Raw genomic sequence first — 139286 nt, 5'->3', positions numbered from 1 at the left:
TATGCTCTCTAATCCAGGCAACATCCTGGTAAAAGGCTTCTGCACCCTCTCAAAAGCCACAACATCCTCTGGGGCAACTAGAACTACATGCAATGATGCAGGTACAGCCTAACTAGAATTTCTGTTACTAGTTCTGTGACTTTTGAACCCAATGCCTCAATTAATAAAGGCAAGCATGCCTTATAGAAAAACATAGAAAATCTACAGCACAATACAGGCCCTTCCACCCACAATGCTGTGCCGAACATGTACTTATTTTAGAAATTACCTAGGGTTAACTATAGCCCTCTATTTTTCTAAGCTCCATGTGCCTATCCAGGAGTCTCTTAAAAGACCCTATCGTCAATAGCGTATCTAAGGTATGGCAGGTATGGCCCGTGCCCTGGGCGCCACTTCAAAGGGGGTGCCACTGAGCAGTTTCTATTAAAGTCAGACAAGCCATCCTTGGATAGTGAAAAAAGAACTTTCTATAGATGTATGATCTATCCTTGATTATCATGGGTGAGAAGCACTAGGATGGCCTTAGTTCAGAGCATTGTGTAAGAAGACCATGAAACATTTCTTCACAAAGAAGAAGGAAAGTGGAGCTGAAGGATGGTAAGAGATGAAAGTTTGAGGTGGAGGAAGCCAAGAAATCGAGCAAGTTCTTCATGCCCTTCTTTGAAAAGCCTGGGACAAGTAGTTCGACACGTTCCATGGAGTCGCCTGCACCTGCTACAAGTTTGTTAGAATCCGAAGGTGGATCAAGCACAAATGCGTCACAAGCCAAGGAGGAAGTCAAGTCAGATAAATCTGAGTATGACGAGATTAAGAGTGAGGCTGCCACAGAGAACGTGGACATGACTGGAGGGGAAGACAATGTGGTGGTGGTGATGTTGAGTTTATTGACGAGATTTTACCTGACGAACTGAACCTAGTAAACTGGATGGTGTCAAAAGAGCCTCGAACTGTAATACCAGAAGTGATTAAACAGCATGACATTGGACTTCTGAAGTTTGACAAGGATACTGGAAAAGCAATTCTCCCTGACACGTTGAGAACAGAAATAATAAAGCTGGGTTCAAAGTATTTCCAGAACAGTGAGAGGCCTTTCCTACCAACAAATAACCACTCAATGAACTAAACTTGGTTCAAGAGGAAATTGGGAAATGGTCATGGTGAGGAAGTGACTCGCTCATGGCTGGTCTATTCCCCTTCTAAAAAGTCTGCATTTTGTATCTGTTGTCTTCTCTATTTCCAGTCAGACCATCAATCCTCATTGGAGCAGGAAAGTGGATTCAACCAGTGGAAAGCACCTGAAAGGATTAGTGTTCATGAAAATGCCAAGGATCATCGGGAATGCTTCACACAGTGGAAAGAAATGGAAAGAAATTTAGCTGGAAACAGAGGAGTTATTGACATGGTATTTCAGTCACAGATTGAGAAGGAAAAGCAGAAGTGGCGTGATATCTTGACGAGAATCCTTCACTGCATAAAATTCCTTGCGACTCAGAAGCTGGCTTTGCGAGGACTCAGGGAATCACTTCAGCTAGACGATAACTCCAATGTGGGGAATTTCCTTGGCTTACTGAAACTACTGGCCATATTTGACCCTGTCATAAAAGAACGCCTCACTCATTTGGAAAGTCATCCTGGATCCACATCTTTCACTGTGTGTCCAGAATGAATTCATCCACATTGATGGCATCCACAATGTTACTGAGAAGCATTTGTAAAGCTAAGTACTATGGTCTCATGTACGACTGGACTCCTGATCAGGCACACCGTGAGCAAATGTCAGAAGTAGTGAGCTATGTGTAAGTTGATTTTGAGAGGAAAACAATCTGTGTTAGAGAGTCCTTCCTTGGTTTTATCCGGATAAGCCAGAAGGATGCTGAGAGCTTGGTTGAAGACATCTTGCAACAGCTAGAGAAGGACGAAATGGAGCTACAAAATTGTACAATTTTGTACAATTGGAGCTACAAATGGAGCTACAAAAAGTGCTATGACATCACTGCTGTGATTGCTGGACACAGAAATGGTGTTCATCAAAGAATAAGTGAGAAAAACAATCTGGCAGTGTTTGTGAATTGCAACGATCACTCACTCAACTTGGTGGGTGTACATGCAGCCAAGCAGGATACAATGATGGTCACGTTTTTTTGGAACCATTGAAGCTCTCTACGTGTTTTTCTCTTGTTCAAAACAGTGCTGGGAAAAACTCATAAACGCCATGCCTGTGGTTGTTAAGTTGGAGTCCGAAACCAGGTGGAGTGTAAGGACAGAAGCAGTGAAGCCTGTCAGCAAGTACCTTGAGGAGATACTTCAAGTTCTCCAGGACATGATAGATAATGAAAAGGAGACCAGTGAAACAAGAAGTGACACAAGGCAGCTGTACAACTGCATGTTGAGTTATGATTTTCTGATTTTGCTAGGATTTTGGAACAAAGTACTCATTCGCATTGACCGTATTCAACAGAGGCTGGAGGATCCTAGCATGAACTTCCACGATGCTGCCCTGAATTTGAAAGCACTCCAAGATCATTTTTATGATGAAAGCGAAGTTTTAGTCAGTAAGTCACTCGAAGAAGGAGTTGGTCTCTGTCAAGAATGGAATACTGAAGTTGAAAGATGTCAGGGACGAAAGAAATGAATGGCTGATGAGAACTCGAGAGACGCTGGGTTAACAGCTAAGGAGGAAATGGAAAGCATCATGAAGGGAACACTCGACTGTCTTCACAGAGCAATGGATGAAAGGTTCTCTCATTTGCACACACTGACGCCAAGTTTGGGACCCTTCTCGATGTCGAGGGACTGTGTTACGGCGCAGACAGTAATAACCTAAAGAAGAAGTGTGAAAATTTGGGCGATTTGTACAGCTCTAATGTTGATGGACAGCATCTATATGAAGAAATTTTGGTTTGCAGTATGTTGCTATCAAGGCGGGTCAACATGAAAATATCAAGACCTGAATAGCTTCTTGAATTTATTACTCAGTATGGAGATGAGAGCGTCTTCCCCAATCTTCGCATTGCTATTCAGATAATGCCAACCATCGCAGTTTCCATCACCAGCTGTGAGAGATCATTCAGCAAGTTAAAACTAATACTTTCGTATTTGAGAGCCTCCATGGGTCAAGGCAGACTCTGTGATCTTGCTCTGCTGAGTGTAGAAAGAGAAGAAACTGAAAAAATGGACTTTGATCTCATCATAGACCAATTTGCATCAGTGAAAGCAAGGAAGGTGCAGTTATAATTTTCATGTAGTGCTATAATTAAATGATTAATGAGCTTGACTTGTATTTTTGAGCTGATATTATGGTAAAGTTATCTAAAAGATGGGTGTCAGATATTTGAACAGGGGCATAATTTCAGTGCTTGCCATAGGCGCTATTTTCTGTAGATACGCCCCTGCCAATTGAATCCGCCTCCACCACCGTCACCAGCAGCACATATCACACACTCACCACTTTCTGCCTTTTGTCTTCTTAACCAACCTATCAACTTGTGTAGCCACTTTCAGGGAGTTATGAACTAGGAATTCAAGATTCCTCTGCTCATCAACACTGTTAAGGGTCTGTTTAGGAGTGACCTCTTGTCCTAGACTCCCTGACCATGCAAAACATTATAGAACCATAGAACATTACAGTACAGAAACAGGCCTTTTGGCCCTTCTTGGCTGTGCCAAACCATTTTTCTGCCTAGTCCCACTGACCTGCACCTGGCCCATATCCCTCCATACACCTCGCATCCATGTACCTGTCTAAGTTTTTCTTAAGTGTTAAAAGTGAGCCCGCATTTACCACTTCTTCTGACACCTCATTCCACACTCCCACCACTCTCTGTGTGATGAATGCCCCCCCTAATGTTCCCTTTAAACTTTTCCCCCTTCACCCTTAACCCATGTCCTCTGGTTTTTTTCTCCCCTGGCCTCAGTGTACAAAGCCTGCTTGCATTCACTCTATCTATACCCATCATAATTTTATATACCTCTATCAAATCTCCTCTCTTTCTTCTATGCTCCAGGGAATAAAGTCCTAACCTATTCAACCTTTCTCTGTAATTCCATTTCTCAAGTCCTGGCAACATCCTTATAAACCTTCTCTGCGCTCTTTCAACCTTATTAATACCCTTCCTGTAATTCGGTGACCAAAACTTCACACAATACTCCAAATTAGGCCTCATCAATGCCTTATGCAACCTCACCATAACATTCCAACTCATACTCAATACTATGATTTACCAAAATCATAGCCAATTTAGCCAATGTACCAAAAGCTCTCTTTAGTACCCTATCTACCTGTGACGCCACTTTTAGGGAATTTTGTATCTGTATTCCCAAATCCCTCTGTTCTACTGCACTCCTCAGTGCCCTACCATTTTACCTTACATTATTAACTTGTATGTTCTAACTTGGTTTTTCCTTCCACTCAGAGAAGCAATCCTCCACTACCACTCTCTGACTTCTCCCATTGAGCCGATGTCTAATCCAATTTACTACCTCACCATGTATACCTAGTGACTGAATCTTCCTAACTAACCTCCCATGCAGGACCTTGTCAAAGGCCTTACTGAAGTCCATGTAGACAACATCCATGCCTTCCCTTCACCTACTTTCCTTGTAACCTCCTCAAAAAACTCTAATAGATTTGTTAAACATGACCTACCACGCACAAAGCCGTGTTGACTTTCCCTAATATGCCCCTATCTATCTAAATACTTGTAGATCCTATCTTTTAGTACTCCTTCCAATAATTTACCTACTACCAACGTCAAACTTACTGGCCTATAATTTCCTGGATTACTTTTAGAGCATTTTTTAAACAACAGAACAACATGAGCTACAAACCCTTTGATTCCCTGAATCATCCTTGTGAACCTCCTCTAAACACTCTACAATGTCAGCATATATTTTCTTAGAGGAGCCAAAAACTGTTCACAAAACTTAAGGTGAGACCCCACCATTGCTTTTAAAGGCTCAGTATCATAGCCCTGCTCTTGTAATCCAGACCTCTTGAAATGAATGATAACATTACATCTGCCTTTCTCAACACCAACTCTGTCTGCAAGTTAACCTTTAGGATGTTCTGCACAAGGACTCTCAAGTTCCTTTGCATCTTAGATTTTTGGATTTTCTCCCTGTTCAGAAAATAATCTGTAAATTTACTTCTACTACCATGCACTTTCCAACATTGTATTTCATTTGCCACTTACTTGCCCATTCTTCTAATCTGTCTTAATCCTTTTGCAGCCTACTTGTGTCCTCAACACTACGTTTCCCTCACCAATTGTCTTACCATCTGCAAATGGCAACAAAGCCATCTATTCCATCATCTAAATTATTTATATACAGTATAAAAAGAAGCGGTCCCAACATCGACCTCTTCGGAGCACCAGTAGTCATTGGCAGCCAACCAGAAAAGAATCCTTTTACTCCTACTCACTGCCTCATGCCAATCAGCCAACATTCTAATCATGCCAGAAACTTTCCTGTAATACCATGGACTTTAAACCTGTAAACACTTTGTCCAAGGCCTTCTGAAAGTCCAAATATACAATGTCCGCTGCATCCCCTTTATCTGTCCTACTTGTAAACTCTTCAAAGAATTCCAATAGGTTCATGAGGCAAGATTTTCCCTTAAGGAAACCATTCTGACTTTGTCCTATTTTGGCCTGTATCACCAAGTACTCCATAACATCCTCTTTAACAATTGACTCCAACATCTTCCTGTGGAGGCCAGGTTGTTGAGTGTATTTAAGGCTGAGATTGATAGGTTCTTGATTAGACATGGCATCATAGGTTAATGGGAGAAGGCCGGAAACTGGGGGTGAAGAGGTAGTAAAACAGATCAGGCATGATTGAATGGCGGAGCAGACTCGATGGGCCAGATGACCTAATTCTGCTCCTATGTCTTATGTTCTTATGGTCTAAATGGTAGTGGTCTCCTCAAGAGTTCCCTCACCTCCTCAAGCAAGGCATTTCTCTCAGTTTGAAGTGGTATTTCTCCCACCAGAAAAACAAGAGCAGGACTTCCTCCCAACCCCACTGATCCGTAAATATGTAAGCAATGACCCTTTCCCAGTTGATAATTGTGCTTGACTTTAAACCGTTCCCTTTCCAGATCATTCAGGTTTTTTTTAAATTTTAAAGAGCTGTGCATTGAACTGAGATCTGAGTGAATTGGTTGCCATCTCCCCCATAATGTGTCAGTACAAACTGTACTTACTGAGATATTATCATTAAATAAGTTAGTGGTTCTTGTCGGCAATGTGAAGCTTTTTGGGAAACATTTCATTGGCTTTATTTGATCACAAAATGTGATTGCTATCACCTGTGCAATCAGAGGGGTCTGTGCAGAACCAAACCGAAATGTATCATAAAACAGAAGGTTCTGTTAAAATAGTCATCGTGCATTATGGCTTTTAATAGATTTACATCAAAGAAAGAGTTTTCCAGTGTTTTTTATTTCTGCAACCCAAATTGATCCAGAGGTCATCAGTGGAGTGAGTGGGAAATATTTCATTCTTACAGAATCGTACAATGTGAAAGCTGGTCCTTTAACCCACTGAGTCCATCCTAACCACCTACCATCTATTTACATTAATCCCTTACTAATCCCATTTTATTCTCTCCATTTTCCCATCAACTCCCCTGGGTTCCACCACACCCGTACATATTACAGATAGTTTACAATGGCAAGTTAACATACCAATCCACTCATCTTTGGAAAGTGGGTAGAAAATGGACTGTCCCATGGCAAACTTATTGACACATGCAAACTTCATGCAGAGTGTCATTGGGGTCAAGATTGAACCCAAGTCACCACAGCTGAGAGGCAGCAGCTCCAGGCATCTTCCTGATCTCCTGTCCTTCTGGAAGATACTGAATCTCAGAAAGCTGGGACACTTGGGATGTTATGTTGACAGAAAGTATTAACTGGCTACTTATCTACAAAAAGTATCTGCACATGCAGACACAGTGGAGCTGCAATGGTTATAGGACTGGATTACAAACCCGAGACCTCGGTTAGGATTGGGTGGAAACACTAGTCTTGCCAGTATTTCTCACATCCTGAGAGAAGTGTGGTGACACAGGCTAATCTTCTTCCTCCCAAACCCTGAGATGCAGATGCTAAATTGTAACAAACTTTCCTTAAGCATGCAGAGATCCATGAACTCAGTAAAAATGTGGGATCAAGGCCAGAACTAACCAGTACTGGGGCTTCAACAGTGAGAACACAAAAAATAAAAAAATACATCTGTTATAGGAATAACTCCTGACAGTTCATCCAGCCAGTTATGATCTCTGACTCAAATAGAGAATTTGCTGGTGATTTGGTCACATGTTGGTCTTCAGTTTGATCAGACACATCAGAATCTTGTTTTCTGGTGTTTGGGGTAGAAACAACCCATCTCAGTATCTCAGTGATATTTTAAGGACACATTCCAGGCCTTTCCATCTGAGCAGTAACTGGGCAGAAGTCATTGTTAAACTCCAACTACCACATTGCAGCCTCTGCATCCTAACCACCTGTACTGAACAATGGCTTACAATAGACAAAGTGGGATCAAATAAGTCCAGTCAGATCTGTCTCAAATATCATACTGTTGGCACACAGGAACTTTCCTTTAGAGTTCAGGAAGTTCAAAGCTTTCTGCACATCTGTATATCCTACACTGGATGTCCTGCACTGTCTACTATCAATTAAGTGCCTTTAGAAATCTAAGAGAGCTAGAATATAGTAAAAAATATGGCAGAGAATTTGTATAGTCCATGGTCTTGCAATTAGCAGGTGCAAATAACTATCTGTTTTAGTGGATTTGAGGGAGACAAAGACCTCCAGGATCAACTCTTGTTCTTGAAAATGGTGCCATAAAATCATCTGTGTCTCAATGATTAGTACAAAGGAGCTGGAACTGAGCAGTGTCATATATGGTGATTTGTGGTGATAGGATATGAGATATACAGTACATACAGAATATACTGTATGGGGTATCCAGGGAGGGTTGGCACCTCTGGTAAAGGGGTTTGTTGTGTCCATTCCGGGCAGCTAACTCAGCTTTGGTCCCCACTGGACACTCAACTCTCAACTCTCACCTGTGGCTCCATACAGTTGCGGTACACAGCTTCGACAGGCAGACTAAACCAGGTGAGGGTAGCTGTTGGCCTCATACTCCAGTGAGATAGGGAGATGCTTGTCCTAGCATGCAATGTCAGCTCTGAGCGGATAAGATCCACAGTGAGATCCAATGGCCAAGAAGGTGTTTCTGCAAAACCGCATGGAGTGCAAAAGGCATGACAAGGTATAGAAGATGTCATGGTCATCCACTGCAACCAAGGAAGACCCCAGTTTGTGACATTGTGTGTAGCACTGGACTTGGACTTCTAAGTCTAGAAAATGGTACTGTCCCAGTGCAAAAGCTTTTCCACTTTAAAAATTTTCCCACACAGGTTTCCTGTCATTGTTGGATATGATGAACAACCACTATATTGGCACAGATAATTGGGTAAATAATTGCAGGGAGAGAATTGTGGTGTGGATGTAATTAGATGGCTCAATGCAATGCATGCAAGGTCAAGCCTAGAATTATCCAGTACTGGGGGTTCAGCAGTGAAAACACAAAGAATCAAAGTGACAACACTGAGGGGAAGCAAATTTAATACAGGCGATAGCATTCAAACAAAAAGCTGGAAGGGCAAATAATTGCAGGGAGAGGATTGTGGTGTGGATCTAATTAGATGGTTCAATGCAAGAGCCAGAAGAGTGATTCAAATGGTCACCTGCTGAGCTGCTTCATCCTTTAATTCTAAGATGCAAGGTCAGACCTTTGGCAGCAACGTACAAAGTATCTAACACAACTTGAGGGAATAGCCAAAGCGATGGACTGAACTGGTAGTTAAAATGCAGAATCTGGGGCGTAAGGTCTCCTTACTGCTCCATTGGAAGATTCTGGAGTGGGTCTTTGCAACCTCACAATACCCACAGCTGGGACGTGTTGTTTCTGTAGAACTGGAAACTTTACACAAATCTCCAAATGCCATCAACAATAACTCATACTTCATAAACAGTCATATCAGGGACAGGCAATGGCAATGATGTTCGCTGATGTCTATGAGTAATGAGGCTTATCAAAGAAAGGAGTACACAAGCATTTAATTATCAGGAGGGTTGTGTGAGTAACATAGAGGTCATGGTAAATTCAGGTGAAGGTCAGTGACATGAAGGATTAATTTGTTCCTGTCTCCACAGATCTTTCTTGATATGCTAGATATATCCAACATCTTTAACCTTTAATTCCCATCATCAATTTTATTACAGAGAAAATAACAGTGAGATGTGGGGACAGGAAATTGTTGAGTGGGGAAAAAGTAGATGGTCCCTCAAGCGTGTCCACACCCGGGTGGCTACAATGTGTCACAAGGTTTCATTTCACCCTTCCACGTCCCTCTCGCCCTTCATCTGTTCTCCCCGGGGCAGCCACAAAAGAAAAGAAAGCATGTCCAGAGTCAATGCAGTCCAAAATTCCTCACTGACACCTCCTGAATGTTAATACAATGAAACAATCCACAGAAGTTGAGTTCAAATCTGAAAGACTGAATTATAAATACAAAAGATTCTGCAGATGCTGGTAATCCAAAGCAACACACACAAATGCTCAAGGAGCTTAGCAGGTCAGGCAGCATCTATGGAACTTAATAAACAGTCAACGTTTAGGACCAAGGTAAAAATTTCAAGTTTATGCTTGAAAGACTGTATCACTAATGTGGCCTTGAAGCTGTTAGATTGAAAACAAAGCTGATTCACTGATGTCAGTCACAGAAGGAAATCTGTTGTTTTTACCTGGATGCCAGACTAACACTTTAATGGCCAAGAAATCCACTGTCACTTTAAACAGAACAAAGCAACAAAGATTGGATAATAAATACTGCCACTGCCAGCAACACTCACACCTTGAGGACAAGTATTTAACCAGTGACTGAGTACACCAACGTGAGGTGTGGGAAGTTTCATACAGAGTCTTATCTGAAAGTAGTGTTTTTTTAAATGCACATTATCCAATGCTCTGGCCATGTGTTGTACGTGTAAACTGGAATGTATGTCCTGCTCCACATGGGATTTTGTGCATTATCTTGAACTTGAGAATATATGAAGTTACATTTCAACAACAATGGAACATCTAGGCTGATTCTGACTTCTCCAGTGGACCATAAGGCAGATACATTCCCTGAGTATTATTCACAACATTAATGGATTCACTTGGATTAATGGATCCGTTCTGAAGCTATGCTCTATTTCAGACTAATACTGGAAGAAATGCATCATCTGTAAGGATTATTAGCAACGATCCTTCCCAATAGTTCTATTCCTCTATTTTTTCCCCTATTATCATATATTTCATTGTATTGCTGCCACAAAGACAACAAATTTCACAACATATGCCAGTGATATTAAAGCAGATTCTGATTCTGATTCTGATCATTAGTATTTCCCCATTGGCAATTGTAAAGCTTGGAGCAGCGTGGTGAAGTTAGATGGTTTGGATCTCAGAGACTCGTATCATTGTCAACGTGTTAGAATTGCCTCAGAATCGGAATCAGCCTCAATGCATATATCATGAAATTTGTTGTTTTGCTGCAGCGGTCCATTGCAATATATAATAATTAAAAACTATAAATTACAATAAGTATATATAAAAAATAAAATTAAATAAGAAGTGCAAGAAGAGAGGGGGAGAAAGTGAGGTAGTGTTCATGGGCTTGTCCATTCAGAAATATGATGGTGAAGGGGAGAAGATGTTTCTGAAATGGTGCGTGTGTGTCTTGAGGCTCCTGTACCTCCTCCTTGATGGTAGCAATGAGAAAGGGGCATGTCCTGGGTGATGGAGATCCTTAATGAAGGATGCATCCTTTTCAAGGCATCATCGTTTGAAAATGTCCAGGATGCTGGGGAGGTTAGTGCCCATGATGGACCTGGCTGAGTTTACAACTTTCTGCCACCTTTTTTGATCCTGTGCAACGTCCCTCCATACCAGATGGTGATACAACTGATCTGAATAGTCTAGATGGTACACAAACACTGCCAGATTGATTTTCTCACTTATTCTTTGATGAACACCATTTCTGTGTCCAGCCATCACAGCAGCGATGTCATAGCACTGTGACCGACAATTTTGTAGCTCCATTTCGTCCTTCTCTAGCTGTTGCAAGATGTCTTCAACCAAGCTCTCAGCATCCTTCTGGCTTATCTGGATAAAACCAAGGAAGGACTCTCTAACACAGATTGTTTTCCTCTCAAAATCAACTTACACATAGCTCACTACTTCTGACATTTGCTCACAGTGTGCCTGATCAGGAGTCCAGTCGTACATGAGACCATAGTACTTAGCTTTACAAATGCTTCTCAGTAACATTGTGGATGCCATCAATGTGGATGAATTCATTCTGGACACACAGTGAAAGATGTGGATCCAGGATGACTTTCCAAATGAGTGAGGTGTTCTTTTATGACAGGGTCAAAGATGGCCAGTAGTTTCAGTAAGCCAAGGAAATTCCCCACATTGGAGTCATCGTCTAGCTGAAGTGACTCCCTGAGTCCTCGCAAAGCCAGCTTCTGAGTCACAAGGAATTTTATGCAGTGAAGGATTCTCGTCAAGATATCACGCCACTTCTGCTTTTCCTTCTCAATCTGTGACTGAAATACCATGTCAATAACTCCTCTGTTTCCAGCTAAATTTCTTTCCATTTCTTTCCACTGTGTGAAGCATTCCCAATGATTCTTGGCATTTTCATGAACACTAATCCTTTCAGGTGCTTTCCACTGGTTGAATCCACTTTCCTGCTCCAATGAGGATTGATGGTCTGACTGGAAATAGAGAAGACAACAGATACAAAATCCAAACTTTTTAGAAGGGGAATAGACCAGCCATGAGCGAGTCACTTCCTCACCATGACCATTTCCCAATTTCCTCTTGAACCAAGTTTAGTTCATTGAGTGGTTATTTGTTGGTAGGAAAGGCCCCTCATTGTTCTGGAAATACTTTGAACCCAGTTTTATTATTTCTGTTCTCAACGCGTCATGCAGAATTGCTTTTCCAGTATCCTTGTGGAACTTCAGAAGTCCAATGTTATGCTGTTCAATCACTTCTGGTATGACAGTTCCAGGCTTTTTGACACCATCCAGTTCACTAGGTTCAGTTCGTCAGGTAAAATCTTGTCAATAAACTCAACATCACCACCACCACATTGTCTTCCCCTCCTGTCATGTCCACGGTCTCTGTGGCAGCCTCACTCTTAATCTCGGCATACTCGGATTTATCTGACTTGTCTTCCTCCTTGGCTTGTGACGCATTTGTACTTGATCCACCTTCGGATTCTAACAAACTTGTAGCAGGTGCAGGCGACTCCATGGAATGTGTCGAACAACTTGTTCTTGGCTTTTCAAAGAAGGGCATGAAGAACTTGCTCGACTTCTTGGCTTCCTCCACCTCCAACTTTCATCTCTTCCATCCTTCAGCTCTACTTTCCTTCTTCTTCATGAAGAAACGTTTCATGGTCTTCTTACACAATGCTCTGAACTAAGGCTATCCTAGTGCTTCTCACCCATGATAATCAAGGATAGATCATACATCTGAAGAAATTTTTTTTCACTATCTGAGGATGGCTTGTCTGACTTTAATAGGAACTGCTCCCTTAATAGGAACGTGCCATACCTTAGATACGCTATTGACGATAGGGTCTTTTAAGAGACTCCTGGATAGGCACATGGAGCTTAGAAAAATAGAGGGCTATAGTTAACACTAGGTAATTTCTAAAGTAAGTACATGTTCGGCACAGCATTGTGGGCTGAAGGACCTGTATTGTGCTGTAGGTTTTCTATGTTTTTCTGTAAGGCATGCTTGCCTTTATTAATTGAGGCATTGGATACAAAAGTCACAGAACTAGTAACAGAAATTCTAGTTAGGTTGTAACTGCAGCATTGCATGCAGTTCTGGTTGCCCCAGAGGATGTTGCGGCTTTTGAGAGGGTGCAGAAGCCTTTTACCAGGATGTTGCCTGGATTAGAGGGCATATGCTACATCGAGAAGTTGGACAAAGTTGTGTCGCTTTCCCTGGAGCGAAGGAGGTTGAAGGGAGATCTGATAGAGGTTTATAAGATTATGAGAGGCATAGATAGAGTAGAGTGTACCTTTTTCCCAGGGTTGAAATGGCTAATGCCAGTGGGTATGAATTTAAGGTGAGAGGGGATAGTTTCTAAGGAGATGTGAGAGGCAAGTTGTTTTTACACAGTCTAGTGAGTGCCTGGAGTGCACTGCTGGGGATGTTGTAGAGATAGATACATTCAGGACTTTTAAGAGACATTTTATTTAGGCACATAAATATGAGAAAAATGGAAGGACATGGACATTGTGAAGGCAGAAGGAGCTAGTTCATGTGGCCATTTGATTACTATTTTAATTTGTTCAGCAAAACATTCTGAGGCGAAGACCCTGTTCCTGTGCTATACTGTTTTGTGTTCTATGATCTAAATTAGACCTCAGTGAAGTCTTAAACTACCTCTGCATAACATCCCAAATCCCATACTCAATATTTCGAATTGACCAATGTGCCCAAAGCTGTCTTTATGACTCTTTCTATCTCTAATGTCACTTCTTATGGATATGTATTCACAGATTCCTCTGTTCTACCACAATACTCAGTGCCCTACCACTCACCATGTAAATCTTACACTGGTTTGCCCTCCCAAAGTGCAACACCTCACATCTTTTGGAAGGAGACAGCGAGGCTTTGAGAGGAAGTGCGGCGGCGGCCATTTTCAAATTGCTTCTCAGATCGGAGTTCTGAGAGGTGGGACTGCGCAGGCTCGTGAAGGAGGCCTGGGAAGGAGGGAAGATATAAAAAAGAACGCAACCTTAAGCAGTGGGCAGCTTCGTTTGCGGACAGCGGAGTGAGCCGGGAGCAGAGTGTAGGGCTTGGGCTCAGAGGGCTTAGGCGGAAGAGGGCACAGTAGGCTTATCTTTTAGTTCTTGTTATTTTCAGTTGTTCGGGAAGTATGAGTGTGAGGGCAGCTTGTTGTTCTCGGTGTCGGATGTGGGAGATCCTGGAGTCTCCGAGCCTCCCGGACGTCCACATCTGCACCGGGTGCGCCGAACTGCAGCTCCTGAGGGACCGAGTTAGGGAACTGGAGCTGCAGCTCGATGACCTTCGCCTGGTCAGGGAGAGTGAGGAGGTGATAGAGAGGAGTTACAGGCAGGTGGTCACTCTGGGGCCACGGGAGGCAGATAGGTGGGTCACGGTCAGGAAGGGGAAGAGGCAGGTACTAGAGAGTACCCCAGTGGCTGTACCCCTTGACAATAAGTACTCATGTTTGAGTACTGTTGGGGGGGGACAGCCTACCTGGAGGAAGTGACAGTGGCCGGGCCTCCGGCACAGAGGACGGCCCTGTAGCTCAGAAGGGTAGGGATAGAAGAAAGAGGACCATAGTAATAGGGGACTCGATAGTCAGGGGTTCAGACAGGTGGTTCTGTGGAGGCGATCGGGAGTCCCGGATGGTAGTTTGCCTCCCTGGTGCCAGGGTCCGGGATGTTTCTGATCGCGTCCAAGATATCCTGAAGTGGGAGGGTGAGGAGCCAGAGGTCGTGGTACATGTAGGTACCAATGACATAGGTAGGAAAGGGGAAGAGGTCCTGAAACGAGAGTATAGGGAGTTAGGAAGGCAGTTAAGAAGAAGGACCGCAAAGGTAGTAATCTCGGGATTACTGCCTGTGCCACGCGACAGTGAGAGTAGGAATGGAATTAGGTGGAGGATGAATGCGTGGCTGAGGGATTGGAGCAGGGGGCAGGGACTCAAGTTTCTGGATCATTGGGACCTCTTCTGGGGCAGGTGTGACCTGTTCAAGAAGGACGGGTTACTCTTGAATCCTGGGGGTACCAATATCCTAGCGGGGAGGTTTGCTAGGGCTCGAGGAATATAAAGAATGTAAAAGGAATCTTAAGAAAGAGGTTAGAAAAGCTAAAAGAAGATACGAGTTTGGTTTGGCAAATAAGGTGGAAGTAAATCCGAAAGGTTTCTACAGTTATATTAAAAGCAAGAGGATAGTGAGGGATAAAATTGGTCCCTTAGAGAATCAGGGTGGTCAGCTATGTGTGGAGCCGAGGGAGATGGGAGAGATTTTGAACGATTTCTTCTCTTCGGTATTCACTAAGGAGAAGGATATTGAATTGGGTAAGGTGTGGGAAACAAGTAAGGAAGTTATGGAACCTATGACAATTAAAGAGGTGGAAGTACTGGCGCTTTTAAGAAATTTAAAAGTGGATAAATCTCCGGATCCTGACAGGATATTCCCCAGGACCTTGAGGGAAGTTTGTGTAGAGATAGCAGGAGCTCTGACGGAGATCTTTCAGATGTCATTAGAAACGGGGATTGTGCCGGAGGATTGGCGTATTGCTCATGTGGTTCCATTATTTAAAAAGAGTTCTAGAAGTAAGCCTGGCAATTATAGACCTGTCAGTTTGACATCAGTGGTGGGTAAATTAATGGAAAGTATTCTTAGAGATAGTATTTATAATTATCTGGATAGACAGGATCTGATTAGGAGTAGCCAGCATGGATTTGTGCGTGGAAGGTCAAGGTCATGTTTGACAAACCTTATTGAATTTTTTGAAGAAGTTACAAGAAATGTTGACGAGGGTAAGGCAGTGGATGTAGTCTATATGGACTTCAGCAAGGCCTTTGACAAAGTTCCACATGGAAGGTTAGTTAAGAAGGTTCAGTCGTTAGGTATTAATGCTGGAGTAATAAAATGGATTCAACAGTGGCTAGATGGCAGATGCCAGAGAGTAGTGGTGGATAATTGTTTATCAGGATGGAGGCCGGTAACTAGCGGGGTGCCTCAGGGATCTGTTTTGGGCCCAATGTTGTTTGTAATATACATAAATGATCTGGATGATGGGGTGGTAAATTGGATTAGTAAGTATGCCGATGATACTAAGGTAGGAGGTGTTGTGGATAATGAGGTGGGTTTTCAAAGCTTGCAGGGAGATTTATGCCAGTTAGAAGAATGGGCTGAATGTTGGCAGATGGAGTTTAATGCTGAGAAGTGTGAGGTTCTACATTTTGGTAGGAATAATCCAAATAGAACATACAGGGTAAATGGTAGGGCATTGAAGAATGCAGTGGAACAGAGAGATCTAGGAATAACGGTGCATAGTTCCCTGAAGGTGGAGTCTCATGTAGATAGGGTGGTGAAGAAGGCTTTTGGAACGCTGGCCTTTATAAATCAGAGCATTGAGTACAGAAGTTGGGATGTAATGTTAAAATTGTACAAGGCATTGGTAAGGCCAAATTTGGAATATTGTGTACAATTCTGGTCACCGAATTATAGGAAAGATATCAATAAATTAGAGAGAGTGCAGAGACGATTTACTAGGATGTTACCTGGGTTTCAGCACTTAAGTTACAGAGAAAGGTTGAACAAGTTAGGTCTCTATTCATTGGAGTGTAAAAGGTTGAGGGGGGATTTGATCGAGGTATTTAAAATTTTGAGAGGGATAGATAGAGTTGACGTGAATAGGCTGTTTCCATTGAGAGTAGGGGAGATACAAACGAGAGGACATGATTTGAGAGTTAAGGGGCAAAAGTTTAAGGGAAACACGAGGGGGTATTTCTTTACTCAGAGAGTGATAGCTATGTGGAATGAGCTTCCTGTAGAAGTAGTAGAGGCCAGTTCAGTTGTGTCATTTAAGGTAAAATTGGATAGGTATATGGACATGAAAGGAGTGGAGGGTTATGGGCTGAGTGCGGGTAGGTGGGACTAGGTGAGATTAAGAGTTCGGCACGGACTAGGAGGGCCGGAATGGCCTGTTTCCGTGCTGTGATTGTTATATGGTTATATGGTTATATTTATCTGTGTTAAATTTTGTCTGCCTTTTTCCAGCTATCAATGTTCTGTTGTAACCTACGACAACCTTCTGCACTCTCAACAACTCTCTCAACCTTTGTGTCATCTGCAAACTTACTAACCCATTCTTCCACTTTCTTATGCAAGTCATTTATAAAAATCACAAAGAGCAGGGATACCAGAACAGATCCCTGTGGACACCACTGGTCACCGACCTACAAGCCAAATAATCTCCACCCTCTGCTTCCTAAGGGCAAGCCAGTTCTGAATCGACACAGCCAAGTGTCCCGGGGTCCCATGCCTCCAGACTTTCTGGAACCTTGTTGAATGCCTTACTACAATCCATATACACCACACCCACTGCTCTGCTTTTGATCAATATGCTTTGGTAAATCCTCAAAGTATTCATTCAGGCTCACACGGCATGACCTTTCTGCCACACTGCCATGTTGACCTCCTCTAATCAGATTATGCTCTGCAAATTCTTGTAAATCCTGTCCCTAAGAATCATCTCCAATAATTTTCCCACCACTGAATTAAGACTCCCTGGTCTATATTTCCCAGGATTATCTCTACTCCCTTTCTTGAACAAAGGAATAACATTTTCTACCCTCTAATCATCTGGTACTACTCCAGTGGCCTAATATCATTGCCATGGATGGAAATATCATCGCCAAAGGAGCAGCAATTTCTTTTCTTTGCTTCCCGTAGCAATGTGGGAGATTTCCTGTCTGGCCTCAGAGACTTACCTATACTAATATTTTATAAAATGTCCAGCACATTTTTAATGTCAACATGTTCTGGGATATCAACCAGTTTTACTCTTTCCTTACAGATGTCAAGGTCCCCCTCACTGGTGAAAACTGAAGCAAATTATTCATTAAGGACCTCCCCTACTTCCTCCATCTCCAGGAACATGTTTCTTCTCCTATCCCTGATCAGTACTACCCCCCTCCACTCTAGTCATCCTCCTGTACTTCACAATTGTGTAGATTATCTTGGGGTTTTTCTTAATCCTATTCACCAATGTCTATTCATGCTCCCTTCTGGCTCTCCTAAATCCATACTTCTGTTCCTTCCTGACTACATTGTAACTCTCTAGAGATGTGTCCTAAACCTTAAGTAAGCTTCTTTCTTCTTCTAGTCAGCCATGTTTCCTTCACCCTACCATCCTTTCCCTTTCTGAATAGGACAAATCCAGAACTCCAAGCAAGTGCCCCCTAAACAATGTCCACATTGTTGTGCATTTCCCTGATTACATCCATTCCCAATTTATGCTCCCAAGTTTCAACTTAAGAGAATCATAATTCCACCCCCCCCCTAAATTAAATACATTCCCACATTGTATGGTCCTATCCCTCTCCAAGGCTATGGAAAGCGTCAGGGAATTGTGGTCACTATCTCCAAAATGCTCTCTCACAGAGTAATCTGATACCTGACCTGGTTCATTGTCCAGTACCAGATCCAGTATGGCCTCTCCACTAGTTGGCTTGTCTACATATCCTTCCTGGACACATCCAACACATTTGCCCCACATAAACCTTTTGCACTAAGGAGGTGCCCATCAATATTAGGGAAGTTGAAGTCACCCATCAATAATACTGTTATTTTTGTACTTCTCTAAAGTCTGCCTCCTGCTCTGTTCCTTAGTGCCTCTTTTGCTATGAGGAGGGGGTGGGGGGCAGTGGGTTGTAGAATACTCACAATAGAGTAATTGCTCCCTTCCTGTTTCTGATTTCCACCTACACTGTTTCGGCCAAGCCAATTTTGAATCCAAGGATCTCCATGGATCCCATCAGTCTTAATCTTCTGTATTAGCCTACCATGAGGTTGCAATGGAACATTGACAGGATGCGGAGATGGACTGAAAAGTGGCAGATGGAGTTCAGCCCAGAGAAGTGTGAAGTGATTCCCTTTGGAAGGTTGAATTTGAAAGCTGAATACAGGGTTAATGGCGGGAATCTTGGCAGAACAGAAAGATCCTGGTTCCATAGATCCCTCAAAGTTGCGGGTCAGAGGATAGGGTTGTTAACAAGGTGCATGGTCTATTGGCTGTTATTTTTGGGGGACTGTGTTCAAGAGCATTGAGGCTCTTTGCAGCTCTATAAAATTCTGGTTAGACCACTCTGGGAATACTTTGTCACTTGCTTTACTGGCCAGAAGGCCTATGGTTTCTATACTATATGAAGCTCTCCCAAGACATTTATAATTTTGACTCATTGGCACCATTTTGTTAGATCATGACTTAGCTCATTCTACCTACAAAGGATGCTTGTCTCTTATTGCTTGTTCCCAATGCTGATCTATCAGTCTCAGTCCTGAATGGTCCAAATTATATCTTGGGGAAATGAGTTCCCAGAATTCCATAGGACTCTAGTCAATGTCACAGTGCTCCTTACACTTGGAACATGCATAGTTGCCACACCATAAAGTATTGCAATGGAAATAAAAAGATTCAGTTCTTTAGAAACTGGACACCTTTGTACTCATTTTTATATGTAAATTGTGAATCATCCATCATGTTTCCAAAAAATGGCTTCAACATGCCTGTCACCTACTGATTAATTCCCAACAAAGACCAGATCATAATCACAGCTTTCGCTGTTATCTCCTGTTTCCATGAGGACTGCATCAGACTGAAAGTTGTGTATCTTATTGGACTAATCTTTCCCCACAGACATGCTTTTTATGATTTATAAATCCCACCAATGTATCAAAAATCTCATAGCAGAGAACAAATCGAAGCCATGATGGAAGGATATCTTCTGATTACAGAGATCTCACTCTCTGACCTTGATGTTGCTGCTGCCCACTGGGGCTTAGAGCTATCTGCAATGGACTGCAGTGTGTTTTGTCGTGTCTCCACCTCCTCCTCTGAGCCATCTTCAGCGCCACAGCTTTGATGATGATCGTGAAGGATCCCATTAGAAGTGGCACTAGACCTATAACCTGCTCCATGAAGTGGAGGGTCCATTATCAATACACGTTGAAACACCCTGCTTCTCTGCTCTTGCTCTGTTACATGCCCTCCCCATTCTCTTTTGGTTCCTTACTCGGTTTGGCTACCATAATCAACTTTACAGCACACAGCTCTTAAAGAGATGTTAGCATTCATTTCAGGCAAATGCTACATACATGGCCATTCCAGTTGGCTTTTAGTGCTTCTTATATAAAGTAAACCACAATGATAACTCCTTAAATCAAGGATTCAATTCAATTCAGGTTTAATTGTCATTTAACCGTGCATGAATACAGCCAAACAACATAGCATTATTACAGGGGTCAAGGTGCAAAGACACATTACCAACAGTCACACAGTAAGCACAGACAAGACCAGAATCAAATAATAGGAGTCCCAACACCCACCTTTCCTGCGACACCTTGGCTTGATGCCTAGTCCTCGCATATACATGTTGACAAACCCATATAGAATATCAGTAAAAATACAACAATGCAAACTATGCATATTCTAGCTTTGAGGCCCAGTCCTCACATATACAAGCACATCTAGATTAGTGAAAACACAACCAGATCAATATATGTGTATATCGTCCAAACCCCTCAGCCCATTTTAAATCTTCAGTCATTACAACTGTGCTATGCCACCCCCAGTAGAGCACAACGTCTCTGATCCCTTGGCCTGAGTCCTCTGATGCGCCAATTACACAATTTTTCCCTCGTCCCTCCAGTTTGACATTTGGACAGAATGTGCTGCCTGCTCAGCCCTCCAAAAACACAACCTTAGGACACAGAAATCTTTTCCATTGTTAGAGTTTTATTAACAGGAAGATGGAAGAAAAATCTACATTTGTTGCTTGCACTTCTAAAATGCTGCCAGCCTTTTCAGTCGACATAATGAAGTAATGTTCCTGTGCACTGTTGTGGACATGAGAATCATAGGATCATATTGGACAACATATAGGTGGATATATAATACAATTGAGACAGACGCTCTTAATGAATTATACTGTGTGGGTAGTGTTGGAATATGCATAGCCACAGCATAATTGTTGAGTAACTTATAATTAAACCAAATGAGAATTATCTTCAGCCAGTGAGGTAAGATTGACCCAAATATTCTGCAGACACACAACCACCAATGTTTAGTTGTCAATGAATCCACCAACTAAAAGAAAAGCCAATGAAACATCCCAGGAATGTTAAATGTGATTGGCCTCATTGTAGCTCTCGTTGAACAGATCGCTGGTGTTCTGGCCCATCCTTCTCTGCCTCACCATGTGCCACCCCTGGCGAGTCTTCTGTTTGTTTTTGTTTTTGACTAATGCTTCTTCTTTCTCTGTCCTTTCATCCTGCCTCTTTGTTTCCGCAGCCTTGCTATTAGATGGGATCTCCAAGACAGCGTTGTCATTCCTGCTATCCACCCTGCAAAAGTCAACCACAATGTTAGCCTGGCTTTCCACAACACTAAATCTAGTTCATTTCATGCAGCTTAAACACAGATTTAGAACATAGAACATAACAAAAGTTTTTTTTTCCAGATATATAAAGAGAAAAAGAGAGGTGAGAGTAGATATTAGACTGCTGGAAAATGACACTGGGGAGGTAGTAATGGGGACAAAGAAATGGCAGACAATCTGAATGAGTATTTTACATCCACCTTCACTGTGGAAGACACAGGCAGTATGCCAGAAGTTCAAGAGTACCAGGGAGCTTGAAGTAACTGCAATTGCTATCATTAAGAAGAAGGTGCTTGGGAAACTGAAAGGTCAGAAGTAGATAAGTAAGTTACACCAGATGGTGTTGATACCAGGTTTCTGAAAGAGGTAGCTGAAGTGATCGTGGAGGTATTAGTATTTATTTCTCAAGAATCACTAGATTCTGGTATGGATCTGGAGGACTGGAAAATTGCAAATGTCACTCCACTCTTTGAGAAGGGAGGGAAGCAGAGGAAAGGAAATTATAGGCCAGTTAGCCTGAACTCAGTGGTTAGGAAAATATTGGAGTCAGTTGTTAAGGATGAGGTCTCAGAGTACTTGGAGGCATATAATAAAATAGGCCAAAGATGGCATGGTTTCTTTAAGGGAAATTATTGCCTTACAATTGCCTGTTGGAATTCTTTGAGGAAATAATAAACCAGATAGATAAAAGAGAGTCAATGGATGCTGTGTACTTGGATTTTCAGAAGGCCTTTGATAAGATGCCTTACATGAGGCTTATTAACAAGATAAGAACCAATGGTATTACATGACTAGCATGGACAGGGGATTGGCTGAATGGCAGGAGGCATAGTTTGGGAATAAAAGGAGCTTTTTCTGATTGGCTGCCAGTGACTAGTGGTGTTCCAGAAGGGTTAGTGTTCGGAGTGCTTCTTTTTAATTTTATATGTCAATGACTTAGATGATGGAATTAATGGATTTGAGGCCAATTTTGCGAATGATATGAAAATAAGTGGAGTGGCAGGAAATGTTGAGGAAGCAATGAGAGGCTGCGGAAGGACTTATCAGGTTAGAAGAATGGGCAAAGAAGTGACAGATGGAATACAGGGTTGTGAAGAGTATGGTCTAGCACTTTGATAGAAGAAATGAAAGTTTTCTAAATCGGAAGAAAATTCAAAAATCTGAGGTGCAAAGGGACTTAAGAGTCACTGTGTAGCATTTTCTAAAAGTTAACATGCAGGAAAAATCAGTGGTGAGGAAAGTAAATGCAATGTTAGCATTCATTTTGACGGACTAGAATATAAAATCAAGGATGTAAGCTGACACACTGCTGAGTCTTCACTTGGAGTATTGGGAGCAGTTTTTGCCTCTTATTTAAGAAAGGATGTATTGACATTGGAGAGGGTTCAGAGGAGGTTCATGAAAATGATAACTGGAATGAAAAGGTTAATATACAAGGAGTACTCACTGGAGATAAGAAGAAATGTGGGGGGAATCTCATTAAAACCTACTGAATTTTGAAAGGCCTAGATAGAGTGGATGTTTCCTATGGTGAGGAAGTCTAGGATCAGAGGGTGCAGCCTCAGAAAAGAGGGGTGTCTATTTTTCTAATAGAGATGAGGAAGAATTTCTTTAGCCAGAGAGTGGTGAATCTGATGGAATGTGTTGCCACAGGTGGCTGTGGAGGCTAGGCCATTGGGTGTATTTAAGGTAAATATTGATAGGTTATTGATTAGTCAGGGCATGAAAGGTTACAGGAAGAAGCCGGGAGATTGGGGTTGAGATGGAAAGTGGATCAGCCCTGACTGAATGGCAGAGCAGACTCGATGGCCAGAATGGCTAATTCTGCTCCTATCTCTTATGGTCTAACAAGGAACAGTACAGCATACTCCGGCCCTTTGGCCCATGATGTTGTGCTGACATTTTAACTTACTGCAAGATCAATCTAATGCTTTCCTCCTAAATAGCCCTCCATATTTTTCATCCATACGTGTGTATCTAAGGGTCTCTTAAATCTTCTTATCGTATCTGCCCCTACCACATTCCTGACAGTGGGTTCCATGCACTTACAACTCCTTGTGTAAAAATCCTACCTTTGACAGTCTGCCAATACTTTTCTCCAATCACTTTAAAATGATGCCCTCTTGTATTAGTCATTTCAGCTCAGGGAAAAAAGGTGCTGGCTGTCCACTCTGTCTATGCTTTCTGTTATCTTAAACATCTCTATCAAGTCACCTCTCACCCTCCTTCACTCCAAAGAATAAAGCCCTATCTCAATCAACCTCTCCTCATAAGACAAGCTGTCTAATCCCAGTAAATCTTCTCTACATCCTCTCTAAAGGTTCCACGTCCTTTCTAAATTGAAGTGACCGAATCTGAACACAATACTTCAAGAGTGGTCTCAATGGAATTTGATAGAGCTACAACAGTACCTTGCAGCTCTTGAACTCAGTCCCCCAACTAATGAAGGTCAACACACCATAAGCATTCTTAACCACCCTATCAATTTGCTCAGCAACTTTGAGTGATCTGTAGATGTGGACCCCAAGATTCTGCTAATTCTCCACAAGGCTAAAAACTTGCCAATATCCTTGACCTCTGATCCATTGTACTCTTTCATAACTTGGTTCATCAATGAAAGTTCTGTGGAACTATAAAATGATCAAATGCAGCGTAAATCAGACAATAATTAACTGACATGGCTGTCAGTAGCCATGCAAAAGGGAAGGAGGGGGTTGGAATTTGCAGCAGTTTCCCTGTGAGGGACCTTAACATCTGAGAGCATTGGGGCAACTGACAGCTGGGGCTGGTGCTTGGACAACCAGGTGATAATATTCATCAAAGATGAGGTTCTTTCTTGAGACACACGGAGATGAGTAAAATACTGACATCAAACACACATTTATAGGAGTCCTGCACTAATGGCATTTTGTATTCTCCTCACACCCCCATCAACTCCCACCAGATTCTTCTACCCCTCTCTTACTGACTAGCAGCAACATACCAATACCATGTATTTGGAAAGTGGGAGGAAGCCTATCCAGGAATGGGCAGTACATGAAAACTTAGCACAGATAACGTACAATTAAATCTGAGTCTCTGGCTCTGTGAGGCAATGGCTCTATAGGCTATTTCATCCATAGAATGAAAAATTGAATCAATGCTTCTGGCTATTTGTCCCATCTGAAACATTAACTGCTTCTGCTTCTACAGATCCTGCCTGACCCGATAAGTGTTTCCAGCATTTTTTGTTTTTGGTTCCGATTTCCAGCAACCACAGTTTTTATTCTGAGGCACAGGGAAGTGAGGAACAGTAAAATATGCCCTGGCCCTAAAAAAGAGTTTTATGCTTTATCCAACTGCTTTATATCTTCAATACGTAAGTGTACCTTATCCTTGTCAGAGTGGAATAAACGACCAACTTTGTCTTTAAGCTTCAATGTTAGGGAAGTGCAATCAGATGTTTCCCATTTGGGAGGGGGTGTATTGTATACATGATGTAAAGGGATTTCAGGGTCCAGGGCCTGACTGAATGTATCGTGAGACTTTTTGGAAAGTGAGAGAGAGTATTGCAGAGACCCTTGCTTCATTGTTAGCCACTGGTGAAATTCCCAAAGACTGGAAGGTGGTTAATATTGAGATCTTAAAACCTAGGCCATTTGGCACATTGAGTCTGCTCTTCCATTTGATCATGGCTGATCCATCTTCCTCTGAACCCCATTCTCCTGCCTCCTTCCAGTAACCTCTGATGCTTTGACTATCAACCTCCACCTTAAATACACCCAATGACATGGCCTCCACAGACACCTGTGCCAATGAATTCCACAGATTCACCACCCTCTGGCTAAAGAAATTCTTCCTCATCATTTTAAATGGACGTCCTTCTATTCTGAGGTTGTGCCCTCTGGTCCTAGGCTCCCCCACGATAGGAAACGTTCAGAATCATAATCAGGTTTATTATCACCGGCATGTGTCATGAAATTTGTTAACTTAGCACCAGCAGTTCAATGCAATACATAATATAGAAGAAAAAAAGTAAAAATAAATTTGGTAAATCAATTACAATATATACTGTATATATTAAATAGATTAAAAATCATGCAAAACAGAAATAATATATATTAAAAAGTGAAGTAGTGTTCATGGGTTTAATGTCCATTTAGGAATCGAATGGCAGGGAGGAAGAAACTGTTCCTGAATCGCTGACTGTGTGCCTTCAGGCTTCTGTACCTCCTACCTGATGGTAACAATGAGATAAGGGGATGTCCTGGGTGCTGGAGGTCCTTAATAACGGACGCTGCCTTTCTGAGATACTACTCCTTGAAGATGTCCTGGGTATTATGCAGGCTAGTACCTTAGATGGAACCGACTAAATATATGACCCTCTGCAGATTCTTTCGTTCCTGTGCAGTAGCCCCCCCCCCCCCCACCCCTTCCCATACCAGACGGTGATGCAGCCTGTCAGAATGCTCTCCACGATACATCTATAGAAGTATTTGAGTGTTTTCATTGACATTCAAAATTTCTACAAACTCCTATTGAAGGTATAGTTGCTGTCTTGCCTTCTTTATAGCTGCATCAAGGACCCTAGGTCCTCAGAGATCTTGACACCCAGGAACTTGAAACTGCTCACTCTCTCCACTTCTGATGCCTCTAGGAAAACTGGTATGTGTCGCTTTGTCTTACCCTTCCTGAATTCCACAATCAGCTCTTTCATCTTACTGACATTGAGTGCAAGGCTGTTGCTGCAACTCCACTCCACTAGTTGGTATATCTCATTCTATCTGAGGTTCTCCCAACAATAGTTGAATCATCAGCAAATTTATAGATGGTATTTGAGTTATGCCTAGTTACACAGTCATGGGTATGGGAGAGAGTAGAGCAGTGGGCTAAGCCAATACCCCTGAGGTGCACCAGTGTTGATTGTCAGTGAGAAGGAGATATCACCAATCCACACAAATTGTGGTCTTCGGTTAGGAAGTTGAGGATCCATTTGCAGAAGGATGTACAGAGGCCCAGACATTCACTCTACATTCACTCTACCGAGGCCTTTTTTCAACATTCGATAGGTTTCAATGATATTCCCCCTCATTCTTCTAAATTCCAGTGAGTACAGGCCCAGAGACATCAAATGCTCTTCATACGTTAACCCTTTTATTCCCAGAATCATTTTTTGTGATTTTCTTTTGGAATTTCTCCACTGTCAGCACATCCTTTCTTACATAAGAGGCCCAAAACTGCTCACAATACTCCAATTGAGGCCTCACCAGTGCCTTATGAAGTCTCACCATTACATCTTTATTTTGATATTCTGGTCCTGTTCAGTTGTTTAAGAAGGGTAACAAAGTTCTCACATGGTAGGCTGTTCTGGAAGGTCCATGGAAAGGGCTAGTTAGGTGGATTCAAAGTTGGCTCTGAGTTGAGAAGGAGATGATATTGGTTGATGGCTGTTTCTCGGAATGAAGGCTGGTGACTCGTGATGTGGTGTAGAAAATGGTGTTGGGACTTTTGTTATTTGTTATTTATAGAGATGATTTTGATGCAAATGCATAAGGCTGGATCAATAAGTTTATAGATGACAAAGGTGCTAATGATAGTGAAGAAGGTTATTGTAGATTATAAATGGATCCTGATCAGTTAGGGAAGTGGTTGGAGGGGTAGCAAGTGAATTCTAATACACACATGTGAGAGGTACTTTGGAAAGTCAAATGCCTGAAGACATGCTATGAATGGTAGGGTACTGGGGTGTGTAATGGAACACAGGGACCTATGAGTACAAGTGGATATTTTATTGAAAGTGCATCACAGTTAGACAGGGTCATGAAAAAGGTACTTACTACATTGGCATTCATCCATCAGGCACTGAGTGTAGGAGCTGGGACATGATGTTGCATTTATATAAGTCATTGGTGAGGCCGCACTTGGAGTATTGTGTACTGTTTTGGTTACCCAGTAGTAGGAAAGATGTAGCTAAACTATAAATAGTACAGAAAAAAATTACGAGATGTTGCCAGGTCTAGAGGAACTGAATTATAGGGAGAGATGAGCCAGGCTGGGAATTTATTCCTTTAAACATAGGAGAATGAGGGGTGACTTTATAGAAATGTTTACAATGAAGAGAGGCATAGATAAGGTGGATAGTAATAGTCTTTTCCCCAGGTTAGGGGAGATCAGAACTAGAGGGGCATAGATTTAGGGTGAGAGGGATAAGATTTAAAAGGGACCTGAATGGCAACTTTTTCACATGGAGGGTGGTGTGCATATGGAATGAGATGCTAGAGAGAGTGATTAAGCCAGGTACAATATTATTCTTTAAGCAGCACTTGGGTGGGTACATGGTGGGTGGAGCTGAGAGGGGACTACTAAATGCAGGAAATTGGGACTAGCTGGGTGGGCACTGAGGTCAACGTGGTGTCTTTGACTTTATGATCCCTCTTCAATGATATTGGTGTCTAAGCCCTAAAATCAGTAAGTCTCAGATTTGCACAGTCTTTCACTGGGTTAAAAATGGGTTCTATCTTTACTGGTGTCCACAAGTTGGAAAATACATAATATCACTTGATATGGTAATTATATGTCAATGGTGCTGTAATGAATGGTATTAATGAAGGCCAATTAACATCAATGTTTATTTATTGTCTTTCCCTGCATGGCTGCAATGGTACAGAAACAAAAACTATCCCACATCAATTGGCTAGTTTCAGTGTGTTTGAAGTATCAGTAGAAGCTATTTTTAAATGTAGTTTTATTTTATTTATTTAGAGATACAGTAACCACAGGAACCCCAATTCAATGCTGGCCTAATCACGGGAAAATTTACAATCACCAGTTAACTTACCAACCAGTATGTCTTTGGACCATAGGAGGAAGCACATGGAGAAAACTCACAGGGAGGATGTACAGACTCTTTACAGATTATGTCAGAATTGAACTCTGAACCCTGATATCCTAAGTGGCCTCTCACCGTGAAACTGGCAACCTGTCCTAAAGATCAATAGTATTTGAATACTGTGGGGAGGTTACATTTTTTCTTACAAGTCTAGTTCTCATTTGAGTTTAATAATATTTTTTACAGGAGCTTGCTCATATGTATGGTTATACTAAAATTACCCTAGATTTCGCACTACAGAGCGCACCTGATTAAAAGCCGCTGGCTCTAATTTTAGAAAGAAAATCAATTTTGTACTTGTACAAGCCGCACCGGATTTTAGGCCGCAGGTGTCCCACGTTGTAATATGAGATATTTACACAGAAAGATACTACATGTGAGGATTTTTTAACTTTTAATTAAATCCATATGGTAACATAAACAAATACATATTGCAAATGCTTTTTTTCGAACCGTGCCTCTAACACAGCTACTTTTAAATATACATACATATCGGTAAAACACAAATTACGTTGCGTATACTTTTTTACTGAACAGTGCACGAACAACATTCCAATATCTCCTTAGGACTGGTAAAAAAAATATATACTGCAGCCTACCAGGAAAAGTTATTGATTGCCTTTAACTTAAAAGCAGCGTTTTCGATCGGGTCTAATGCCGCTCCCCCCCCACCTTCCCGTTTATCGCAAACCGGTATTTCTCACAAGACGCGGCGAAACCGGATGTGACGTCATAGTATCCCGGGATGTAGTACTTCTAACTTTAACTAGAAAATACTAACAAATGAATTACTAAGCGAAAATATTATAAACTAAATAACTGCCATAAAGGCAGCACAATGCTTTTCTTCGAGTGTTTTCCATGTTGATGAGGGTGAGTACAAATGACTGATTTACAATAATTTAATTGTGAAAGTGCGCTTGATTTATCGTACAATTTCATTGGACCTCTGTGAACTACTCATCAATTTTATTGGTCTACTGTTACGAGGCAAAATGTTTTTGGCGGCATGTAAAAAAAACCATGCATTAGCCGCACTGTAGTAAAGGCCGCAGAGTTCAAAGCTGTTCAAAATGTGGGAAAAAAGTAGCGGCTTATAATCCGACATCTACGGTAGCTATTGTAAACCTGGGAAGGGCCTGTAAATGGCTTTAAATGGAAGGTATAATCAGTTTGGTTAATATATTTCTTGAACTAAATCCTTGGAAAGAGAAACAGTTAACACCTCATGCCTGGGATCCTTTATCAGAACTGATAGAGCGTTCAGGGCCTGAAATATTAACACCATTTCACTCTGTCCACAAAAGTTGCCCGACTTACTGAGCGTTTCAAGCATCCATCAACCTCAGGTTTTCACTTCACTTTTCCAACATATGCAGTTCTTTTGATGTTTGTTATATGTCTTAATCTGCTCGATTCTATAAGCACATCCTTCAAGACTAATAGTGACCTTTGAACTCACCGCATATACCAACTATCTCCAAGTCCATACTGTGTTCCACAAATTCCCTGGCGAGGAAACAACCAGGTTGGGAGTCGCCGCTCAAGGAGGAGAACTGTGGCAACAACCTTGGAATTCAACAAAGGTCAGGTATTAAAACACAGTACCAGGATAAAGTACAAGTTGAAACTTGCCTGGCAATTCACATGGTTAGGCACATAATATAAATTATAAAAGTAGATAAATCTCCAGGTCAATTAAAGTAAAATTGGATAGGTATATGGACAGGAAAGGAATGGAGGGTTATGGGGTGAGTGCAGGTCGGTGGGACTAGGTGAGAGTAAGCATTCGGCATGGACTAAAAGGGCCGAGATGGCCTGTTTCCATGCTGTAATTGTTATATGGTTATATTAAATCTGTAGTGCTGATATGTACTAATTAATTCTAACTAACATCTAATAGTACCCAAGATCTGTCTGACTCTTTTATGGTGTGCAAATTCTCTAATTAATTTTCTTCCTTATATTTCCAATTCTGTTTTTCTAATTCTGAATCTTTGTTATGTTTCCTACTTCCTAGTTCTTGCTTAAACCTTTTCTATCAGCATCAGCATGCTTGCCTATAAAGATAAGGTGTATTTTCCCTGTTGAAGTGCTCCCTGTCTGACCTGATGGGTCTCACCTTCCCCACAATTAATCACAATGCCTCAGGACTCTAAAGACCCCCTTTCAATGCCAATTATCCACCTATGTACTCTCGTGCGACCTCACCACTCAATGGCATATGTCACCAGCAGTAATCCAAGATTACCAGCACTGAGGTCTTGTCACTTTCCTGAACTCTTGCAACTCTTCTGCTGAACCTTATCCTCTCTTCTATTTGTATCATCAGTACTGATGTGGACCATAACTTCTGCTTGTTCATTTCTCACCTTCCAGGATGTTCTACATCTATGAAGTGACATCCTTGACCACAGGAGCAGAGAGGCAATATATCATCTGCTATCACTTCTGCATCAACAAAATCCCCTGCCCATCCTCCTAACTATAGTTCCCTTTCTTGACTTTCCTCCTCCCTCTTTGTATGGCTGAGACACAGCTGATGTCACAAACTTTGGCCAGTCTCCGCATGCCAGGGAACTCCTTCTTGGTCAGTATTCAGAACCAAACTGCTTTCGATCCAAATAACTTCTCTATCTTTGTCTCTTGTTTTCCTTCTGTCCCCTGTTCCACCCTCCCCACCTCTCCCTCCCTCTCAAACAAACTTCTAGAGATGTATAAAGGAGAGAATCCTGATTGGCTGCATCACAGCCTGGTATGAAGGTTCCAAAGCATAGAGACTGCAGATGGTTGTAGATTCAACCAGCTCCATCGCAGGCACAATTCTCCCCACCAAGGACTTCTTTAAGAAATGGAGATTTAGAAGGATGGCATCTATCAATCAGGACCCTCACCACCCAGGACATGCCCTCTTCTCATTACTACCATCAAGGAGGAGGTACAGGAGCCTGAAAACCAACACTCCATAGTTCAGGAACAGCTTCTTCTCCTCTGCCATCATATTTCTGAACACTGCCTCATTAATTCTTTTTTTTTGCACCATTTACATATATTTGTAATTTATGGCAATTTTACGCCTTGCACTGTACCACCACTATACAGATCAGTGAGATGCAGTGAGATTCCACTGAGATGCAACACTGAGCGTCATAGGAAGTCATTCCTGCCTGTGACCATCAAACTTTACAACTCCTCTCTTGGAGTGTCAGACACCCTGAGCCAATAGGCTGGTCCTGGACTAATTTCCACTTGACATTATTTACATTATTATTTAATTATTTATGGTTTTATATTGCTATATTTTTACACTATTCTTGGTTGGTGCGACTGTAACGAAACCCAATTTCCCTCGGGATCAATAAAGTATGTCTGTCTGGCTGTCTGTGATAATAGACTGGATACTGATTCTCAAGCTCCGTGGAGTGCGGTTGAACAGGAGATATGGGAATAAAGGTCCATAATCCATTGAAAGTGGCATCACAGGGAGACATGGTTATAAAGAAAGCTTTTGACACATTGGCTTTCATAATCAAAATACAGGGCATGTTATGTTGAAGTTGTATAAGATTATCAATAAGGCCTAATTTAAAGCATGGTGTGCAGTTTTGATCACCTACCTACAGGAAAGATGTAAATAAGGTTGAAAGAGTACAGAGAAAAATTACAAGGATGTTGCTGGGTCTGTAGGACCTGAGTTATAAAGAAAGATTGAATAGGTTAGGTCTTTATTCCTTGGAATGTAGAAGATTGAGAGGGGATTTGATCAAGGTATACAAAATTATGAGGAGTTTAGATAAGGTAAATTACAAGCTGGCTGTTTTCACTAAGGTTGGGTGGGACTACAACCAGAGGTCATGGGTTAAGGGTGAAAGGTGAAAAGTTAAACGTTTAAGGGGAACACAAGGGGAAACTTCTTCACTATGAGGGTTGTAAGAGTGTAGAACAAGCTGCCAGCACAAGTGGTGCATGTGAGCTCAATTTCAAAGCTTAAGAGAAGTTTCGATAGGTACATGGGTGGTCAGGGTATGGAGGGCTGTGGGCCTGGTGCAAGTTAATATGAGTAGGCAGTTTAAATGGTTTGGCACGGATGAGATGGGTCAAATGGCTTGCTTCTGTACTATACTTTTCTATGACTCTAGGATGTACATCTTTTACAACATGCTATTCACAAAATGCAGCCTCTAAGGTGGTCTACACCTCAAAGTGGGCGATATTGCCCCACCCCATCTCCGGGGATGGTGGAGTGGCACTCGGTAAGCTAGGAGAGCAGCTGAGGGATTACAGACTTAATTTAAGAAATTAAATACTTATTATAAGTATTTGATACTCATAATCGATTATAATGATCACGTAATCACCCGATCTCTTGCTAACCCACTGTTGTCTTTGACTTTGCTTGAACAGCGTGACAGCTGTTGGAAAGGAATGTGACTCTTCTATATTTGGCATATCGTGAGAAATTTGGACCAAAGAAATCATGCCACACATTATTGCCGTTCACTACTGTAGTACAGTTTTAGATAGGACAATTCCTATACTCTAATCATGCAGTGACACAATTCATGTGAATTAGGGAATGCCATTCAATGGGGTTAAGTTCAGAATCTGTCCTTTTGAATGATCTTGATAGCATTTCTCTAGGCCACAGCCTAACTGAGATATTGCTACCTCCACTTTATGTACTTTCAGGTAGAGAGTCATTTTTTTCCTGAACTATGATGACATCATAACTTTCCCCTTTTTTGATCGCAGCACAGGAGGTTGAACTTAAACAACAGGAGATTGACCGTGGACATGAATCCATAATGAAAATGGCAGAAGCAGACCAAATGAAATATAAGTGTTAATGGTATAGAGTGGAGTATCTGGAAAATGGATTTAATCCAGCACCAAGCAACCAACAGCAGCCAATATCGCGTGAAAAAGCTTTTTTCAAATGAGGCAATGAAACTATCCATTCCATGAACATTTTGAGAATACATTTTGATAAAGCAAACAAGAACTTGGCTTATTTTCAGTCACTCCGTGAAAACTTTCAGAAATGGAAAACATTTCAAACTGTGTTTGCCAGCACTTCACACAAAACAGTGATGGTTTCCGTGCTTAATACAACATTTCATTGTCCATTGCTAAATCTGGAAAGCTCCATACATTGGAATAAGAACAGATTCTTCCAACAAAAGGGGATATTCTGAGTACGGTTTTGCATAAATCACCAAACCAAATAATTTAAACAATTCTGTTCAGTGACAGCTCTGTTCAAAGATGAATAGATGAAATGTCTGAGACACATTGTGCAACAACAGAATTTGCTCTGCAGTTTTATCAATCAACTTTGTAGGGTAACAAATCTTTGCTTCTTCATTTTATAAAAGATGAAAGCATGGTTCAAGAGTTATTATTTGCAAGGTGACTAGAGCAGATACGAAGGTGAAGTCAATATTTGGGGTTGTTGAGCAATTTTTTCAAAGAGGACATTTCTGTCACCAGCATTCTTATCAGTACATTCTTCGGAGCAAGGAGGCTGCGAGTGAATGGCTGATTTTGGGAGCGAAGGCAGTTTTTACTACACGGGGTAAAAGAGAGGCAAGACTGCGCAGGTGCGTGTCATCAGCCAGTACAGCACAAAAAGTTTAAAAAGGCAAGGGATCTTCAATGGTTTTTGATTTGGAGCAAGAAGGCTGCGAGTGAATGGCTGATTTCAGGAGCGAAGGCAGTTTTTACTACACGGGTTAAAAGAGACGCAAGATTGCGCAGGCACGTGTCATCAGCCAGTAGAGTGTGAAAGGTTTAAAAAGATAAGGAATCTTCAACAGTTTTTGATTTGGAGCAAGAAGGCTGCAAGTGAATGGCTGATTTCGGGAGAGAAGGCAGTTTTTACTACACAGGGTAAAAGAGAGGCAAGACTGCGCAGGTGCATAACATCAGCCAGTAGAGCACGAAATGTTTAAAAAGAAGACCACCATATCCAGTGGTCAGCGTTTGGAACAGGCAGCGAAATGAGAGGCAGCAGAGTGATAGGGCTTTGGCTCAACAGGCTTAGGCAGTAACGGGATGAGGCGAGATAGGTTTTACCTGTGTTAATTGCAGAAAGGAGCAAGTATGTGTGTGAGGCCAGTGTTCTGTGCTCAGTGTCAGATGAGGGATGCCCTGGAGTCTCCCAGCCTCCCGGACAGCCATATGTGCACCCAGTGTGTCGAGCTGCAGCTCCAAAGGGACCAAGTTACTACAAGTTACTAGTTACTACCAAGTTACTACTAAGAACTAGAGATGCAGCTTGATGACCTTCTCCTGTTCAGGGAGAGTAAGGAGGTGATAGAGAGGAATTATGGGCAGGTGGTCACACCGAGGCCATGGGGGACAAACAAGTGAGTCACAGTCAGGAGGGGGAAGGGGAAGAGTCAGGTACTAGAGAGTACCCCAGTGGCTTTACCCCTTGACAATATAATTCCTGTTTGAGTACAGTTGGTGGGGGAGCACAGCCTATCTGGGGGAAGCGACAGTGGCCGTGCCTCTAGCACAGAGTCCGGCTCTGTGGCTCAGAAGGGTAGGGAAAGGAAGAGGAAGGCAGTAGTGATAGGGGACTCTATAGTCAGACAGGTGATTCTCTGGATGCAGGAAAGAAACTCCAATGGTAGTTTGCCTCCCAGGTGCCAGGGTCTGGGATGTTTTAGATTGTGTCCAAGATATCCTGCAGTGGGAGGGAGAACAGCCAGAGGCCGTGGTACATATTGGTAAGCAGGACCGCAAAGGTAGTAAATCTCGGAATTACTGCCTCTGCCACGTGACAGTGAGAATAAGAATAGAATGAGGTGGAGGATAATTGTGTGGCTGAGGGATTGGAGCAGGGGGCAGGGATTCAGATTTCTGGATCATTGTGACCTTCTTTGGGGCAGGTGTGACCTGTACAAAAAGGACGGGTTGCACTTGAATCCCAGGGGGAGCAATATCCCAGTGGGGAGATTTTCTAAGGCTACTGGGGAGAGTTTAAACTAGAATTGTTGGGGGGTGGGAACCAAACTGAAGAGACTGAGGAAGAGGCAGCTGGTTCACAAATAGAGAAAGCTAGGAGACAGTGTGTGAGGGAGAATAGGCAGGTGATAGAGAAGGGACGCGCTCAGACCGAAGGTTTGAGATGTGTCTGTTTTAACGCAAGGAGTGTTGTGAACAAAGTGGATGAGCTTAGAGTGTGGATCAGCACTTGAAGGTATGATGTGGTGGCCATTACAGAGACTGGGATGGCTCAGGGACAGAAATGGTTACTTCAAGTGCTGGGTTTTAGATGTTTCAGAAAGGACAGGAAGGAGGCAAAAGAGGTGGGGGCGTGATCAGAAATAGTGTGACGGGTGCAGAAAAGGTGGACGCCATGGAGGGATTGTCTGTACAAAGTCTCTGTGGGTGGAGATTAGGAATAGGAAGGGGTCAATAACTTTACTGGGTGTTTATTATAGGTCACCGAACAGTAGCAGAGATATCAAGGAGTAGATAGGGAAACAGATCCTGGAAAGGTGTAATAATGAGTTGTTGTGATGGGAGATTTTAATTTCCCAAATATCAATTGGCATCTCCCTACAGCAAGGGGTTTAGGTGGGGTAGAGTTTGTTAGGTATGTTCAGGAAGGTTTCTTGACACAATATGTAGATAAGCCTACAAGAGGAGAGGCTGTACTTGATTTGGTACTTGGAAATGAACCTGGTCAGGTGTTTGATCTCTCAGTGGGAGAGCATTTTGGAGATATTGATATAATTCTGCCTCCTTTACAATAGCATTGGAAGAGATAGGAACAGACAAGTTAGATTGTCATTGTTAGAAAGTCAGCATGGCTTTGTCAGCATGGCATGGCATGGCTTTGTCAAGGGCCGGTTGTGCCTTCCGAGCCTGATTGAATTTTTAAAAGATGCATCTAAACACATTGATGAAGGAAGAGTAGTAGAAGTAGTGTATATGGATTTCAGCAAGGCATTTGATAAGGTACCCCATGCCAGGCTTATTGAGAAGGTAAAGAGGCATGGGATTCAAGGGGACATTGCTTTGTGGATCCTTAACTGGCTTGCCCACAGAAGGCAAAGAGTGGTTGTAGATGGGTCATATTCTGCATGGAGGTTGGCCTCAGGGATCTGTTCTGGGACCCTTACTCTTCGTGATTTTTATAATTGACCTGGATGAGGAAATGGAGGGATAGGTTAGTAAGTTTGTTGATGACACTAAGGTTCGAGGTGTTGTGGATAGTGTGGAGGGCTGTCTGAGGTTACAGCGGGACATTGATAGGATGCAAAACTGGGCTGAGAAGTGGCAGATGGCGTTCAAGTGGGAAGTGGTTCATTTTTTTAAGGTCAAATATGATGGCAGAATATACTATAAATTGTAAGTCTCTTGGCAGTGTGAAGGATCAGAGGGATCTTGGGGTCCGAGTCCATAGGATGCTCAAAGCAGCTGCGCAGATTGACTCTGTGGCTAAGAAGGCCTACAGTGTGTTGGTCTACATCAATCGTGGAATTAAATTTAGGAGCCGAGAAGTAATGTTGCAGCTATATAGGACCCTGCTCAGAACTCACTTGGAGTACTGTGCTCATATCTGGTTGCCTCACTACAGAAAGGATGTGGAAGCCATAGAAAGGGTTCACAGGAGATTTACAAGGATGTCGCCTGGATTGGGGAGCATGCTTTATGAGAATAGGTTGAGTGAACTCGGCCTTTTCTCCTTGGAGTGATGGAGGGTGAGAGGTGACCTAATAGAGATGTATAAGATGATGAGAGGCATTGATTGTGTGGATAGTCAGAGGCTTTTTCCGAGGGCTGGAATGATTGCCACAAGAGGACACAGGTTTAAGATGCTGGGGAATAGGTACAGAGGAGATGTCAGGGGTATGTCTTTTTACTCAGAGAGTGGCGAGTGCATGGAATGCGCTGCCTGCAATGGTGGTGGAGGCGGATATGATAGAGTCTTTTAAGAGACTTTTGAATAGGTACATGGAGCTTAGAAAATTAGAAGGCTATGGGTAAGCCTAGTAATTTCTAAGGTAGGGACATGTTCGGCACAACTTTGTGGGCTGAAGACAGACAGACATACTTTATTGATCCTGAGGGGCAGTTTGGTTTCATTACAGCACCACCAACTAAGAATAGTGGAGAAATATAGCAATATAAAACCATAAGTAATTAAATAATAATAAGTTAATCATGCCAAGTGGAAATAAGTCCAGGACCAGCCTATTGGCTCAGGGTGTCTGACACTCTGAGGGAGGAGTTGTAAAGTTTGATGGCCACAGGTATTGTGCTGTAGGTTTTCTATGTTTCTATTCTTGCTTGTGCAAAATGAGACACCATCAATGACAGATTGCCTCCATAGGGTTTTTACTTTCTTTAAAAAAACTGTACCTAACTCATTTATCATTCTCTGTGTAATGCCAGACAACATCTTCTCAGATAAAAACCTACCTATGCACAAATAATTAAATACTGTTATAACAGCAGTAAATAAAGTCAAGTTGCATAGCCTCAGTTTTCAACTATTTTGAGAGCTTTGCATTGAGAATGATAACAGTTTCATTGCTTGCTGTTACACACAGAAGTCAGATGGCTCTTAAAAGGAAATTGCCTGAGATGCTTTTATGTGATTTTTGAAACTGCGTTAAAATTCTCTGAAGACTCCAATGGTTCATTCAGTAATCAAATCAAGAATATTAGGAATGCCATTGCTTATTTGTTAGAATTATTCACAAAGTTTAATGAAATCAATCTTCAACTGCAAGGAATTTTTGTGAATCTTATCAAACTCAAATCAGCCATTTCTACATTTCTGCCCAAGTTAACTCTATTTAAGTGAAGATTGGCCATCGTGACCTTTTCCAATTTCCAAGCCGCTCTGAGTTGGAAGAGAAAGAAGGAATACCAGATGATGATCTCAAGTATACTGTGTCCAACTGGATGAGATGCATAAAGAAATGTCAGAGAGATTTCAGGACTTCTTTCAATTCAAATTCCAGATTGGGCAATAAATCCATTCCTGAACACTGATCAGGAGGAAGAACTGATCTCGCTACTAAATGACTTTGAGCTGAAGCTGAAGTTCATAGAAATCATCTTGAGATTTTTGGTTGCAGAAGGATAATTCTGAATGCTTTCCTGCACCTTAGGAAAAGGCCACAATGTTCAGCCTGATGCTGAGAAGCTGATATCACTGCACCAAGCCCATCCATCTCATTGAAAAGGGAAATGCAATGAAATAGTTGATTTTTTAAGTTGCTTTCTGTAGTTTTTTAAAAAAACTTTGCAATCCTCTATCTTCCCACTAATTTTAGCTTTGTTGTATGCCCTTTCTTTTGCTTTTACAATAGCTTTGACTTCCCTTGTCAGCCATCTTTGTACTATTTTACCATTTGAGTATTTCTTCATTTTTGGAATACATTAGTCCTGCACCTTCTTCATTGTCCCCAGAAATGCACACCATTGCTGCTCTGCTGACATCCCTGCCAGCAGCTCCTTCCAATTTACTTTGACCAACTCCTCTCTCATACCATTGTAATTTCCCTTACTCCACTGAAATACTGCTACATCAGACTTTACTTTCTCCCTGTCATATTTCAAGTTGATCTCAGTCATATTGTGATCACTGGTTCCTAAGGGTTCTTTTACCTCAAGCTCCCTAATTGCCTCTGGTTCACTACTTAACACCCAATCCAGTATAGCTGATCCCCTAGTAGGCTCAATGATAAACTGTTCTAAAAAGCCATCTCTTAGGCATTCAACAAACTTACACTTTAAGATCCATTACCAGCCTGATTTTTCCAATCGATCTGCATGTTAAAATCTTCCATGACTACCATAACATTGCCCTTTCCACATGCCTTTTCTATTTCCTGTTGTAATCTGTGGTCCACCTCCTAGCCACTGTTGGGAGGCTTGCATATAACTGCCATCAACGTCCTTTTACCCTTGCAGTTTCTTAACTCAACCCATAAGGATTCAACATCCTCCGATCCTATGTCACATCTTTCTTCTGATTTGATGCCATTCTTCACCAGTAGAGCCACACCACCCCCTCTGCCCACCTTCCTTTCCCTCTGATATAACGTGTAACCTTGCACATTCAGCTCCCACTACAACCATCCTTCAGCAACGATTCAGTCATTTTCAATCTTTTTTTTAATGATTTTTTAAAAAAAAAGAATAGATATAAATCAGAGGAGAAGTTATATCAAATGCATAATGCAATAAATGTACAAACAACGAAAGGGATGTATACTGTCAAAGTCATGTAAATAGACTATTAGGCTATTGTGTATAAACAAAGAACAACTCCTCCTCTTGGCAATTCATACAAAAAAAAGACTGGAAATTTTTTATAATGAGAAAAAAACCCCACTAAACTAACCTAAAACAAAAAAAGAGACTGGGCTTTGAGGATAAAATTACAAAAGAAAAAAGAAAACATCCTTCTGATCAGCTCTGAACTTTCACAGAGAAAAAGGGAAAAAAAACAAGAGAGAAAAAAAAGAAAAAAAATTTACCTAAAAAAATAGAGAAAGAGAAAAAAATCAGATCATATGAAAATATTGAATAAAAGGTCACCAGGTTTGCTCAAATTTAAAAGATGTATCAAACATCCAACTTCTAATTTTCTCCAAACTTGAACAGGACATAATGGAAGAGAGCCAAAGAAAAACAGTAGGTGGATTAGAATCTTCCCAGTATAACAAAATAGCTCTCCTTGCCAATAAAGTTGAAAAGGCTATCGCATGTTGATCGGAAGCAGGAACATTTCCTGCTTCCTTTGGAATAATCCCAAAGATTGTTGTAAGTGAATTAGGTTGTAAGTCCACACCTATGACTTTTGATAACGTTCTAAAAACATCTCTCCAAAAATTATTTAACTTTGTACAGGACCAAAACATATGAGTTAGAGTAGCCACCTCAGCGTTACATTTATCACTGGTGGGGCTTATATTAGAAAAAATATGCGCTGGTTTATCTTTTGACATATGCGCCCTGTGCACTATCTTAAGCACGTTTTTTATTAAGCACTTATTTCCCAAGCACATTTAACCTTATCATTAAGCATCATACATGCATTCATTAACTGTTTATATATAATGGCTATCAATCGTTTTTGAGATGGTTTAAGCTGAAAAATAGCATCTATCATATTTGGTAAATGAACAAATGGATAATTCGGTAAAAAAATCACATAAAAAATTCCTAACTTGTAAGTATCTAAAAAAATGTGCATTAGATATATATTTATCCACTAGCTGCGAAAGAGACATTAAACAGTCCTCTAAAAACAAATCTAAAAAAGTTTTTATTCTCTTAGTTTTCCATATTAAAAAAGCCTTATCTGGAGTTGATGGTTTAAAGAAAAATTTAAAATGGATATTACTAGAGAGTACAAAGTTAATTAAATCAAAAAATCTGCAAAACTGAAACCAAATTTTTAAAGTATGTTTAACAATAGAACTAAAATCTTGTCTACTTATCCTGGAGAACAAAAAAGGAAGAGGAGCTCCCAGTAAAGAAGCCAAAGAAAACCCCCTTACCGAATTCTCCTCCAAATGTAACCATGAAGGACAGTCCTGGTTATCTATACCATGAATCCAAAAGGTGATATAACGAATATTAATTGCCCAATAATAAAATCTAAAGTTTGGTAGCACCAGTCCTCCATCTTTTTTTGATTTTTGCAGTAAAGATTTATTCACTCTGGAGCTTTTATTATTCCAAATGTATGACAGGATCATGGAATCTATTCTATCAAAAAACATTTTCGGGACAAAGGATGGAACTGTTTGAAATGTATGTAAAAATATCAGTAAAATTACCATTTTATAGCATTTATTCGACCAATTAATGACATCGAAGTAGGCGACCATTTGGAAAATGTTTGTTGTGCGTATTCAATTAGAGGAAAGAAATTATATTTATATAGGTCATTAAAATTTTTAGTAATTTTAATACCAAGATAAATAAAATAATTTTTAGCAATATTAAAAGGTATTTGATCATAATAATCAGAGTAATTATTAATAGGAAATAATTCACGTTTATGTAAGTTTAGTTTATATCCAGAAAAAATACTAAATTCAGTAAATATAAATAACATAAAGGGAATAGATTCCCTAGGGTCTGGAATGTAAACTAATAAATCATCTGCATATAATGAAACCTTATGTAGTTTATCCTCCTCTCTTAATACCCTGTATAGAATTAGAATCCCTAAGAGCAAGTGGTTCTAAAACCAAATTAAATAATAAAGGACTGAGAGGACAACCTTGATAGGTTCCTCTATATAATCTAAAATAAGGAGACTTTTGATTATTAGTTCTAACTGCTGCCACTGGGGCTTGATAAATCAGTTTGATCCAGGAAATAAATCCCGGACTGAAAATAAACCTCTTCAAAACCTGAAGCAAATAAGGCCATTCCACCCTGTCAAAAGCTTTCTCTGCATCCAGAGACACAATACATTCAGATTCTTTAACTGAGGGGGAATAGATGATATTTAACAATCTTCAAATATTAAAATGTGAATACCTATTTTTAATAAATCTAGTTTGATCATTTGAGATAACAGTAGGCAAAATATTCTCAAGTAGGCTAAAATCTTAGAGAAAATTTTAAAATCCACATTCAGTAAGGAGATAGGTCTATAGGATGCACATTCCGATAAATCTTTTCCTTTTTTAGGAATTAATGAAATTAATGCCTCATAAAAAGTTTTTAGAAGATTCCCAGAGGATATAGAATCAGTGAAAGTTTGACAAAGATGTAGTGTAAGCATTTCATTGAAGGTCTTATAAAATTCCACTGTATATCCATCTGGTGTCGGAGCTTTCCCTAATTGCATAGAGGATACAGCTTTAGCTATTTCCTCTTATTTAATAGGTGCATCTAGTATATTAATATCTTGAGTCAAAATTTTGAGGTATATTTCATTTTTACAAGAATCTGTTCATAATAAAAGTATTGCCAGAGAATTGAGATTTATAAAGATTGGAATAGAAACCCATAAATATCTTATTAATTTCATAAGGGTCTAACGTTTCAATTCAGTTCCACATGGTAGGCTTATTCAGAAAGTCAGAAGGCATGGGATCCAGGGAAGTTTGGCCAGGTGGATTCAGAATTGGCTTGCCTGCAGAAGGCAGAGGGTTGTGGTGGAGGGAGTACATTCAGATTGGAGGGTTGTGACTAGTGGTGTCCCACAAGGATCTGTTGTGGGACCTCTACTTTTTGTGATTTTTATTAACGACCTGGATGTGGGGGTAGAAGGGTGGGTTGGCAAGTTTGCAGACGACACAAAGGTTAGTGGTGTTGTAGATAGTGTAGAGGATTGTCGAAGATTGCAGAGAGACATTGATAGGATGCAGAAGTGGGCTGAGCAGTGGCAGATGGAGTTCAACCTGGAGAAGTGTGAGGTGGTACACTTTGGAAGGACAAACTCCAAGGCAGAGTACAAAGTAAATGGCAGGATACTTGGTAGTGTGGAGGAGCAGAGGGATCTGGGGGTACATGTCCACAGATCCCTGAAAGTTGCCTCACAGGTAGATAGGGTAGTTAAGAAAGCTTATAAGTTAGCTTTCATAAGTCGAGGGATAGAGTTTAAGAGACGTGATGTAATGATGCAGCTCTATAAAACTCTAGTTAGGCCACACCTGGAGTACTGTGTCCAGTTCTGGTCGCCTCACTATAGGAAGGATGTGGAAGCATTGGAAAGGGTACAGAGGAGATTTACCAGGATGCTGTCTGGTTTAGAGAGTATGGATTATGATCAGAGATTAAGGGAGCTAAGGCTTTACTCTTTGGAGAGAAGGAGGATGAGAGGAGACATGATAGAGGTGTACAAGATATTAAGAGGAATAGACAGAGTGGACAGCCAGCGCCTCTTCCCCAGGGCACCGCTGCTCAGTACAAAAGGACATGGCTTTAAGTTAGGGGGAGGGAAGTTCAAGGGGGATAATAGAGGAAGGTTTTTTACTCAGAGAGTGGTTGGTGCGTGGAATGCACTGCCTGAGTCAGTGGTGGAGGCACACACACTAGTGAAGTTTAAGAGACTACTAGACAGGTATATGGAGGAATTTAAGATGGGGGTTATATGTGAGGCAGGGTTTGAAGGTCAGCACAACATTGTGGGCCGAAGGGCCTGTAACGTGCTGTACTATTCTTTGTTCTATGTTCTATCTGGTCTACATATTTTCAAAATCTGTCTTCTGACTATGTTTGCCTTTAACTGACCTGCCAAAAGTATATCTCCATGTATATAAAATAAACTTTTAGATTTAAAAATTTGCTGTTCGATGGGAAAGGTCAGAAGCAAATCATATTGTGTTTGAAGTCAACCCGTTCCTTATATAGATCTTCAGTAGATTTTACTGAATACACTTTATCTCTCTAATTTTAAGCACTAACAGTTCCACTTTAGTTTTCTTTCTTAAAGCTGCTGAATGTGAAATTATCTGTCCCCTAAGAAAAGATTTCATTGTGTCCCATATAATCAAATTTGACATTCCTTCAATTGTATTAAGTTCAAAAAATATAGAAATTTGCTCCTTAATAAAACTAACAAAGGCTGGATCCTGTAACAATACGGAATTCAATCTCCACTGTGGCATTTTCAAAATAACTATCAGAGAGCTTCAGGGTTAATTTCAGAGGCGCGTGATCCGACAACACAATGACATCATATGCATACTCAACAACTGAGTGTAGCAAGCGTGTGTCTTGAAGAAAGTAATCAATTCTTGAGTATTTATGATGAACGTGTGAAAAAAAAGAAAAATCTTTGTCATTAGGGTGTTTATATCTCCAGATATCGACCAGGTCATATTCTAGTAGAAAAGAATTAATACAGGTTGCCACTTTATTAGGAGGTGCCGGATTGGTTGATGATCTGTCAATCGCCAGATTCAGACAGCAATTGAAGTCACCACCTATGATCATATTCATTCAGTTTCAGTAGCTCAGAAAAAAACTTCTTAAAAAATTCAGAACTGTCTGAATTAGGTGCAGACCCAAAGCTACCTTTGACCACATAATAAACCAGTAACAATTAAATATCTTCCAGTCGAATCAGTAATAGTATTAAAATGTACAAAAGGGATTTTAGAGTGAACAAAAGTAGATACCCCTCACACTTTATTAGTCGATAAAGAATGATATAAAGGATCTTTCCATAATTTGAAAAAAAGATCTTCATCCTGTCTCCGTACATGTTTCTTGCACAAAAATAATAACTGCATTAAGTGTTTCTAATTTCTTAAAAATCTTTTTACACTTAATAGGATGATTCATGTCATTCAGATTCCAAAAGATTATATTAATTTTATTAACATCCTTGTTTAAGATTTAATTTAAAGTTTTAATAAAGAAAACTATTGCGCAAGCGCACATTAATCCAAAAGGAACAGATTTGACCAGAAGTGACGACATATTTGAGAGAAAATGTCCATCAACAGAACCGCCCAATTGAGAAAAAAAACCTATTCTAATAGCCCCCCTCCCACAAAGCCCAAAAAAAAGTGACCAATAGGATGATCGCATGCTAAGTTAATGACCCTTAACCCTGTCCTCCATTTTGCAGCTATATTAAAAAAAATGAGATATTCATCCCACCGAATCTAGCCATAATAAAAGAGATAAACAAATTTCAAAAACTGCAATGTTATGTCTAACAATAATAAAAACGTAACTGTCGTCGGCCAGCTTAAATTCATCTAAAGTATATTAATCATGTATTCAGAAAAGAATAAATCCAAGCAAATAATATTACAACTGAAGTTCATTCTTTCAAAAACAATTTACAATTTGTAAAAAAAAATGTGATATATATATATATATATATATATATCAAACCTAAAGCTATATTAATATTGAGACAAGCGAAAAGATAAAAAAAATAATTCAAACCAGGTCCTATACAGACCTCTATAATATGATACAGGTTTCCTACAAAGCAACGATTCAGTGATGACTACAACATCATACCTGGCAATCTGTAATAATGCAACAAGATCATCCACCTTATTTCTTATACTATGTGCATTTAGATGAAACACCTTGAGTACCGTACTTGCTATCCTTTCTGATTCTACATCCTTAATGTTTTTAAACCCTCCCCAACAGCTCTAACAAACCTGCCCGCAAAAATGTTGGTCCCCCTCGGATTCAGATGCAACTTGTCAGTTTTGAGCAGGTCGTATTGACCAGAAAAGATTCCAATGATTCAAGAACCTGAAACCCTGCACTTGCTTCTCAGCCACGTATTTATCTCCCAAGTTATCCTGTTTCTACCCTCACTGGCAAATCCCTCTAACAACTATCCCAAATATCATATCTGCTGAAATCCATTCTTGTTATCTGAATCTGAGGGTAGATCTTAAACTTCTTCGTGACTTGGAACAACAAGGAGGAAAAAAAAACACAAAGGAAAGATGAGAGAGAGAAAGTAAAGGAACACAGAAAACACTAAGAGTGACCACTTGGTACTCTATAACTACACACAAAACACCAGAGGAATTCAGCAGGTCTGGCAGCATCTACTCAGAGAAATGGATAGTCAACATTTTGGGCTGAGATAGTATCTACTATGTTCCTTAGCAAAGATTTCCAACTAAAATTCCAAAAAACTGACTCAGCCTCCACTGAGAATATTTAACTAGCAATCAGTTCTTGCCAATCAACTCATAAACTGTAGCCACCACTTGCAAGTAGCTTTTTTACCACTAATTAACAATGGGGAATTGATGAGTTAATATTGAAATTAAATGATCAATGTAACCACATAGGTAAGAAAATTCTAGAATGGAATCAAGCCTGAAAACCTCTAGTTACACAAATCCCGAGTTGTGAACTTGGCATGTCATGAAATTGATTTCTTGCGTTGCTTGGATGGATGCACCAGATGATGCATCACTGTCTTCTCCAAGCAAGTACTCTACCTTCTCTGCACACAGGAGGTCTCAGAAAGTCTATCTTACTCTCTCTAGCTATCCATCCAATAGGATGATGATGGTTCCTTTCAGTCAGTTAGTGGGTTTGATATGTGCATCCTGGAGTGGCTGTACAGGCCAATCCTTGATAGGCACTGCTTGCCTCATATTTACGTACACGACGCTGGAAGAACTCAGCAGGTCAGGCAGCATCTGTGAGAAAAGAGTAGCCAACGTTTTGGGCCAAGACCCTTCATCAGGAATGGGGGGGGTGGGGAAGAGAGGGCCGAAGCCCAGTAATAGAGATAGGGGAGGGGGAAGGGCTAGAGGCACCAGGTGGAGAACCAATCAGAGGAAGAATAAAGGGGGGAGGGGATAAGCATGAAAGAACTGTAGAAATAAAGGAGCAGGAAGTTGAAAGGGGAGAGGGGCAGAGAGGGACCTAGGATGGGGGGAAGGGGGAGGGAATTACTGGAAATTAGAGAATTCAATGTTCATACCGCCAGACTGGAGGCTACCCAGACGGTGTTGCTCCTCCAACCTGAGTTTGGCCTCAACATGGCAGTAGAGGAGGCCATGTATGGACATATCTAGATGGGAATGAGAGGCAGAGTTGAAGTGGGTGGCAACCAGGAGGTCCTGTCTATTGTGACGGACAGAGCGGAAGTGCTCAATGAAGCGATCCCCCAATCTGAATCGGGTATTTAAGGGAATCGGGTAAATTAAGTGAATTTAAGGGCTGGGTGAAAGTTAGAGGCAAAGTTGATGAAATTGACGAGCTCAGCATGGGTGCAGGAAGCAGCACCAATGTAGTCGTTGATGTAGCGGAGGAAAAGTTGGGGAGTGGTGCCAGTATAGATTTGGAGCATAGACTGTTCCACATAACCCACAAAGAGGCAGGCATAGCTGGGGCCCATGCGAGTGCCCATGGCTACACCCTTGATCTGGAGAAAGTGGGAAGAAACAAAGGAGAAGTTATTGAGAGTTAGAACAAGCTCCGCCAACCGGAGGAGTGTGGTGGTGCTGGGGAACTGGTGGGGTCTGTTATCCAAAAAGTAGCGGAGGGCTTTGAGGCCTTCTTGATGTGGGATGGAGGTGTATAAGGATTGAACATCCATGGTAAAAATGAAGCGGTCGGGGCCGGGGAATTGGAAGTTATTGAAGAGGTGAAGGTCATGGGATGTATACTGGATGTAGGTGGGGAGAGTCTGAACTATGGGGTCCAAGTAGGCAGACACAAGTTCGGTGGGGCAGGAGCAGGCTGAAACTATGGGTCTGTCTGGAGAGTCAGGCTTGTGGATCTTGGGGAGGACGTAAAACTGAGCTGTGCGGGGTGTGGGAATTATGAGTTTTTTGGCTGAGGGAGGGTGTCCGGAGTTGATGAGTGTGGAGATGGTGCGGGAGACAGTGGATTGATGTTTTTTGGTGGGGTCCTGTGGCAGGGGTAAGTACGAGGAGGTGTCAGCGAGCTGCTGTTTGGCCTCAGTGAGGTAGAGGTCCGTCTGCCAGACTACTACAGCATCACCTTTGTCTGCAGGTTTGATGGTGAGGTTGGGGTTAGTGCGGAGAGAGTAAAGGGCAGTGCGTTCAGAGGGAGTGAGGTTAGAATAGGAGAGAGGGGTGGTGAAGTTGAGACGGTTGATGTCTCGGCGACAGTTAGAGATGAAAAGGTCGAGAGCAAGTAGAAGGCTCGATGGGGGTGTCCAGGAGGAGGAGGATCATAGAAGCCGGGAGAATGGATCATCACTGGGGGGAGGGGGGGAATCCTTGTTGAAGTAGTAGGCTCGGAAACGTAGGCAGCGGAAGAAGAGCTCAGCATCATGGCGGGCATGGAACTCACTGAGGTGGGGGCGGAGGGGGATAAAAGTGAGGCCCTTACTGAGGACAGAGCGTTCTGCCTCAGATAGGGGAAGGTCAGGGGGGATGGCGAAGACATGGCAAGAGTTGGGACTGGGGTTAAGTGGGGGTGAGGAGTGGGAAGTCTCAGGAGGAGGAGGGGTGTTGGGATGTTCAGGGAGAGCGGGCAGAGGGGAGGATAAGGGATCGGGGAGATGGAGAGGGGATAAGGGATGAAGGGAAGGCTGGGAGTCACAACGAGAATAGGAGGTAGCAGGGGAATAGGACCGGCGGCAGGACCCCACGGCAGCACCGACGGTCCCGGCCATAGGATCCCGGTCTGAGCCAGACCCGGAGCTGGGACCTCTGGACTTATAGCCTGCAGGGCATCAAATCTGTGGTCAGTCCGGAGCGGGAGAGTTCATGGTCCGCCGGGGGCTGGTACCTATGTCTAGGGTGCCAGCTGGGGTCGGAGTCCGAGGCGGATGATTCTTCGACGTGCTGAAGGTATGAGAAATAGGAGTCTGGGCTGGAGGCAGTCGTCCTCGTGGGATGCAAGCGAGCAAGCTTGTAGTCCTTCTTGGACATGAGGAAGGAGAAGAAACGGTGGTTGGAGGCGTGAATCCGACGGAGAATGAAGTGGAGTAGTGGACCATGGCAGACGGTGGAAAGCGTGGCTCAGAGTGGGGCAGAGACAGTGATAGGAACCGCAGGTATCTCCACATGGCAGTAAGCGTGGCTCGGAGAATCCGACGGGAGAAGCGGAGGGAGCATCGGTTAACAAAATGGCGGTACCTAGGATCCTCGCTGGGCCCGAACTGGGAAGCCTGGAACCGAAGCTGGAATCCCTTCGGTATGAGATGGCGGCGGAGACACGTTCCCAAAAACGAGACACGGCTATTGTACCGTGTCTAGGTCAGGATGTGGTCGAAGAGGCGGAGATAACGGAGGGTGGGCAGTGAGCGAGGGTCTCACTGAACTCCCATCGAAGAGAAGATTTGAACTTCTTCAGAGTAGGCATACCTCGAAGAGATTTCGCAGCGGAGTTTTGCCTCATATTTGTCAAGTGAGGCCTGGAGGGGCAGCAGGGGTAAAAGCTCTGTTGTGGCACTTCCTGTGCCTTTCCTCTGTTGCCTCTATGAGTTTGTTCTCAGCAGCGTCCACACCTTTTCTGATGGCGTCCCTCCACTGTGAGCGATCTTGAGCCAGATCCTCCCATGCTGATGGGGCAATGTCAGCTTTCTTGAGGCTCCTGTGCAGAACATCCTTGTACCGTAGTCACTGGCCACCTTGTTTTTGGATATCACTGGACCGTTAGCCGTACAAGATGTCCTTGGGCAGTCTTCAGTCAGGCATTCTGACAACATGTCCTGCCCAGTGCAGTTGGGCTGACATCACCAAGGTTGAAACTGCTGGCATTCCAGCTTGAGAGAGGATCTTGGTATTGGAGACCTTGTCTCGCCAGGTGATCTTCATCAGGGAACATAGGTGATGCTGCTGCAGTTGGTCAAGCTGGCGTAAGTGACCCTGATATGGGCAACACGTCTCACATCCGTATAGCAAGGCTGATATGACAACGGCCCTGTATACCTCACACTTGGTGGCCCACCTCACGCTCTGTGACCAAACTTGATCTTTCAGCTGACCCTTTCTGGTTCTTGCCTCAATCTCTACATCCAGAGAAGCTGAGGATGTTACTATGCTGCCCAGATAGCAAAGCTTGTTGGCAGCATTGAGACAAGTGTCATCAATGAGGACAGCTGGTTCTTTGTAGCTTGAGCCAGGAACTGATTGGAACAAAACTTCTGTCTTTTCAGGTTCATTGTCAGTCTGAAGCTTTTGGCTGCACTGGCAAAGTGACTGGTGATCTCCTGTAAGTCTTCGAGAGAATGGGCAACCAGTGCACAGTCAGCAAACTGTAGCTCCAGCGCCACAATGTCCCTGACTTTTGTTTTTCCTCTCAGTCTTGCGAGGTTGAGGAGCCACCATCAACCCTCATTTGTAGGAAGACCCCTGACTTCAGGTCTGAGGTGGCATCCTGAAGAACAGCAGCGAAGAATAGTCCAAACAGAGTAGGAGCCAAAACACAACCCTGTTTTACTCTGTTGCTCATGGGAAATGAGTCTGACAACTCACCACACATGCTGATTGGCCTTCAATGCCTTTGTGGAACTGACTGACGGATGATGTTGGTTAGGCATGGGGGGGCAACTGAATTTTGGTAGGAGCTTCCACAGGCCGTCTCTACCAACAGTGTCAAATGCTTTGGTTAGATCAACAAATGTGACATAGAGACTTCTCGGCTGCTCAACACATTTCTCTTGGAGTTGCCTCAGTGACAAGATCATGCCCACTGTACTACGGCCTGATCAAAAACCACACTGGCTTTCTGGAAGGATGTTGTCACTGATGTTGGACACCAAGCGTCTAAGGATTATCTTCGCGAGGTATTTTCCTGAAACTAACAGAAGAGAGATGCCATGGTAATTGTTGCAGTCTCCCTTGACTCCCTTGTTCTTGTAGATGGTCACAATTGATGTGTCTTTGAAGTCCTGTGGTAGTTCTGTAGCTCCCCACAACTTTGTGAACAGCTGCTGCAGGCATGATGTCAGTGTGTTACCACCATACTGGTAGCTCTCGGCTGCAAGACAATCAGGCCCTGGTGTTTTTTTGGGTTTTAGCTGTTTGATGGCTTTGATGACCTCGTGAAGAGTAGGTGGAGCATCTGGCTCGAACAGTATGGGTCGAGGGTGTACTCTGCCCAGTGCTTCATCGGTGATGGTTCCTGGTCTGTGATGGTTCCTGGTCTGTTCAATAGCTCGTGGAAGTGTTCTTGCCATCTTTTCATGTGCTCTGACTTCTCAGTGAAGATGGATGTACTGTCTTTGCTCAGGAGTTGTCAGGTGTGAGGAGGTGTGAGGTGTAGGTGTTGCTCAGTGAAGATGGATGTACTGTCCTTGCTCAGGAGCTGTGAGGTGTGAGGAGGTGTGAGGTGTAGGTGTTGCTCAGTGAAGATGGATGTACTGTCCTTGCTCAGGAGCTGTGAGGTGTGAGGAGGTGTGAGGTGTAGGTGTTGCTCAGTGAAGATGGATGTACTGTCCTTGCTCAGGAGTTGTGAGGTGCTTTGTTTTGATGGACCATACACAACCTTGATTGCTTCATAAAAGCTTCTTGAGTCATTACAGTCAGCAAAGGCTTGTAACTCCTTGGTCTTCTTTGCACACCACTGGTCTTTCACTGCCTCCACAAAGTTGATTTTGCACTCAAAAAGGCACGTTTATTGGAACTTGAATTTGGGTGTCAATGAAGAGCCTGGTGTGCAGCTGCCTTAGCTCTGAGAAGGTCTTGTACAGATTGGTTGCTCTTATCAAACCAGTCCTGATGCTTGTGCTTAACTTTCCCCAGGGTGTCCTGGGCAGTGCTGTAGACCGTTTCTTTGAAGGCATTCCAGTGCTCAGTAATATTGTCTGGTGGATTCTCAACCAGTCTGCTTAGAGCAGTTTCCATAGAGGATTTCAGGGCATCAGCATCTCACGGTGTTTCAACTTGGTGGTGTTCAGCTTTTTGAGTGGTTTGCCAGTATTCAGTCTGTGTGGAGGTTTGATCGATAGACATTAGATCCAACCACACCATTTGATGATCAGTTGAGCACTCAGCTCCACGCTTAACTCTGGCAGTTTGTCCAACTCTAGCAGTAAGAATCACAAGCAGAATCTGATTGTTATCTCATGGAACATACGACCTCTGTTGGACAATGCTAACTCTGATTGCCCAGAGAGACACACTACACTTGTTGCTCGTGTGCTCAAGTACTACAACGTGGACATTGCATCTCTCCAGGAGTCCCGACTCGCTGGAGAGGGCATGCATTGTGAAGAGAAAGGAGGGTACACATTCTTCTGGTCTGGCAGGCCCGAAGAAGAACAAAGATAATCTGGTGTGTGCTTGGCTATGAAGAACTGCCTCGCAGCAAAGCTACCAACCCTGCCTGTTGCTGTGTAATCTTACTGATATTTCACTAAAGGTATTAACTTTCCCCCTCTCCCCCACAGCCTCTCTTCTCCATCTGTCCCATTTGTTTTAAACATAAGAGATTCTTGCAGATGCTGGAAATCTTGAGCAATGCACACACAATGTTGGAGGAACTCCACAAGTCAGGCAGCAGAGGAGAATAAATATTTGACATTTTGGGCCAATACCAGGACTCAGGACTCAGGCCTTAAGTGGTCTCAGCAAGAAGTTTGAGCTGTTTATACACCTCCATAGAGGCTGCCTGACTTGCTGAGTTCCTCCAGCATTTTGTGTATATTACTCACTTATTTTCTGAACCTGTTATAATTTACAGTATATTTCTCTGTTTAACCCTTGATTTACAGGTCCTTCAGAGATTTGGGTTTACTTTGTGCCGTTATGGGAATACATTGTTCCTGAGTTTTAACCTCTGCATAACCAGCAGTCCCCTTCAGCTTGGGGTCCCCACACTGAAGTAAGGAGGACATTGACTTAAACAAAGGTGCTATACCAGAAACATTTTAAGAAAGTACCTGTGCTCTCCAAATGTCTTCACGTTCCCTTGCAATCTGTCGAATCAGTTCATTCATCATGTGGGTAACAAGGAAGACCATGATGGCAAAAGCAAGGAGGGTGTACATTGCATATTGGAACATTGCCATGTCAGGCAAAATCACTTCCCAGTTGAGTGGCATGTTGACAAGCCCAAAAAAGAGGAGGTACATGGTGAAAAGAACGGTGCTAAAATCCACATAATATTCCCACTTTGCAGGATCCAAGACTTGGAATGACAGATGGGTACCTGGAGAAAGGCAAAGGATACACTCAAAGACACTGTAGTACTGAAACTGCACCAAACAAGGCAAGTGGGATGAACTGAAACCAAGGAAATTGGAAAGGATGGGTAAAACCAAGCAGTAGGAAGTATCAAGGAAAGGAGAGGAAATGCACCTTCTTTTTTTAAAAAACATTTAGATTTTTACACTGGCTCTAATGCACAACCCCAATTTACTCCCAAGCTGAATATTGGGCAAAGAAAGATATATGCAATAGAAATGTAGTTAGGATACATTTGTGAAGATTTCCCATTATTGGGCCTTTGCATCCAAGCTGACAACTTCAGGGATTCCAGCAGAAAGAAAATATAAAGTAAAAATCAGTAGAAAAGTCTGATGTAGAAAGAGATAAAAATGATGGAGTATGGGAGATAACAAGATGAGATAAAGAGAAATTGGGGGGCATAATGAAAAGGAGTGAAGAGCACCAGACATGTCATTAATTTCCACAAGGATTGCCCAATCCCTACATTTGGTCTAGTGGAAAACTAAGTTCATTAAATGAATCATATTATTCTGTCTCTAAAACCCATTCGGCTCAGCAGAATAGAATGCATTACTGTGACTCCACACACTTATTACTGCTGCCAGCCAGGGAGAATGTTTTCACAAATTCATTCCTATTATCTGAATCTGAGAGTAGATCTTGTACTACTACTTGACTTGGAACAATAAGGAGAAAAAGACAAAGGAAAGATGAGAAAGAAAATGAAAGAAAGGACAGAAAACAAACCATACTAATTGCTTATCCAGAGATTCGTCATGCTTATAATATCTTCAGACTTCTTAACCTTTAGTAAATTATTCTGCGAGTACAAAGCTGCTGTTACATAGAAAATATCTGTGAGTACTCACTGAATGTAAAAGCCAGGAGCACAATGAGCATCAATACAAGGAATGGCAGTATAATCTCAAATATTATCTGGAGGGAAAAAAGAGCATTATAAAAAACATTGGTTTCCCACAGCACTATTTATCGATTGGGACTAGACACCCATCTTCTTAGACTAATTGTGGGCCTGTGTTTAGCTGATATGCTGGAGAGTTATTAATGGTTACTGAACAGCAAAGGCTGGGAGGTCAGCCACCCTATTACCATAGCCTGATTACTTTCTTTGTTTCATCAGTAAAGATGGAGTTATGATAAACAAACTGACAAATGATAGTTGTACAGGTTAAACAGGCAGAAAGATAGGATTGCATTGGTTCAGATCTTGATTTAATTAGTTTTTTTTCATTATTTATTTTTCACAATCTGGATATTAGTGTGGAAAACCCATACTTAATGATTCAGGACAAGCTTCTTCCCCTCCATCATTCGATTTCAGAACAATCCACAAACTCACAAACACTACCTTGTAATCCATTTTTGTGTTCTATTTATTTTTGCATGGTACCATGTAAAAGTGTTAAGCACATATATATATAGCAAGGGGTCTAAGAATTTTTCATAGTATTGTAGTAATGTTATGTATTGCACTGCGTTGTTCCCTCAAAAATAAACTTCATAACATTCCTGAGGATTGATAAACCTGATTCTGAGATGGATCTCTATTGTGGATTGAGAGTGGGAATGGCGCAGGGAGAGGAGACTCAAGATTGGGAAAAGGGGAAGGGAGAGGGCAGGGAGTGGGAAGCACTAGAGAGACATTCTGTAATGATCAATATTTCATTTGTTTGGAATCAAATAACCTTGCCTGGTGACTCAGGGCTGGGGGTATCTGCATCTACGTCAACCCGTGCCCCTGGGGTCTCTGTCACCTGTCCCACACCCTCACCATTCCTAACATCCTTTGCTCCTGCCAATTTTACAAACTCGCTTTCCGCTCCAAGTTGACAAATACTGTACTGTGCAAGAGTCTTTGGGGTGCTAGCTATATATGTGCATAAGCCATTTGCACAGTACAGTCATTTACAATAATTTCATGTCTTTGCATTGAACTTCCATGCAACGATAAAAAGCCTGATTAAAATTAGAAAGACCATCACTAATGGACATTAAGAAGGTGGTGGAGAATGGGAATTTATGGAGAAGAGAATGGGTTAGGAGGGAACTAGTGTAAAAATGGTTTAATAATCAGCAGTGACTTATTGGTTTAAAGGGTTTGTTTCTGTTTTGGATGTCTATGATTTTATCACTATATTCTTCAGGCATCTGAAACACAATTATCTTTGAGTCATTGAGTTATGTAGATAGTAACAGGCTTGTTTGATTTGTTCATTAACTAAAGGCAAATTTGGATTAAATTATATCATTATTGAATTATGTACTGATTGTACTTTTTTTTTCATTAGAATCAGCTCCCAGGGAGCATAAATGATCTGAAATGTACAGCTATAAAATTTATTTAACTGGAAGCAGTTACCTTCTGGATCATAATGGTGAAATGTCCCATCAAACGGAAGCCTCGAGCAAAGTACATCATGTTACACCAGGCAAGGATGAGGGCGAAGGACATAGGAACAGACTCACCAGGCATTGATGTCAGCCGCAGCACTAGCACAGCCAGGACCATGACACCATAGCAGATACTGCGGTGCACAGAAACAAGGGAGAGTTGTGGCAGCAATGCAAAATAGAGAGATCAGAAGCACAATGAAACTGGGTGCAGAGTGAAACTGTGAGATGGTGGCTCAGAAGTTCCTTGCAGGACGTAAAACAACACCAATACTGCAGAAAATGTATTGTTTGTGGGTGTCTTAGCACCTTTTTAGAAATTTAACTCCTAAGTATTTCATTTGTCCCTGAACCCCCCCCTCACCAATGTAAAACACTCTAAAATGAAGCCGGTATTAATGCAATAAACAAACATAATCTCTCATGCCATTTCCAACCTCAGTGCTCTAAAAGCACAAGTTCTTTCTTACATACAGAAAAGATAAGTTTCACTCACCATGTTTCCCCTGAAAACATTTGTTTGTCGAATTCAGATTAGTTTCTGTCATATACACATCCCTCATGTGAAACTTGCAAAGTAAACAGTATATGTGGCCATATTAAACACAACTGTAAATACAGTGTTGACTGAAATAATACAGAATGGTACAAAGATGGTAGCACAATTTAGAGTAGTACAAAACCTGGAAACAAATCATTCAAAATGCCACACTGTGCACCATTACACAGTCAAACCCACTATGTTGCTTAGATAACTTCAAAAATTTTGTCCTTGAGATTTCTAGGATTTACACAGTTAGGGGACACACAACTGTAGAAAAATACAAAGCCCTTCTTTGGCCAGTGAGAGGCAGAGAAAAGTGGGGGCATTGTTAGCATAGTGGTTAGCACAACACTTTATAGTACCAGCAACCTGGATTCAATTCCTGTAAGGAGTTTGTATGTTCTCTCTGTGACTGCATGGGTTTCCTCCCACAATCCAAAGGCATCCTGGTTGGTAGGTTAATAGGCCAATATAAAATGCCCCATGATTAGGTTAGGGTTAAATCAGAGGTTGCTGAGCACCGCGACTTGAAGGGTCAGAAGGGGCTATTTTATGCTGTATCCCAATAAATGAACAGAAGGTGAATGTGGGCAACACAAACCAAAGAGGGGTAAACAAGTGATGGAAAGAAAAATGGGACAACAAGTGAACACTAATAAAGTAAAGTGAGAAATAAGAATGTTCAAACATAAGAGAAAAGGGGAATCAAGAATAAAGGGTGAGCAAGTCAACACCCCAATAACAAAGGTGGATAAAGAGAGTGATTGGTCCCTTAAAACGTTAAGAATTGTGGTGCATGAAAAAAGCCCTTTTCTACTATGCAATTCAAAACACCAATGTCATGCTGACTATTTGCCTACATAATTGTTGTAGGAAGTGAGTGCCACCACCAATGGTCTCAGAAATAACTCTTGAGAAGACAGCCTGCATAGAGAATGACTGACACCAGTTAAAGCTTGCCTGCTCTGCTTCAAATCAGTGCCAGTTAAAGAGGAGGAACACCAAGTCACAGCTGGAACTCATTGTGACCATTTATTTAAAATATTAAAGACATTATGAAGTACAGCATACAGGCAAGAGCATGCTTGAGCCAAGAGGGACCTCCAAGCAAACTAGAACTGCCTTGACAGCTACTGGCAATGAAGTCTGTATCCTGCTCTGAGGTTCTGATGGGGCAGTGAGAAGTTGTTTGTAAGGTCATGGTATTGCTGAGGTTACACATGTTCACTAAGGTCACACACTGAGGTTCAAATAGGAGGGCTGTCTCCTCAACAGGCTGGGTGAAAATAATGTCTTGCTGAGAATAGTTTCCTGTCTCCTCTTCTTCTCCATGTTGCTTCTCCTACCCTTGATATCCTCTGTATGAGCCCCCTCTGAAGTGACCAATGCCCCTCTGGAAGAAACCTGACACTTGAACAGATTAGTTGAGTCAAGTCCTTAACTGGTGGTGGGGAGGTATTTTATCTCCATTGTGGGCAAAATCCACAATCATCAAGGACCTCTTCAAAAATTGGTTTCTGAAGAAGGTGGCATCTGTCATTATGCACCCTTGCCATCTGGGACATACCCTCTTCTCATTACAGCCATTACGATGCAGATACAGGAGCCTGAAGATGCACACTCAACATCTTAGGAACAGCTTCTTCACCTCTGCCATCAGGTTTCTAAATGGGCCTGATGCACCATCAGTAACTCACTCTGAGACGTAAGAAGCGAGATATCGGCTTTTATTGACTGGAAGAATGAACAACACTACATCCTGGAGAATGAGGCCGGGCACAGGTCTCAATCGCCTTTATACAGGGGTCTGTGGGAGGAGCCACCGGAGCAGTCAGCAGGGGGTCTGTGGTAGGAGCCACAGGAGCAGTCCAGACAGGTATATGTAGTTCACCACAGGGCCATGAACACTATCTCACTATTCCTCCTTAGCAGTACTTACTTATTTAGTAACTGAAAGTAATTTTTATGTCCTGCGCTGTACTGTTGCTACAAAACAAACTTCACTACATATAAGATCACAAGGTTATAGGAGCAGAATTAGGCAATTTAGCCCATGACTCTGCTCTGGCATGTCGTTATGGCTGGACCATTTCCCTATCAACTCCAATCTCCTGCCTTCTCCCCATATCCCTTCATGCCCTGACTAATCAAGAATCTATCAATCTCTGCCTTAAATACACCAACTGACTTGGCCACCACAGCCACCTGTGGCACGAATTCCACAGGTTCACCACTCTCAATGATAATAAACCTGATTTTGATTCAGTTACTAGGGGCATCCAGCTCCAAAATGGCAAAGACAGCTTCAAATGGCATGCATTTCTGGGAAAAACGAGGAAGGTACTGGACACATGTATTCCAAAAATGAGGAAACACACAAATGGTAAAATAGTACAACCATGGCTGACAAAGGAAGTCAAAGGTATTACAAAAGCAAAAGAAAGGGCAAACAGCAAAGTAAAAACTAGTGGGAAGTTAGAGGATTGTGAAGTTTTTAAAAACCTACAGAGAGTAACTAAAAAATTATTAGAAGGGAAAAGATGAAATATGAAAGTAAGCTAGCAAATAATATCAAAGTGGATAGTAAAAGTTTTTTCAAGTTTTGTCAAAAATAAAAGAGAAATGAGAGTGGATATAGGAACATTAGAAAATGAGGCATGAAATAATGGGGAAAAAGGAGATGGCCGATGAACTAAATAAGTATTCTGCATCAGACTTCACTGTGGAAGACACTAGCAGTATATCTGATGTTGTCATGTGTGAAGAGAAGTGGATGCAGTTGCTGTGACAAGAGAGAAGGTGCTCAAAAAGCAGAAAGACCAAAAGGTACATTAGTCACCCGGACTTTCAGAAGGCCTTTGACAAGGTGCCACATATGAGGCTGCTTACCAAGTTAAGAGCCCATGGTATTACAGGAAAGTTAGTGGATTGGTTAGAGCATTGGCTGATTGGTAGGAGGCAGTGAGTGGGAATAAAAGCATCCTTTTCTGGTCGGCTGCCAATGACTAGTGGTGTTCTGCAGGGGTTGTTGTGGGACCACTTCTTTATATGCTGTATATAAATTATTTAGATGATGGAATAGATGACTTTGATGCCAAGTTTGGAGATGATACGAAGATTGGTGGAGGGATGGGTAGCATTGAGGATGCAGAAGGGCTTATACAGACTAGAAGGATGGGCAAGAAAGAGGCAGATGAAATACAATGTTGGAAAATACATGGTCATGCACTTCGGTAGTAGAAATAAATATGCGATCTATTTTCTAAATGGGGAGAAAATCCAGGAATCTGAGAGGTAGAGGGACTTGGGAGTTCTTGTGCAGAACAACCTGAAGGCTAACTTGCAGATTGAGTCAGTGGTGAGGAAGGCCATGTTAGCATTTATTTCAAGAGGTCTAGAATACAAGAGCAAGAATGTGATGCTGAAGCTTTATAGGGCACTGGTGAGACCTCACCTTGAGTATTGTGAACAATTTTGGGCCCCTCTTTTTAGAAAAGATATGCTGGCAGCGGAGAGGGTCCAGACAAGGTTCACAAGGATGATTACAGGAATATAAGGAACGTTCGATGGCTCTGGGTCTGTACTCGCTGGAACTCAGAAAGATGAGGGGGGATCTCAAATGTTGAAAGGCCTAGACAGAATAAATGATGTTTCCCATGGTGGGAGAGTCTAGGATAAGAGTGTAAAGCCTCAGGATAGAATGGCGCACTTTCAAAACAGATGTGGAGAAATTTCTTTAGCCAAAGGGTGTGAATTTGTTGCCACTGGCAGCTGTGGAAGCCAGGTCATTGGGTGTATTTAAGGCAGAGATTGATAGATTCTTGATTGGACATGGCATCAAAGGTTATGGGGAGAAGGCCAGGGTCTGGGGTTGAGGAGGAGGAAAATAAAGGATTAGCTATGATTGGATGGCGGAGCAGACTCGATGAATCAGGTGGCCTAATTCTGCTCCTATGTCTCCATATGGTCTTACAGTCAAATCAGCATGACACCCCAAGTGATGTCATTACCTGGCTCTTCTCCACCTGTGGCAGGCGCTGGCTGTGTAAATTTTCAGACTCTCAATAATGAGGTGAGCTGCTGGATAACAGGGTAACTCTGTAGGTCAGGCAGTATTTGTGTGGTGGGTCCTGAGGTCCTGATGTAGAGCCTGAAATCCAAAATATTGACCATTCCTCTGCCTCCACATATGCTGCCAGACCTGTTGAATTCCTCCAGCAGCTTCTTTCTCACTCCACATTCCAGCACCTGCAGTTTCTTGTGTCTCCATCCTATTTAAACCAACTCAAGACCTTTTATAGCCAAGCTCTACAGCTTCAGGAAACACAAAATGCAGTGCTATTCACTGGCTTGACACTGCAAACGTTGTCAGTTACAATTACTACTGTGGTAAAATGTTTGAAACATTGCTCAATGACACACTTCACATTAGATAGACTAGACAGATAGTATACTTTTCCCTTGGTTGAAATATCTAATACCAGATGGCATGCATTTAAGGTGAGGGGGGGGGGGTAATTTCAAAGGAGGTGCTGGGACGATTTTTTTTAAGACAGACAGTTATGGGTACCTGGAATACACTGCCTGGGGTGGTGATAGAGGCAGAAACATTCAAGAGTTTTAAGATATGTTCATGTAGGCACATGAATATGAGAAAATTGGAATGTTATGGACATGGTGTAGGCAGAAGAGATTACTTTAGTTGGTCATTTGATTACTAATTTATTTGATTTGGCACAACATTGTGGGCTGAAGGGCCTGTTCCTGTGCTGTACTGTTCTATATATTCATTAACTTGATCTTGCCCTCTGTGGGTAAATGTTAATATTCAAGTGTCACCCACATATACAAAGACATGTCCTATCCAACCACACTGTATTAGAATTTATTTATTGTTGTTACATGTACCAAGATACAGTGAAAATCTTGTCCTGCAGATCAAATCGTTACACATTGCAACGAGGTACAACAAAGGTAAAATAATAATAATAATGAGATACAGAATTTATATTTAAAACAATTAAATGATTATAATAGCAGGAATGAGTGAATCTGCAGGGAGCCTCTTACAACAAGTCACCATCTCCAGTGCCATCTTGCATGTAGTACAAGAGACAAACAAACACACAGACAGTTCTCCAAGTTCCTGCCATTCACTGGGAGTTCCAGCAATGCAAGAGGAATCTGCAAGTAGGTAGAACCTTTCAAACTTACTTGATGACATGAAATGGCCCACCCAGCGCAGTTCTACCGAAGTATTTCTTTGGTCCGTATCTCAATACATCATGAACCTATTAAGAATGGACAATCAATTTATCAAATGAAGCAAGAAATACTAAAATGAAAAAAATACATATTTCGAATAGCAACACAAATCAAATCCCAGTGGGGCAGGAATGGGACTCGGAGAGGGGGCAAGGAAAGAAGGGCCTGATGCACAGTGCTTCATCATCTTTCAGATGACTGTACGTCTGGCACTACTATTGCGTATGCCCAACATAGTGGGGCAGGGGAAGAGCAGGGCCTGTTGCTCATCTGCATTTCTTAAGAATAAAGCTACTGCTTAAAACTTAAATTTTATCTTTCCTTACTTTAATTGCAGGCTGAAGTCTTACACGAAGGTATTAATATTGGAAAATGGATAATCTTTAATGGAACCTCGATGCAAAGGTAAGTCTTGTCTGATATACTCATACTTAATAAAAGAGAATATCTCTTTCATTAACCCTCAGATGTAAATTTTACTACATACGGTTGATTATAGCCCAAAGGATTGAAGAGAGCTGAACTTTTGTAGGGAGTGGTGTGCATGTTCCAATGTCAGCAACACACTGAATGGTGAAGTGCCAGCCTTCACTGAACATCTGGGAACCCTCTGGCTTTTCCCTCATCATGAAGACACTACATCAATGGTTGTTGTTGTAGCTGTGGTCTGCAGCCTCAGGAGTCTGAACTAAATTCAGAAGATTGAATGGTGCACTAGAGTGTCAGCCAAGAAACTGAAGTGTCAGGAGTGGCACTAACCTTGACAGATGGAGCCAAAGGAAAGTTCGAAGTTTGAAGTCCATTTATTAACAGAGTACGTATGCAGTATACAACTCTGAGATTCAGCCATGGAACAAAGAAAACCATGGAACCCATTCAAAGAAAAACATCAGCACTCTACCATGCACAAAAGAAAACCAAATCACACAAATGGCAATAAGAAAGAACAAGCGACAACACAGAATATAAAGACACAAAATCTAAAAGTCCAATCGACCTACAGTCCAATCCACAAACTGCAGACCCACCCAGAACTTTGCTACCATCCTCAAACAGCATTGAGGGACAGAGAGACCATGTGAACGGAGGGACCTTCCCTTGGGAGCAGCAAGCAAGATGGAGGGAGAAACCCCTCTTAATAGAATCAAATCTGAGAAGCTAAAACCCAGAAATCATAGCAAACAAACACTTTATATCAAAAATGAACAATTTATCACCAGTTCATGCAAGAATCATATGAACTTTAAAAACAGCATAGTGGGCCATAGGAATGGAGTGGGCATTGTCTTCCACCATTGAATGATAGCACATCAATACAACTAACTCAAACTCTCTTTCTTGTCTGATTTATTTAGGCTCTGATTTCCACAGAAACAACCATTAATCTCTGCCTTGAACATGCCCAACAACTGACCCAATACCAGGGGTTCTGTCACATCCACCTGGAAGCCCAGAAAAATGAAATTTAACCCTTGTTGCTTGCACTGTTAAAGTTGTGTATTGTATGTGCTGCTGCTGGGATTTAATTCTATCCATTCAGTGGAACCAAATTCTGGAGGCAAGTTCAACATACCAGCAGCACATTCAATTCCTCATTCAATTGCTTTCTCATAACCTCTGACTCCATGACAGATGATGCATTGGGTCCCTAAGCCTTAACCTCTGACTCAGAAAGCAGAGTTAGCTACTGGCAAGCCATGAGTGATGTTGTTTCTTTTGGTGCAGTGAGGGTTTGAGGTTGTGGAAAGAATGGGCAGACCTAGCAGAGAGGTTTAGCAGTTAATGATGGTTGAATTGAGCTGTGATTGGGAATTGGGGGAATGGTTACACCTTAAAAAAGGGGATCAGAATCTGGGAACAAAAACATTTGGTGGTGGTGAAAAGTGATAGAGGTTGATATTCGTGCAAGTTTCAAGTTTAGAAACTGCAGTTTGTGTTTTAAGTGTTTCAGATTTCTGGTTACTCCTTTTTTATTACTACTTTGTGTGATTTTGATCAGGATGGACTGGCTCTGCCGCCTACAAATGACAGTGCAAAATTGAATTGAACTAAACTGAACATTTCTGGACTGTTTTAGACTCTGTGCTTTGATGTTTAATATTTTGTGTGTTATTTTCTCATTTTTTGTTGTTTGCACGATTTGTGCTTTGGGTGTTGGATGTTTTCTTTGAATGCATCCATAGCCTTTCTTTGTTTCATGGCTGTCAGTGGGAAGACGAATCTCAGGGTTGGATACCTGAGATAATAAATGTACTTTGAACTTTGACTTTGATAAAGAGGTGTCTTCATACAAGAGTCCCTTCCTGCACACAGCTGATCTAAAATAACTATCTACCCCAGATCAATGGCCCCTCCCAGAACAATAAAATTCAATTTGCCACAAAGATTGCCCAGGAGGTGATATCACTGAATACCAAATATGAGATAGGATTGGGAGGAGGTCAGATTTTTGTAATGTGAAGTGATACATGGCATTTGCCTTTGTATCAATCCAGGCTAATGATTTTAAAATCTCAATTAAATTTGAAGGAATCAATGCAAATGATTTTTTTGTATATATTGATTGGTTGTATTTAAGAATTATAATTTAATAAAGAGATATGTAATAGGATGGAGAAGAAACTTTTCTTCGGGTCATTATGGTTTAACATCTCTGTACACGAACAGTGACCACACTACTGCTGTGCTGAAGTGGACACAACAACGAGGCTCTACTTCTGTGAAATTCTGTGAAATAGCTAAGAGCCACGACTGCTACATAACTTTGGACATCTATCTTCAGTTTTGCCTGGCTGGGGTTGGAGAGCCATCAACATGTAAATAATGGGGAGTGGTACTGCTACTTTGCAATGAAGCTCTGGCTGATTGCTTCCGAGAAACTAGCTCACAAGCAGCAATGATGTTGTCTCAGTGAGCTGGAGATGGTGAATATGAGGCATCCCTTACTTCCAGCAGCAGGATGACAATTGCTCCAAACACACTGATAATCTCGCCCAGCAGTCGCAAGTAGTCCTCATTAGTCTGGTAACTTTCCTGCCAAAATAGTCAAAAGTATTAAAAATTGCTTTACTAATCAGCGTTTTACTTTACTGTGAATTTATTTTGTTGAAATACTAATTCTTTTTATTGAAATATTAATGGTAAATTCATGAGCTGAGATGAAGAAGAACAAAGACTATGAACATTAAGCACTTACAGGCACTATTTGCAATCCTTTACCTACAGCTGTTGAAAGCCACTGTCTCTCGATGATAGAAACATGGAAACATAGAAAACCTAAAGCACAATACAGGCCTTTTGCCCATGATGCCATGCCAAACATGTAGTTATTTTTGAAATTAATCAGGGCCATAGCCCTCTATTTTTCTAAGCTCCATGTACCTCCCCAGGAGTCTCTTAAAAGACCCTATCATATCCGCCTCCACCACCGTCGCCAGCAGATCATTCCACGCACGCGCCACTCTCTAAGTAAAAAGATTTCCCCTGACATCTCCTCTGTACCTACTCCCAATCACTTTAAAAATGTGCCCTCTTGTACTAGCCATTTCAGCCCTGGGAAAAAGCCTGACTATCCACATGATCAATGCCTCTCATTATCTTGTACACATCTATCAGGTCACCTCTCATCCTCCGTCGCTCCAAGGAGAAAAAGCCAAGTTCACTCAACCTCTTCTCATAAGGCATGCTCCCCAATCCAGGCAATATCCTTGTAAATCTCCTCTGCACCTTTTCTATGGCTTCCACATCCTTCTTGTAGTGAGGCGACCAGAACTGAGCACAGTACTCCAAGTGGGGCCTGACCAGGGTCATATAAATCTGTAACATTACCACTCTTAAACTCAATCCGATGGTTGATAAAGGCCAATGCACCGTATGCCTTCTTAACCATAGAGACAAACTGCAGCTTTGAGTGTCTTCTTGACTCAGACCCCAAGATTCTTCTGATCCTCCACATTGCCAAGAGTCTTACCATTAATATTATATTCTGTCGTCATATCTGACCGACCAAAATGAACCACCTCACACTTATCTGAGTTGAACTCTATCTGCCACTTCTCAGCCCAGTGTGTGTCCTATCAATGTCCCGCTGTGACCTCTGACAGTCTTCCAAACTATCCACAACACCCCCAACCTTTGCGTTGTCTTCAAATTTACTAACCTCCACTTCCTCATCCAGGTCATTTATAAAAATCACGAAGAGAAGAGGTTCCAGAACAGATCCCTGAGGCACACCACTGGTCACGGACCTCTATGCAGAATATGACCCATCTACAACCACTCTTTGCTTTCTGTGGGCAGGCCAGTTCTGGATCCACAAAGCAATGACTCCTTAGATCCCATGCCTCCTTACTTTCTCAATAGGCCTTGCATGGGGTACCTTATCAAATGCATTGCTGAAATCCATATACACTACATCTACTGCTCTACCTTCATCAATGTGTTTAATCACATCCTCAATCAGGCTCGTAAGGCATGACCTGCCTTTGACAAAGCCATGCTGACTATTCCTAATCATATTATACCTCTCCAAATGTTCATAAATTCTGCCTCTCAGGATCTTCTCCATCAACTTACCAGGCACTGAAGTAAGACTCACTAGTCTATAATTTCCTGGGCTAGCTCCGCTCCCTTTCTTGAATAAAGGAACAACATTTGGAACCCTCCAATCCTCTGTAACCTCTCCCATTCCCATTGATGATGCAAAGATCATTGTCAGGGGTTCAGCAATCTGCTCCCTCGCCTCCCACAGTAGCCTGGGGTACATCTCATCCGGTTCTGGTGACTTATCCAACTTGATGCTTTCCAAAAGCTCCAGCACTTCCTCTTTGTTAATATCTACATGCTCAAGCTTTTCAGTCTGCTGTCAGTCATCCCTACAATTGCCAAGGTCCTTTTCCATAGTGAACACTGAAATAAAGTAGTCATTAAGTATCTCCGCTATCTCCTCCGATTCCATGCACTCTTTTCCTCTGTCACATTTAATTGATCCTATTGTCTCACGTCTTATCCTTTTGCTCTTCATTGGGCTTATCTTTAATCTTGCTCGCTAAGGCCTTCTCATGGGCCCTTCCAGCTCTCCTAATTTCATTTTTAAGCTCCTGCTATCCTTATAATTTTCTAGATCTCTAAAATTACCTAGTATTTTGAACCTTTTGTAAGCTTTGCTTTTCTTCTTGACTAAATGTTCAACAGTCTTTATACACCATGGTTCCAGTACCCTACCACCCTTTACCCTTTCCCAGCTTATTGGAATGTACCTATGCAGAACGTCATGCAAATATCCCCTGAACATTTGCCACATTTCTGCAGACATTTTCCTGAGAACATCTGTTCCCAATTTCTGCATCCAAGTTCCTGCCTGATAGCTTCATATTTCCCCTTACTCTAATTAAACACTTCCGTAGTTTGCCTTTCCCTCTCCAATGCTATGGTAAAGTAGGCTTATCTATATATTGTGTCAAGAAACCTTCTTGAACAGTCCTGACAAACTCCACCCCATCTAAACCCCTTGCTCTAGGAAGATGCCAATCAATAATTGGAAAATTAAAATCTCCCACCACGACAACCCTGTTATTATTACTCCTTTCCAGAATCTGTCTCCCTATCTGCTCCTTGATGTCCCTGTTACTATTAGGAAGACTATAAAAAAATACCCAGTAGAGTTATTGACCCCTTCCTGTTCCTAACTTCCACCCACAGAGACTCAGTGGACAATCCCTTCATGACTTCCTCCTTTTCTGCAGACATGACACTATGTCTGATCAACAGTGCCACGCCCCCACCTTTTTTGCCTCCCTCCCTGTCCTTTTTGAAACATCTAAAGCCTGGCACTTGAAGTAACCATCCAAGACTTGAGTCATCCAAGTCTCTGTAATGTCCATAACATCATAGCTCCAAGTACTAATCCACGCACTAAGCTCATCCGCCTTGTTTATGATCTTTCTTGCATTAATATAGACTCATCTCAAACCATCAGTCTGAGCACATCCCTTGTCTATCACCTGTTTATTCTCCCACTCGCGCTGTCTCCAAGCTTTCTCTATTTGTGAGCTGACAGCCCCTTCCTCTGTTTTTTCAGTTTGGTTCCCACCACCCCCCCACCCCCAGCACTCCTAGTTTAAACCATCCCCAATAGCCTTAGCAAACTTCTCTGCCAGGATATTGGTCCCTCTGGGATTCAATTGACCCCCATCCTTTTTGTACAGGTCACACCTGCCCCAAAAGAGGTCCTAATGATCCAGAAATCTAAATCCCCACCTATAACTTCATCCCAACATCTGGAATGAAATGGGTTGCATTACATAACCAATTTCATAGGCAAAGTTGAAGACATTATTGCTGACCCTCACAAGCATGGAGACCTGGGAGTCTTGACCCAAAATGTTAACTATCTCTTTGCATCTACATATAACCATATAACCATATAACAATCACAGCATGGAAACAGGCCATTCCGGCCCTCCTAGTCCGTGCCGAACTCTTAATTTCACCTAGTCCCACCTACCCGCACTCAGCCCATAACCCTCCACTCCTTTCCTGTCCATATACCTATCCAATTTTACCTTAAATGACTCAACTGAACTGGCCTCTACTACTTCTACAGGAAGCTCATTCCACACAGCTATCACTCTCTGAGTAAAGAAATACCCCCTCGTGTTTCCCTTAAACTTTTGCCCCCTAACTCTCAAATCATGTCCTCTCGTTTGAATCTCCCCTACTCTCAATGGAAACAACCTATTCACGTCAACTCTATCTATCCCTCTCAACATTTTAAATACCTCGATCAAATCCCCCCTCAACCTTCTACGCTCCAATGAATAGAGACCTAACTTGTTCAACCTTTCTCTGTAACTTAAGTGCTGAAACCCAGGTAACATCCTAGTAAATCGTCTCTGCACTCTCTCTAATTTATTGATATCTTTCCTATAATTCGGTGACCAGAACTGTACACAATATTCCAAATTTGGCCTTACCAATGCCTTGTACAATTTTAACATTACATCCCAACTTCTGTACTCAATGCTCTGATTTATAAAGGCCAGCGTTCCAAAAGCCTTCTTCACCACCCTATCTACATGAGACTCCACCTTCAGGGAACTATGCACTGTTATTCCTAGATTTCTCTGTTCCACTGCATTCCTCAATGCCCTACCATTTACCCTGTATGTTCTATTTGGATTATTCCTGCCAAAATGTAGAACCTCACACTTCTCAGCATTAAACTCCATCTGCCAACATTCAGCCCATTCTTCTAACCGGCATAAATCTCCCTGCAAGCTTTGAAAACCCACCTCATTATCCACAACACCTCCTACCTTAGTATCATCAGCATACTTACTAATCCAATTTACCACCCCATCATCCAGATCATTTATGTATATTACAAACAACATTGGGCCCAAAACAGATCCCTGAGGCACCCCGCTAGTCACCGGCCTCCATCCCAATAAACAATTATCCACCACTACTCTCTGGCATCTCCCATCTAGCCACTGTTGAATCCATTTTATTACTCCAGCATTAATACCTAATGACTGAACCTTCTTAACTAACCTTCCATGTGGAACTTTGTCAAAGGCCTTGCTGAAGTCCATATAGACTACATCCACTGCCTTACCCTCGTCAACATTCCTCGTAACTACTTCAAAAAATTCAATAAGGTTTGTCAAACATGACCTTGACCTTCCACGCACAAATCCATGCTGGCTACTCCTAATCAGATCCTGTCTATCCAGATAATTATAAATACTATCTCTAAGAATACTTTCCATTAATTTACCCACCACTGATGTCAAACTGACAGATGCTGCTCTTCCTTCAGCAGTTTTTATTTTTTGCATCAACAGTCTCCATCCTAATGAAATCAATTCAAGACTCATAGCAACCAAACAACAGAAGCAATAGAGTCAAACTCTGCAGTCTCAAGGTAATACAGGTGCAGTGATGCTTCATAGCCATAAAGATTTGGCAGTCACGTGGAAATCTGCAGATGCTGGAAATTCAAACAACACACACAAAATGCTGGTGGAATGCAGCAGGCCAGGCAGCATCTATAAGGAGAAGCACTGTTGACGTTTTGGGCCGAGACCCTTCGTCAGTACTAACTGAAAGGAGAGATACTGAGAGATTTGAAAGTAGTGGGGGGAGGGCTAAATGCAAAATGATAGGAGAAGACCGGAGGGGGTGGGATGAAGCTAAGAGCTGGAAAGGTGATTGGTGGAAGTGATACAGAGCTGGAGAAGGGAAAGGATCATGGGACGGGAGGCCTCGGGAGAAAAAAAGGGGGAGGGGGAGCACAGAGGGAGATGGAGAACAGGCAGAGTGATGGGCAGAGAGAGAGGAAAAAAACAAACAACTAAATATGTCAGGGATGGGGTAAGAAGTGGAGGAGGGGCATTAACAGAAGTTAGGGAAGTCAATGTTCATGTCATCAGGTTGGAGGCTACCCAGCTGGTATATAAGGTGTTGTTCCTCCAACCTGAGTGTGGCCTCATCTTGATAGTAGAGGAGGCCATGGATAGACATATCAGAATGGGAATGGGACATGGAATTAAAATGTGTGGCCACTGGGAGATCCTGCTTTCTCTGGTGGACCGAGCATTGGTGTTCAGCGAAACGGTCTCCCAGTCTGCGTCGGGTCTCACCAATATATAAAAGGCCACACCGGGAGCACCGGACGCAGTATACCACACCAGCCGACTCACAGGTGAAGTGTCGCCTCACCTGGAAGGACTGTCTGGGGCCCTGAATGGTGGTGAGGGAGGAAGTGTAAGGGCAGGTGTAGCACTTGCTCTGCTTACAAGGATAAGTGCCAGGAGGGAGATTGGTGGGAAGGGATGGGGGGGATGAGTGGACAAGGGAGTCGCGTAGGGAGCGATCCCTGCGGAAAACAGAAAGAGTAGGGGAGGGAAAGATGTGCTTGGTAGTGGGATCCCGTTGAAAGTGGCAGAAGTTACGGAGAATTATACGTTGGACCTGGAGGTTGGTGGGATGGTAGGTGAGGACAAGGGGAACCCTATCCCGAGTGGGGTGGTGGGCGGATGGGTTGAGGGCAGATGTGCGGGAAATGGGAGAGATGAGTTTGAGAGCAGAGTTGATGGTGGAAGAAGGAAAGCCCCTTTGTTTAAAAAAGGAAGACATCTCCTTCGTACTGGAATGAAAAGCTTCATCCTGAGAGCAGATGTGCTGGAGACGAAGGAATTGTGAGAAGGGGATAGCGTTTTTGCAAGAGACAGGGTGGGAAGGGGAATAGTCCAGGTAGCTGTGAGAGTCTGGCAGTATAGAGATTGTCAATAACAATTAGTGGTAAGATAAAATGCTGTAAACTAAAGTACAATAACTCCCTTGATATTACCACTGTGGAGCTTGTAGGAGCCATGCATCTGTTCTCTATCTGCATTGTATTCTGTAATGCATGTTTATCATGTTAGCTAGTTACAAGAGTGAGGGTGTGGTAAAAGCAAGGTGAATAAGTTACGTAGTCGTGCTTTGTTCACGTCAGTTTGGAGATGGGGACCGATGGATGTCATATCTTTCGTTGACCACTTAGTTACACTTAAGTTTAATCTAGACTGTGTTTGATAATTGCTAATAAAGGATTGAATGAATTCAATTTTTGGAACAATCTTTATTGGAGTGATTGGAGGACATGTCATACACGCATAACAAATCTGTGAGCTTCACCAGCAGCCGCAATTGTTTTTTCTTGACCACTCTTTACCCAAGTGCCCCCCATCTTTGCAACATTATTCCCTGCTATTGATCCTAACATCAACTCATGGCCACTGACTGCAAATAGTCAGAGAAAATGACAGTGCTGAAATACAGCCGGTTGGTGCCTGGATGAGGACACAGATTATACACACCTGTAGGGTTCTCTCGACATATAATGCAGAGTCTTTCTCACTAGTTGCATTGCTGGGCCTGGGTTTCAGTGGCCGATAAGCACAGCAGAATGTGAAGATGGCGATGTAAATAAGATAGAGGAAAGCCAGGATCCGTATATAATATATTGCATAGTCATTCCACTTCAGGTGGATGAGTTCTTTCATTGGGGAAAGGCGTAAAATTTTCAGTGCCTGTGCAGTGAGACACAAGGGAACAATGAACATTAAAACATCTGCAAATGCTGGAGATCTGAAATAAAGTCAGAGGGTGGAAGAAACACTCAGCAGGTCAGGCAGCATCTGTGGAGAGTTAACATTTCAGGTCAATGTTCCTTCATCAGCACAGGGAAGGAGAAAGGGTTGTGTTCCAACACTTTGTGATTAGCAGCTCACAACATGGGGAAATAAAAACATTACCCCATTTCCCCAGTCTTACCCTACCACTCTTTCTCCACTCCATCCCTCCCATTATATTTTGTGTAACTTACAAATGTTTGTACCTTTTTGATCCTACTTTCCCAGTTTTGACTAAGATCTCAGTCCCAAAATTTTCTGTATAGGTGCTAATTGACCTCCTGAGTCTCTTTTTATATTGATTTTTAATGCATTTTCTACAACACTACAAATAAAAAAAACCCAAAACAAAGTAGAAAATTAGTACAGTGCAAGATAAACATACAATAGTAATATAATACAAAATAAGATAATTGAGAAAGCACCCAAATTGAAGTCATGTAAAGTTAGTGTCCTCCCCAAGCCCCACAACAGAAAAAAACTCCAGACCAACCAAAACAAAATGTAGAAAATATAAATCAGAACATTCAAACCCCCAAAACTGTAAATACAGTTGAAAACAGAAGATAATAATGCCTACTACCAAAAAAAAGAGCTGAAAGCAATGGACTGAAAAAGCAACTTAATTAAGAGGAAAATTGTGAAAATACTCAATAGAAAGTCCTCAGACCTTATGAAACTTTCTATCTGAATTAAGAATTGAATAATGGATTTTTTTTAATCAGAAGATATCAATGCTCTATACTTGTTCTATACAGTCTCCCTTTTCCCAAACAGTTCTACTCCCACAGTTACCTCCTTGTTTTCACTGGAGATCACCAGCTGCAGCACTGAGTGATCATCGCCCCAGGAGTCGATCTCAGAGAGGTTATAGTACGTGCTGCAGATGGGACTATAGGTCATTGGGGCATCTTTCTCCTTCCTCTTCAATAGGTGCTGGAACATCTAGCAAAGAAAAACAAGGGTGATATGGAACAGGAACGGGATGACTTTGATGGAATCAGGAATATAGAGTTCACTAAATGTCCATTTCACAAGAAACTAAGATTGACAAGCAGCAAAAGCAAGAAGGCAAAGACCACTAGGCTTAAAGACAGCTTCTGTCCCACTTATATAAAACTACTGAATGTTTCCTAGAACAATAAGATGAACCTCTGACCTCACAATCTACATTGTCATAACTGTGCACCTTAATATCTGCCTACAGAGCACTTCATTCTGCATTCTGTTATTGCTTTTCCATTGTACTACCTCAATGCACTGATGTGATGAAATGATCTGTATGGATGGCATGCAAAACATTTTTTTTTTAAAACTGTATCCTGGTACATGTGACAATAATGAAGCAATTTACTAATTTAGAAGAGTCTAACCTGAAAAGTCCTGACGAAGGGTCCTGGCCTGGATTCCATTGGCATCTTGTGTGCGTTGCTTGGATTTCCAGCATCTGCATATTTTCTTGTCTAATCTGATAGCATTCTGCTGTCTGATGAGATTTCAATCGCTTTCTATCACCCTTGTTTACAATTATTGATGCCTATTTCCCATCCTGCCTTTGATGAGGATTTAACCAAAACCCACTTCCAAAGCCACATCTATCTGTAACCGATGTCTTTGACTACAACTTATCCCTTTGGTTACCCTAAGAGATACATCTGCCTCTCTCCTGCATCTTAACAAGCTTCATCTCCTTCCTTGTTCAGCATAGGGTGTTTGAACAGAATGTTACCTTTCTCTTCTCTGTCCAACTGAAATGCTTTCAGCATTTTCTGTTCCATTATGATTTAGCAATGTACCACAATAAAATCCAATGGTTACATACAAAAAAACTCAGTAGATTTCTGAGTCCTGTCCATTACCTTCTGATTTCCCCTTCCTGGAAGATGTCTATAAAGATATTTTGGGTAAGGAAAGTATTGCCCACACAGATGATAAACTATTCATCTGTGAATATTAGCCACGGGGAGAGCAATCTGAGATGGTGATATTAGTGGAACAATACAGTCAAAACTTGGTAAGATAATAGTGGAAGTTAAAATAGAAACCAATGCTTCTGACCTGAATATTTCCTTCAACTGCAGTGAGTTTGAAGGGAGAGAGACCATCTTTGTTGACAATGGTATCAACTGCAGTCTCACTCTCTGGCTCATCATAGGATAGAATTAAATCATACATCTGTGGGACAAAGGTGCTCCTTGGCTGCAGCACCAGATTGTGTAGAACAGTGTTACCTGGCGAAAGAATGCATCAGGATTAAGGGATTTCAAATGAATGGGAACAGATTACCCTTTCATTCTTACCAATTAAACTCAGTATCTCTCCTCTAGTCATCACTCCTACCAAATACTGGTTGCTAGGCTTCTATAGAACCATCTCTACATCAGCTGTCACATAAATACAGTATGGAAATAGGCCTGTGAGGCTACTGAATCCACAGCAACCATCAAATAGCCATTTTTACACTAGTCCTACCCTTGTCTATTTTCTACTGACAGAACAATCGGAAGGTGCCAGCAGTAACTCAGCAGCCACATTCACATGTCTTGTGTTGAAAGATCTAAAGATCTCAGTTTACCAATGCACACAGACCTTTTCCCCAGCCCCCAGGGAAAGGGAATGAAAAACTGGAAGGCATTGGTTTAAGGTGAGAGGGGAAAGATTTTAAAGGGGGCAATTTCTTTGGTGGCGGGTATTTGCAACAAGCTGCTGGAGGAAGTAGTTAAGGCAGGTACAAGAATATTAAAAGACATTTAGGCAGGTATATAGATAGGAAAAAATTTAGAGGGAAGTAGCCAAGCCTGGTAAATGGAACTAACTTACATATATGGGTATCTTGACCAGTTGATTTGAATGAACCATGTCCATGCTGGAACACTCTTTAACTTCACATTTGATTCTTGAGCACTAGGTATATTTGCTACCCCAGGGGTACGTGAAGGAGCCCAATACTTCCTGATCAACACTCATGTCACACAACACCAACAGAAGAATTTTTCTAGGTACTACTAGTTACCAATTAATGTCCCAAAAAAATTATAGTGAAGTGGTTTGAGAGTCTAGAATGATCTCAATAAAAATATGGCATCTGTGGCTTTCCTAATTGGTGATTATTCCTGGTAAGAACTGTGAATTGATCCCAAGGACTGCTTCTTGTTCTTACCCAAGGAATCTTGTGCTGTAATGTCTGCTCCATTGTCAATCAGGATTTGGACTAGCTCTTCATTCCCAACACAGGCAGCGAAGGACAACACATGTTCCCCTGGAAAGCAAACACAGCCAGAAGTGATATTTGAAGGAGTGTAATCTGAATCAAAATCTGGGGCTGGAGACACAGGGGTCTACAGATGCCGGAATCTGGAGAAACACACTATCTGCTGGAGGAACTCAAAAAGTCAAGCAGCATCTGTTGTGGGAAAGAAATTGTCAATGTTTCGGATCGAAACCCTGAGAATGCTGAAAATTCTTAGCAGGTCAGGTAGCAACCACAGGAGGGGAGTAGTCAACACATACAAAATGCTGAAAACATAGAGAAGTACAGAATAGAAACAAGCCCTTTGACCCATCAAGTCCATGTCAAAACTATTTAAACTGACTACTCCCATCAACCTGTACTGGAACCATAACCCTCTAAAGCCCTACTATCCATGTAGCTATCCAAACTTCTCAAACGTTGAAATTGAGCTCACATGCACCACTATTGCTGGCAGCTCATTCCACACTCTCACAACCCTCTGTGTGAAGAAGTTTCTCCTCTTGTTTCCTTTAAACTTTTCACCTTTCACCCTTAGCCCATGACCTCTGGTTGTAGTCCTACCCAATATCAGTGGAAAAAGCCAGTTTGCACTTACTCTATTGTTATGAAGGATGAACAACTCTGATGGGCAGAAGGGTACAGAGTTGCCCATGTTTCCTCCTCCTCTGGGAGAATTACAAACCGTTACTGTTGCCAGGCTGCTAATGAGAGAGAAAGAGATGGAACAAAACAAACTGGGACTGGAACATTTGCTTCAGACAAGGGCGAGATAACACCGGGGGAGAGAGACCATATTATGACTCCTGTAAGGCTCACGGCTCCGGAGAGGGCTGTTTACTTGGTACCGTTCTGTTCATTAAAATTCCTCAGTGGACAGCCGGAGTGGGCTGGTTTGATGGACTAAGCCATTCAAAACTGATTGACACCTGAGACCCCATGAGTAGAGATAAAAGTGAGGTCTGGGGAGACACCCCTCAGACACACCAGGAGACGCACCAAGAGACACACTAGTGAGCACTGCTTAAGTGTTGGAACCCACGAGAAATGTGTGGGGATCGGAGACCGAACGAAGGATTGGTCAATTTTAACTCACAGTGTTTATAGCGAGGCCAGTGGGGGCTTGTGTGTGTGTCCACCCTTGCCTGGGTGACAAGTCCACCATAGAAGAACGGTCTAGCTAAAGGACAAAGGGGTCATACCTGAATGGCCACAACAACATATCGACGGATCAGGAAAATAAAGGAAGGTTTGAATGACTGTAGCTGTCACTGTTTGCTCGCTCTCTCTCTCTCTCTCTCTCTCTCCCTCCCTCCAATGGTTACAACAAAAGAATCAACAACTACCTCAGCCTACATGAACTGAACTGAACTTTAGACTTTCCCATGATAATTCATTATCCCCTAGACAATGATAGAGCTTGTTTATTATTGATTATTATTATACCCACACTTTTAGGTTTAGTATTGCTAACGTGTATTATCTGTATATTTGCATTGTTGATATTGATTTGTATATTTTACTAATAAACACTGTTTTGAAAATAGTACCAGACTCCAACGGATACTATTTTTGCTGGTAAGACACCCAGTTACGGGGTACGTAGCACTATCTATACCCGTCATACTTTTGTATTCGAATATCAAATCTCTCTATCTTCTTCATGTCATGACCCCTGTGGCTTACCATAGAGTGTTGAGCTTATAAAGTTTTTGAGCACCTGTATTTACTAACCAATATCTTAACTAGAGTCATTAAGCCTTGTGGGTGGAGGTGAGGTAGGGGGTGAGGAGGGGGAGGTGGGGTAGGGGGTGAGGAGGGGGAAGTGGGGTAGGAGGGGTGAGGGGAAGATGGGGTGGGTTGAGGAGGGGGAGGTGGGGTAGGAGGGGTGAGGGGGAGATGGGGTAGGGGGTGAGGAGGGGGAGGTGGGGTAGGAGGGGTGAGGGGGAGATGGGAGGTGGAGTAGGGGATGAGGGGGGAGATGGGAGGTGGAGTAGGGGGTGACGGGGAGATGGGAGGTGGAGTAGGGGGTGGGGAGGTGGGGTAGTGGGGTTGAGGGGGTAGGTAATAGGTGGGGAAGGTGAGTTAGGGGAGAGGTGGGGTAGAGAGTGAATGCGAGATGGGTAGGGGTATGATGGGGAGGTGGGGTAGGGGGAGGGGGAGGTGGTGGGATGGGGTGTGGGTGGGGGAAGAGTGCGTGGGTTGAGGGGGTGGAGGTCACGGTCATTGTGTCAGAGAGGATGAATTCTCATGGTGCTGCTCCTCTGAGGCTCTGATTCCAATATTTAACCTCTTGTTTCTGTGTCTTCCTGGGGATCCTGCTGTTCCTCCACACCTATGTCCAATCCTTCATGAGTTCACCATTACACTATATTCAAAAGAATACAGTCCTAACCTATTCAATCTTTCCTTATAATTTAAGTCCTCAAGGTCCAGCAACATCCTTGTAAATTTCCTCTGTACTTTCAACCTTGTTTACATCTTTCCTGTATGCAGATGATCAAAAGTGCCCACAATACTCCAAATTAGGCCTCACCAACATCTTGCACAACTTCACCCATCTCCTCTACTCAGTACTTTGATTTATGAAGGCCCATCTTTCAAAAGCTTTCTTTATGAACATATCTACCTGTGACGCCACTTTCAACAAATCATAGACCTGTTTTCCCAGATCCTTTTGTTTTGCCACACTCCCCAGTGTCCCACTGTTCACTGTGTAAAACCTATCCTGGTTGGTCCTACCAAAGTACAAAACTTCACACTTGCCTGCATTAAATTCCACCTGCCATTTTCAACATATTTTTCCAGCTGATGCAGATCACTCTAAAATCCATTATAGCCTTTCTCACCTCATTTGTTCCTGTCCAGCTATATCCACTTTGCACCTCCTTTTTCTTAAGCCAGGGCCTCAATATCTTTTGAAAACCAAGGTTCCCTACACTTGTTATCTTTACCTTTTACTCTGACAGACAGATATAAGCTTTGTATTCTGAAAATTTCATTTTCAAAGGCCTCCCACTTAACAAGTATACCTTTGCCAGACAACAGTCTGGTCCAATTCACACTTGCCAGATCATTTCTGATACCATCAAAATTGGCCTTTCTCTAATTTAGAATCTCAACCCATGGACCAGACCTAACTTTCTGCATATTCATTTTGAAACTATTTAGGTTACCTATAAATTGACACTGGACTAATGCCTGTAGACCATTTGCTGAAATCTTACCTTTAGAAAGCTGGAAATAAAATTGACATGGGTGTTCAACGGTCAGCATTTGCTCAATGGGCTGAATGGCCTGTTTCCTTACAGTGAAAATGAATACTGTATGTCAGATAGTGAAAAAGACGCATAGGGTTATTAGCTTCCTTCCTGGATAGAGACCATTAGTGAGTGTGTTTCTGACAAATGGAGAATGACAGCCGAGATGAGATAAATGAAAAACTCAGCAGGTTGGCAGCATCTCTGGAGAGTGAAGAAGAGTAAATGTTTCAGGTGGATAACCCTTCATCAGGACTGAGAAAGAGTCAACACAAGTTAGTCTAAAAGCCAAGAAGTTGAGAAGGGCAGTGGATGGAACAGAGGGAATTTCTGTTGTGTGGTAAAATGATGCAGCTGTTGAGGGGCAGTTAAGTTTTTTTTATCTCTGAAACACGTTGGAAATATTTTAAAGCCTTGGTAATGGTCTATAGAGTGAAAACTATTGCTCACCATGAGGGGACCTCTACAACCCCTGTGGCCTGTCAGTAGATAAAGGTCCCATCTTTGAAGTGCTACTTACATCCAGATTGTACTAACCTACTGCAGCATAAAGCGGTACACACAGAGGACTGGTTGGTCAATGGAACCTAGGATTGACTGCTTCTGGAACAGATTTAGTTTGCTCTGGTTCACACCCTGTGGTCCTGAGGTCTCAGAATATTAAGCATAGAACATTACAGCACAGTACAAGCCCTTCATCCACAACCTTCAAGTTGATTGAGTTCAACTTGAAAGTTGATAGGGAGAAACTAATGTCTGCATAGCAGTATTTCAGTGGAGTAAGGGAAATTACCATGGTATGAGAGAGGAGTTGGTCAAAGTAAGTTGGAAGGAGCTGCTGTCAGGGATGTCAGCAGAGCAGCAATGGTGTATGTTTCTGGGAAAAATGGGGAATGTTCAGGATGTATGTATTCCAAAACTGAAGAAATACTCAAATGGTAAAATAGTACAACTATGGCTGACAAGGGAAGACAAAGATAATGTAAAAACAGAAGAGGGCACACAACAAAGCAAAAATTAGTGGGAAGATAGAGGATTGAGAAGCTTTTAAAAACCTACAGAGAGCAACTAAAAAATAATCATTAGAATGGAAAAGATGAAATATGAAAGTAAGCTAGCAAATAATATCAAAGGGGATAGTAAAAGCTTTTTCAAGTATGTAAAAAATAAAAGCGAGATGAGAATGGATATAGGACCGCTAGAAAATGAGACAAGAGATAATAATGGTGGTCAAGAAAATGGCAGTTGAACTAAATGAGTATTTTGCATCAGTCTTCACTGTGGAAGACACCAGCAGTGTGCCAGATGTTGTAGTGTGTGAAGGAAGAGAAGTGGGTACAGTTACTATTACAAAGGAGAAGGAGCTCAAAAAGCTGAAAGACCTAAAGTACATAATTTACCTAGACCAGATGAATTGCATCTTAGGGTTCTGAAGAGGTAGCATTAGAAATTGTGGCGGCATTAGCAATGATCTTTCAAAAATCATTGGACTTTGGCATGGTGCCAGAGGATTGAAAAATTGCAAATGCCACTCCATTCTTTTAGATAGGAGGAAAGCAACAGAAAGGAAATTGTAGACCAGTTAGCCTGATCTCAGTGGTTGGGAAGATTGTTAAAGGCAGGGTGATGGAGTACTTGGTGACACAGGACAAGATAGGACAAAGTCAGCATGGTTTCCTTAGCCAGAGTGAATTTTTTGCCATGTGCAGCTATGGAGGCCAGGTCATTGGGTGTATTTAAAACAGAGATTAATAGGTTCTTGATTGGACATGGTTATGGAAAGAAGGCTGGGAAATGAGGTTGAGGAGGAGAAAAAAGATTCAGCCGTGATTGAATGACAGAGTGGTGTATATGGGCTAAATGGCCTAATTCTGCTCCTAGGTCTAACGGTCTTATGTTGCAACAACTTTTTAAACTTATTCCAGGATGAATCTAAACCTTTCTCCCAACATAGCCCTCCATTTTTCTTTAGTCATGTGCTAATCTAAGAGATCCCTTAATGTTCCTAGTGCATCCACCTTTACCACCACCACTGCAAACACATTCCAACCACCCCATTCTCTAGCATACCTCTGACATCCCCCTTGTACTTTCCTTCAAGCACCTTGTAATTATTAATTGTAGTAGTCTGGCAGACGGACCTCTACCTCACTGAGGCCAAACATGCTCTCTGACACCTCCTCTTACTTACCCCTAGAAAAGGACCCCACCAAAAAACATCAAACCATTGTCTCCTGTACCATCTCTGCCCTTATCAACTCCGGAGACCTTTTTTTAAAAATTAAAAATGAAATGCTGACTGCTCGTTTCAACGGATGCTGCCCGACCTGCTCAGTTCATCCAGCTTTTGTACGTGTTGTTTGTGTTTTGTAATTACTGTATCTGCCTTGCATTAAACCATTTCTACCCCAGAAAAAATCTCTGGCTGTCCACTCTATCAATGCCTCTTATTATCTTACCCACTTCTATCAAGTTACCTCTCATCATCCTTTTCTCTAAAGTGAAAATCCCTAGTGTTGTAATGTGAGTATTATTAAAAGTAAGTTAATACTAATCAGGGAGCTGTTGGTAGCAAGAGGTGGGATCCGGGGTTGGCGGGGTCTTTACTTCCGCTCTTTTACTCCCAGTATGCATTGTATATAGTTCCTCCACCCATGCCACACGAGGTACCTGGAAGCCTCTGTATTGTAAATATCATTTGCTGTCCCAGATAAAGATGCTCTTTTGGCCATCAAGTTGTCGAGTGGTCTTTTTGTAAAGTAGAAGTCACCACATATTTTTGGCAACGAGGTAAACTGGTTTTGTGGACATTTTTGATCAGGAACTGTGAGCAGGCGAGGAGCCTTGTGTTCGGATGGCTACATTCGGAATGGTCGGTGTGTTGAATGAACAAATCGAGGAGTGGCTGGAGTACGAGGAAAGGTTGGGCCACTTTTTCTGTGCTAATGGAATTACTGAGGAGGCTAAGAAGCGCTCTATTCACCTGAGTGTGTGTGGGGCAGGACATACTAGTTGATACGGAACTTAGCTACACTGCGGAAACTGGGAGAAATTCCATATGACGAACTGGTCAAGCTCGTGGGGATCTACCACAATCCGAAGCCTTCGGTGATAGTTCAACGGTTCAAGTTTCACAGCCATGTCCGGAAGCCAGGTCAGTCTGTGGGCACTTTTGTGGCCGAGCTTCGGCAGCTGTCGGAGCATTGCGATTTTGGAGCCGTGTTGGATGACATGCTCCGTGACAGATTAGTATGTGGCATTATTAATGCTGACGTACAATGCCGCTTGTTGGGGGAGATCCCACCATTGACTTGGATATGGGGGGGTCACAGTTGGCGGCAGTGCTCCAAGTCAGGAGGGAGACTGGCAAATGTTTGTAAATTCAAAGATACTGTCTGCCATGCATATAGCAAGAAGGGACATTTAGTTAAAAAGTGCAAGAGCATGAAGGGTAAAATTAAGCCTGGGCAGGGGAAAACTCAACAGACTCAGGCAGCCACACACCACCTAGGAGAAGCAGACGAAGAGGCAGCGTGTGCCTACAGCATGTTTGGGGTGGAAATGGATCAGGGGGACCACCTGAACCATATTATGCCACAGTCACTGTCAAGGGAAAGGACATTAAGTTCGAGATTGATTCAGGGCCTACTGCATCGGTCATTAGTGAAGAGACCTACAGGAGGACATGGGGATCCAACCTGCCTCCCATCAGACCATCTAAGCTCCAACTCAGACCTATGTGGGGCAGCCCATACCTCATTTATATGTGGATATTTTGGCCGGGGGCCAGAAAGCTGAAGCCAGGCTGGTGATAGCTAAGGCCCAGTCTTTTGGGCCGCAATTGGCTTCACGAAATTTGGCTCAACTGGCATGAAATTAAGTATGCACACACAACGGAGGACATTCTGCAGCGGTATAGTGACATTTTCAGGGACGAGCTGGGCACACTGAAGGGCGTGACCTTGAAACTCTATGTCGACCCTGAGGCCACACCACATTTTTTCAAGCCCAGGTCAGTGCTTTATGCCATGAAAGGCAAAGTCAAGGCAGAGCTGGTACATTTACGGGGGCTGGGCATCATTGAGCCCGTCCAGTTTTCAAGGTGGGCGGCTCCTATTGTTCCAGTTTTGAAGGCAGGTAAAACGGTGAGGATATGTGGGGACTACAAGCACGGTGAATCAGGTCTCTAAGCTGGAGGAGTACCCATTGCCACGGGTGGATGATCAGTTTGCGACCCTGTCAGGGGGTAAGCTGTTCACAAAGCTGGACATGAGCCACGCCTACCAACAGCGCCTGCTCGACGAGGATTCAAAGGAGTATGTCACCATCAATACGCACAAGGGATTATTGAAATAAAATCGCCTGGTGTTTGGAGTGGCGTCTAGCCCCGCCATTTTCCAAAGGACAATGGACTCTTTGCTGCAGGGGATTCTGCATGTAGAAGTGTATCTTGATGGTATTTTGATCACAGGAACCACGGAGGGGGAGCATCTTGCTAATTTAGAACAGGTGCTGAACAGACTCTCAGATGCAGGGCTGCGGTTGAATCATGGAAAATATATGTTCCTGGCTCCGAGTGTGACCTACCTGGGACACAAGATTACAGCTGAGGGGCTTTGCCCAGTGGAGGAAAAAGTGAGAGCTATTAAGGAGGCCCCAAGCCCCAACAGCGTCACTGAACTCAGATCATTTTTGGGCATGGTGAATTATTATGGCAAGTTTCTTCCGGACCTCTCAAAGGTTTTGGCCCCATTGTATAAGCTGCTTCACAATGACATTAAGTGGCAGTGGGGTGAAGAGCAGGAGGAAGCTTTCAAGAAAGTGAAAGAGCTCCTGCACTCAGCAAAGCTGCTCATTCACTATGACCCAAACAAGGAGATCACCCTTTCATGCGATACTTCGCCCTATGGAGTCGGGGCAGTTCTCTCACACGTAATGGAGGACCGTTCAGAGAAGCCTATTGGTTTTGCTTCACGTACCCTGACGGCTGCTGAGAAGGGATATTCACAGCTAGACAAAGAAGGTCTGGCCATTGTTTTTGCAGTCAAACATTTTCATCAGTACCTCTATGGACGTGCATTCACGATTTATACAGACCATAAACCACTGATGAGCCTTTTTAGGGAGACCAGATGCATCCCACCGCTAGCCTCAGCCAGGCTACAGCGTTGGGCTCTCACATTGTCAGCCTACCAGTATACTATCGTGTACAGAGCAAGTGGGGATAATGCAAACGCCGATGCGCTGAGTCGACTCCCTTTACCTGAGACACCTGTTACTACATATGTGCCTCCAGAGACTATGTTTTCATTGGACAGGCTGTCCACGACACCTGTAAAGGCGACCCAGATCAAGCAATGGACAGAGAGGGACCCAGTCCTGTCTCAAGTCAAGACTTTTCTTTTACAAAGTTGGCCCAGAGTTGTGGAAGGAGAGGAACTGAGGCCTTATGCCAAACGCAAGACAGAACTGAGTCTTCAGGATGGTTGCATTTTCTGGGGGGCGAGGGTCATCATGCCTCCCCCTGGCCGTTCACAGATTATGGAGGAAATTCATGAGACTCACCCAGGGGTGTCTCGAATGAAAAGCCTTGCAAGATCCTACGTCTGGTGGCCAAGAATGGATCAGGATCTGGAGAACAAGGTAAAGTCATGCACGCAATGTCAGACCAATCAGAACACGCCACCACCAGCTCCTTTGCACCCATGGAGTGGTCAGTCTGCCCCTGGTCTAGGCTACATTTGGACTTTGCTGGCCCCTTTATGGGACAGATGTTTCTTGTAACAGTAGATGCACATTCCAAATGGATTGAAGCTCACATCATGAGCAACATCACAGCCCCCTCAACCATAGACAAACTCAGGCATGTGTTTGCAGTCCATGGGTTGCCTGACAGTCTGGTCACTGATAATGGCCCGACGTTCACCAGTGAGCTGTTCAGTGAGTTCATGCGGCAGAATGGCATTCGTCACATTCGGATGGCCCCTTTCCACCCAGCTTCAAATGGTTTGGCTGAGCGGGCTGTTCAGACAGTGAAGGAAGGCCTGAAGCGGATGACAGGGGACTCTCTTAGTACCCGGGTTTCACGTTTCCTGTTTAAATACCACCTCACTCCACAGACTACGACTGCACGCACTCCAGCAGAGATGATGATGGGGCGTAGGCCTAAGTCAAGATTGGACCTGCTGTGCCCGGACATGAAGGCAAAAGTGGAGAGAAAGTAGGAAAAGCAGAAGGAGGGACATGATCAATATGCGTGAGACAGACAGTTAGAACTGGATGACAATGTCTATGTGAGAAACAATCAGCAATGGCTACCTGGTGTTATTCTTAAGCAGAGTGGTCCAGTCTCCTATGTCGTTAAGCTGACTGATGGGCATGTTTTCCGCAGACATCAGGACCATGTGCGCCTGCATCATGATTCCGGCTCAGAGGTAGACAGTTCTATGGAGTTTCTAATGGTGAGACAGACTACTGGGGAAGCATGTCCACCAGTGACTTTGCTAGAGGGAGACACACTGGCAGAGGGGGGCAGAGTCCCCTGAAGAGGCTAGAAATTCTCACGTAGACACACAGACCCCTCTTGTGTCCCCAACGCTGGTTCCACCCAAAACATCCTCACCAGCGGTGCCTGCTGGGTCACCAGGGGTAGTGCGTAGATCGCAGCGCCCTCATAAACCTCCTGACAGACTGAATCTTTGATTGGATAGTTTCTTTTGTTGTTAGATTGAATGTTGAATTTGCCATTTTTTTTTTAGGTGTTTTTGTATTGGTAACCTGTTGCTAATAATACCACTGTTTTTATTTTCCAGTTATATATTTGGGGAATGTTGGATTTTAAAGGGGGAGAAGAGTTGTAATGTGAGTATTATTAAAAGTAAGTTAGTACTAATCGGGGAGCTGTTGGTAGCAAGTGGTGGGATCCGGGGTTGGCAGGGTCTTTACTTTCGCTCTTTCTACTCCCAGTATGCATTGTAGATAGTTCCTCCACCCATGCCGCAAGAGGTACCGGGAAGCCTCTGTATTGTAAATATCATTTGCCGTCCCAGATAAAGATGCTCTTTTGGCCATCAAGTTGTCGAGTGGTCTTTTTGTAAAGTAGAAGTTAGCACACCTAGCTTATTCAACATTTCCTCATAAGCCATCAGAATCAGAATCAGGTTGAATATAACTGGAGTATGTCGTGAAATTTGTTGTTATGCGACAGCTATATATTGCAATACATAATAACAAAGACAGTAAATTAGTACAAAGTTAAATTAAATACAGCAAAAAAAAGTAGTGAGGTAGTATTCATGGGTTCCATATCCACTCAGAAATTTTACGGCAGATGAGAACAAGCTGTTTCTGAATCATTGATTGTGAGCCTTCAGGCCTGTACCTCCTCTCTGATGGAAACAATGAAAAGAGGGCACGTTCTGGGTGATGGGGGTCCTTAATGATGGATGCTGCCTTTTAAGGCATCGCTCCTTGCAGATATCCTGGATGTTGGAAGGCTAGTGCCAATGATGAAGCTGAAATTCACAACTTGCTGCAGATACTTTTGATCCTGTGCAGTGCCTCCCTCCATACCAGATGGTGGTACACAGTTGGAATGCTCTCCACATACCTCTGCAGTGTCTTTGGTGACATAGCAAATCTTCTCAAACTCCTGATAGAATATTGCTGCTGCCATGCCTTCTTTGTAACAGCATTGATAGATTCCCAGAAATGTTGACACCCAAGAACTTGAAATTGTTCACTTTCCATTTCTGATCCCTTGATGAGAACTGGTGTGTGTGCTTTTTCCTTATCCTTTCTCATCCACAATCAATTCTTTGGTCTTACTGATGTTGAGTGTAAGACTGTTGCTGTGACCCCACTCAACCAACAGATCCTATACGTGCTCTTGTCACCACCTGAAGTTTTGCCAATAATAGTTGTGTCATCACCAAATTTATAGATGGCATTTGAGCTGTGCCTAGCCACACAGTCATGGGTGTAGAGAGAGTAGAGCAGTGGGCTAAGCACACTAAGGTGCGCCAGTGTTGATTATCAACAAGGTGGCGATGTTACAAGGGGTGATTGATAAGTTCGTGTCCTAAGGTAGAAGTCAATTTCAGAAAACCTAGCACATTTATTTTTCAACATAGTCCCTTCTTATGTTTACACACTTAGTCCAGCGGTCGTGGAGCATATGGATCTTGGACTTCCAATAAGTGTCTACAACAGGAGTGATTGATAAGTTTGTGGCCTACGGTAGAAGGAGATGAGTTATACAGCGCTCTTTACATGCACATGCAGTTTAACTCTGAGTGATTATGCAGAAAGTTTGAAATTAATAACTCCTTAGTTAATAAATCATCAGGGGTGATTGGTAAATTTGTGGCCTACGGTAGAAGGAGATGAGTGTGGCAATTTTCTCTTCATTCCACAATTGGTTCTTTTATCCATCGAATTTAAAACCCAAGCTCCTTATACTACTGGCTCTTAATGGGAACATTTACCATGGAAAGATCTGTTGAGCAATTCTCTGTTCTCCTTAATAATCAATCTGCTTCAAACACTTGTAGAAGGTTTCTCACCAACAAAAGATAATCTGCAAATGCTGGAAATCTGAGCAACACACACAAAATGCTGGAAGAATTCAGCAGCGTCTATGGAAAAGAGTACAGTCAATGTTTTGAGCCAAAACCCTTCGGCAGGACTGGAGGAAAAAGCTGAGCAGTAGTTTTAAAAGGAGAGAGAAACACAAGGTGATAGGTGAAAATGGGAGGGGGAGGGGATGAAGTAGAGAGCCGAGAAGAAAATTGGTAGAAGAGACAAAGGCCATGAAAGAAAGAGAAGAGGGGAGAAGCACCAGAGGGAGGTAATGGGTGGACAAGGAGATGAGGTGAAAGAGGGAAAAGGGAATGGGAAATGAAAATTATAAGCGGCATGGACAAAGTAAAAATAAATTTGTTCCTCTTATCAGAAGTGGACGAGGTGTAACCTTTTTTGATAAGAGAGGTCATAACAGCAATGCTTTGAGAATATATTCTTGGAGATCATCTAATAAAGCCAATAGGGTAGAAGTTAGAAATAAGAAGGGATGATCACCCTAATAGACCCCCAACAATAGTCAGTGAGAACTTTAGCAGCAGATGAGTTAAAAAATTTCAACCTAGTCATAAGAACAGTAGTCGTGCTAGTGGGAGATGTCAGTTGTCATGGTATCTACTGGGCCACCCAGAGCACATGGAGCCTGTATTTGTGGAATTTAGGAATTTGTGCAGTGTGTTCAAGCTCATTTCCACACATTGGTGTTAAGATGTTCCTTTCTCTTTGATTAAGCATTTACTTTAAAATTATCATAGGTTGTTTGATGACCTCCTTTAATGCACTTCTTGCAGTTCTCTTCCACAGTTGAAGTTTCAGGCACCGATTCAAATATCACCTGAAGAGGCACAGTGTCAACCTTCTGAAAATGTCCTATAAAGTGGCTTGGGACATTTTCCAACATTTAAAGTGCTACATAAATGAAAGTTGCTCTATTGAATCGAAGATCTACAACTTCCACTTTTTCTGTGTTGGTGCACTTTGACAACTACTGACCGTCCTGCTCCAGGAGGTTGTAACCATGGGTTCTGACACTGATTCTAGGCTGGATGGAGTGTGCACTCACCATAATACATGACACTTCCTCTGCTGCGGCTGAAGAAGGTGCCAGTTGTCCGAGATGTGGCCACATCTGCTCCTCGCCTGATCAGTTCTTTCACCAGACTCACATTCTCATTTGCCACAGCGATATGAAGGGCTGTTACTCCTGTTTGCAAAGGGAAAAATCTCAACACTTCCACACTGGGCTTTGGTTAATTATCTATGTACCCAAACACAGACAAGAATGATGTTGCAAAATTCTCATTCCCTTTTCATTGACTTTACTGCCTAGTCTCACTCACTGCCTGCCACGCACACTCTCAATACTATCCCTGGTACTCTCGAATCACACCTCACACTTCACTCCTCCACTCCAAAACCACTCACACCATTTCCCTGCACTTCACCCCCCACACCTCATTCCACCTCCCCACACCTCACTCCATAACTCCATCCCTCATTCCCCATATCTCACTCCATACACACTTATATTCTTCACTCACAATGGACCCAGAGCACTGCCCTCGATCGGTGTGTACTCTGCTTGGGTCCCATCCTCCACCTTGAGCCCCAGATCTCTATGCTGACTGTCCCTCAGACGATAGAATGCTGAGAGCCTGGATCTGAAGCCGGTACCTTTGTATAACTTTCCCGTGACTGAAATGTTCACGAGCTCAGGAGCCACCTGAAGGAGTGCCATCACCACCTTGTTGCTATCGTGCATGGCTGCCACGTGAAGTGCTGTCTCCCCCATTGCACCTGTATGAAAGAAAAGCCCAAGGGATTCATTAACTTATTGGGCAACAAATAGACATCTGAAAACAGGAACGATGGAGTTTGGAGAAAAACCAAGGGCTTTGCTGACCCCACTGGGAAAGGTTGATGGTTAAAGGTGGCTCTACTATAACTAACGCAATGACTGTTCTGAAGGAAAATTACTGTGGCATCATTTGTGACCATGGTTTTTCACACTGGGACTGCATAGTGGGAGCAGCCTCTTCAATTCCAATGCCAATGTTTCAGATGATTCCATATCAAGGATGGTTTATGAAGGTAGAAGGTAGTTCCTAGCTTTAACCTGTCATTGTTACTTCCCCTCTGACAGAAAGATGTAGGCATATTTACAATACAAAAGCAGAACAATGATGGGCAGGTCAGGAAGCATCTTTGGGCAGAAATACCCTTCACATTTCAGGTTGATGACCTTTCACTTGAACTGGGAAAAGTCAGAACCAAGATGAAGAGGTAGGATGTAGGGAGCAGTAAACTTAAAATCAAAATTGTGTCAGGAGAAAGCTGTGGAGATCAGGCATTGAAGAGAGTGAGAGTGCAGATGAAAGGGATTAATGATCAAGATCTGTAGGAAGTGTTACTAAAGGAAACATTTAACTAGGCAGAAGTAAGAAAACTGTTCACCGAAGCAGGGAGACGCAGGAGCTCTGACAACCTGAAACTGTTGAATTCATTACTGTGACACGCTCAGTAGGAAAATAAGATGTTCTACAAAATCACGAAGAACTGTGTGGTGGGCTGGTCATGATGTGATTGGGATGAAGAATTAAGGAGGGAAGTAGTAAGGACAAGCTTTGAATGGAGGAAATCTATAAAGCAGTCACCTGCATTGCATTTGATTTCCCCACCTCAGGTCCAGCACCATTTACAAATTCCCAATATAGGTAACCCAAAACATGTGAATGGATGTTTGGGAGACCAGCAGAGTGAATGGGGATGGATTTTCTGGCTGCTATGCAGCCACAGGTATCTTCTGTAGATAGGAGTGGAGCACTTCTACATGCCTTCTCTCCCTTGCCCTGAGCCACAACACCTGGAGGCTGGGTGGAGCCAGGCAGAGCTGGAAGTGCTGAGCAGACTTACTAAGTCAGTGAGGCCAGCTGGCAACCTCCCTTCCTCAGATTGTTCATCTCTCATCACATCTGCTCCCTCACACCAATTTGTATGTTTACAACTTGATGCACCATCAATAACTCTCTGAGATGTGAGGCGAGATATAGGCTTTTATTGGCTGGAAGAAAGAACAAGCAGCAATTGACCACCATACTACATCCTGGAGACTGAGGACAGGGTCCAGGCTCCAATCGCCTTTATACCGGGGTATGTAGGAGGAGCCACAGGAGCAGTCAGCCGGGGGGGGGGGGGGGGGGGCGTGTCCAGACAGGTATATGTAGTTCACCACACAACTACAATCTATGAAGTGTAGGTATTCCCTTATCTCCTGAGATAAGGAGGTGTAAACATCAGAACACAAGAAGCCTTTTTACATTAATGCCAGAATTAAAAAAAAATTTCCAGGGAGCTGTTGGAGAGTGACAGGCAGTGGGTTTACACGTTGACATCTACTATCAATATCACACACAGTTTAATTCCAGCATCATTTCAGATCCTGAAAATAAACTTTCACTGAAGCAAGCCAGGATGAATTTTTAGTAAGTGCTCTCAGACCCAATGAGGGAAGTAAATGTTCACAAACTGGACTTGGATTTGAATGGGATACCGCCATGGCACCATATACTGGACAGTGCCCAGGGCACATTGCTTCAACAGCAGCAGGTTCCAGTGTTAAATAAAATCCTGATCCAAAATTGTGACATCAAATATATTGTCAGGATATCCATCTAGAGTACAGTTATTATGAAATAAGCCCTTCTCACCTGTTTCAAACAGATCAACAGAGGGACACTGAGCCAGTTTATAAATATCCTTCTCTTTATTGTCCTTGGCAGCAGAAAGCAAAGGGGACTTGCTGATTCTGTGGGAAAGAAATAATGTGAACAAGCTTATTCTAATATAAAGTACATCCAGATCTCATGATGCCCCTGAGCACTCCTCACACACCAGCTAGCTGAGAGCATAAATTTATATTAGAACCTATTCAATGCTGTTGGATCACAAATCCTCAACTCTCCCTCAAATTAAACCAAGGGAGTATTTTTGTCAGGGGTACTGCAGTAGTTCATGAAGACCCACCTCACGGAAAGCCAGCATTTCCAGCAAGCTGACAATGAACTAATGAACATGGCATACTTTTGTAAAGTGGCTAACCTTGTAGCATGGCAAAAATAACAGCAGTCAATTTACACCCAATAAAGCACCATAGATGGAAATAGATAACAAGAGGAGGCATACAGGAGCTGGTCGAATGGTGTCACAACACCACACTCAATATCAACAAGACCAAGAAATTGATTTTGGACTTCAGGAAGGGAAGTTAGGGAGAGGAAACACCAATCTTTATTGAGGGGTCAGTGTTGGAAAGGAGGATTAGTTTCAAGTCCCTGAGCATCAACATTTCAGAGGATCTATCCTGGACCCCACCATATTGATGTAATCATGATGAAGGCAGTCCAGCAATTATACTTCGTTAGGAGTTTGATGAGATCTGATATTTCACCAAAGACTAGCAAACTTCTACAGATGTACCATGGAAAGCATTCTGACAGGTTGCATCATTATTTGGTATGGAGGGGCCAATACACAGGATTGTAAGAAGCTTCAGAGGGTTGTAGACTCAGCAAGCTCCATCATGGCCACAAACCTCTGAGTCATTGAAGACATCTTACAAAGGTGGTGCCTTAAGATAGCAGCTTCCATTTTGAAGGATTCTCACCATCCAGGACATGTTCTCTTCTCATTACTATTGTCAGGGAAGAAGTACAGGAACCTGAAGACACATACTCAACATTTTAGTAACAGCTTCTTTCCCATGCCATCAGATTTCTGAACAGCCCATGAGCCCAACCTAACTATTCCTCTTTTGCATTATGTATGTACTTTTGATTCTAACTTATGACAATTTGCTCGCTTGCACTGTCCTGCTGCCTCAAAACAACAAATGTCATGACTTCTAACAGTGATAATAAACCTGATTCTGAGATAGTTTTGATGACAGAGGGGAATGCTGGTCCCTGCTCTGTTAGAGTGATTTGGAGGCTCCAGCAGAGAAGGCAGACAGAATACAATAACTCACTGACTGACAGGGACTGTGCAAGGAAATGAATCAGGATTGAAACTCTGAAGGATACCAATGCGTGGTGGATTTGATTCATGTGTTAGTCTAATTATCATATTTGTATCTCTGAGTGTGGTCCAAACCAAGCTGATTAAGGAGGCAAAAATCTCTGCTGTACACCGACTGCTGTAAACTGTGAGTTTGGGATTGTGTCAAGATTTTGGTTAAGGTGGCCAAGATGCGACATTAGTCTAGGCAGTGATAAGAAACACAAAGCTGAAAGAAACATTGATACTGAAGAATTTCGGAGTTGTATATTTTGATAATAAATGAACCTTCGGTATTGGTGCGATATAGTTTCCTTAATTGTGGCAATTGTAGACCATCTTGGAGTATGATCCAAGAATTTATGAGGGTTAGTAATACAATAATTATGGGCATCTTTGTTATCTACAGTACCTATATAAAGTATTTAGCTCCTCCCCCTGGAAGTTTTTTTAATATATTGTTTTACAACTTTGAACATTAATTTGGCTTATTTCACTACCTAGGCTTTACCCATAGCCCTCTATTTTTCTAAGCTCCATGTAGCTATCCAGGAGTCTCTTAAAAGACCCTATCGTTTCCGATTCCACTGCAGCCGCCAGCAGCCCATTCAGTGCACTCACCACTCACTGTGTAAAAAGCTTGCCCCGACATCTCCTCTGTACCTACTTCAAAGCACCTTAAAATTATGCCCTCTCATGCTAGCCATTTCAGCCCTGGGGAATAGCCTCTGACTATCCACATGATCAATGCCTCTTATTATCTTGTACACTTCTTCTTTACAAAACTGCTCAACCTCTGCCAGAGTGCAAGATGATCGTGAATGAACAGACCTTTTCAAGTCCAGCCACAAATTCTCAATTGCATTTAGGTCTGGAGTCTGACCTGGCCACTCCAGGACATTAACTTTGTTGTTTTTAAGGCATGCCTGTGTAGCTTTGGCTTTATGCTTGGGGTCATTGTTTTGCTAGAAATCAAATATCCCAAGATGCAGTTCTCTTATAGTCTGCATCAGATTTTCCTCCAGGATTTTCCTGTATTTTGCTGCATTCATTTTGCCTACTACCTTCACAAGCCTTCCAGAGTCTGCTGCAATGAAACATCCCACACCATGCTTCATGTTAGGGTCGGTGTGTTTCTGATAAATGTGTGGTGTTTATGCCAAACATAGCGTTTAGTCTGATGTGATAAAAAGTTCAATTTTATTTTCATCAGAACATAGTACTGTTACAAGGTAAGAGGTAAACCCAAATGCAGGACACTGGCATGGAGATTAAGCTAGGATGCAGACAAAGGTGAACAGCAAACAGAAGGGAGTGCAGGAAAGCAGAAGGCAGGCAGAACCTTTCTTAACATGGAGAGACGGAGTTACACAGATAAACCTTGGTGCAGAAGTAAAACTTAGAGTACTTACCTTGACATGGAGAGACAGTTTCACAGGTAAATCTCGGTACTGAAGCAAAACTGAAGCACAATCCTAAGCGGCCGGGAAATGTTAATTACCACACTGGCTAAACGAACGATCTAGCAACAAGTGGGTTGAAAGCCAGGGTTCTAATGCTGCAGGTCTTGATGAGAATCAGGTGTGCCACCATCAAAGGAAATTAGGAGAAAATGGGGAATTAACAGTCGGGTCCGTGACAAGACTCCCCCTTCAACAGGAGCCTCCAGGCGAACCACCAGGCTTGTCTAGATTGTCATGATGGAAATCTCGGATAAGGGAAGGATCCAAGATGAAGGAGTGGTCATCAGGACCATAACCCTCCCAATCAACCAGGTACTGGAGACCCCTGCCTCGGCGGGGCGCATATCCAGTGTTTGCCGGATGGTGTAAGCTGGGTAGATGTCAATGATCCAGGCGGGTGGAGGAGGTTCAGCAGGAGGCCACAAAAAAGGGCTGACAGATACAGTTTTCAGTTCAGAGATGTGGAACGTGGGATGAATGTGCATGGATCTGTGCAGTTTGAGTTTGACCACCGAGGGGTTGATGATGCTCTCAATTTCAAATGGTCTGAGGTAACGAGGTGCGAGTTTGTTGGATTCATTCTTGAGGGGAATATCTTTTGAAGAAAGCCAAATCTTCCGATAATTAGATGCAGGAATTCGATGGCTATCGGCAATCCTCCGGTTGTGGTTAGCTGAGTGGAGTGCGCCGAGCGTGCATTCTTCCAGACCTTACAGCATCAGTGGAGATGGGCCTGAACTGAAGGCTCAGCAATGTCGTCTTCATGTGCAGGAAACAGAGGGGGTTGGTAACCAAGGGAGCATTCGAAAGGGGACATTCCGGTGGCAGTGCTGACCAGGGGGTTGTGGGCATACTTACCCAAGTGAAAAGGGTGCTCCAGGATGATGGGTTGTTGGTGGATATGCAGCGCAGTTCTGGTTTGCTTGATCCGTTTGATTGTTAGTCTGTGGATGGAAACCAGAAGACAGACTTACTGAGGCTCCAAGGGCTTGACAGAAGGATTTCCAGATTTGAGAGGTGAATTGAGGTCAGAAACAATATCAGAAGGTGGAAGACATGATGGACAAGGAGGTTGGCTGTTTTACGGGCTGTAGGGGGTTTGGGAAGGGCTATGAAGTGCACAGCTTTGGAGAAACGATCCACCACGATGAGTACAGCAGTGTTACCATGTGAAGGAGGTAGTCCAGTGACAAAATCCAGAGCAACGTGGGACCAAGGGCGGTTAGGGACGGGTACGGGACGAAGCAGTCCAGCAGGTGGCTGATGGGAGGCTTTTCCGCAGGCACACACAGTACAGGCAGAGACGAAGGAGCGAGTGTCAGCATCCATGGAGGGCCACCAGAACTGTCACTTCAGAAGGGACAGAGTTCAATCGATTCCAGGATGACAGGCGAAGTGGGAAGTATGCCCCCACTGAGACCAAACAGCGTCAGGCACGAAGAGGTGATGGGGGGGGGGGGGGTGGTCCATTGCCTGGGTCCAGTTGAGTCCATTGGGCTTCTTTGACTGTGGATTCGATTTGTGGATATTGACAAGAGAGAGCATCTGGCTTCCCGTTCTTGGAACAAGGATGATAGGTGAGGGTGAACTTGAAATGGTCAAAAAAAAAATGCCCAACGGGTTTGGCATGAATTAAAGTGTTTAGCGGTTTGGATGTATGCCAGGTTCTTATGGTCCATCCAGATGATGAATGGGTGTTCTGCTCCCTCCAGCCAGTGCCTCCGCTCCTCCAGGGCGAGTTTCACAGCCAGCAACTCTCAGTTCCCAACATCGTAGCTCTGTTCGGCGGGGGATAGACAGTGAGAGAAGGTGGCGCAGGGATGGAGCTTTTGGTTTGAGCCAGAGCGTTGGAAGAGGACCGCTCCCACCCCAGAGTCAGAGGAGTCAACTTCCATAATGAATTGGTGAGGGGGATCAAGTTGGACCAGGATGGGAGTGGAGGTGGAACATCGCTTCAACTCTGAGAAGGCCGAGTCCGCTTTAGGGGTCTGGTGAAAAGGGGTTGCAGGAGAGGTAAGTTGAGTAAGGGGCACTGCCACCTGGCTGTAGTCCCTGATGAAGTGACTGTAGAAGTTTGCGAACCCCAGAAATTGCTGGAGTTGTTTGAGCGTCGTGGGTTTTGGCCACTCTGCCACTGCCCGGAAATCAATGCTGTACCCCAGGAATCTGACAGAATGGGCATGGAACTCCCACTTCTCTGCCTTAACAAATAGCTTATTCTCCAAAAGCCTCTGAAAGATCTGATGAACATGGTGGGTGTGTTCCTGAAGACTATGGGAGAAGATTAGGATGTCATCCAAATAAACAAAAACTGAACAGTTAATAAAGTCCCTAAGGACGTCGTTTACCAGGGCTTGGAAGTCAGCGGGGGCATTGGTGAGTCCGAATGGCATGACCAGATATTCAAAATGTCCAAGGGGGTATTAAAAGCTGTTTTCCATTCATCTCCCTCCCTTATCCTGACCAGATGATAGGCATTCCACAAGTCCAACTTAGAGAAAATTGTGGCTCTGTGAAGGGGCTCGAATGCAGAGTTGATAAGGGGCAGGGGATACTTATTCTTTATGGTGATGTTGTTCAGACCACGGTAGTCAATGCAGGGATGTAGTGAGCCATCTTTCTTCCCCACAAAGAAACCTACGCCTACAGGGGAACATGAGGGTTGGATAATGCCAGCCATGAAGAAGTCACTTATGTAAGTCTCCATTGCTTCCCTTTCTGGACGGGATAGGTTATACAGCCGACTGGTGGGTAATGAGGCTCCGGGGATAAGGTCAATTGCACAATCATAAGGGCGATGTGGAAGCAGGGAAAGAGCCCGTTGCTTGCTAAACACTTCTCCCAGATCATGATACTCTACTGGAACCTTGGACGTCAGGGGTCTCAGAGGCGGACGTGGTCGCGGTGATCTCCACTGGGTAAAGGGCTGATTGCAGACAAGTGGAATGGCAGAATGAACTCCAGCTGACTATCTTCCTGGTGGGCCAGTCAATGTGGGGGTTATGATGGTTTAACCAGGGGTAACCAAGAACCATAGGGGCTTGAGGAGAGGAAATTAAATTGAATTGTACCTGTTCCCGATGGTTTCCGCAGAGAAGGAGAGGCAGAGGTTCTGTGCAGTGTGTTACTCGGGCCAGAAGTTTACCGTCCAGTGCCCAGGCTTCCAGGGGGGTGCACATTGGCTCACGAGAAATTCCAGTTTGGAAGGCTAAGTTTTCATCCAAAAAGTTTCCCTCAGCGCCGGAGTCCACTAGTGCTAACAAAGGCAAGGATTGTTGGTTGTAACACAAAGTACCTTGAAGCTGCATCCAAGGTCGGGCAACAGAAGGGCATGTTGTCTGGCTCACCAGGGTCCCCCTTTCTCCTGGTGAGCCTTCCCTTTTTGGCTGAAGGGGACAGGTAGCAACAAAGTGACCAGACTGGCTGCAATTTGGACACTCACCCGCTCTCAATCTCCGGAGTCGTTCTGTGGGGGAAAGGCGGTTCCGTCCCAGCTGCATGGGTTCCTCTCCCAGGGCGGTGGAAATGGCAGGGCTGGGAGCTACTCTGGGAGTAGATGGAGGAGAGAGGCTTGTTCTGGAAGGAGGTGGTGGACGACCAGTTCTTTCTCTATGGTGTTCTCGGAGGCGATTGTCCAACCTGGTGGCTAAGGAGATCAGGGAATCCAGGCTGTCAGTGTCATCTCTTGCCGCCAACTCGTCTCTCACTACGTCGCTGAAACCATTCTGAAAAACCCCTTGAAGTGACTCATCATTCCACCGAGTCAGCTGCTAATGTCCGGAACTCCACGGAATATTCGGCAACACTGCGTGAGCCCTGACAGAAAGTGAGTAGACACTTGGCGGCATCTTTACCCGGACGGGGTGGTCAAAGATCTTACCCCGCAACAACCCCATGATATAAACAATCTTTGAGTTATCCGTGGAGTACGTGGACGACTGCTGTTCGAACACCAAGTAGCACTGAAGAAGGAAGGCCGGGCACTTCCCCAAATCCCCAGCGTAGTGCTCTGGCTCAGGTACGTGAGGCTCTCTTGGCGGGGGTGTTGCTGACACATAGGGGGTTTGCCGCTATGGATTGGCTGGGCTGGTTAGACAGGAATGGGTTGAGTAAAATAAGTGGATGCATGGTCCACCTGGTCACCGATCTGCGTGACATGAGCCGACAGGGAACGGAGTTCTACATGATCTCCCAGAGGAGTTGGTCGTGCTGTCCCAGTAGGGAACTTTGGCTGGCAATGGCTTGTTGAAGGGTATTGGTGTCCGCTGGGTCCATCGTGGCCAGATCACTCTGATACAGTAATGAGGCGAACCCAAATGCAGGACACTGCCATGGAGATTAAGCTAGGATGCAGACGATGGTGTGAGTGTTGTAAACAGGAAAGCAGAAGGCAGGCAGAGCTTATCTTGACACAGAGCATAGAAAGGCAAGCGGCAGACAAAACTTTTCTTAACACGGAGAGACGGAGTTACACAAGTAAACCTCAGAACTGAAGTAGAACTTAGAAAACTTATTTTGACACGGAGAGACTGAGTTTCACAGGTAAATCTCAGTACTGAAGCAAAACTTAGAACACACAATCCTAAGCGGCCGGGAAACGCTAATTACCACACTGGCTAAACGAACGATCTGGCAACTAGTGGGTTGAAAGCCGGGGTTCTAATGCTGCAAGTCTTGATGAGAGCCAGGTGTGCCGCCATCAAAGGAAATTAGGAGAAAATGGGGAATTAACGGTCAGGACCATGACAAGAACCTTCTTCCAGTTGACTTCAGTGTCTCCCACATGCCTTATGGAAAACTCTAGCCAAGATTTTTTTCCAAACAGTGGTCCTTTGCCACTCTCCCATAAAGCTGCATTTGGTGAAGCACCCGGGCAACAGTTGTTGTATGTGCAGTCTCTCCCATCTCAGCAACTGAAGCCTGTAACTCATCCAGAGTTGTCATTTATTTTTTGGTGGCCTTCCACACTTAGTCTTTGAGGATGGCCTGCTCTAGGCAGATTTACAGCTGTGCCATATTCTTTCCGTTTCTCAATGATTGACTTAACTGTACTCCAAGGAATATTCAGTGACTTGGAAATTTTCTTGTATCCATCTCCCAACTTGTGCTTTTCAATAACCTTTTTGCAGAGTTGCTTGGAGTGTTCTTTGTCCTCATGGTGTAGTTTTTGCCAGAATACTGACTCGCCATCAGTTAGATCTTCCAGATGCAGGTGTATTTTTAATAAAATCAAATGAAACACCTTGATTGCATTCAGGTGATCTCCATTTAATTATGTGACTTCTGAAACCAATTGGCTGCACGAGTGATGATTTTGTGTGTCATATTTGGAAGTAAATACTTATGCAATCAACTACCATCCAGCCTCTGTTGCTATCTTTGTCCCTCCATCTCCATATTATCTCCTCTTCTCTCCCATCGGGAAGAAGATACAAACATCTGTAAGTACATACCACTAGGCTCAAGGATGCCTTCTACCTTGCTGTTAAAAGACTATTGAATAATTCCCCAGTATGATAAGATGGACTCTTGTCCTCACAATCTACCTTATGATCTTGTACCTTACTGCCTAACTCTACTGGCCTTTCTCTGCAAATGTCCCACCCTATTCTAGATTCTGTTCCTGTTTTACCTTCTACGACCTCAACACACTCTGTAATGATTTGATGTGTATGAACAGTATGCAAGACATGCTTTTCCCCATACCTCAGTACATGTGACAATAAACCAGTTTCCAAATCTAATTCCACCTAGCTCCATCTGTCAATCAACTCCTCCTCCTAACCTATTGCTTACCAGCTCCTGCCTCACTCCTCCCCTTGGCCTCCTCATACTGGCTATCTCCCCTTTACATTCTCTATTTATCAGTTAGTTATTTTGCTCCTGAATCAGATAGCTTATATCAAAGAGATCTAAATAAGGGGGAGGGAAGTGCAGAGAAAATGTAGGTCCCAATAGACTAGAAAGCAATATATGAAGGAGTTTCCTAGAAACTATAAAGAGAATAAATAGGGAAGAATAGGCCAATCAGCCTGAAAAAAAGTAGGATTTTCATTGAATGTACTGTAATAATCAAATACTTAGAAAAGTAAATATTCAGTTAGGGGATTTGAATTTGATCAGTTTAGTAGAGTGTATAAAGAGGATATTTTACCGGCCAGGTAATGGAAAATCAGTCGATGTTGTGTGTTTTGACGAAGCCTTTGATAACGTACATGTGCAAGGTTGCTCCCTGGAGGAAGAGGACATGGAGGCTAAAGATGATGTTTTAAAGTCTTAGAGATTTGGTTAAAAGACAGCAAATTGAGATTAAAGATATTTTCAAGTTGTCTTGCTTTAACTAACTAATGTGCCTTAGGGACCAATACTTGCATCTCAGTGATTGCAATGTTCTGTTCATAACACAAAATGATTGATTGTAGTGCATCCCTGTTTACTGACGATGCAAGGACAGATGGGAAAGTAAGAGTGAATTCATCAAATCTGCCTGGACTGGACAAGCAAGTGAGGCAAAAATGTAGCCAATAGAGTATAATGTGGAGAAATTGGAGGTTATCAATTTCCATAGGAGAATAACAATACAGAGTATTGGTGTGAAGATGTCTGGAGAATGACAAGCACAATATTTCTGGCATATTCACAAGGTGTCAAAACATTCAGATATGGGGTTGGGGGGAGAGAGAGGGGGAGAGGGGGGAAGAGGGGAGGGGGAGAGGGGAGGGGAGAGGGGAGGGGGAAGAGAGAGAGAGAGGGGAGAGGGGAGGGGAGAGAGGGGAAAGAGAGGAGGTCAACAGTTCACTGAGTTTAATGAGAACTGTTGCAGAATTTAAAGGTAAGAAAAACAATAAACACTAGGCCAACAGGGTCATTAAGAACTCTCAAACTGAAAATTAAATGCCAACACCATGGCTGGAAGCAATAACTAAACACAAACTGAATACTGCATCTCTCCCACACAAGGACAAGGATATGCAGGAAGCATAAATATTCTTGTTCTTTTGGTCATGTCTTGATAAGACTACACCAAAAAGAAGGCAGTTAAATACCACCATAGTGGTATTAGCTGGAAAGTGCATACTCAAGAGCACAATTGCTGAACCTATAGCACAGCCTGTCTGCGGAAGTGCATAGACCCTGCAGCAGAGTTCATGGCTGTGACACAATGAGGGTCAATGGAAATTTTTTTTATTGTATCAAGAGGGATAGATAATGAAGTTGGGAAGTCTTGTAACTGCAAGAATTTGCAATCTTGAGTATAGTTTTGGGTTCATCAATTAAGAAAGGAAATGTTTGCTTTAGGGACCACTCCCAGACATGAATCCCACAATGAGGCTACAGACAGTGAAGACCAAGCTGATTGGTCCTAGGCTCACTGGAGTTTATAAGTAGAAAATGTTCAAGATACTCAGGAGACTTGGTAGGGTAACTGCTGAAAAGTTGTTTACTCTGGTGAAAAGCCCTGAACTAAGATGAAGATGAGGAATTCCTTCTCTCAGAGGGCTCCAAATTCTGGCATTCACTGCCGGAGAGAGTTACAGATCACAAGCCATCTTGTATAGTCAAGGTTTTTTTAAAAAAAGGATTCAAAAACTTATAGAATTCATCAGAAAGTGGAGTTGTTCAGATCACAGTGGACTTGATGAATGGAAAAACAGGCCAGTGAGCATTTAATAGGCTATTGGTGAGCTAGTTTTACTTTATTTCTGACCCATACCACTCCTGCTGTTCACTGCTTGATGGGTTTTTATGAAAATAAATTTACCGTGTTTAACAAGTTCTGCCCATGTGTTGGGTATTTGATGGGATACTGGGAGCATTACAATGGTCTGTCCATCTGAGCTCACAGACTGGAAGAGTTTGAAGCATTTGTCTATAGAAGTTTTAATCTGTGTGTAAACCATATTTTATCTCTTGGGAATATACATCACTGAAACACATCTTTCTGACCACCTTTTCCATTCTGACCAATGATCACCTATATAGACTAATTACATTCTCCAATGGGCCAGGCAAAGTCTGGGTAGAAAAGAAATATTGATCAGGGTGTCAAAAGATATGGTGAGAAGGCGGCTGTATGGGGTTGAGTGGGATCTGGAATCAGCCATGATGGAATGGCGGATCAGATTTGATGGGCTGAATGGCCTAATTCTGCTCCTATGGCTTAGGGTCTCATGTTTCAGGTTGAAACCCTGCATCAGGCCGACAGCAGGATTTTGACCAAAAGCACTGACATTTGCTGCTCAACCTCCAGCCGATTTGTTTGTTGCTCCCCAGATTCCAGCATCTGCAGTCTCTGGCATCTCCTTTACGGTTTATAAAAAAAGTTAACCAGAAGTCCAAAAATTATAGGTGACTGAAAATATTTAGCATGTGAAACCTATACCGCATAAGGAATCAGAGCAATCTTGCATTTCACTAGCCAGATGGATGATCCCTGAAGTGCAAGTAATTCCTGAAATTCTTTTCAAACATATTTGCTGTTACTGCACTGTTGGAGATTGCTTAGGATACACTGCTCAGTGCTGACACCTGGAGACAAACAATCCAGTGCAGTTGACAACTGGAGATGCCAGATAGACAAGAGGCAAAGGTCCCACACACAATAACAAAAATACACACACTCAACTCAAAAATTTAGAAAGTCTTTCCCTCAGCATCAGATTTCTGAATAGTCCATGAAGCCAAGAATAGTATTTTGTTATTTCCTTTTTGCATTATTTATTTTTGTAGCTTATAATAATCTTGCATCTTAGCACTGTGCTGCTGTAGTAAAACCACAAATTTCATGCCATATGAGTGAATGATAATAAATCTGATTCTGATAAAAACAGAAAATGCTGCCCAGGCCAGATGTATGGCACTGTTAACGTTTTAGGCTTAAATCGCCTGTAGTTATTTTATATTTGAGGCATCTGTAGGTTTTGTTTCTAATATACACATCTCCCTCATCCACAGCTCTGCACATCACAGACAACAGCCTCTCCTCTGTGGACTCTGTCTACACTTCTTGCTGCCTCATTAAAGAAGCCAGCATAATCAAATACCCTACCCAACCCAGTCATTTTCTCTTCTCCCTTCTTCAATCAGACAGAAGATATAAAAGATATAAAGCATGTACCACCAGGCTCAAGGACAGCTTCTATCCCCTAGCATAATAATTCACTAGTATGATCAAATGAATGCTTGATCTCACAATCTAGCCCAGGGGTGGGCAAACTTTTTGACTTGTGGGCCACAAAGGGTTCTAAAATTTGTCAGGGGGACCGGACCAGGAGCAGATGGACGGAGTGTTTTGGTAATACACCTCATAAGAGAAAATAAAATATCATGGGATATGTAGAAAACATGTGCTTTAATTTCAATTGAAAATGAACAAATGCATTACAACAAAATATCTGTCTTTGAAGTCCCATGGTAGTTAGCTATTTATTGAAATGACTTTTAAAACACTGAAAATTAAATGAATAAAATACAGCTTTTTTTAATAGTAACAGTTATTATTTTAAAGCACTGAAAATTCTGTTATCCTTCAAGATATTATCATCATCACTCTCCTCCTGACTGTCTTTATTTCAAAAACGGTAGGAGATACAGGTCTACTTGTCCTGCTCCTTCTTATTCAATTGTCCCCTGTGCCAAAACTCAACAACGACCAGCACAAGGACAGAACAGCGCCAGTATGCGGAGCGCGTTATTTGATCTGGAACACATTTTTTATTTTGAGAACGTACGTGCACCTGCGCACTACTCATGTCCATCACTTAACAGAAATGACGTGTAACATGTAAGGCTTATTGAAAAAAATATTTTCAAATGCATTTTTTACATAACACAACGAAGAAACTTATTTTTAATTTCAGTGGGAACAGTGTTGTTGGTCTCCCTTTTTAGCCAGCGCATCAAAGTCTGGATTTAGTTTTGTTGTGGCGAAAACGCCAGAATTGCGGGGAAAAAAATGTTAACAAGGTTTATTAATATAATTTCATCAAGTTCTGCGGGCCGGATTAAAAAGCTTAAGGGGCCGCATATGGCCCCTGGGCCGTAGTTTGCCCATGCCTGATCTAGCCCATTATGATTTTGCACTTTTTACCTGCACTGCAGTGTTTATACTTTATTTTGCATTGTTATTGTTCTACTTCAATGCACTGTGTAATTATCTGATCAGTATGAATGGTGTGCAAAACAAGTTTTTCACTCTTCTATTTTGGTACCCGTGTCAACAATAAACCATTTCCAGTTCATCCCTTCTTTAACCCACACACTTTTTTCTTCCTTTGTTCCGATAAAAGTGACCTTGACCTTGGAATTTCCAACCTTTTTTATGCCATGGACCAATATCATTAAGCAAGGGTCCATAGACCGCTGACCTTAAACATTTCCTCTGTTTCTCTCTCTGCAGATGCTGAGCATCTCTATCATTTCCTACTGGTAAAACAGATCTTCCTCAATCTGGGCCAGGTTCAGTGCCCCACATTCCATATTGGCCAAGTCACACCTGTTGATCACCAAACCTGAGTGGAGGAGGGAAGAGTTTGGTAGAAGAAAGTCATTCGGCAACCTTCCCCAATTCTGACACCACTGATCAAACACTGACACTTTTTAGATGCCCACTACCCACAGCCAGCCAGGATGATCTCATCCTTTGAGAATAAAATCCAAAGTATTCCATCAACTACTTCTGTTTAGCCATCGCCTTTGTAAACAGAAGCATTCTCATTTTGAAAAATGGGGGAGATAACCTAACCCTTCTTTGGAGGAAGCATAAGGGACGATAGAGGCAAACAATCCACAGATTGTTACTGACTTTTTTTTGCAAGCAATGGCTTCATTTGTATAGTAATGATCAAAAAAAGGATGATAGCTGGATTAAACTGACAGAAAAGGGAATGCGACACCCCTAGAGTCTGGGGCAGGACATAACCAGTATAGAGCATGACAAGATTAAGTTCATCTGTGACAAGCAGGCACAAGGGATTACAGATGCTGGAATCTGGAACAACCCACAAGACGTTGGAAGAATTCAGTGAGTCAGGCAATATCTGTGGGGGGAAATGGGCAGTCAACATTTGGTTGTCTGTCTTTTCCATCCGCAGAAGCTGCCTGACTTGCTGAGTTCCTTCAGCATTTTCTATTGCACTTGTAAACACTGAAGGAAATGATGAGAGCAAATGAGTCACCTGCAGTGATGGATGTGAATGGTGCACCTGGCTAGGTAAGGCAGCTCTGGGATACCAACGCTGAACTTATAGACACTTCTACATTGGAACAGCCCACATATTATTATTACACCCAAGTCAGGGGTACTTACAGACCTTGGTTTCTAGGAACGGCTTAATTTATTTCTGTTGCTCTTCCCACTTTTAGTAATTATTCTTTCTTATTATTATCATGTGTTTTCGATACTATTCATTGCAATACCGTGGAGCTGTGGTTACCACATCAAATGATTTTTGTGTATTTTCCGACTTATGGACAAAAGCGAAATTAGGTCATCTCTAAAAACGGAAGCTGTATGTCACTCATGGACGGCTTGTATTATTCTTTGGGATGGGATCCAAAGCAAGCTGACTAACAGCGTACAGGTTATTGATTACGTTAAACTATAATCAACTCAATCTATTAATTAATAACTTAATCAATTAGCCTTAAAGTTAAATAAAAGATAGATATTAATACAAGTAAGGATAGCAAGGCAAAGGAAGATCCTCCCGGGTCATTGGGGTATCAGAAGAGAAACCAAAACTCCTAAAAAAAAGTCTTAAAGTTGGCATTCTCAGACGGGTCTCGAGAAGCCAGGGTCGGGGGCGCTGCCACGTAGTCCCACTGCGGTTCCTCATCTTCCTCAGCCAACACCCTCACGATGGTGCGGTTGCCGAGGACAGCCCAATCGGTGCCTGTTTCTCGGTGGGGTATAGGTTGACAGGGGACATCCCGCTGCCCTGCGCTCACCTCTTCTGCTGCACCGCGAGCATCTGGTAGAGCTGCGGACCCATCTCTGAGTCCAGCTTCCGCAGCCAATTCGCCATCGCCAGCCTCCAGCCGTCCCATAGCAAGCCCACCATCTTCCTCCTGTGATCTCCTTCCTCCACCACCCTCTGAGCTGAGGCCCTGACAGAAGCAATAGAACATCAGTGAATTGTCACACCTCTGGGGGAGGAGCTGCCAAACTCTGCAAGTCTTTGTTTTAACTCTTTCACGGGAAAATGCAAATGTAAGACATAAGGACTGTAGAGACTGGAATCTGGAGCAAACCAAGAGCAAAAATCTACTGGGGGGATAATAGAGAATCCGGGAGCATTGGTAGAGGGAAATAGAAAGCTGAACGGGGTTCCAATGCTGCCGGACCCATTAAGTTCCTCCGGCAATCTCCGGAATCTGCTTCCTCCCTCCCCCGCCCCACTCCCCACCTCCCTGCTTCCTTTCTCTCTTCGTCCTGCTTTATCAAATTCATCTCGTTCACAGCCAACCACCCCCAGCTCCCCATCATTCAGTTTATTTCTCTTCCTCCATCTGTCCAATACCACACACTCCTCTCACTGGGTCGTATCCCACACCCCTATTTCCACCTGATCTCCCCACCTCCCCTATCAGATTCCATGCTCCACGTTGCCCTCCTAAATGCGATTCCATTCTCCATGTTCCTCTTCTATATGAGATTACATCATCTGCAGCCCTTTGTCACCTCCACCTATTACCTCCCAGCCTCTGCCATTATTTCCACTGATCCATCTGCCAGTCACCCCTCCTACTTCCATCCACTGATCAACCATCAGCTCTTGCTCTGCCTCTTCCTCTCACTTCTTTATCTTGCCGATCTCCAGTCAGTCTCAAACCAGATGAAGGGTCTCAAACCAGAATGTCAACTCCCTATCCCTCTCCAATCCTACCAGATGATGCCTGAGCTGCTAAATTCCTCTAGCAGTTTTTGGTGGAAAAGGAAAGGCCATTCATCCAAAAGCTTTTCAAAATCTGTGTATCCCTGATCCCTTTAATAACCTCATGTTCTTAAGCATCAAGGTGGTTGAAGGTAATTTTGGGAGCAATATCTGCTTACCTGGAGTTAATTCTAATTGAGTGAGTATGTAAGTATGTACTCTGTGACTAACCAGTGTCTCCCAGTCACATCTTGTTCAACATATATTTTCATTGGCTTCTGGAAATTAAAATGGTGATGGGGTGCAGAGAAATGTTCAGAATTTACTTGTAATGCTCAGACATTGAAGTTATATAGAGCTTCTTCCCATCCTTGGAAGCCATGGATAGTTTACAACCAAAGATTTCCCTAGGTGTAATTACATTAGGTTCCCTAGGTTACATTACACTGATGTAATGTACAGTGCGTAGCTGGATCTTGTACAGAGGAAGGTGCCACTTTCAAACCACTTATTTTGGTGATAAATATAAGTCAGAAGATGGAAAGTTAGATTCTGGAAGAGACTGGAGCCTTAGCAGAGGTGAGGGTTTGGATATCAGAATAGCTGGAATTCTTCATAATCCATGAAATTTTAATTCTCAGTCTCTAGGCCAGGTTCCCACTGAAAATTCTATTACCTTTGGAAAGTATCTCAAAATATCCATCAGGAAAAATATATAGAGCTTTTATTAAAGATCTCATCTGAAATGGTACTTATAACAACTGGGACATCCCCCCCCCCCCACACACACACACCAAATCTTGAGTTTTTAATGGATGTTCTTAATCTCGATCCCCTGGTAGGTGATCCAATCTTTGGGATTAAGGTCATGGCTACTGGAGATGGTATCCACTCCCATGATTACACCGTCCCTGACACTACTACAATCTTTTCACTTTCATCAGGTGTAGTATGGTACTTTGATTAGTTGCTGTTCCTCCTGTTAAAGCCTTCTTTTGTTTTGGATTTGCAAGTGCTGAGGATTCTTCAACATTACTGTCTTCATTCCCCTATCTGCCAGAGCCCAGTCACATCACCCTGTTCTTGATCACTGATTAAAGCTGAAGTACATATATAACTTCACAAGATTATCATTAGAACTAGCATAGATTCAATGGGCCAGATGAAAGGCATTGATCGTGTGGATAGTCAGAGGCTCTTTTCCAGGGCTGAAATGGTTGCCACAAGAGGACACAGGTTTAAGGTGCTGGGGAATAGGTGCAGAGAAGATAGATGTCAGGGGTAGGTTTTAATACTCAGAGAGTGGTGAGTGCGTGGAATGGGCTGCCGGTCCGATTGGAGTATAAAAGTTGTATTGTTTGCTGTTTAACCAAAACCACGTAGTCAGCTTTGAGCTTGCTATTTTGCTATGTGTGTATCCAATTTAGTAGGAGAATGAAATCTTAAGAATATAGAAGATAATGGTGTGTTAATGAGAGGTTGCTAAGAGATGTAGATTAGAACATGATTAAGTCAATGGGTAGAAACAATAGTGGCGGATGTACTTGTGATACACAACTCTAGACCGATTGGATATGCTAATACAACTAAACCAGGAGATTGCTATAAAAAATGCTATGTACAAAGATCAGTGGGCAATCAGCACCGAGCTCAATGACTGTCTCAGCTTTGATTTGCAAATTAAAGTTTAACCCTTCTTTTTTTATATATTTTTTAAACTTTTTTTATTGTTTTCAAATAGTTACAGAATAAATGTGTATAAAAAAATGTGTTACCCAGCCCCCCTCCCCTTAACCCCTCCCCCCTAACATCCCTATTAAAAAAATAAGAAAGAAAGAAAAAAAAGGAATGCCTGGATATTGGAAGATCCCCACATGCTCCATGGAGTTCGTAATAACTTTAGTATATATATTTATTTCTGTCCCCAAGTAACCAATTATTTCATCTTCTTGAAGAATCTTTGCGTCTCCTGGTCGTTTGTGGGGCACAAGAAACCACGACAAAATTGGCGACTGCGGCAGGACCGGAAAGAGACCCGCGGAAAGGAAACGGCAGATTGGGGACGCTTCCCAGTCCTCTAGGGACCCCCACAAAGCTAACAGAATTAAGGGTGCACCCAAACTAAAGGTAAGCGCTTTTTGCGACAATTTGGACTAAGAATTCTGTTGGTTTTGGGGAGGTCTTGGAGTCTCAGAAGTGTGGAACCACTGCCGAAGGGTCTCTCCGGTCCAAAGAATCTGGCAGAATTGGGGGTTAACAGGAGGCTCAGAGGATTGATCAAGAACACTGCAGTGAGGGTAAGTGCAAATAAGCTAATAAGAAGTTAAGTGAAGAAAAATTCCACGTGGTGTTGGTAAGTCCCTGTGGATACTGCTTCGTATGAAACGAAGGTCTGAACGGGCAGGGAAAGGGAAAATAGAGAAAATCCCTGTGGATACCGCTTCATATGAAACGAAGGTCTGAACGGGCAGGGAAAGGAAAATAGAGAAAATCCTCGTGGATACCGCCTTAAGAGATAAGGGTCTGAATAGATGAGGTGCAAAGAGAAAGTTCTGTGGATACCGCTCTGAATAGAGGTCTGTACTGGCAGAACAGAATAGGAAACAAAGACAGTCCAATATATAGTTGAAAGGGCTGGTAGATAGACGATAGACTAGGCATAGAATTAGAGTAAATAATAATATCCAGTAAACGAACTGTGAATCTCTGAAATACCTTAAAAAGAGAAAATAACATGACAGGTAAAGGAACGGCAGTAGAGATTCTGAGCAAAAAACTCCCGGTAAATAAATATGAGATCACAAAAACTTCAGAAAAATGGGAAAAGAGAACCAAAACCTGGTCACAAAATGGCCAAGAGAAGGAACGTTTGATGTAAGCTTGTGTGAAGAAATGGAGACACTAATTAAAAATTACAAGCCAAAAGATAAATCTAAGAAAAGAGGGCAAAAAAGAGAATGAGAAATGGAAGTGCTAAAACTCTTCAGAACGGAGGGAGAAAGGCTGAGGAGGACAGGTAGAATATTGATTACAAGAGAGGAAGACACTAAGGTGCTGGAGAAACAGCCTGTTAGAGAGAGAGGAAGGTACAGTGAGAAGCTGGCTTCAGCTCCGTACCCAGATGCGAAAGAAACAGAAAAGCCCCCTCCCTATAATGAGGAAGGAACCCCTAAGCAGTGCCCCCTGCTGACGGGAACAGTAAACATGCGAGAAGAAGTACAAGTCTGGGATAATGAGGAGGAAAAAAGACAATACGAGAAGGAAAAAGCGGCGATATGGAAGGAGTTACAGGCAGAAAGGATAAAGGTGGAACAGGCAAAGAGAGAAATGAAAGAAGAGATTGAATGGATGAAATACTTGAGAGAGGAAAAGGAGTATGGTTATACCATAGAAATAACCATAGAAATACACAGACTAGAAAAGAAAGTGGCTCATCAGGGCAGGAAGAGATGAGGCATTCAAGAGGAAGTGGAAAAAAAGATAGGAGATGAGAGTCTTGGAGAAACACAAGAGAGTAGGGAAACAAGCACGAGTAAGGATCATGAGGAGTCCCTGCCACAGGTGTACAGACACGGACAGGAAGAAAGAGAAGGTGACTCATTGGAGGATCAAGAGTTAAGTGGAGAGAGAGAGGATGTGAGAATTTGTGGGGAAGAATTAGGAGGCAGAAGCCTAGAAGAGCAGAAGGAGGCGGTAGGGGAGCGACTTGCGGAAGTAGAGAGAGAACCAGATAAGTTACTGAGAGGGGATTGCCAGAGGAGATGTGAAAAATACTCCAGGGGCCAACCAAGTATTGAATCAAGACAGAAAGGAAGGACTCCACAGGGAGACCGAGGGAAGAAGAAGACCTCGGAGAAATTTGTGTGGGAGGCAGTAAAGACATACCCTGAGACAGATGGGGAGTCAGGCGAGGAGGAGAGCCAGGGCAGGTGGGAAGAAGGAGGAAGAATGATGCCGTTGTTAGTTAAAGGATCAGGACGTGCAGTATATCCCTTGGGGATCCCAGGACCTAGAAGGGCTGAAAAACACTCTGCCCAATCTACATGAAGGAGCAGGGAAATGGATTAGAGCCTTTGAAGAAGAAACAGCGGGATGATTATTGGCTATGGGAGATTTGAAGGCACTATTGATAAGGTTGATGGGAACCTCCAAATTTAATGAACTAATGGAAATGGCTGGCATAGTAAACTCGAACAACCCGAGAACTGATGGAGACGGGTTTGACAGAGTGAGGCAGAGGGTATGGCAGGCCCTCAGAAAGCTTTATCCACCCAAAGTGGAGCCCAAAGCCTTAAAAGGGGATCCACTGGGAGACACTGAAAACCCAGCAGCCTATGTAGAAAACCAGTTGAAAAGGTGGAGACTGGAGACTGAGCAAGAGGTGGAAAATTTGGAGACCCCACGTCTTTGGAGGAGCATTCCCACAAATGCCCTATCAGGAACAGACTAAATTCAAACAGCCCAGACAGGACTGGAAGTCCCAAGGAGGGGGACAGAGGAGCTATGGGCAGAGGGGACCAGTGAGGAAACAGGGAGAAAGAGAGGTAGAGAGATTGTGCTGGGGATGTAATCAGCCTGGTCACATGAGAAGAGATTGTCCATTTACACCATGGCCTGTCACACACCAGCAGGAACCGATAAGAAGGGAACTAAAGTTTAGCCAAGGACCAGCCCCCACAGGCCCAAGCTGACCTGTGAACCCCAATGCGAGGTATTAGGGATGCCCCGAGAACTCGAGTGGGAAGGGACATTACCCAATGATAACAAGGGAGGCAGACGAGGAACCCATTGTTCAGGTTATGTTAGAAGGGCAACTGACACCAATGATGATAGATACTGGAGCCACACTTGTGTACAGCCACAGTATGCCCTTCACCTTCCCATGTCAGGAAAGTTTATTAAGACGGTAGGGTTCTCGGGGAAAACGCAGTTGACACAGTGCACGGCTCCAGTGCAGTTGAGAATGGGAAATAAAGGAATTGTTTTGACGGTGCTAGTATTTAAAGGAACTCCGATTAATTTGTTAGGCAGAGATGCCTTATTGAAACTGGAATTAAAATTAGAATGCACCAGAAATGGGCTGAGTGTGGAAAGAGCAGGGGCTCAATTGATAGTGCGAGAAGACAAGAAGGCTAATGTCTTTTGGATAGGAGACATCGCAGATCAGATTCAGGAAACCTGGGAAAAATGGAAAAAGGGCGTGCAGGCTATATTACCCAGGGCTGTCACGCCCAAATCTGAGCTACATTGTACAGTGATTTTTGACGAGACTCAGAACAGGGAGTTAGAGGAGAGATGGCACCTGCAGGCATGTACCCAACAGCACCTGGAAGGGGAGGCTGTGATAATTGGAAAGCAAGGGGCAGCTTTACAAGTTAAGTGGAACACCTTTTTAGAAAAATGGTACAGGATACCGGAGGCTGCGCCCCACGTAACGTTATTGGTAAACAAGGGATATCAGTCTAAAGACTTAGGACCCTTAGTTAAGTGTACTGAAACCGTAACAGTGTGGAGGAAAATCACGCCAGAGGTGTGGATATCAGAAGACAACAATTGCATTAAAATAATGGTAAGTGTAGATATGGTAGGAACAGTGAGAGAGGTCGAAATAACTCCCCAACCGCACATGCCATTGCTGGGAAAGGAAAGAGGACAGCAGAAAGATAGAAGGTTAGATGAGTTGCCATCTATTCTGTGGTCACAGCATGACATGGACGTAGGGAAAATAAAAACAGCTAGTCCAGTGGAAATAAAGCTGAAAAGGGGAGCAATTCCACCCAGGAGACCACAATACCCTCTAAGACCAGAAGCAGAAGAGGGAATAGCATTGACAGTGCAGGGGTTGCTTGAAATAGGAGTGCTTAAAAGAACAAACACTCCATGCAATACCCCGTTGCTGCCGGTCTTAAAAGCAGATATATCTAAGTGGACATTGGTGCATGATTTGCGAGCGGTAAATGATGTGGTAGAGGACTGGCCAGCGGTAGTCCACAACCCACACACGCTTTTAACTAATGTTCCACCAGAAGCAAGTTACTTTTCAGTGATTGATTTGTCTTCGGCTTTCTTCACCATTCCTCTAGCCAACCAGTGTCAGTATCTGTTTGCATTTACTTACAGAGGTGCTCAGTGAATACAATGAATACTACTCACAGCCACGGAATACATAAAGAAAAGTTGAATTCAAGAACCTACTACATTGCATTTACATTAGAACTGCCTTTATCCTTCTATTGCTTTAAAACTCTGATGTTCTATTAAGTGATTTTTGAAATATTGCATATAACTTCACCAACATCAGTAGCACACACATAAAAATGGTTGTGGACTACTCAAAATGATATGAAAAGTATATTAAAAAAGGTTGCATTAACTTAGCACATACTATTGAGTAAAATTATATTGTACTCTCAGGTGAATGCATTACGTACTATTCTGTGTATTTTGTGTTATGTACATGTGCATAACTATACAGGATGAAGTGTAAGTGAATAGAAACACAATGACTACTACTCACAGCCACGGAATACATAAAGTAAAGTTGAATTCAAGAACCTACTACATTGCATTTACATTAGAACTGCCTTTATCCTTCTATTGCTTTAAAACAATGTAGTTCTATTATATGAAACTGGGGATATTGCTTAGAGTAACTTCACCAACATCAGTAGCACACACATAAAAATGGTTGTGGACTACTCAAAATGATATGAAAAGTATATTAAAAAAGGTTGCATTAACTTAGCACATACTATTGAGTAAAATTATATTGTACTCTCAGGTGAATGCATTAGTTACTATTCTGTGTATTTTGTGTTATGTACATGTGCATAACTATACAGGATGAAGTGTAAGTGAATACAAACACAATGAATACTACTCAAAGCCACGGAATACATAAAGTTGAATTCAAGAACTTACGGCATTGCATTTACATTGGAACTGCTTTGATCTTTGTATTGCTTAGTAACACTGAAGTAGTATTATGTGAAACTGTTTATGTTGCTTAGAGTAACTTCACCAACATCAGTAGCACACACATAAAAATGGTTGCAGACTACTCTAAATGATATGGAAAGTATATTAAAAAGGGTTGCATCAAGTTAGCACCTAGGACGTTTGAGAGAAATTATTTTCTACTCTCATTTCAGGTGAATGCATTACTTACTATTCTGTGTATTTTGTCTTATGTACATGTGAATAACTATACAGGGTGAAGTGTAAGTGAATAGAAACACAATGAATACTACTCACAGCCACGGAATACATAAAGTAAAGTTGAATTCAAGAACCAACTACATTGCATTTACATTAGAACTGCCTTTATCCTTCTATTGCTTTGAAACAATGTAGTTCTATTATATGAAACTGGTGATATTGCTTAGAGTAACTTCACCAACATAAGTAGCACACACATAAAAATGGTAGCAGACTACTCTAAATGATATGGAAAGTATATTAAAAAGGGTTGCATCAACTTAGCACCTAGTACGTTTGAGAGAAATTATATTCTACTCTCATTTCAGGTGAATGCATTACTTACTATTCAGAGTATTTTGTGTTATGTACATGTGAATAACTATACAGGGTGAAGTGTAAGTGAATAAAAACACAATGAATACTACTCAAAGCCACGGAATACATAAAGTTGAATTCAAGAACTTACTGCATTGCATTTACATTGGAACTGCCTTGATCCTTGTATTGCTTTGAAACACTGAAGTGGTATTAGGTGAAACTGTTTATGTTGCTTAGAGTAACTTCACCAACATCAGTAGCACACACATAAAAATGGTTGCAGACTACTCTAAATGATATGGAAAGTATATTAAAAAGGGTTGCATCAAGTTAGCACATAGGATGATTGAGAGAAATTATATTCTACTCTCATTTCATCAGAACGCATTACTTACTATTCTGTGTATTTTGTGTTTTGTACATGTGAATAACTATACAGGGTGAAGTGTAAGTGAATAGAAACACAATGAGTAACACTCAAAGCCACGGAATACATAAAGTTGAATTCAACAACCTACTACATTGCATTTACATTGGAACTGCTTTGATCTTTGTATTGCTTTGAAACACTGAAGTAGTATTATGTGAAACTGTTTGTGTTGCTTAGAATAACTTCACCAACATCAGTAGCACACACATAAAAATGATTGTGGACTACTCTAAATGATATGGAAATAAAATTTAAAAAGGTTGCATCAACTTAGCACATACTATTGAGTAAAATTATATTGTACTCTCTTCTCAGGTGAATGCATTACTTACTATTCTGTGTATTTTGTGTTATGTACATGCGCATAAATATAAAGGATGAAGTATAAGTGAATAGAAACACAATGAATACTACTCACAGCCATGAAATACATAAAGAAAAGTTGAATTCAAGAACCTCCTGTGTTGCATTTACATTAGAACAGCCTTTATCCATCTATTGCTTTGAAACAATGTAGTTCTATTATCTGAAACTGGTGATATTGCTTAGCGTAACTTCAGCAACATCAGTAGCAGACACATAAAAATGTTTGCAGACTACTCTAAATGATATGGAAAGTAGATTAAAAAGTGTTGCTTCAACTTAGCACCTAGGACGTTTGAGAGAAATTATATTCTACTCTCATTTCAGGTGAATGCATTACTTACTATTCTGGGTATTTTGTGTTATGTACATGTGCATAACTATACAGTCTGAAGTGTAAGTGAATAGAAACACAATGAATACTACTCCAAGCCACGGAATACATAAAGTTGAATTCAAGAACCTACTGCATTGCATTTATATTGGAACTGCCTTGATCTTTGTATTACTTTGAAACACTGAAGTACTATTATGTGAAACTGGTTATATTGCTTCATGTAACTTCACCAACATCAGTAGCACACACATAAAAATGGTTGTGGACTACTCTAAATGATATGGAAAGTATATTAAAAAAGGTTGCATTAACATAGCACATACTATTGAGTAAAATTATATTGTACTCTCTTGTCAGGTGAATGCATTAGTTACTATTCTGTGTATTTTGTGTTATGTACATGTGCATAACTATACAGGGTGAAGTGTAAGTGAATAGATACACAATGAATACTACTCACAGCCACGGAATACATAAAGTAAAGTTGAATTCAAGAACCTACTACATTGCATTTACATTTCAACTGCCTTGATCTTTGTATTGCTTTGAAACTCTGAAGTACTATTATGTGAAACTGGTTATATTGCTTAGAGTAACTTCGTCAACATCAGTAGCACACACATAGAAATGGTTGCAGACTACTCTAAATGATATAGAAAGGATATTAAAAAGGTTCCATCAAGTTAGCACCTAGGACGTTTGAGAGAAATTATATTCTACTCTCATTTCGGTTGAATGCATTACTTACTATTCTGTGTATTTTGTGTTATGTACATGTGCATAACTATACAGGTTGAAGTGTAAGTGAATAGATACACAATGAATACTACTCACAGCCACGGAATACATAAAGTTCAATTCAAGAACCAACTACATTGCATTTACATTGGAACTGCCTTGATCTTTGTTTTGCATTGAAACACTGAAGTACTATTAAGTGAAACTGGTTATATTGCTTCATGTAACTTCACCAACATCAGTAGCACACACATAGAAATGGTTGTGGACTACTCTAAATGATATGGAAAGTATATTAAAAAGGTTGCATTAACATAGCACATACTATTGAGTAAAATTATATTGTACTCTCAGGTGAATGCATTACGTGCTATTCTGTGTATTTTGTGTTATGTACATGTGCATAACTATACAGGATGAAGTGTAAGTGAATAGAAACACAATGACTACTACTCACAGCCATAGAATACTTAAAATAAAGTTGAATTCAAGAACCTACTACATTGCATTTACATTAGAACTGCCTTTATCCTTCTATTGCTTTGAAACAATGTAGTTCTATTATCTGAAACTGGTGATATTGCTTAGAGTAACTTCACCAACATCAGTAGCACACACATAAAAATGGTAGCAGACTACTCTAAATGATATGGAAAGTATATTAAAAAGGGTTGCATCAACTTAGCACCTAGTACGTTTGAGAGAAATTATATTCTACTCTCATTTCAGGTGAATGCATTACTTACTATTCAGTGTATTTTGTGTTATGTACATGTGAATAACTATACAGGGTGACGTGTAAGTGAATAGAAACACAATGAATACTACTCAAAGCCACGAAATACATAAAGTTGAATTCAAGAACTTACTGCATTGCATTTACATTGGAACTGCCTTGTTCCTTGTATTGCTTTGAAACACTGAAGTAGTATTAGGTGAAAATGTTTATTTTGCTTAGAGTAACTTCACCAACATCAGTAGCACACACATAAAAATGGTTGCAGTCTACTCTAAATGATATGGAAAGTATATTAAAAAGGGTTGCATCAAGTTAGCATATAGGATGATTGAGAGAAATTATATTCTACTCTCATTTCAGCAGAATGCATTACTTACTATTCTGTGTATTTTGTGTTATGTACATGTGCATAACTATACAGGGTGAAGTGTAAGTGAATAGAAACACAATGAATACTACTCACAGCCATGAAATACATAAAGAAAAGTTGAATTCAAGAACCTACTGCGTTGCAATTACATTAGAACAGCCTTTATCCATCTATTGCTTTGAAACAATGTAGTTCTATTATCTGAAACTGGTGATATTGCTTAGAGTAACTTCAGCAACATCAGTAGCAGACACATAACAATGTTTGCAGACTACACTAAATGATATGGAAAGTATATTAAAAAGGGTTGCATCAGGTTAGCACATAGGACGACTGAGAGAAATTATATTCTACTCTCATTTCAGCAGAATGCATTACTTACTATTCTGTGTATTTTGTGTTTTGCACATGTGCATAACTATACAGGGTGAAGTGTAAGTGAATAGAAACACAATGAATACTACTCAAAGCCACGGAATACATAAAGTTGAATTCAAGAACCAACTACATTGCATTTACATTGGAACTGCCTTGATCTTTGTATTGCATTGAAACACTGAAGTACTATTATGTGAAACTGGTTATATTGCTTCATGTAACTTCACCAACATCAGTAGCACACACATAAAAATGGTTGTGGACTACTCTAAATGATATGGAAAGTATATTAAAAAGGTTGCATCAACTTAGCACATACTATTGAGTAAAATTATATTGTACTCTCAGGTGAATGCATTACGTACTATTCCGTGTATTTTGTGCTATGTACATGTGCATAAATATAAAGGATGAAGTGTAAGTGAATAGAAACACAATGAATACTACTCACAGCCACAGAATACATAAAGTAAAGTTGAATTCAAGAACCTACTACATTGCATTTACATTAGAACTCCCTTTATCCTTCTATTGCTTTGAAACAATGTAGTTCTATTATCTGAAACTGGTGATATTGCTTAGAGTAACTTCACCAACATTAGTAGCACACACATAAAAATGTTTGCAGTCTACTCTAAATGATATGGAAAGTATATTAAAAAGGGTTGCATCAAGTTAGCATATAGGATGATTGAGAGAAATTATATTCTACTCTCATTTCAGCAGAATGCATTACTATTCTGTGTATTTTGTGTTATGTACATGTGCATAAATATACAGGGTGAAGTGTAAGTGAATAGAAACACAATAAATACTACTCACAGCCATGAAATACATAAAGAAAAGTTGAATTCAAGAACCTACTGCGTTGCATTTACATTAGAACAGCCTTTATCCATCTAATGCTTTGAAACAATGTAGTTCTATTATCTGAAACTGGTGATATTGCTTAGAGTAACTTCAGCAACATCAGTCGCAGACACATAAAAATGTTTGCAGACTACTCTAAATGATATGGAAAGTATATTAAAAAGGGTTGCATCAAGTTAGCACATAGGACGATTGAGAGAAATTATATTCTACTCTCATTTCAGCAGAATGCATTACTTACTATTCTGTGTATTTTGTGTTTTGTACAAGTGCATAACTATACAGGGTGAAGTGTAAGTGAATAGAAACACAATGAATACTACTCCAAGCCACGGAATACATAAAGTTGAATTCAAGAACCTACTGCATTGCATTTATATTGGAACTGCCTTGATCTTTGTATTACTTTGAAACACTGAAGTACTATTATGTGAAACTGGTTATATTGCTTCATGTAACTTCACCAACATCAGTAGCACACACATAAAAATGGTTGTGGACTACTCTAAATGATATGGAAAGTATATTAAAAAAGGTTGCATTAACATAGCACATACTATTGAGTAAAATTATATTGTACTCTCTTGTCAGGTGAATGCATTACGTACTATTCTGTGTATTTTGTGTTATGTACATGTGCATAACTATACAGGATGAAGTGTAAGTGAATAGAAACACAATGACTACTACTCACAGCCAAGGAATACATAAAGTAAAGTTGAATGCAAGAAACAACTACATTGCATTTACATTAGAACTGCCTTTATCCTTCTATTGCTTTGAAACAAAGTAGTTCTATTATCTGAAACTAGTGATATTGCGTAGAGTAACATCACCAACATCAGTAGCACACACATAAAAATGGTTGCAGACTACTCTAAATGATATGGAAAGTATATTAAAAACGGTTGCATCAAGTTAGCACCTAGGACGTTTGAGAGAAATTATTTTCTACTCTCATTTCAGGTGAATGCATTACTTACTATTCTGTGTATTTTGTGTTATCTACATGTGAATAACTATACAGGTTGAAGTGTAAGTGAATAGAAACACAATGAATACTACTCACAGCCACGGAATACATAAAGTAAAGTTGAATTCAAGAACCTACTACATTGCATTTACATTAGAACTGCCTTTATCCTTCTATTGCTTTGAAACAATGCAGTTCTATTATCTGAAACTGGTGATATTGCTTAGAGTATCATCAGCAACATTAGTAGCACACACATAAAAATGGTTGCAGACTACTCTAAATGATATGGAAAGTATATTAAAAAGTGTTGCTTCAACTTAGCACCTAGGACGTTTGAGAGAAATTATATTCTACTCTCATTTCAGGTGAAAGCATTACTTAATATTCTGGGTATTTTGTGTTATGTACATGTGCATAACTATACAGGGTGAAGTGTAAGTGAATAGAAACACAATGAATACTACTCCAAGCCACGGAATACATAAAGTTGAATTCAAGAACCTACTGCATTGCATTTATATTGGAACTGCCTTGATCTTTGTAATTACTTTGAAACACTGAAGTACTATTATGTGAAATTGGTTATATTGCTTCATGTAACTTCACCAACATCAGTATCACACACATAAAAATGGTTGTGGACTACTCTAAATGATATGGAAAGTATATTAAAAAAGGTTGCATTAACATAGCATATACTATTTAGTAAAATTATATTGTACTCTCTTGTCAGATGAATGCATTAGTTACTATTCTGTGTATTTTGTGTTATGTACATGTGCATAACTATACAGGGTGAAGTGTAAGTGAATAGATACACAATGAATACTACTCACAGCCACGGAATACATAAAGTAAAGTTGAATTCAAGAACCTACTACATTGCATTTACATTGCAACTGCCTTGATCTTTGTATTGCTTTGAAACTCTGAAGTACTATTATGTGAAACTGGTTATATTACTTAGAGTAACTTCGTCAACATCAGTAGCACACACATAGAAATGGTTGCAGACTACTCTAAATGATATAGAAAGAATATTAAAAAGGTTGCATCAAGTTAGCACCTAGGACGTTTGAGAGAAATTATATTCTACTCTCATTTCGGTTGAATGCATTACTTACTATTCTGTGTATTTTGTGTTATGTACATGTGCATAACTATACAGGTTGAAGTGTAAGTGAATAGATGCACAATGAATACTACTCACAGCCACGGAATGCATAAAGTTGAATTCAAGAACCAACTACATTGCATTTACATTGGAACTGCCTTGATCTTTGTATTGCTTTGAAACACTGAAGTACTATTATGTGAAACTGGTTATATTGCTTCATGTAACTTCACCAACATCAGTAGCACACACATAAATATGGTTGTGGACTACTCTAAATGATATGGAAAGTATATTAAAAAGGTTGCATTAACATAGCACATACTATTGAGTAAAATTATATTGTACTCTCAGGTGAATGCATTACGTGCTATTCTGTGTATTTTGTGTTATGTACATGTGCATAACTATACAGGATGAAGTGTAAGTGAATAGAAACACAATGACTACTACTCACAGCCATAGAATACTTAAAGTAAAGTTGAATTCAAGAACCTACTACATTGCATTTACATTAGAACTGCCTTTATCCTTCTATTGCTTTGAAACAATGTAGTTCTATTATCTGAAACTGGTGATATTGCTTAGAGTAACTTCACCAACATCAGTAGCACACACATAAAAATGGTAGCAGACTACTCTAAATGATATGGAAAGTATATTAAAAAGGGTTGCATCAACTTAGCACCTAGTACGTTTGAGAGAAATTATATTCTACTCTCATTTCAGGTGAATGCATTACTTACTATTCAGTGTATTTTGTGTTATGTACATGTGAATAACTATACAGGGTGACGTGTAAGTGAATAGAAACACAATGAATACTACTCAAAGCCATGGAATACATAAAGTTGAATTCAAGAACTTACTGCATTTCATTTACATTGGAACTGCCTTGTTCCTTGTATTGCTTTGAAACACTGAAGTAGTATTAGGTGAAAATGTTTATTTTGCTTAGAGTAACTTCACCAACATCAGTAGCACACACATAAAAATGGTTGTGGACTACTCTAAATGATATGGAAAGTATATTTAAAAAGGTTGCATCTAATTCGCACATACTATTGAGTAAAATTATTTTGTGCTCTCTTCTCAGGTGAATGCATTACATACTATTCCGTGTATTTTGTGTTATGTACATGTGCATAAATATAAAGGATGAAGTGTAAGTGAATAGAAACACAATGAATACTACTCACAGCCACGGAATACATAAAGAAAAGTTGAATTCAAGAACCTACTACATTGCATTTACATTAGAACTGCCTTTATCCTTCTATTGCTTTGAAACAATGTAGTTCTATTATCTGAAACTGGTGATATTGCTTAGAGTAACTTCACCAACATTAGTAGCACACACATAAAAATGGTTGCATTCTACTCTAAATGATATGGAAAGTATATTAAAAAGGGTTGCATCAAGTTAGCATATAGGATGATTGAGAGAAATTATATTCTACTCTCATTTCAGCAGAATGCATTACTTACTATTCTGTGTATTTTGTGTTATGTACATGTGCATAACTATACAGGGTGAAGTGTAAGTGAATAGAAACACAATGAATACTACTCACAGCCATGAAATACATAAAGAAAAGTTGAATTCAAGAACCTACTGCGTTGCAATTACATTAGAACAGCCTTTATCCATCTATTGCTTTGAAACAATGTAGTTCTATTATCTGAAACTGGTGATATTGCTTAGAGTAACTTCACCAACATCGGTAGCACACACATAAAAATGATAGAAGACTACTCTAAATGATATGGAAAGTATATTAAAAAGGGTTGCATCAACTTAGCCCCTAGTACGTTTGAGAGAAATTATATTCTACTCTCATTTCAGGTGAATGCATTACTTACTATTCAGAGTATTTTGTGTTATGTACATGTGAATAACTATACAGGGTGAAGTGTAAGTGAATAGAAACACAATGAATACTACTCAAAGCCACGGAATACATAAAGTTGAATTCAAGAACTTACTGCATTGCATTTACATTGGAACTGCCTTGATCCTTGTATTGCTTTGAAACACTGAAGTGGTATTAGGTGAAAATGTTTATGTTGCTTAGAGTAACTTCACCAACATCAGTAGCACACACATAAAAATGGTTGCAGTCTACTATAAATGATATGGAAAGTATATTTAAAAGGGTTGCATCAAGTTAGCACATAGGATGATTGAGAGAAATTATATTCTACTCTCATTTCAGCAGAACTCATTACTTACTATTCTGTGTATTTTGTGTTATGTACATGTGCATAACTATACAGGGTGAAGTGTAAGTGAATAGAAACACAATGAGTAACACTTAAAGCCACGGAATACATAAAGTTGAATTCAACAACCTACTACATTGCATTTACATTGGAACTGCTTTGATCTTTGTATTGCTTTGAAACACTGAAGTAGTATTATGTGAAACTGTTTGTGTTGCTTAGAATAACTTCACCAACATCAGTAGCACACACATAAAAATGGTTGTGGACTACTCTAAATGATATGGAAATAAAATTTAAAAAGGTTGCATCAACTTAGCACATACTATTGAGTAAAATTATATTGTACTCTCTTCTCAGGTGAATGCATTACTTGATATTCTGTGTATTTTGTGTTATGTACATGTGCATAAATATAAAGGATGAAGTGTAATTGAATAGAAACACAATGAATACTACTCACAGCCATGAAATACATAAAGAAAAGTTGAATTCAAGAACCTACTGCGTTGCATTTACATTAGAACAGCCTTTATCCATCTATTGCTTTGAAACAATGTAGTTCTATTATCTGAAAATGGTGATATTGCTTAGAGTAACTTCACCAACATCAGTAGCACACACAAAAAAATGATAGCAGACTACTCTAAATGATATGGAAAGTATATTAAAAAGGGTTGCATCAACTTAGCACCTAGTACGTTTGAGTGAAATTATATTCTACTCTCATTTCAGGTGAATGCATTACTTACTATTCAGAGTATTTTCTGTTATGTACATGTGAATAACTATACAGGGTGAAGTGTAAGTGAATAGAAACACAATGAATACTACTCAAAGCCACGGAATACATAAAGTTGAATTCAAGAACTTACTGCATTGCATTTACATTGGAACTGCCTTGATCCTTGTATTGCTTTGAAACACTGAAGTGGTATTAGGTGAAACTGTTTATGTTGCTTAGAGTAACTTCGCCAACATCAGTAGCACACACATAAAAATGGTTGCAGTCTACTCTAAATGATATGGAAAGTATATTAAAAAGGTTGCATCAACTTAGCACATACTATTGAGTAAAATTATATTGTACTCTCTTCTCAGGTGAATGCATTACTTACTATTCTGTGTATTTTGTGTTATGTACATGTGCATAAATATAAAGGATGAAGTGTAAGTGAATAGAAACACAATGAATACTACTCGCAGCCATGAAATACATAAAGAAAAGTTGAATTCAAGAACCTACTGCGTTACATTTACATTAGAACAGCCTTTATCCATCTATTGCTTTGAAACAAAGTAGTTCTATTATCTGAAACTGGTGATATTGCTTTGAGTAACTTCAGCAACATCAGTAGCAGACACATAAAAATGTTTGCAGACTACTCTAAATGATATGCAAAGTATATTGAAAAGGGTTGCATCAAGTTAGCACATATGACGATTGAGAGAAATTATATTCTACTCTCATTTCAGCAGAATGCATTACTTACTATTCTGAGTATTTTGTGTTATGTACATGTGAATAACTATACAGGGTGACGTGTAAGTGAATAGAAACACAATGAATACTACTCAAAGCCATGGAATACATAAAGTTGAATTCAAGAACTTACTGCATTTCATTTACATTGGAACTGCCTTGTTCCTTGTATTGCTTTGAAACAATGTAGTTCTATTATCTGAAACTGGTGATATTGCTTAGAGTAACTTCACCAACATTAGTAGCACACACATAAAAATGGTTGCATTCTACTCTAAATGATATGGAAAGTATATTAAAAAGGGTTGCATCAAGTTAGCATATAGGATGATTGAGAGAAATTATATTCTACTCTCATTTCAGCAGAATGCATTACTTACTATTCTGTGTATTTTGTGTTATGTACATGTGCATAACTATACAGGGTGAAGTGTAAGTGAATAGAAACACAATGAATACTACTCACAGCCATGAAATACATAAAGAAAAGTTGAATTCAAGAACCTACTGCGTTGCAATTACATTAGAACAGCCTTTATCCATCTATTGCTTTGAAACAATGTAGTTCTATTATCTGAAACTGGTGATATTGCTTAGAGTAACTTCACCAACATCGGTAGCACACACATAAAAATGATAGAAGACTACTCTAAATGATATGGAAAGTATATTAAAAAGGGTTGCATCAACTTAGCCCCTAGTACGTTTGAGAGAAATTATATTCTACTCTCATTTCAGGTGAATGCATTACTTACTATTCAGAGTATTTTGTGTTATGTACATGTGAATAACTATACAGGGTGAAGTGTAAGTGAATAGAAACACAATGAATACTACTCAAAGCCACGGAATACATAAAGTTGAATTCAAGAACTTACTGCATTGCATTTACATTGGAACTGCCTTGATCCTTGTATTGCTTTGAAACACTGAAGTGGTATTAGGTGAAAATGTTTATGTTGCTTAGAGTAACTTCACCAACATCAGTAGCACACACATAAAAATGGTTGCAGTCTACTATAAATGATATGGAAAGTATATTAAAAAGGGTTGCATCAAGTTAGCACATAGGATGATTGAGAGAAATTATATTCTACTCTCATTTCAGCAGAACTCATTACTTACTATTCTGTGTATTTTGTGTTATGTACATGTGCATAACTATACAGGGTGAAGTGTAAGTGAATAGAAACACAATGAGTAACACTTAAAGCCACGGAATACATAAAGTTGAATTCAACAACCTACTACATTGCATTTACATTGGAACTGCTTTGATCTTTGTATTGCTTTGAAACACTGAAGTAGTATTATGTGAAACTGTTTGTGTTGCTTAGAATAACTTCACCAACATCAGTAGCACACACATAAAAATGGTTGTGGACTACTCTAAATGATATGGAAATAAAATTTAAAAAGGTTGCATCAACTTAGCACATACTATTGAGTAAAATTATATTGTACTCTCTTCTCAGGTGAATGCATTACTTGATATTCTGTGTATTTTGTGTTATGTACATGTGCATAAATATAAAGGATGAAGTGTAATTGAATAGAAACACAATGAATACTACTCACAGCCATGAAATACATAAAGAAAAGTTGAATTCAAGAACCTACTGTGTTGCATTTACATTAGAACAGCCTTTATCCATCTATTGCTTTGAAACAATGTAGTTCTATTATCTGAAAATGGTGATATTGCTTAGAGTAACTTCAGCAACATCTGTAGCAGACACATAAAAATGTTTGCAGACTACTCTAAATGATATGGAAAGTATATTAAAAAGGGTTGCATCAAGTTAGCACATAGGACGATTGAGAGAAATTATATTCTACTCTCATTTCAGCAGAATGCATTACTTACTATTCTGTGTATTTTGTGTTTTGTACATGTGCATAACTATACAGGGTGAAGTGTAAGTGAATAGAAACACAATGAATACTACTCAAAGCCACGGAATACATAAAGTTGAATTCAAGAACGTACTGCATTGCATTTATATTGGAACTGCCACGATCTTTGTATTACTTTGAAACACTGAAGTACTATTATGTGAAACTGGTTATATTGCTTCATGTAAATTTACCAACATCAGTAGCACACACATAAAAATGGTTGTGGACTACTCTAAACGATATGTAAAGTATATTAAAGAAGGTTGCATCAACTTAGCACTTACTATTGAGTAAAATTATATTGTACTCTCAGGTGAATGCATTACGTACTATTCTGTGTATTTTGTGATATGTACATGTACATAACTATACAGGATGAAGTGTAAGTGAATACAAACACAATGAATACTACTCAAAGCCACGGAATACATAAAGTTGAATTCAAGAACTTAAGGCATTGCATTTACATTGGAACTGCTTTGATCTTTGTATTGCTTAGTAACACTGAAGTAGTATTATGTGAAACTGTTTATGTTGCTTAGAGTAACTTCACCAACATCAGTAGCACACACATAAAAATGGTTGCAGACTACTCTAAATGATATGGAAAGTATATTAAAAAGGGTTGCATCAAGTTAGCACCTAGGACGTTTGAGAGAAATTATTTTCTACTCTCATTTCAGGTGAATGCATTACTTACTATTCTGTGTATTTTGTCTTATGTACATGTGAATAACTATACAGGGTGAAGTGTAAGTGAATAGAAACACAATGAATACTACTCACAGCCAGGGAATACATAAAGTAAAGTTGAATTCAAGAACCAACTACATTGCATTTACATTAGAACTGCCTTTATCCTTCTATTGCTTTGAAACAATGTAGTTCTATTATCTGAAACTGGTGATATTGCTTAGAGTAACTTCACCAACATCAGTAGCACACACAAAAAAATGATAGCAGACTACTCTAAATGATATGGAAAGTATATTAAAAAGGGTTGCATCAACTTAGCACCTAGTACGTTTGAGTGAAATTATATTCTACTCTCATTTCAGGTGAATGCATTACTTACTATTCAGAGTATTTTCTGTTATGTACATGTGAATAACTATACAGGGTGAAGTGTAAGTGAATAGAAACACAATGAATACTACTCAAAGCCACGGAATACATAAAGTTGAATTCAAGAACTTACTGCATTGCATTTACATTGGAACTGCCTTGATCCTTGTATTGCTTTGAAACACTGAAGTGGTATTAGGTGAAACTGTTTATGTTGCTTAGAGTAACTTCGCCAACATCAGTAGCACACACATAAAAATGGTTGCAGTCTACTCTAAATGATATGGAAAGTATATTAAAAAGGTTGCATCAACTTAGCACATACTATTGAGTAAAATTATATTGTACTCTCTTCTCAGGTGAATGCATTACTTACTATTCTGTGTATTTTGTGTTATGTACATGTGCATAAATATAAAGGATGAAGTGTAAGTGAATAGAAACACAATGAATACTACTCGCAGCCATGAAATACATAAAGAAAAGTTGAATTCAAGAACCTACTGCGTTACATTTACATTAGAACAGCCTTTATCCATCTATTGCTTTGAAACAAAGTAGTTCTATTATCTGAAACTGGTGATATTGCTTTGAGTAACTTCAGCAACATCAGTAGCAGACACATAAAAATGTTTGCAGACTACTCTAAATGATATGGAAAGTATATTGAAAAGGGTTGCATCAACTTAGCACATACTATTGAGTAAAATTATATTGTACTCTCTTGTCAGGTGAATGTATTAGTTACTATTCTGTGTATTTTGTGTTATGTACATGTGCATAACTATACAGGGTGAAGTGTAAGTGAATAGAAACACAATGAATACTACTCCAAGCCACGGAATACATAAAGTTGAATTCAAGAACCTACTGCATTGCATTTCCATTGGAACTGCCTTGATCTTTGTATTGCTTTGAAACACTGAAGTTCTATTTTGTGAAACTGGTTATATTGATTAGAGTAACTTCGTCAACATCAGTAGCACACACTTAGAAATGGTTGCAGACTACTCTAAATGATATGGAAAGTATATTAAAAAAGGTTGCATCAACTTAGCACATACTATTGAGTAAAATTATATTGTACTCTCTTGTCAGGTGAATGTATTAGTTACTATTCTGTGTATTTTGTGTTATGTACATGTGCATAACTATACAGGGTGAAGTGTAAGTGAATAGAAACACAATGAATACTACTCACAGCCACGGAATACATAAAGTTGAATTCAAGAACCAACTACATTGCATTTACATTGGAACTGCCTTGATCTTTGTAATTACTTTTAAACACTGAAGTACTATTATGTGAAACTGGTTATACTGTTTAGAATAACTTCATCAACATCAGTAGCACACACATAGAAATGGTTGCATACTATTCTAAATGATATGGAAACTATATTAAAAAGGGTTGCATCAAGTTAGCACCCAGGACATTTGAGGGAAATTATATTCTACTCTCATTTCGGTTGAATGCATTACTTACTATTCTGTGTATTTTGTGTTATGTACATGTGCATAACTATACAGGGTGAACTGTAAGTGAATAGAAATAATATGAGTACTAATCACAGCCACTGAATACATAAAGTTGAATTCAGGAACCTACTGCATTTCATTTCCATTGGAACTGCCTTGATGTTTGTATTGCTTTGAAACACTGAGGTACTATTATGTGAAACTGGTTATATTGCTTAGAGAAACTTCATCAACATCAGTAGCGCACACATGGAAATGGTTGCAGACTACTCTAAATGATATGGAAAGTATATTAAAAAGGGTTGCATCAAGTTAGCACCTAGGACGTTTGAGAGAAATTATATTCTTCTCTCATTTCGGTTGAATGCATTAATTACTATTCTGTGTATTTTGTGTTATTTACATGTGCATAACTATACAGGGTGAAGTGTAAGTGAATAGATACACAATGAATACTACTCACAGCCACGGAATACATAAAGTTCAATTCAAGAACCAACTACATTGCATTTACATTGGAACTGCCTTCATCTTTGTATTGCTTTGAAACACTGAAGTACTATTATGTGAAACTGGTCATATTGCTTAGAGTAACTTCGTCAACATCAATAGCACACACTTAGAAATGGTTGCAGACTACTCTGAACAATATGGAAAGTATATTAGAAAAGGTTGCATCAACTTAGCACATACTATTGAGTAAAATTATATTGTACTCTCTTGTCAGGTGAATGCATTAGTTACTATTCTGTGTATTTTGTGTTATGTACAAGTGCATAACTATACAGGGTGAAGTGTAAGTGAATAGAAACACAATGAGTACTACTCAAAGCCACGGAATACATAAAGTTGAATTCAAGAACCTACTGCATTTCATTTCCATTGGAACTGCCTTGATCTTTGTATTGCTTTGAATCTCTGAAGTACTATTATGTGAAACTGGTTATATTGCTTAGAGTAACTTCGTCAACATCAGTAGCACACACAGAGAAATGGTTGCAGACTACTCTAAATGATATAAAAAGAATATTAAAAAGGTTGCATCAAGTTAGCAACTACGACGTTTGAGAAAAATTATATTCTACTCTCATTTCGGTTGAATGCATTACTTACTATTCTGTGTATTTTGTGTTATGTACATGTGCATAACTATACAGGGTGAAGTGTAAGTGAATAGAAACACAATGAATACTACTCAAAGCCACGCAATACATAAAGTAAAGTTGAATTCAAGAACCTACTACATTGCATTTACATTAGAACTGCCTTTATACTTCTGTTGCTTTGAAACAATGTAGTTCTATTATGTGAAACTGGTTATACTGTTTAGAATAACATCGTCAACATCAGTAGCACACACATAGAAATGGTTGCAGACTACTCTAAATGATATGGAAAGTATATTAAAAAGGTTGCATCAAGTTAGCACCTAGGACGTTTGAGAGAAATTATATTCTACTCTCATTTCGGTTGAATGCATTTGCTTACTATTCTGTGTATTTTGTGTTATATACATGTGCATAACTATACAGGGTGAAGTGTAAGTGAATAGATACACAATGAATACTACTCACAGCCACGGAATACATAAAGTTGAATTCAAGAACCAACTACATTGCATTTACATTGGAACTGCCTTCATCTTTGTATTGCTTTGAAACACTGAAGTACTATGTGAAACTGATTATATTGCTTAGAGTAACTTCGTCAACATCAGTAGCACACACTTAGAAATGGTTGCAGACTACTCTAAATGATATGGAAAGTATATTAAAAAGGTTGCATCAAGTTAGCACCTAGGACGTGTGAGGGAAATTATATTCTACTCTCATTTCGGTTGAATGCATTACTTACTATTCTGTGTATTTTGTGTTATGTACATGTGCATAACTATACAGGGTGAAGTGTAAGTGAATAGAAATAATATGAGTACTACACAGCCACGGAATACATAAAGTTGAATTCAAGAACCTACTGCATTGCATTTACTTTGGAACTGCCTTGATCTTTGTATTGTTTTGAAACACTGAAGTACTATTATGTGAAACTGGTTATATTGCTTAGAGTATCTTCGTCAACATCAGTAGCACACTCTTAGAAATGGTTGCAGACTACTCTAAATGATATGGAAAGTATATTAAAAAAGGTTGCATCAACTTAGCACATACTATTGAGTAAAATTATGTTGTACCCACTTGTCAGGAGAATGCATTAGTTACTATTCTGTTATTTTGTGTTATGTACATGTGCATAACTATACAGGGTGACGTGTAAGTGAATAGAAACACAATGAGTACTACTCAAAGCCACGGAATACATAAAGTTGAATTCAAGAACCTACTGCATTTCATTTCCATTGGAACTGCCTTGATCTTTGTATTGCTTTGAAACAATGTAGTTCTATTATCTGAAACTGGTGATATTGCTTAGAGTAACTTCACCAACATCAGTAGCACACACATAAAAATGATAGCAGACTACTCTAAATGATATGGAAAGTATATTAAAAAGGGTTGCATCAACTTAGCACCTAGTACGTTTGAGAGAAATTATATTCTACTCTCATTTCAGGTGAATGCATTACTTACTATTCAGAGTATTTTCTGTTATGTACATGTGAATAACTATACAGGGTGAAGTGTAAGTGAATAGAAACACAATGAATACTACTCAAAGCCACGGAATACATAAAGTTGAATTCAAGAACTTACTGCATTGCATTTACATTGGAACTGCCTTGATCCTTGTATTGCTTTGAAACACTGAAGTGGTATTAGGTGAAACTGTTTATGTTGCTTAGAGTAACTTCGCCAACATCAGTAGCACACACATAAAAATGGTTGCAGTCTACTCTAAATGATATGGAAAGTATATTAAAAAGGTTGCATCAACTTAGCACATACTATTGAGTAAAATTATATTGTACTCTCTTCTCAGGTGAATGCATTACTTACTATTCTGTGTATTTTGTGTTATGTACATGTGCATAAATATAAAGGATGAAGTGTAAGTGAATAGAAACACAATGAATACTACTCGCAGCCATGAAATACATAAAGAAAAGTTGAATTCAATAACCTACTGCGTTGCATTTACATTAGAACAGCCTTTATCCATCTATTGCTTTGAAACAAAGTAGTTCTATTATCTGAAACTGGTGATATTGCTTAGAGTAACTTCAGCAACATCAGTAGCAGACACATAAAAATGTTTGCAGACTACTCTAAATGATATGGAAAGTATATTAAAAAGGGTTGCATCAAGTTAGCACATATGACGATTGAGAGAAATTATATTCTACTCTCATTTCAGCAGAATGCATTACTTACTATTCTGAGTATTTTGTGTTTTGTACATGTGCATAACTATACAGGGTGAAGTGTAAGTGAATAGAAACACAATGAATGCTACTCAAAGCCACGGAATAAATAAAGTTGAATTCAAGAACGTACTGCATTGCAATTATATTGGAACTGCCTCGATCTTTGTATTACTTTGAAACACTGAAGTACTATTATGTGAATCTGGTTATATTGCTTCATGTAACTTCACCAACATCAGTAGCACACACATAAAAATGGTTGTGGACTACTCTAAATGATATGGAAAGTATATTAAAAAAGGTTGCATCAAGTTAGCACCTAGGACATTTGAGGGAAATTATATTCTACTCTCATTTCGGTTGAATGCATTACTTACTATTCTGTGTATTTTGTGTTATGTACATGTGCATAACTATACAGGGTGAAGTGTAAGTGAATAGAAATAATATGAGTACTAATCACAGCCACTGAATACATAAAGTTGAATTCAGGAACCTACTCCATTTCATTTCCATTGGAACTGCCTTGATGTTTGTATTGCTTTGAAACACTGAGGTACTATTATGTGAAACTGGTTATATTGCTTAGAGAAACTTCATCAACATCAGTAGCGCACACATGGAAATGGTGGCAGACTACTCTAAATGATATGGAAAGTATATTAAAAAGGGTTGCATCAAGTTAGCACCTAGGACGTTTGAGAGAAATTATATTCTTCTCTCATTTCGGTTGAATGCATTACTTACTATTCTGTGTATTTTGTGTTATTTACATGTGCATAACTATACAGGGTGAAGTGTAAGTGAATAGATACACAATGAATACTACTCACAGCCACGGAATACATAAAGTTCAATTCAAGAACCAACTACATTGCATTTACATTGGAACTGCCTTCATCTTTGTATTGCTTTGAAACACTGAAGTACTATTATGTGAAACTGGTCATATTGCTTAGAGTATCTTCGTCAACATCAGTAGCACACACTTAGAAATGGTTGCAGACTACTCTAAATGATATGGAAAGTATATTAAAAACGGTTGCATCAACTTAGCACATACTATTGAGTAAAATTATATTGTACTCTCTTGTCAGGTGAATGTATTAGTTACTATTCTGTGTATTTTGTGTTATGTACATGTGCATAACTATACAGGGTGAAGTGTAAGTGAATAGAAACACAATGAATACTACTCCAAGCCACGGAATACATAAAGTTGAATTCAAGAACCTACTGCATTGCATTTCCATTGGAACTGCCTTGATCTTTGTATTGCTTTGAAACACTGAAGTTCTATTTTGTGAAACTGGTTATATTGATTAGAGTAACTTCGTCAACATCAGTAGCACACACTTAGAAATGGTTGCAGACTACTCTAAATGATATGGAAAGTATATTAAAAAAGGTTGCATCAACTTAGCACATACTATTGAGTAAAATTATATTGTACTCTCTTGTCAGGTGAATGTATTAGTTACTATTCTGTGTATTTTGTGTTATGTACATGTGCATAACTATACAGGGTGAAGTGTAAGTGAATAGAAACACAATGAATACTACTCACAGCCACGGAATACATAAAGTTGAATTCAAGAACCAACTACATTGCATTTACATTGGAACTGCCTTGATCTTTGTAATTACTTTTAAACACTGAAGTACTATTATGTGAAACTGGTTATACTGTTTAGAATAACTTCATCAACATCAGTAGCACACACATAGAAATGGTTGCATACTATTCTAAATGATATGGAAACTATATTAAAAAGGGTTGCATCAAGTTAGCACCTAGGACATTTGAGGGAAATTATATTCTACTCTCATTTCGGTTGAATGCATTACTTACTATTCTGTGTATTTTGTGTTATGTACATGTGCATAACTATACAGGGTGAACTGTAAGTGAATAGAAATAATATGAGTACTAATCACAGCCACTGAATACATAAAGTTGAATTCAGGAACCTACTGCATTTCATTTCCATTGGAACTGCCTTGATGTTTGTATTGCTTTGAAACACTGAGGTACTATTATGTGAAACTGGTTATATTGCTTAGAGAAACTTCATCAACATCAGTAGCGCACACATGGAAATGGTTGCAGACTACTCTAAATGATATGGAAAGTATATTAAAAAGGGTTGCATCAAGTTAGCACCTAGGACGTTTGAGAGAAATCATATTCTTCTCTCATTTCGGTTGAATGCATTAATTACTATTCTGTGTATTTTGTGTTATTTACATGTGCATAACTATACAGGGTGAAGTGTAAGTGAATAGATACACAATGAATACTACTCACAGCCACGGAATACATAAAGTTCAATTCAAGAACCAACTACATTGCATTTACATTGGAACTGCCTTCATCTTTGTATTGCTTTGAAACACTGAAGTACTATTATGTGAAACTGGTCATATTGCTTAGAGTAACTTCGTCAACATCAATAGCACACACTTAGAAATGGTTGCAGACTACTCTGAACAATATGGAAAGTATATTAGAAAAGGTTGCATCAACTTAGCACATACTATTGAGTAAAATTATATTGTACTCTCTTGTCAGGTGAATGCATTAGTTACTATTCTGTGTATTTTGTGTTATGTACAAGTGCATAACTATACAGGGTGAAGTGTAAGTGAATAGAAACACAATGAGTACTACTCAAAGCCACGGAATACATAAAGTTGAATTCAAGAACCTACTGCATTTCATTTCCATTGGAACTGCCTTGATCTTTGTATTGCTTTGAATCTCTGAAGTACTATTATGTGAAACTGGTTATATTGCTTAGAGTAACTTCGTCAACATCAGTAGCACACACAGAGAAATGGTTGCAGACTACTCTAAATGATATAAAAAGAATATTAAAAAGGTTGCATCAAGTTAGCAACTACGACGTTTGAGAAAAATTATATTCTACTCTCATTTCGGTTGAATGCATTACTTACTATTCTGTGTATTTTGTGTTATGTACATGTGCATAACTATACAGGGTGAAGTGTAAGTGAATAGAAACACAATGAATACTACTCAAAGCCACGCAATACATAAAGTAAAGTTGAATTCAAGAACCTACTACATTGCATTTACATTAGAACTGCCTTTATACTTCTGTTGCTTTGAAACAATGTAGTTCTATTATGTGAAACTGGTTATACTGTTTAGAATAACATCGTCAACATCAGTAGCACACACATAGAAATGGTTGCAGACTACTCTAAATGATATGGAAAGTATATTAAAAAGGTTGCATCAAGTTAGCACCTAGGACGTTTGAGAGAAATTATATTCTACTCTCATTTCGGTTGAATGCATTTGCTTACTATTCTGTGTATTTTGTGTTATATACATGTGCATAACTATACAGGGTGAAGTGTAAGTGAATAGATACACAATGAATACTACTCACAGCCACGGAATACATAAAGTTGAATTCAAGAACCAACTACATTGCATTTACATTGGAACTGCCTTCATCTTTGTATTGCTTTGAAACACTGAAGTACTATGTGAAACTGATTATATTGCTTAGAGTAACTTCGTCAACATCAGTAGCACACACTTAGAAATGGTTGCAGACTACTCTAAATGATATGGAAAGTATATTAAAAAGGTTGCATCAAGTTAGCACCTAGGACGTGTGAGGGAAATTATATTCTACTCTCATTTCGGTTGAATGCATTACTTACTATTCTGTGTATTTTGTGTTATGTACATGTGCATAACTATACAGGGTGAAGTGTAAGTGAATAGAAATAATATGAGTACTACACAGCCACGGAATACATAAAGTTGAATTCAAGAACCTACTGCATTGCATTTACTTTGGAACTGCCTTGATCTTTGTATTGTTTTGAAACACTGAAGTACTATTATGTGAAACTGGTTATATTGCTTAGAGTATCTTCGTCAACATCAGTAGCACACTCTTAGAAATGGTTGCAGACTACTCTAAATGATATGGAAAGTATATTAAAAAAGGTTGCATCAACTTAGCACATACTATTGAGTAAAATTATGTTGTACCCACTTGTCAGGAGAATGCATTAGTTACTATTCTGTTATTTTGTGTTATGTACATGTGCATAACTATACAGGGTGACGTGTAAGTGAATAGAAACACAATGAGTACTACTCAAAGCCACGGAATACATAAAGTTGAATTCAAGAACCTACTGCATTTCATTTCCATTGGAACTGCCTTGATCTTTGTATTGCTTTGAAACAATGTAGTTCTATTATCTGAAACTGGTGATATTGCTTAGAGTAACTTCACCAACATCAGTAGCACACACATAAAAATGATAGCAGACTACTCTAAATGATATGGAAAGTATATTAAAAAGGGTTGCATCAACTTAGCACCTAGTACGTTTGAGAGAAATTATATTCTACTCTCATTTCAGGTGAATGCATTACTTACTATTCAGAGTATTTTCTGTTATGTACATGTGAATAACTATACAGGGTGAAGTGTAAGTGAATAGAAACACAATGAATACTACTCAAAGCCACGGAATACATAAAGTTGAATTCAAGAACTTACTGCATTGCATTTACATTGGAACTGCCTTGATCCTTGTATTGCTTTGAAACACTGAAGTGGTATTAGGTGAAACTGTTTATGTTGCTTAGAGTAACTTCGCCAACATCAGTAGCACACACATAAAAATGGTTGCAGTCTACTCTAAATGATATGGAAAGTATATTAAAAAGGTTGCATCAACTTAGCACATACTATTGAGTAAAATTATATTGTACTCTCTTCTCAGGTGAATGCATTACTTACTATTCTGTGTATTTTGTGTTATGTACATGTGCATAAATATAAAGGATGAAGTGTAAGTGAATAGAAACACAATGAATACTACTCGCAGCCATGAAATACATAAAGAAAAGTTGAATTCAATAACCTACTGCGTTGCATTTACATTAGAACAGCCTTTATCCATCTATTGCTTTGAAACAAAGTAGTTCTATTATCTGAAACTGGTGATATTGCTTAGAGTAACTTCAGCAACATCAGTAGCAGACACATAAAAATGTTTGCAGACTACTCTAAATGATATGGAAAGTATATTAAAAAGGGTTGCATCAAGTTAGCACATATGACGATTGAGAGAAATTATATTCTACTCTCATTTCAGCAGAATGCATTACTTACTATTCTGAGTATTTTGTGTTTTGTACATGTGCATAACTATACAGGGTGAAGTGTAAGTGAATAGAAACACAATGAATGCTACTCAAAGCCACGGAATAAATAAAGTTGAATTCAAGAACGTACTGCATTGCAATTATATTGGAACTGCCTCGATCTTTGTATTACTTTGAAACACTGAAGTACTATTATGTGAATCTGGTTATATTGCTTCATGTAACTTCACCAACATCAGTAGCACACACATAAAAATGGTTGTGGACTACTCTAAATGATATGGAAAGTATATTAAAAAAGGTTGCATCAAGTTAGCACCTAGGACATTTGAGGGAAATTATATTCTACTCTCATTTCGGTTGAATGCATTACTTACTATTCTGTGTATTTTGTGTTATGTACATGTGCATAACTATACAGGGTGAAGTGTAAGTGAATAGAAATAATATGAGTACTAATCACAGCCACTGAATACATAAAGTTGAATTCAGGAACCTACTCCATTTCATTTCCATTGGAACTGCCTTGATGTTTGTATTGCTTTGAAACACTGAGGTACTATTATGTGAAACTGGTTATATTGCTTAGAGAAACTTCATCAACATCAGTAGCGCACACATGGAAATGGTGGCAGACTACTCTAAATGATATGGAAAGTATATTAAAAAGGGTTGCATCAAGTTAGCACCTAGGACGTTTGAGAGAAATTATATTCTTCTCTCATTTCGGTTGAATGCATTACTTACTATTCTGTGTATTTTGTGTTATTTACATGTGCATAACTATACAGGGTGAAGTGTAAGTGAATAGATACACAATGAATACTACTCACAGCCACGGAATACATAAAGTTCAATTCAAGAACCAACTACATTGCATTTACATTGGAACTGCCTTCATCTTTGTATTGCTTTGAAACACTGAAGTACTATTATGTGAAACTGGTCATATTGCTTAGAGTAACTTCGTCAACATCAATAGCACACACTTAGAAATGGTTGCAGACTACTCTGAACAATATGGAAAGTATATTAGAAAAGGTTGCATCAACTTAGCACATACTATTGAGTAAAATTATATTGTACTCTCTTGTCAGGTGAATGCATTAGTTACTATTCTGTGTATTTTGTGTTATGTACATGTGCATAACTATACAGGGTGAAGTGTAAGTGAATAGAAACACAATGAGTACTACTCAAAGCCACGGAATACATAAAGTTGAATTCAAGAACCTACTGCATTTCATTTCCATTGGAACTGCCTTGATCTTTGTATTGCTTTGAAACACTGAAGTACTATTATGTGAAACTGGTTATACTGTTTAGAATAACTTCGTCAACTTCAGTAGCACACACATAGAAATGGTTGCAGACTATTCTAAATGATATGGAAACTATATTAAAAAGGGTTGCATCAAGTTAGCACCTAGGACGTTTGAGGGAAATTATATTTTACTCTCATTTCGGTTGAATGCATTACTTACTATTCTGTGTATTTTGTGTTATGTACATGTGCATAACTATACAGGGTGAAGTGTAAGTGAATAGAAATAATATGAGTACTACTCACAGCCGCGGAATACATAAAGTTGAATTCAAGAACCTACTGCATTGCATTTAGTTTGGAACTGCCTTGATCTTTGTATTGTTTTGAAACACTGAAGTACTATTATGTGAAACTGGTTATATTGCTTAGAGTAACTTTGTCAACATCAGTAGCACACACTTAGAAATGGTTGCAGACTACTCTAAACGATATGGAAGGTATATTAAAAAAGGTTGCATCAACTTAGCACATACTATTGAGTAAATTTATATTGTACTCTCTTGTCAGGTGAATGCATTAGTTACTATTCTGTGTATTTTGTGTTCTGTACATGTGCATAACTATACAAGGTGAAGTGTAAGTGAATAGAAACAGAATGAATACTACTCACAGCCACGGAATACATAAAGTAAATTTGAATTCAAGAACCTACTACATTGCATTTGCATTAGAACTGCCTTTATCCTTCTGTTGCTTTGAAACAATGAAGTTCTATTATGTGAAACTGGTTATATTGCTTCGAGTAACTTCACCAACATCAGTAGCACACTCATAAAAATGGTTGCGGATCTACTCTAAATGATATGGAAAGTATATTAAAAAGGGTTGCATCAAGTTAGCACCTAGGTCGTTTGAGGGAAATTATATTCTACTCTCATTTCGGTTGAATGCATTACTTACTATTCTGTGTATTTTGTGTTATGTACATGTGCATAACTATACAGGGTGAAGTGTAAGTGAATAGAAATAATATGAGTACTACTCACAGCCACGGAATACATAAAAGTGAATTCAAGAACCTACTGCATTGCATTTACTTTGGAACTGCCTTGATCTTTGTATTGTTTTGATACACTGAATTACTATTATGTGAAACTGGTTATATTGCTTAGAGTATCTTCGTCAACATCAGTATCACACACTTAGAAATGGTTGCAGACTACTCTAAATGATATGGAAAGTATATTAAAAAAGGTTGCATCAACTTAGCACATACTATTGAGTAAAATTATGTTGTACCCACTTATCAGGTGAATGCATTAGTTACTATTCTGTTATTTTGTGTTATGTACATGTGCATAACTATACAGGGTGAAGTGTAAGTGAATAGAAACACAATGAGTACTACTCAAAGCCACGGAATACATAAAGTTGCATTCAAGAACCTACTGCATTTCATTTCCATTGGAACTGCCTTGATCTTTGTATTGCTTTGAAACACTGAAGTACTATTATGTGAAACTGGTTATACTGTTTAGAATAACTTCGTCAACATCAGTAGCACACACATAGAAATGGTTGCAGACTATTCTAAATGATATGGAAACTATATTAAAAAGGGTTGCATCAAGTTAGCACCTAGGACGTTTGAGGGAAATTATATTCTACTCACATTTCGGTTGAATGCATTACTTACTATTCTGTGTATTTTGTGTTATGTACATGTGCATAACTATACAGGGTGAAGTGTAAGTGAATAGAAACACAATGAGTACTACTCACAGCCACGGAATACATAAAGTTGAATTCAAGAACCTACTGCATTTCATTTCCATTGGAACTGCCTTGATCTTTGTACTGCTTTGAAACACTGAAGTACTATTATGTGAAACTGGTTATATTGCTTAGAGT

The 139286-nt window shown here is 40.9% G+C and overlaps 1 protein-coding gene across 2 annotated transcripts; it reads right to left on the bottom strand.

The window, feature by feature from the left end:
- Nucleotides 1-20214: 20214 nt before the first annotated feature.
- On the bottom strand, nt 20215-104843 carry LOC140714867 (transient receptor potential cation channel subfamily V member 6-like). Of its 2 annotated transcripts, XM_073026550.1 has the most exons (15): nt 104712-104843; nt 89955-90052; nt 87922-88044; nt 87311-87451; nt 74318-74416; nt 73216-73388; nt 71953-72102; nt 70843-71055; nt 63923-64009; nt 60926-61002; nt 55136-55301; nt 53625-53691; nt 52467-52735; nt 29625-29731; nt 20215-21259 (listed from the first exon to the last, which is right to left on the bottom strand). In XM_073026550.1, exons 1-15 carry the CDS (start codon nt 104822-104824, stop codon nt 21037-21039), a joined length of 2106 nt encoding a protein of 701 aa, XP_072882651.1. In that variant the 5' UTR covers nt 104825-104843; the 3' UTR covers nt 20215-21036. The 2 variants fall into 2 exon arrangements, with proteins under 2 accessions (XP_072882651.1, XP_072882652.1); XM_073026551.1 differs by lacking the exon at nt 29625-29731 and having other exon boundaries at nt 21157-21259.
- Between the last annotated feature and the right edge of the window lie 34443 nt (nt 104844-139286).

This window comes from Hemitrygon akajei, chromosome 22, assembly GCF_048418815.1.
Source record: "Hemitrygon akajei chromosome 22, sHemAka1.3, whole genome shotgun sequence".
Lineage (NCBI taxonomy): Eukaryota > Metazoa > Chordata > Chondrichthyes > Myliobatiformes > Dasyatidae > Hemitrygon > Hemitrygon akajei.
This window is presented reverse-complemented; position numbering and strand designations above follow the sequence as displayed.

Bases quoted from the DNA above. Each gene is read 5' to 3' on its own strand.
- LOC140714867 (XM_073026550.1), bottom strand. From the start codon at position 104,824: ATGGTGGGCTTGCTATGGGACGGCTGGAGGCTGGCGATGGCGAATTGG. The intron at 88,045-89,954 runs GTGAGAAGGGCT...TCTTTCATACAG, and splicing joins TGTTGATCTGTTTGAAACAG to GTGCAATGGGGGAGACAGCA. The intron at 73,389-74,317 runs GTAAGAACAAGA...TTCTTTCGCCAG, and splicing joins TACAGCACAAGATTCCTTGG to GTAACACTGTTCTACACAAT.